The 144,179-nt window shown below is 39.5% G+C and overlaps 1 protein-coding gene and 1 pseudogene across 8 annotated transcripts; both read left to right on the top strand.

The window, feature by feature from the left end:
• The first annotated feature begins 30,126 nt into the window (after positions 1–30,126).
• Positions 30,127–99,246, top strand: AQP9 (aquaporin 9). Of its 8 annotated transcripts, none has more exons than XM_055278374.2 (9): positions 30,127–30,185; positions 34,379–34,498; positions 39,012–39,191; positions 39,507–39,642; positions 77,397–77,523; positions 86,133–86,270; positions 87,967–88,085; positions 92,170–92,387; positions 97,285–99,246. In XM_055278374.2, the coding sequence occupies exons 5-9, from the start codon at positions 77,481–77,483 to the stop codon at positions 97,457–97,459; spliced, it is 693 nt and encodes a 230-aa protein (XP_055134349.1). In that variant the 5' UTR covers positions 30,127–30,185; positions 34,379–34,498; positions 39,012–39,191; positions 39,507–39,642; positions 77,397–77,480; the 3' UTR covers positions 97,460–99,246. The 8 variants fall into 8 exon arrangements, with proteins under 8 accessions (XP_055134349.1, XP_055134351.1, XP_055134352.1 ...); XM_055278375.2 differs by lacking the exon at positions 30,127–30,185 and adding an exon at positions 30,911–30,974; XM_055278376.2 differs by lacking the exon at positions 39,012–39,191.
• Positions 99,247–114,211: 14,965 nt separating this feature from the next.
• Positions 114,212–114,600, top strand: LOC129482480 (large ribosomal subunit protein eL28-like; annotated as a pseudogene).
• The last annotated feature ends 29,579 nt before the right edge of the window (positions 114,601–144,179 follow it).

Raw genomic sequence — 144,179 nt, 5'->3', positions numbered from 1 at the left:
AGCTGGGATTACAGGCGCCTGCCACCATACCTGGCTAATTTTTGTAGTTTTAGTAGAGATGGGGTTTCACCATGTTGGCCAGGCTGGTCTTGAACTCCTGACCTTGTGATCCACCTGCCTTGGCCTCCCAAAGTGCTGAGATTACAGGCGTGAGCCACCGCGCCTGGCCTTTTTCTGCAGTATTTTAAAGCAAATCCTAAAAATTAAGCTGTGTCACGTTAAAACTTTAGTATGTATCTCTAACTTACCACCAGAACATTATTTTATCTAAAATAATTAAAAGGAATTCCTTAATATAATCTATAACCCAGTCCATATGCATATGTTCTCTGTTGTCTTAAAGGTGTCTTTCTATAGTCAATTTTTTGGAATTAGAATCCAAACAAGGTTCACATATTGCATTTATTGTTATATCTCTTGTTTTTTTTGTTTTGAAATAGTCCTCAATCTCTTGTTATTTTCTTTATGACATTGATTTGTTCAAAAACAAAAACATTATTTGTGTTTTGGAATGTTTACATTCAGGATTTAGCTGATTACTTACAGTTTTGTTTCAATTGTTCCTCTATGTTCTGTATTTCATGTAAAATGGGTGTTTGATCTAGAGTCTTGATTAGATTTATGTTTAAATTTTATAGGCCAGAATACCTCATAAGTGGTGTTATAGTTAGCAATCTTTTGTGGATGAATAATGATGTATTTTTTACTATTTTAAAATCAGTCTTAGAAATCTTTCTCTGCCACAAACCCAGGCGTATCATGACCTTGGTGGTAGTTCCATTCAGTTGACTATAGAACTCCTTGACTTTACATTACCTGCTGTATGTAGCTGTATTGGTTTGTTGTTGCTGTTGTTTATTTTCGATAAAAGTACTGTTTTGGAAATTATGTGCCCCTAAGTCTAGTGAATCAATTATTTTTTTAAGTCACTCACCATTTGCTTCATGTATATAGATACTGACTTAGAATTAGTGTTGAGTCACAGTATATTTAAAACAATGAGTCATTACCTCAAACGGAATATAATAGGAATTATTCAGAAGACAATAATCATCTTTTCTGTGGTCCTGCCTTAACTTAAAGAAAACTGAAGTTTCAGATTCTGGGTAAGTCAGAATCCCCAAATAGCTTTCCCCCAATTATCTAGATATTCTTTTGAAACATTGAGTCAATTTATATGATTTCCCCTAGAAGTTTCGAAGTATTTATTGGGTCCCTATTTCAAATAGATCAACTTTGCAAGGGGCTTTAGACACACAAACGGAAGACATAATCTATGCCCTCGAGGACTAACAGTTTGATAGGAAAGAGAGTACAGCAGCAGCAGAAAAAAAGAGGATAAACATTTAGTAAAAGTTAGTTTAGAAGGATTATGGAAAAGTTATTGGTAGCATTTGAAATAAGTCTCAAAGATTTGGTATGATGTTTTAGTCCATGAAAGATGAAAAGATATCTTTGGTAAGAATGGCAAATGGAAAAACATTCTAAAAATTCAGAGGCTTCAAATCACTGAATGTGGTTTGCATCTAATTAAGGGAATATGTAACAGAGATAAGAGAAAAATGAATCCATATTATGCAGATTTTTGAATATCAGGCTGGTCAGCTAGTTTTCATTCATTCTTTCTTTCTTTCCTCAAAAGTTATCAGAAAATCATTAAAGTAAGATGACATACAATGGCGTCAACACCAAAAGAAGGAAGAATTTTAACATGAACAGAAATATCATGGTTTGCAATAGCCAAAAAGTGAAAACAACTCAGATGTCCATTGAGTGATGACTGGATAAACAAATATGGTATAGCTATACAATGGAATATTATTTAGCCATAAAAGATGAAGGATTGATACATACTGCAATATGAATGAGGCTTGAAAACATTATGTAAAGTGAAAGAAACCAGTCACAAAAGACCACATATTATATGATTCCTTTATATAAAATGTTCCATAGAGACAGAAAGTAGATTAGTGGTTGGGTAGGGCTGGGGAGCAGGTGGAGGAATTGGGGACTGGAAGCTAAGGAGAGCAGTGTTTCCTTGAAGTGTTCTAAAATAGATTGTGGTGATGAATGCACAATTCTATAGGTATACTAAAAAGCATTAAATTGTACACTTTACTTGATAAATTGTATAATATGTGAATCTTATCTCAATATAGCTGTTTAAAGAAAAAATATGTTATCTCAATCTTACCTCAATATAGCTGTTTAAAGAAAAAAATAATGTGGTTATTGCAGGAAGGTCAAGAAGGATGAATACCGAGAAAAGGCTATGGAATTTTACAATCATAAATTCCTTGGTGACCTTTAAAGAGGGAATTGCTTCTCTAAATTGGTGGGGCAGGAGTGCATGGGTGAAGAGGAAGTGGAGGCAGAGTTGTCTTTCAGGAAGTTTGGCAGTGAAGAATGAGGCCATGGGACACAAGCTCCTCTAACTTCCCCTGTAATCAGTCTCAACATTTATTTTTAAAATCTTATTTATAGCTTTCATTTCCTAAGAAAACCATTCTCTGGGACTGGTACTCGTCTTTCCACCTATGTTCTTGACCTCACTTTCCACCCTTAGCCTGAGAATCTTGCCTCATTTATTGTGTCCTTGCTGAATTGAACCATGAAAAGACATCAGACAAACACAAATTGAGAGACATTCTAGAAAATAATTGGCTTGTAATGTTAAAAAGTGTCAAGATCAAGAAAAGCCAGAAAGGACTAAGAAACTGTTCCCATTTGAAGGAGACTAAGAAAGCGTGATAATTAGATGTATCACATGATTCTAGAATGGCTTCTTTTGTTATAAAATTCATTATTGAGACAATTGGTGAAATTTGAATGGGGCCCGAGGATTAAACAGTAGTAATGTATTGGTGTTAATGTCCTGATTTTGATGGTTATAGTGCATACATGTAGGAGGATATCCTTGTGTGTAGGCAATGCTAAAGTACATGGGTTTGTAAGCATCATGGTAACCACAATGCAAAAACATATAATAGATTCACTGAAAATAATAAAGGAACAAATTAAAACATACTACCAGAGAAAATTGCTTAACCACAGAAGAAGACAGTAAGAAACAAAGAAAGAGAGGAGCTGCAAAACTACCAGAAAACAAGCAACAAAATGGCAATAGTAAGTCTTTGCTTATCAATTCTCCAATTAAAGGACACAGAGTGAATGTGGAAACAAAACCCAACTATATGCTGTCCACAGGAAACTCACTTCATCTACAAAGACATGCATAGACTGAAAGTGACAGGACAGAAAAAGATATTCCGTGCAACTGGAAACCAAAAAATGAGCAGAAGTAGCTATACTTATATCAGATAAAATAGGCTACAAATCAAAGGCTACCAAAAGAAACACAGGAAGGTTACTATATAATGATAAAGGGTCAATTCAGCGAGAGGGTACAACAAGTATAAATACATATGCCCTCAACACAGGAGGCCCTAATTGTATAAAGCAAATGCTAATAAATCTAAAAAGAGAGATAGACTGTGATACAATAGTAGTAGGTGACTTCAACACCCCAGTCTCAGTAATGGACAGATCATCCAGACAGAAAATCAACAAAGAAATATTGGAGATAAACTACACACCAGAACCAGTAGTGCTAACAAATGTTCATAGAACATTTCACTCAACTGCTGCAGAATACATATTCTTCTCATCAGCACATGGAACATTCTCCAGAATAAACCATATCTTAGGCCACAAGACAAGATCAACAAATTGCCGTAAAAGTACAAATTATATCAAGTATCTTTTCTGACCACATTGGAATAAAACTAGAATCAATAAAAAGAGGAATCTCAAAAAATACACAAACACATGGAAATTAAACAAATGAAAACGAAAAGAAAACATACCAAAATCTAAGGGATTATCATTGTATATGTGGTTCACTGTTGACCAAAACATTGTTATGTAGTGAATGGCATATATATGTAACACTATGTATATATATTCTGAGTGTGCCTATACACACACACACACACACACACACACACACACATTCCAGTTCCATAGAATAGGTAGGTGTGTGTGTATGTATGTGTGTATATATATACCTATAGGTAGGTATGTGTGTATATATACACACACATACATACATACCTTGGTTTCATATATATATAAAACATACTAATTAAAACATACTACCTATTAAAAATACTATTATACATATATAACCAAGCAGAAAAAAATCAAATAAAATTTTAGAAAAGAAATATAATTGAAAATAAAAATTCAATATTTGATGTTTAAATAATAGATTAGACATAGACCAAGAGAGAATTAGTAAACTTGAAGATAGAATCAAAGAAAATTTCCTGACTGTAGTTTAGAGAGTCAAAAAGATGAAGTGTGTGAAAAGGATAAAAATATGGCTTAGAAAGTGAAGGACTAACACATGTTTGATTGGCATTTCATAAAAGGATAACAGAGAGAGCTGGAAAGAGGCAATATTGGCTGAGAATTTTCCAAGAATTGTGGAAAGATAATCATTATTTTTTAAATTGTCAAAAAAGGTCAGAGAAATATCAAAGGGAAGCTGGATTTTTAGCTGAGAAGAATGTCACACAAAATGGACTTTTTAAAAAAAGCCAGAGTAAAATAGCTTAACCAACAAATAGTTCATTTCATCGGGAAAATAACATTTCCAAAATTATATGTACAAGTAAGGCTTCAATGCATATGCAGTAAAAATTAACAAAACCATGAAGATAAATAGATAAAGCCACCATCATGGTGAGAGATTTTGACACAACTCTTTTACAACTCTCAATTTCTCAGATTGATAGATCCAGAAAAAAAAAAATCAGTAGGTTATTTGGAGAATACACATCGATGCTTCAACAAATTTAAATGAGATATATTATGATCATGCTTTTTGACCAGAGAGTAATGAATTTCTGCAATTAACACAAAAATAACTTTAAAAATTTCCTACATTTTAACATTTGAAATACCCCTCTAGACAACTAATGGATCAAATAAAATCATAACAAAAAATAGTAACTAATAGAACTAACCTATAACCAAAAATACGTGTTATAAAAAATTCTGAATGAACTAAAACTGTACCTACAAAGAAATTTATGACATTAAATGCTTATTCTACCAGTTATCAAGACTTACTTAAAACTACAGGATGAAGGCATTGTGGTCTTGATACAAGGATATGCCAACATAAGAATGGAAGAGAATGGTCTAACCATAACAGATCAATAACTGTATGGACATTTGGTTTATGACAAAGCAATGAGGGAAACAACACTTTCTTCAATACACAGTGCTAAGTCAAATAGATATCTACATGGGATGAAACATATCTCACATTACACATGAAATTAACTCCAGGTTGTTTGCAGATTTAAATGTGTAAGTTAAATCAATAAGGTTTGAGAAGATAATATAAAAAATCTTCATATTTTCATGATATTAGGGTTGGGAAAGACTATTTAAATGTGGGCAAAAAGCATTAATTATAAAGATGAATAAATGGAAATACACTAGCATCAAGAACTTTTCATCAGAAGAGACACAATGAAGACAATGCATTGGTAAGCCACAAAATAAAGAGAAGATGTTTACAACATACATAACTGGTAAAAGCTCATATCCAGATATATCAAGAACTTATACAAATAAATGTAAAGACAGACCATCTAATAAAAATTGAGTCACAGACTTGAGAAGACATTTCACAAAAAAAGAAACCCAAATAGCTAATTAACATATGGGAAGAGAATCAGCCTCATTAGTAATCAGGGAAATGTAAACTGAAGCCACAATCAAACTACTACATATTCACCCGAAAGGCTGACATGAAAAAAGACGGATTCTATCAAGTGTTGGTAAGGATGTTGATCAATAGGAACTCTGAAACATTATTAATGGTATAAATTAATACAACACTTTGGAGAATAGTTTAGTCTAATTTAATAGAGTTAAATAAATAAATACCTTATCATTGGATATATTGAGTATAAGTATATACACAAGAGAATAACATGTACATGTGCAGCAAAATACATGCATGAGAAATATGATAAACTGAAGGTAATCACAAATGAGCTACCACTCATTTCATTGAGAGGTAGAGCTATTCCCCTCCCTTTGCATCTGCCCTGGCTTTGTGATTCTATATACAAGAAAATGCAGTGTAAGTGACGCTGTGCCAGCTCTGGGAGCAAGTTTAAATAAGGCCTGGAAACTTCTGCTTTTCCATCTTTTGAAGCTCTGAGACTCCATTTAAAATGTCCAGTTCTTCTGCTAGAAAGACCATGAGAGGAACCCACATAGTGAAGCTACCAAGAAACAGAGAGGCTCTGGAATTATATAGAGAGCATCTTTCTTAAGAAATATTTTAAATGTATACAAATTAAACCCAAATAAAATAGAAGGAAATAAATAGTAAAGATTGGAGCAGACATTAATGAAATAGAAAATAAACATATGATAGAGTTAACAAAAACAAAAGATCAATCTTTGAAAAGATTAATAAAATTGACAAACTATTAATGCAATTAATTAAGAAAAAGACAGAAGATGCAAATAACTAATTCCAGGAATAATAAAAATTTTATCTCTCCAGTTGCTGCAGGTTTTAAAGAGTCAGAATATGTTATACATGACTTTATTGCAATACATTTGAAAATGTAGATAAAGTGGTTAAATGTCTTTAAAAACCCTGCAAATTGCCAAAACTGACTTAAGAAGAAATAGAAATCTGAAAGTTGCTAGACCACTAAATAAATTAAATCAGTAGTTAAAAAAATGTATTTCAAAAAAACTCCAGGCCCATGGCTAATGCTGCATAACATTCAAAGAAAAGACTCTTCCAGAAAATGAGAAAGACTCATTTTCTGAGCTTGTAACTTTAATGCCAAAATCCCAAAACCATATTACAAAAGTGCAAAATTATAGGCCAATTTCATCAACAAATATAGTTTCAAAAATTCTAGATACAATATTAGCAAACTTAATATAGCAGTACATTCAAAGAATTATGGGTTGAGCTTTCCCGAGAATGTAAGTCTAACTTAAAATTAGTAAATGGTATAATGAAAGTTATCATCTTAACATATTAAAGAAGAAAAATCATATGACGATCTCAGTAGTTGCACAAAGTGTTTAATAAATGTTAACATCCATTCATCATAAAAATTTAGCAAATGAGGAATAAAAGGAAATTTTCTTAATCTTAAAAAGTGTATCTATTTTTTAAAAAATACCTAGAGCCAACATTATACTTAATGGTGAAATAGTTAAAGCTTTCTCTTTAAGACCACTAGCAAAAAAAAAAAAAGATGGCTTCCGTTGGCCCAGCAGTACACTAATCAAGAAAAAGAAATAAAAAGTACAAAGGTTTGAAAGCTACTTATTCATAGGTATTATGTTTCATCACATAAAATCCAAAACAACCTATGATTAAAATATTAGACTTAATAAGGTTGATAGATACAAAATCAATTATATTTCCATAGATTAGCAACAAATAGAAAATTAAAAATGCTTAAAATGCTACCATTAGTAATCTGAAAATATCAAATGCCTAGGAATAATTTAAGTAAAAATTCCATACGACCACTTCAGGAAGATTTATAAGACTTTATTGAAGGATTTTAAAGCAGACATTTAAATGAGAGATATTTTATGTTCATGCTTTGGAAGACAACATTGTAAAGATGCTAATTTGCCCCACATGGTTAACATATTCATGAAATTCCAATAAAAATCCCAGTAAGTATTTTTGTGGAACTCGAGAGGCTGATTCTAAAAATGTATCCGGAAATGCAAAGCACCCAGGAAGTCAAAGATACTCTTGACGATGAACAAGATGGGAGGACTTGCTTGACCACAAGTCAAGATTTATTATAAAACCATAGTAATTGAGTTGGTGTAGTATTTGTTCAGGGATAAAGAAATAGACAATTGGAAATGACTATAGAACACAGAAACACCTCTACGTGAAGAATGACAGAGGGGCACTGCAGAGCAGTGGTAATAGTGGGAAAACAAATGAGGCTGAAACAATTGCTATCCAAATGGGGAAAAATGAAATTCAACTCCTATCCTATACCAGACATAAAAATCAATACTAGATGATTAAAAACCTAATGATCAAAATTATAAAATCTAAGAAGATTGTATAGAGGAATGACCTCAAAGTTTGAGAAGGATTTCTTAAACAAGATATACAACACCATAAAGGAAAAGATTGATCAATTGGACCCCATCAAAGTTAAACACTTCGAGGCATTAATTTTGTATTCTTTTTCTTAGAGAAGGTACCCAAATTGTATCACTTCAGTCCCCACAAAGACTGGATGCAAGTCAAGTCCTTTCAAATAATACATTATTTTCTTCCCAAGCAAAATTTATTCCTAAAGACAGTATTCTAGACATAGGATACATTTCTGTTTCCCTCTTAAGCCTCTTCTATTTTCTTCTTAACTCTGAGGTTTATAATAATGTCATTGAGATCTTTCTGTTTCTCAATCCAAGAAGGATATCATAATCTCTTTATAACAAGGGCTTCTATTCCTTTTGATTTGTTCATGAATAGAACAGTTCACCATTTTGTGGAAGAAGCCAGAATGTAGGACTCAGATCTCAAACCATGGTCAGAAATGACATAACTAACAAAACCAGGGCCAACTCAAGACCATTGAGGCTATGATCAGAAACGCTGGATATGATTCCCTCATTTTCCATACACAAAGACATCTTTCTCTTTTTTAACTCTTAGGCCCTGAAATGAGACCTTTCTTTCATACCTCATTTCACTTAGCATGTTTCCTACTATAGCCAAATTTGGCATCTATTGGTAATTGGCTTCTTAAAATAATTAGGCAACATCATAGAACTATTAGCAAAATGACACTGATTTGGCCAGGTGTGGTGGCTCATGCCTGTAATCCCAGCACTTAGGGAGGCCGAGGCAGGCAGATCATGAGGTCAGGAGATCGAGACCATCCTGGCTAACATGTTGAAACCCTGTCTCTACTAAAAATACAAAAAATTAGCCAAGTGCGGTGGTGGGCACCTGTAGTCCCAGCTACTTGGGAGGCTGAGGCAGAAGAATGGCGTGAACCCAGGAGGCGGAGCTGTCAGTGAGCCAAGATTGCCCCACTGCACTCCAGCCTGGGTGATAGAGCAAGACTCCGTCTCAAAAAAAAAAGAAAATTACACCGATTTAAGATATTTCTCCAAGTCAAATAATGAATCCCTGACTTCTTTTCCTCCATGCAAGGATGTAGGGGACTCTCTCAGCATGGTGCTTTGGGAACAGAGATTTCCCCTTTATCTTTCATATGCCTTCTTTGCAGTACATCTCAGAAGGAAACACACTAGAAGGTGAGTTGTCCTCAGTGCTACTTTAATTCTGGCAGGGGAATCGTGTGGAACCGCAGAAGGTAATTAACAATACCTAATGTGTGCCCAGTACGTACTGTGTGCCAGGCATTATTTTAAGTGCTTTACCTAGATTTATTTAATTATTCTTCACAACAATTACAGGCGTTATAACCATTACCATTTTATAGATAAGAAACGGAGGCACAGGTAAGTTAAGTGACTTTCCCAAGGTCACACATGTAGGTGGAAGAGTCACAACCTGAACCCAAGCTGTCTAGCTCTCATGTCTATGCCCTGTAATTTAGTAATGAAAGGCTAAAAGAATTCTCAGAGATCATTTAATCCAACCTTTCCAATTCAGAAAGAAAAAACTGAGGCTCAGTGTGGACTGCCTAAGACTACTCAAAGTTAATAGTAAAAGAGGTTCTCCACTCTAAACTTAGTGTTCTTTGTACTTTTCCCATGGTAAATAACATTTGGTTTTTAGTACATCTGTCCACATCCCTCATTTCAGGTCCTTCCCTCATGCTCCATATTTACCTAAGTGCTTTTTCTTTGATTTTGTTCTGGCTTCTAGCCTTCCTTAGTAAAGTGATATTTTGGACTTTGTTTTGGCTTGTGGTCTCCTGCCCTGCTCTGACAGGAAGGTGCCTCTGGGACAAGGTTTCCTGACTGCTGGAGCCACAGGTGTGTACTGGACTTGGAGCACACTCCCAAACCAAGTGCTTAATGTGTTTCTCCCCGACTTTATCTGACCCTGGGCAATCAGTGTTCCCATAGCAGCCAGTCCAATTACTCTGTATGCAATTTGGGCTTACCTTGGTTGCACATCTGAGCAGACATTGACTTGAAACTCACAGAGAGAGTGGAGAGAGGTTCTGATCTCAGAGATATTCTAAAGGCAGGCTATACAACAGGCACTTTTTCCATTGGAACAGAGACATTCAAGGTGCCTTTGGACATTCAGGGACACATAATTGGAAGTGGATTAATTAGTAATAGGTGGTCTAAGCCATCCACCAACAAGTATTTTTTTTTTAAACTGAGATATAATTCACATACCATAAAGTTCACTCTTTTAAAGTATAGAATGTAGTTATTTTTAGTGTATTCCCAAAATTGTGCAACTGTCACCACTCCTTAATTTCCAAACATTTTCATCACTCTTAAAAGAAATGTGTACATGTTAGAATCAACTCACATTCCTCTTCCCTGTCCCCTGATCTGCTTCCTGTCTCTATGGATTTACCTATTGTAGATATTTCATATTAATGGAATCATACAACATGTGGCTTTTTGTGACTGGTTTCTTTCACTTCACTTAATGTTTCTGAGGTTCATCCATCCGTTATTGCTGAATACTTTTTCTTTGTATGACTATACCACATTTTGTTTATCCATTTTCAATTGATGGGCATTTGGGTTGTTTCCACTTTTCAGCTGTTACAAATAATGTTCCTTTAAATATTTGTGTACAAATTTGTGTGTGGATGTATACTTTCAATTCTTTTGGGTACAGACCTGGATGTGGAATGGTCAGGTCATATGGTAACTCTATGTTTAAGTTATTGAGGAACTTCCAGACTGTTTTCCAAGAGGGCTGCATCATTTGACTTCCATCAGCAATGTTTGAAGTCTCCAATTTCCCCATATCTTTGTTAACAGTTATTATTATCCATTTTTGTGATTATAGCCATCGGTATTAGTTCATTCTCACATTGCTAATAAAGACATACCTGAGACTGGGTGATTTAGAAAGGAAAGAGACTTAATTGGCCCACAGTACTGCAGGGCTGGGGAGGCCTCAGGAAACTTATAATCACAATGGAGGAGGAAGCAAACGCATCATTCTTCACATGCAGCAGCAAGGGGAAGTGCCAGGCAAAAGGAGGAAAAGCCCCTTATAAAACCATCAGATCTTGTGAGAACTCCCTCATTATCACAAGAACAGCAGCATGGGGGTAACTGCCCCCCATGATTCAGTTACCTCCCACTGAGTCCCTCCCATTACACGGGATTATGGGAACTACAATTTAAGATGAGATTTGGGTAGGGACACAGCCAAACTATATCATCATCCTAGTGCTAGTAAAATGCCAACTCACTGTGGTCTTGATTTGCATTTTTCTAACAATGATGTTGAGCATTTTTTCATTGATTAGCCATTTGTATATTTTCTTTAGAGAAAGATCTATTCAAATACTTTGCAGACTCTTAAACTGGGTTACCTTTTTAATGATGATTTGTAAGGGTTATTTATATATTCTGGATATGAAATCCTTATTAGATATAACATTTTCAAGTATTTTCTCTCATTCTGTGAGTTGTCTTTTCACTTTCTTGATAGTGTTCTTTGATACAAAAAGCTTTTAATTTTGGTAACATTTTCTATTTTTCTTTTGTCTATTGTGCTTTTGCTATTATATCTCAGAAATCATTGTCCAAAATCCAAGGTCAGGAAGATTTACACCTATGTTCTCTTCCAAGATTATTACAGTTTTAGGTCTTACATTTAGGTCTATCACTCATTTTGTATGCAAAGCGAGGTAGGAATCTAACTTTATTTTTTTGCATGTGGATATCCAATTGTCTCAGCACCATTTGTTGAAAAGCCTATTCTTTCCTCCATTCAATTATCTTTACATCCTTGTCAAAAATCAATTGGCCATGATATATGTGTTTATTTCTAGAATCTCAATTCTTTTCCACTGATTTATGTATCTTATCCTTATCCTTAGCCCCCATTTATCTATCTTTATCCCACACTATCTTGATTACTGTGGATTTGAAGTAAGTTTTGAAGTTTAGAAATGCGAGTCCTCCAACTTTGTTCTTCTTTTTCAAAATGGTTTTGCCTATTCTGGGTCACTTGCTTTATCATGTGAATTTTAGAATCAGCTTGTACATTTTGCTCAAAAAAACCTGGATATTGATAGGGATTGTGTTGAATCTGTAGATCAATTCAGGGAGTATTGCCATCTTAATGTTATATCTTTTAATTTATGAACATAGAATGTCTTTCCTATTTATTTGGGTCTTTAGTTTGTTTTAATGGTGTTTTGTTGTTTTCAGTACGCAAGTCTTGCACTTGCTTGTTAAATTTATTCCGAAGCATTTAATTATTTTTGATGCTATTGTAAATTGAATTCCTTTTCATCATCAAATTGTTCATAGGTTGTATACAGAAATAAAACCGATTTTTTATTATTTTTTTTTGTGACGGAGTGTCACTCTGTTGCCCAGGCTGGAGTGCAGTGGCGCCATCTCGGCTCACTGCAAGCTCCACCTCCCAGGTTCACGTCATTCTCCTACCTCAGCCTCCCGAGTAGCTGGGACTATAGGTGCCTGCCACCACGCCCGGCTACTTTTTTTTGTATTTTTAGTAAAGATGGGGTTTCACCGTATTAGCCAGGATGGTCTCGATCTCCTGACCTCGTGATCTGCCCGCCTCGGTCTCCCAAAGTGCTGGGATTACAGGCGTGAGTCACCTCGCCCGGCCACAACTGATTTTTAATGTTGATCTTACATTCTTCATACTTGCTGAATTTGTTTTAGTAGATTTTTTCAGTGCATAATCCATTAACTTTTCCATGTACAAGGTCATATTATCTGTGAATAAAGAGAGTTTTGCTTCTTCTTTTATGATCTGGATGCCTTTTATTTATTTTTCTTGCCTGGTTATTCTGGCTAGACTCTCCAGTACACTGTTGAATAGAAGTGGCAAGAGTAGACATTTTGTCTTATTCCTGAACTTAGAAGGAAAAACTAAGTAGTCTTTCACCATTAAATATGATGTTAGCTGTGGGTTTTTCAGGGATGTCCTTTATCAAATTGGTAACTGTCCCTTCTGTTCCTTGTTTGTTGAGTACTTTTATTACAAAATGTCAAAGATTTTTATTGTGTTAGATTTTATCAAATGCTTTTTCTGCCTCTATTGAGATAATATTGAGCTTTTAGGACCTTTTATTCTATTAACACGGTCCTTTACATTGATTGATTTTAATATTTTAAACTACCTTGTATTCCTGAGATAAACGCTTTTCGTATGTTTCTGGACTTAACATGCTAGCACTTGTTGAGGAGTTTTGTGTCTATATTCCTAAGGGATATTGGTCTATAGTTTTCTTTTTCTTGATGTCTTTGTGTGGTTTTGGTATCAGGATAATATTGGTGTCATAAAATGACCTGAGAAATCTTCCTTCCTCTTTTATTTTTTAGAAGGGTTGTTGAAAGATTGGTGTTAATCTTCCTTAAATGCTTTGTAGAATTCACTAATGAAGCTATCTGGTTTTTAGTGGGAGGTTTTTTTTTGTTTTTTGTTTTTTGTTTATTTGTTTTTTCCTAACTCAATCTCTATTTGTTACAGATCTATTCATATTTACTATTTCTTTATGAATAATTTTTGGTAGTTTGTGTCTTTCCAGGAATTTGTTCATTTTATTTAGGTTACCTAATTAATTGGCACACAATTGATCATAATATTAAAATACTTTTATTTCTGCGAGATCAGTAATAATATTTTATTTTCATCCTGATTTTAGTAATTTGATTCTTTCTTTTGGTCATTCTTCCTAATGGTTTGTCAATTTTATTGATTTTTTTTCCAAGAACCAACTTCGGGTTTCATAGATTTTCTCTAGTTTTGCTATTCTCCATTTCATTTATTTTGCTCTAATCTTTATTATTTCCTTCCTTGCATTTGTTTCATGTTTGGTTTGATCTTCTTTTTCTAATTTCTTAAGATGGAAAGTTAAATTATTAATTTGAAGCCTTTCTCTTTTTTAAATATTGATATTTGTAGTTATAAGTTTCTCTGTTTTCACTGCATTCCGTAAGTTTAATGTTGTGTTTTGGTTTTCCTTCATCTCAAAGTGTTTTCCAACATCTCTGTGATTTCTTCTTTGACCCATTGATTATTGAGAAGTGTATTGTTTAGGATAATAGCTGCCAGCTGCATATATGTTGCTGCAATGGACATGATTTTGGTCTTTTTTATGGTTGTGTTGTATTCCATGGTATCCATGGTATGTGTATGTGTATATATAAATATACACATACATGGTATGTGTGTGTGTGTGTGTGTGTGTGTGTGTATTGCATTTTCTTCATCCACCTAGGTTTATTTCATGTCTTTGCTATTTATTGTGAATAGCTCTGTGATGAACATACATGTGCATGTCTTTTTGATAGACAATTTATTTTCCTTTGTATATATACCCAGCAACGGGATTCCTGGGTCCAGTAGTAGTTCTGTTTTTAGTTCTTTGAGAAATCTCCAAACTAGTTTCCACAGTGACTGAATTAATTTATATTACCACCAACAGTGTATAAGCATTCCCTTTTCTCCATAGCCTCGCCAGCATCTGTTATTTTTTTTTTACTTTTTAGTAATAGTCATTCTGACCAGTATGAGAGATGGTATCTCATTGTGGTTTTGATTTTCATTTCTCTGATGACTACAACTGATGTCCATTTTTTAAATGTGTTTTGTTGCCACTTCTCTGTCTTCTTTTGAAAAGTGTCTGTCCATGTCCTTTGCCTATTTTTAAAAATAGGATTATTTGTTTTTTTCCTTGTTGATTTATTTAAGTTGCTTATAGATTCTGGATATTAGACGTTTGTTGGATGCATAATTTGTGAATATTCACTCTCATTCTGTAGGTTGTCTGTTTACTCTGCCTATAGTTTCTTTTGCTGTGCAGAGCTCCTTAGTTTAATTAGGTCTCATTTGTCAATTTTTGTTTTTGTTGTAACCGCTTTTGGGGACTTAGGCACAAACTCTTTGCCAAGGCTGATATTGAGAAGGGTATTTCCTAGGTTTTCTTCTAGGATTTTTATAATTTGAGGTCTTACATTTAAATTTTTAATTCATTTTGACTTATTTTTCATATATGGTGAAAGGTAGGGGTACTATTTCATTCTTCTGCATATGGCTAGCCAGTTATCCCAGCACCATTTATTGAATACAGAGTCCTTTCCCCATCACTCATTTTTGTCAGCTTTGTTGAAGATCCATCTATTGCATGTTCTCACTTATAAATGGAGCTAAATATTGAGTACACATGGACATAAAGATGGGAGAAATAGACAGTGGAGACTATTGGGGGAAGGGAAGAAGGGGGAAATTGGCTAAAAACTACCTATCAGGTGCTATGCTCTCTACCTCAGGGCAGGATCATCCATGCCCCAAACCTCAGCAACATGCAATATGCCCCTGTAACAAACCTGGACTTATTCCCCCTGGATCTAAAATAAAAGTTGAAAATTTTAAAAAGAAGTATGTTTGATCCACAATTTTTGTGAATTCCCCAAATATTTTATATTACTGATTTCTAATTTCACTCCAATGTATTTGATGAGCATATTTTGTTGCATGCTTTCAGTCATTTTAAATTTATTCTGACTTGTTTTGTGACCTGAAACAGTGTCTATCCTGCACAATATTCCATGTCCAGTTGAAAAGAACATGTAGTCTGTTGTTAGGTTGAGCGTTCTATAGATGTTTGTTAGTTCTAGTTAGTTCACAGTGTGTTTAAGTCTTTTATTTCCTTGGTGATTTCTGTCTAGTTGTTATATCCATTATTGAAGGTGAAGTACTGATATCCTCAAATATTATTGTTGAAATGTGTATCTCTCTCTTGAATTCTGTCAGTTTTTCTTAATGTATTTTGGAACTCTATTGCTAAATACATATGTGCTTATACTTGTTATGTGTTATTGATGGATTAATAATTTCATCATTGTAAAATATCCTTCTTTGTCTCCAGCAATAAGTTTTCCTTAAAGTCTAATTTCTCTAATGTCTTAGTCCTTTTAGACCTCTATAATATATTGTCCTAGACTGTGTGAACCAAAAAAACCAACCAACCAAACAAAAACACCAGAGAAAAATATCTCCAAATATGTTGAATTTATTTGAGAATTAGAATGAGGATTATAAGATGCACAGCTATGCCAAGCCACATATATGTCTGAAGAGGGGAGAGTAAAGAAAAACTTTGATTGGCAAAAAGGGAAGTTCACATAAACTGCTTGGAGACACAGTTTATTGGTTTTGAATACTCAAATGCAGAGTTGGTGTCAGTTCATTGGTGGACATGCTGTTACTGGGCAGGTGTTCTTTTGAGAGCATCTTATCTAAATTTCCACAGCCCTAAAGAAAGAATTTCTTGTGGGGTCATTGCATAAAGTTGTTGAAACAGATTTTACCTTAGACATGCAAGCATTAATTCTCCCCCTTCATGCTCTCCTGGCTTTTTTTTTTGTGGTGGGGGGGCTCTAACAAAAAAGTGATTTCATCCTAGTATCTGCAACTTTCAAAACTAGGTAGCATATAAACCATAGAAATTTACTTCTCACAGTTCTAGAGGCTGGGAAGTCCAAGATCAAAGCACCAGCAGATTCAGTGTCTGCAGAGAGTCTACTTCTTGGTTTGAAAATGGAAAACTGTCTTCTTGTTGGGTCTTCACATAGTGGAAAAGGTGAGGGGGTTCTCTCTGTTGTCTCTTTTATAAGGGCATTGATTCCATTCATGAAGATGCTACCCTCATGCTCTAATAACTCTCAGAGGCCCCACCTCTTGATACGATCACCTTGGGGGTTAGGATTTCAACATATGAATTTGAAGGGAACATAAACATTCAGTCCATTGCATCTGATATTAGTATAGTTGCTTCAGCTCTGTTTTTATTACTATTTCATGGTGTATCTTTTTTCGTTCTTTTACTTTCAACCTATCTCTGACTTTGAATCTAAAGTATATCTCCTGTAGACAGCACACAGTTCATGTTTTATTTTAATTTATTCTGCCAATCTCTGCCTTCTGATTGGAGTGCTTAATCTATTTACCTTTAATGTAATTGCTGATAAGATTCATGTCTGCCATTTTGCTATTTGTTTTCTGTATGTCTTGTGCTTTCTTTTCTTTCTTTATCCCTCCATTACTTCCTACTTTTGTGTTAAGTAGATATTTTTCATTGTACCATTTTAATTCCCTCATACTATATTTTAAAATTATTTTTAGTGATTGTCCTAGGGATTACAATTAACATCATAATTTATAACAATAATGTTCAGATTAATACCAATATAATTTTATTAGCAAACGAAAAATTTTGTTCATGTATAGCTTTATTCTATTCTCTCTTTTTTGTGCTGTTATTGTCACAGGAATTACATATGCATATGTTATATGCCCATTAACATGGATTTTTAATTATTGATTTATGCAGCTGCCTTTAAAAACCAGATAGGAAAAAAATGAGTTACAAACAAAAAGTATATCGATACTGCCTTTTATATTTTATATTTTCCTGTTTAGTTGATTTTATAAAGGTTTCTTATTTCTTCATGTGCATTGATATTACTATCTAGTATCTGTCCATTTTAGTATTCAATATTCCCTTTAGTGTATCTTGCAGGGCATAACTTCTAACAACAAATTCTCAGTTTTTGTTTATCTGGGGATATCTTAATTTTTTCTTCATTTTTGAAGGATTTTTTGCCAGATAAAGAATTCTTAGTTGATGGAGTTTTTTTTTATTTTAGAATTTTCAATATGTCATTCCATTGCCTTTTGGCCTCCCTGGTTTCTGATGAGAAATCAGTCATCAATCTTTTTGAGACTCACTTGGACACCATGAGTCACTTCTGTCTTGCTGCTTTCTTTGTCTTTGTCTTTTGACAGTTTAATTATGTGTCTAGATGTGGATCTCTTTGAGTTTATCCTGCTTGGACTTTGTTGAACTTCTCTGATGCATATATTAATAGTTTTCAACGAATTTGAGAAGTTTATAGACATTATTTATTTAAATATTATCTCTGCCCCTTTTTCTCCTTCTCTCCTCGACCTCCTGTTATGCATATGTTGGTATGCTTGATTGTGTCCACTGGTTTCTGAGGCTTTGTTCATTTTTCTTCATTTTTTTTCTTTCTGTTCCTCAGACTGGATAATCTCAATTGATTTATCTCTGAGTTCACTGACTTGTCTATCTGCTCAAATATGCTGTTGATTCTTTCAGGTAAATTTTTCATTTCAGTTATTGTAATTTGTAACTCCAGAATTTCTATTTGGTTTCTTTTTGTCATTCCTATATTCATCAATATTCTCTATTTGGTAAGATGTCATTTCACATTTTCTTTTAGATCTTTAGACATTGTTGCCTTTTAGTTCTTTGGATATATTTTAAATAGCTGATTCAAAGTCTTGGACCAGTAAGACTAATGTTTGGGCTTCCTTAAGGAAAAGTTTCTATTAGATCCTTTTTTATCCCCCATTTATATGCCATACTTTCTTGATTTTTTTTGCATGTTGAATGATTTTTTGTTGCAAACTGGACATTTCAAGTAACATAATGTGAAAATTCTGGAAACCAGATTATCTCCCCTCATCAATATTTATTTTTTGTTTGATAATCTTTCTGAACTAATTCTGTAAAGTCCATATTATTTGTTGTGTATGGCCACCTGAAGTCTCTGCTTAGTTATCTTAGAGGTCAGCCATTGTTTGGAAATAAACTTCCTTAGATGACTGGAACCAGTAAGTCTCCCAGTCTTTGCCTAGGGGCTCTGTATGTTTGTTGGTGGCATGCCTTTAACATTCGTCCTAAAAGTTACAACTCCACTTTTATCTTTACTTTTTGCTTGTAAAGAGCATCAAAGTTAGCCAGAAAACCAGAGAAAAAAATCAAATAACAATTTTCTGGGAATGGGACTTTGAAGAACCCCATTCTCCCACCTCTAGTGGCCACCAGGTGCTGCTTTTGCCATCATTGTGGACTGCTGGTTTGTTTTTTTTTTTTTTTTTTTGAGACGGAGTCTCGCTGTCGCCCCGGCTAGAGTGCAGTGGCGTGATCTCGGCTCACTGCAGGCTCCGCCCCCCGGGGTTCATGCCATTGTCCTGCCTCAGCCTCCTGCGTAGCTGGGACTACAGGCGCCCGCCACCTCGCCCGGCTAATTTTTTGTATTTTTAGTAGAGACGGAGTTTCACCATGTTAGCCAGGATGGTCTCGATCTCCTGACCTCGTGATCCGCCTGCCTCGGCCTCCCAAAGTGCTGGGATTACAGGCATCAGCCACCACGCCCGGCCTGTGGACTGTTGGTTTTTAAGACTATCACATAGCTGTTAAGGGGGATGAAAATAGTCCAAATTAAAATGCCACAAAGCCTCCTGTTCTTACTGAGATTTGTCCATTTTTCTTAAATAAACTCTTACCTGAATTGCTGCAAATCTTGTTAATTTTTAGAGTCCTGAAGGAAGCTGATTCTGACCATTTTTGCCAGTGTTCTTTTTGTTTTTACAAAGCAGACAATTTTCAGAGGTCCTTCTTTCATCTTTTTCACTAACAAACATTTTTAGTTTTTTGTTTTGTTTTGTTTTGTTTTGAGACAGGGTCTTGCTTGATTACCCAGGCTGGAGTGCAGTGGCACAATCCTGGCTCACTGCAGCCCCAACCTCCTGGGCCCGAGTGACCCTCTCACCTCAACCTCCTGAGTACCTGGGACTATAGTCATGTGCCATTATGCCTGGCTAATTTTTTTTTTTTTTTGGAGAGATGAAGTTTCACCATGCCCAGGCTGGGCTTAAAATGCTGAGCTCAAGCAATCCACCCGCCTCAGCCTCCCAAAGTGCTGGGATTACAGGCATGAGCCACTGCTCCTAGCCTCATTTTTAACATTTTTGATAAGTTATCAGCATTTAGTCATGACCTTACATTTGCGTATCAATTTATATTTTATAAAACTTATTTGCATCAAGGCATTGGTTTTTATTCTAACTTTATAGATGAAGAAACTGAAACTTATTTGGTACATGATCACAATCAGATAGCTGATTAGCAGTGGGACTGTGCATTCATTACAGAGCACGTGTGAAGCCTGGCTCTATTTATCATGTTGTGCTCAATATATGGCACTGCTCTGATAAGTTTGAATCATGCAGAAAATGGGATTCATATAGAGAAGTATCAAAGTATTTGCTTCTAAATTATTCACAAACTCTAAGATCTGTATTTTCTGAGAAATAAATAATTTAGTGCTTGTGTAGTCAAGGAAGCTTTAAGAAAATAATGTGGAAGGGCAGGTAGACTTTAAATAGATGAAAAAGAGAGGGGAAGAGGTATCAGGCAAAGTAACACCATGGGTCTGCAGAACTTTTTTTCTGAGTCTGGCAGGGAGACCTAAACAAACAGATTGTGAGCACTGCTCTTCCTACAATTTCTCATTTCATTATTTCCACAAAATGTATGGATTCTTATTCCCACTTTATAAAAATGATGAGAAAAGTGAGACTTAGCGCTACAATTGCCAGAGATCACAGAACTATTCAGTAATTGTTCCAGCAATGAGAACTCATGGACACAGGAAGGGGAACATCACACTCCGGGGACTGTTGTGGGTTGGGGGGAGAGGGGAGGGACAGCATTAGGAGATATACCTAATGCTAAATGACGAGTTAATGGGTGCAGCAAACCAACACGGCACATGGATACATATGTAACAAATCTGCACATTGTGCACATGTACCCTAAAACCTAAAGTAAAATAATAAAATAAAATAAAATAAAAAATAAATAAAAATAAAAATAAAATGTATTTAAGTATAACAACAAAAAAAAAAGTAATTGTTCCAGATGTCATTCTTTGGACTCTGTAGCAAAACTACCTGTGTTCAAATCCAGCTCTTCAACTTGTTTGCTGGGTGACTATGGGCAAATGAATTAACTTCCTTACCCTTATATTTATAATCCATAAAGTAGAGATAATAGTAACATCTACTTCCTAAGGCTGTTGTGAAAATTAACTGAATTAATGAATTAGGTACTTTAATATGTTTATGTATTACTTTTACAATAATCTTACAATAATTTAAAATTTTATTAGAATAGAAAATTTACATATCTCAATAAATACATCTATTATTATTTACATATACTATACCATTTTTATTGCATTTGAATTTCAAAATATTAATTACATGTTTAAGGCAAGTACCTGGCACATAGAAAGTTCTCTACGTCAGGTGCAATGGCTATGCCTGTAATGTCAGCCCTTTGGGAGGTCAAGGCAGTAGGATCACATGAGCCCCAGAGTTCAAGACCAGCCTGAGCAACATACAGAGACTCCATCTCTACAAACATTTTTTTTAAAATTAGCCAGGCATGGTGGCCCGCACCTGTATTTCCAGCTGCTTGGGAGGCTGAGGTTGCATGGGTGACAAAGCAAGGCCTTATCTCAAAGAGAAAAGGAAAATTCTCTAGACAACAACACTACAACACTTCCCATCACATATTACCTACCTGAGAGAGATTTAAAATCCACTTAGTCTTCCAAATATAGTCCTTCTCTTAGATCCTAGAAATTATATTTCTCCAATGCCTCTTACATTTCCAGTTTTTCAATTCTGACCCTGTATCACTGGCTCAAGTATGCATTACTCCTTACCTCCACAATTACATTATTTCCTCCATTGTCAAGTTGCTATCTCCCCCTTTCTAATAAATGGGTATCTCATTTTCTCATACAAATTTTGTATAGAATTTGACCTCAGTAGTTTTCTGTTATTAATTTTTATGTGAATTTGATTGGCCAATTTTGTTTTCATGAACATTTAGAAGAAAGAAGTTCAGTTAGCTCTTTAAACTTCACAAACCTCTTTCTTGCTGTTTTCAGGTAGTATTAAAAAATATTTAAAGGCTTGCATTCTGGAATATTTTGGTTCTGTTCATCCCATTCACTTTTATCCGAACCTTCATCTCTATTTTGATTCCACTCCTAGCACTTTCTCCTGGAGTCAGACCTTAAACAGGAAGGGAGCCCCGATGGGTCAGTTTGGAGAGTTTGTGAGGAGCTGGACTTCCCCTGTCCCCTAGGCCCTCACCATGGGCCCCTTGCACTCACCTATTATTAAAGATGATCTGAACTTTCCCAGTGTTAGCTGCTGGCTTCATATCCCTCTTCTGTTGGATATCTGTTGACTGATTCAGGGTTTTTCTCTTTTGAAGTTTTGATGCCTTCTTGCTTCTTTCTGCTTCTTCCCTGACAGAAGCACATAAGACTCAAGCTTTGTAGCAGTTAGTGGCTTATTCCACCTGTTTATATTTTGAGGGTCAGGGGGAGATCTTGTCACTCAGTTTTGTTATAACTGTTGATCATGAATTTTTGGTTTTGCTAGCTAGGCACTCTGTGTTTGTTTGTTTGAGACAGAGTCTCACTCTGCCGCCCAAGCTGGAGTGCAGTGGTACAACCTCAGCTCACTGCAACCTCTGCCTCCCGGGTTCAAGAGATTCTCCTGCCTGAGCCTCCCGAGTTCAAGCGATTCTCCTGCCTCAGCCTCCCCAGTATCTGGGATTATAGGCATGCACCATCCCGCCTAGCTAATTTTTGTATTTTTAGTAGAGACAAGTTTTCACCATGTTGGCCAGGCTGGTCTTGAACTCCTGACCTCAAGTGATCCACCCACCTTGGCCTCCCAAAGTGCTGGGATTACAAGCATGAGCCACCACGCCTGGCCCACTCTCTATTTTTATGTGGTGATTTAGAAAGACAAAAGCTATCCTGCCATGGCTACTGCCATTTATCCAGAATCCTCTGTGTTAAACATTCCAAATGTGTTAGATTTTGTGTGAAGTTCCCAAGAAAGAGAACAATTTAGTAAAGGAGACAGAGAAGCAGACCACAATCAGGGTGCACTCGACTCTGTACACAGGTACTATGTGTGCAAGAAGAGCATCACCTAGTTTTTTGAGATAGTGGGGAAGAAAGCAGGAAAAACTTTCTGGAAGAGATAATGTTAGAGCTGAGCTTTGAAGGACAATTGTAAGTTAGCTAGGTTGATTGAGTTGGGGAAGTCTCTTCTAAGCCAAGGAAATCACATGGGCAAAAGCGTGGAAGCTTGAGATAATAGAACATAGTTGGATACCGTATGTTTAACTATAGATGTACAGGGACTGAGAGCATGGTTCTTAGGAGAAATGATGAGATATGAGCCTAGAAAGATGAGTGGGGCAATTCATGAAGGTTGAGGTTGTAAGCTGTGGAAATGCATGTAGCATCAATTGTAAACAAGAGACCTTGTCTCACAGTGTGCCCTGCTCTGTCTTGTTGCTCAAAGAAATCATTCCCACTGTGATCCCCACTCCTTCCAGTCTAAACAGAACCCTGTGGTTCATACTAATCTTCAACTATCCAACTAATTTGTCTATTGGTTCATTTTTTAGATTTTTGCCCCAACTCTCTTCTGTACAATCTCTGTCCCTAGCCTCTTTCTGACTACTTGTTATACTTAGGGCAGTTCTGTTGACGTCCCACTGTTCCATCCCAGCTCATCAGTCCTGGCTCTAAGACAACTTCCCATCTGGCTTCTGGAATCATTACACCCCTCATTAATGTACTCCTTTGTCTATAGGTCAACTATTATTAAGCATTTAAAATGTACCAAAAGATGAATAAGAAATTGTCTGGCTTAGTTTGGAATCTCCATTAACTTAGATATTGAGACAAGTGTTAGGGTGTAGTTAGTTTATTCAGGAGGTGCTCCCAGGAAGCACAGGAGGAGGAGTGGGGAAATCAAGAGAGGGAAGGGATAAAAGCTAGCAAAGGATGCATTAATGAGTGTGTTGTTGTGGACAACTGGGGCTCACTTCCTCTGGTTATCCTCTAAGAAATCATGCCTCAAAATGGTCTTAACAAGGGCCAAGAAGCTCCGGTATTTCCCCACAGATTTCCATCTCTCATTGGTTGAGATTTGTCCTGGAAGCAATACATTCTTGGCACTTCTGAGTTGCTCTGCAGCTGTGCAGAGCAAGTTCCCATGGCACTGGAGAAAGCCTTCAGCCAGCAAAGCAGGTGGACCAACACTTGAGCTAGGAAGGTGTAACTATCTCTGTAACTATCATCTGCATGCTCTGTAACTATCATCTGCAGTTGCAGAAAAGCTCAGAAGTCAGCATGGGGATGTAGGACAGGGCATAGATACAATTTTCTATGTAGTCCTTGCTTTCAAGAGGTTTTCTTCTAGTAGGCAGAGACAGGCATGTGAACAAATAGAGTGTTGTAGTATTGTGAGTGCTATGGTAGGAGAACATACAGTGTACGTGTGGGAGGAGGTACAATGGAGGAAGTGGTGTATTCTACCTGGAAAGGATTGGGAAAGGTTCCCAAGAAAAGTCACCCATAGACTCCACTCTGTCCTACTTGACCTAATCTCTCAACTGAGACACAAACGGATTCGACCAGTTGAGGGGAGTGGGCAGGGAGGATGACAACAGAAGACTTCTATGATCCAGTCTGCACTTTGGTGAGTCAGTCTTCCAACAGTGTGGAGGACAGGCTGGAGCAGAACAAGACCAGAGGATTCATTAGGAAACTTTGTACTAAATCATGCAAGACAGTCCAAGAGCCTGGATTATATCTGTGGCAGTGGGGCTGAACAGAAGAGAAACATTCTAGAAGAATAACAGAGGATTGAGAGAACATGTTAATGGATTGCATATGAGGGTTGCAGGAGAGAGAAGAGTTTAAAGATGTGTCTGGATGAAATGACTGGGTCATGGTGATGCCATTTAGGGAGATGGGGATACAGGAGGAAGAAAAGGCTTTACAGGAAGGAGGGTGAACTCCTATATGAATGAGTTGAGGTGCTCTTGGGACATTCATATAAGGACCATGACCACAGCATGACAGAAATTAGAAAAGGTGAAGGACAATGTGGCCAAAGAGTTTGGAATTCAAAGGAATGAGGGTTGAGGAAATAGTGAGGACTCAGGAAAGTTGGTCTCTTTCTCTTGTCCCAGAGATGCAGGTAGGAGAGGAGATATAAAAGAATGAACCATTAAAAATAGAGTCACAAAAGAAATTTCGTTCTCAGAAGAGAGGAAATAAGACAATTTGCAATTGGGGCCAAAGGGAGAAGCAAATGGAGAAGGTGAGGATAGAAGGATCCTATTATTAATCACAGACTTTCCCCAGGATTCTAAAGAGAAATTCATGAGAAGTTGTTGAGGCATGTTTGCCAAGCCCATCCCCAATTGATGGGAAGCGGAAAAGACAGATGGAGTGTATTTCCAGCTTACTATAAATAAACAACACTTTCCATCTGTACCATAGGCTAAATAATCTCACTTTATTTATTTATTTACTTTTTGAGACAGGATCTCACTGTATTGCTGAGGCTGGAGTGCAGTGGCGCAATCACCCTCACTTCAGCCTCAACTTCCCAGGCTCCAGCAATCCTCCCACCTCAGCCTCCCAAGTAGCTGGAACCACAGGTGCATACCACCATGCCTGGCTAATTTTTGTATTTTTGGCAGAGAACGGGGTTTCACCATGTTGACCAGGTTGGTCTGGAATTCCTGAGCTCAAGCAATCCACCTGCCTTGGCCTCCCAAAGTGCTGAGATTACACGTGTGAGCCACCACACCTAGTCCTAATATAACTTTCTAAAGCCTTCTAAGTTATGCCATTTTCAGTCTTTTATGAGGGAAAATACCTGCAAAATATCTTTCAGGCTTTTAAATACCAAGAGTTGAAATAAAGTTAATATTTTTAGTTGAATATTTTAAAAATCTTTTGTCCCATTGAATGTTTTTTTCTTTGTGCAGGTCACATGGTGGACCATATTTCAGAACTGCTATTATCAGATGGTGGAAGAAGGGCCAGAATGAAGGACACAATGTATTTTGAGGTAGATAATTGTTTTCTGAGAAAAGATGAAACAGACAAAAAGGAATTATCCATTCATAAGATCCTTCAGGTGTTCCAAGGAATGTATAAGAAGCTTTTTTCCTCAGACTATTGACTCACCCCCAGCAAGAGGATGATTCAAAATAATAAACGATTATAGTATCGGTCAGTAATAACTCTAAGACTTCATAAAGGAAAACATTATGAATGATAAATTACACAGAAGAAAGTCTTTGATAAAAGGGAGGAAATTACACTGGTGGAGAGGAGTGAGATAAGAGAGCATTCTTGGCAGGGCAACAGTGTGAACAAGTGTAGAGTTAAGAGTGACAAAGCATTTTCAGGGGAATGACTTAGAATGTTCCAGCTGGGGAATGTTGGGGATGAGATTGGAGAGATAAAGTGGGTCTCATTGGCTGATGGCCCTTAATGCTTGGTGCAGAGAGTGGATTGATCTGATAGGTAAGAGAAGACATTGTAAATTTAGCAGGATAATGCCGGGATAAGAGTGACATTAGAGAAATAATTTTCTGGATCGTTAAAGAAACGAGTTAAGCCAGTGGCTCGCAACATATTTGGGGCACTGACTGCTGAGGTAGATTGAATAATGGCCTCCCAAAGATATTCACATTCTAATTGCTGGAACCCATTAGTGTTACAGTATGTGGCAAAAGGGACTTTGCAAATGTTAGGGATCTCGAGATGGGGAGACTATCCTGGATTACCTGAGTGGGGCCAATGTAATCACAAGGGTCCTTATCAGAGAGAGACAGGAGGTCAGAGTGAGTAGGCAATGTAACGACATAAGCGAGGGCTGAACTAGTGCAAGGAGGGGACCACGGGCCGACAAATGCTGGTGATATCCAGAAGCTGGGAAAGACAAAGAAATGGAAGCCTCCAGAAGGAGTGAGGCCCTCCCAAAGCTTTGATTTTAGACTTCTGTCCTCCAGAACTGAAGGAGGAAAAATTTATGTTGTTTTAAGCCATTACATTTTTAGTGATTGTTACAGTGGTACTAGGAAACTGATACAAGCCCCTTTAAGAGGCTGATGGAAAGTATTATTTTACACAGGAAATACATGTATGTACACAAACACACAAGAGTTTAAAAAATAATTTCAGGAGTGTCATAGTCCCACTAAAGCTCATCTGTGGACCTTATAGAGGGTGTTTAGTTCCCAGGTTAATAAACCCTGGAGTTGACTGGTTATTTTCATACTTAACACATGTAATGAAAAGGTTTAGGGCTGTATCAGTAAGACAGGAAAAGACAGTGTAAATCTAAGAGGTATTATGGTAGAGGGCTAAATTTGCAGTCTAAGGACAGGGCTACATTAAAGCTGACTCCAAGATTTCAAACCTGGGAGACCAAGAGAATAGGTTATGTCAACAAGAGATGGAGAAGGTAAGAAGACAAGAAAGTTTGCAGGGAAAAATGTGGGGTACAGCATGTGATACAGAGGCTACCATTCGAGGTCTTCAGTTCATCTCAGGACCTAGAACCCCCAAGCAGAACCCTTGTGTGAGGAAAACCAGAGGCTAGAGCTCAGGCTTGAAAAGAAACGTGAGAGAATGAGCAAGAGAGAGGCCAAGAACAGAGCTTAGGGTACAGTTCCCCCAGCAAAGAATTGAGTAGAGCCAGGGAAGGGACTGGAAATGGATCATCATGGATGCCACAGAGGTGGGCGTGAGGATGGTGCCCCCAATTTGTACCTGCCAATTCCTCTAATCAATATAATAATTGACTGCCACCTGAGGTTCAACCCCAGGATCAGTCCAGTTCCTAGGAAGACTGATAAGTTGGTCTTCAGCCAGAGGGATGTTAAAATGGAAAAATATAGTTAATTGACTCAGAATTGGGGCCAAAATAACAACAAACAACAGAAGTAAAATAAATAAACAAAGTGCAGGACAGCATAATGTGAAAAGATACAACCAGGGCTGTCCCAGGAAATTCCAGATATCTGGTCTAACTTGATAATGGACAATGAGGTCTATGTCATTATTTTAGGAGTCTATAAAAAGGTACCCCTACAATAGGTAGACAGTTTAAGGAAAGGGTCACTCTAAATTTTATGCAAAAAAATAGAACATTCTGGAGAAAAGTATGAGCTCTAGAACTGTTGGGGTGATTGGACCCAACACCAGGTTGTGGGGGTGACGAAGTCCGGCAGAATTAAAGAAATGAGAAAAGACAGTTTGAGAGAGAAAGTGGGACCAGTGGGCCATCGCGACTGTGGAGGCTGCGAAGGACCTGACCTCTGTAAGCTCAGACTATTTATTGGTGATCAAACAAAGAAACAGGTGGTGACAATGTGGGGTTGAAAGGGAGCATTGCATTAAGCACATGATTTACAGCTGTGATGGTTTAGCATATGCTCTGCTACTTGAGATAATAGAGAGTAGGTTCTTTTAACTCAAGATACAATCAATCCTGGGAGAGCAAGGAGCAAGGAGCCAGCAAGTCTAGACACATTCCAGAGTCACAAGCCCTGGATTCTATCCAAGCCACGAGGGGTTTTATGCCCCAGGCTTAGATTATGCTGCGTCAGGGTAGCCTTCCACCCTTTAGCACAGAGTTTGGTGTTCCAAAGGCCACAAAGGGTTTTAGACCCTGGACCCCAGACGTGTTCCAAGACTCTTTTACATTATGTAGGACATGCAAGCCCTGCCTCAGCTTCTCCCAACACTCAGCTTTTCCCAACATAAAACCAGGAAGACCTCGATTCAAATCAGGACTCCTCCAGTTACTGCCACCCAGGCAAATGTCCTAATATCCGAAAGTCTAGTTTTCTTATCTTTAGAACTGCCAAAACAATATCTTTCATTACAAAGATACTGCCAAGATTATGTGTTGTAATATTTGTATTGTAAATTATTTTTAATTTTCCATATTTATGATTTTTCAGTATCTTAAGAAAACCTTTCTAGCTGAGCAGAGACTGCTTCTCCAGGGCTAGCCAATTCTTAAAGATTAACAAATGGCTCACGTAGGAGCACGTCTTTGATATACTAACCAATCCAGAGCCATACCTTCTCTATCTGGTCCACACACCCCAAGAGGCAAGATTTCTCTGCCTTAATCAACCCAGGACCAGGTGCCAGGCAACTCGCGACCATCCATATAGCCTAAAGCCCACTGAAATTATCAAAATAACCAATGCTAAACTGTACACCCTGTCCTGACTTTCCCTTCCTTTGGAAATCTCAAAAGAGTCCTAAACCTTTGTTTAGGGCTGTGGTGGCTCACCCCTGTAATCCCAACACTTTGGGAGGCCAAGGTGGGAGGATCACTTGAGCCCAGGAGTTTGAGAGCAACCTGGAAAATGTAGTGAGAGCTTGCCTCCATAAGGTCTCTACAAAAAATTAAAAATTGGCAGGGTGTGGTGGCATGTGACTGTAATCCCAACTATGAGGGAGGCTGAGGTGAAAGGATTGCTTGAGCCCAGGAGTTGGATACTGCAGTGAGCTTTGATCATGCCACTGCACTCCAGCCTGGGTGACAGAGCAGGAACTCATCTCAAAAAAAAAAAAAAAAAGACCTAAACCCTCTCCTTGCTACCGTCACCTGCCTCCCGACCACCCTAGTGTCTTTCCCTTATATGTAGCACTTTGTGGGGTAGCATGGCCTGCCGTGCCTCTTGTCTCTAGGATCTGTGAGTATAATAAACTTTTGTTTTTTTCCCTGAGCCTCTCCTGTATCTCCTCTTGTGGCCACACCTGATTGACCATCACATAAAAGATTACAAAACAATATTCATAAAGCGATTTGCATGGTACTTGACACATAAACAAAATGCTCAGTAAGAAGTGGCTGTTGTCCCTTGATAAGACAGCTGCTAGGCAGTATGTCCTGGAGATGTTACACAATATGATTGTGCTCCTCCACAATAACATTCTATCTAATCTAATCTGATCTAATCTACTTCCACATCAGATCAAGGGGGTGTTACTCTGAAACTATAACCCACTCCATAGTATTGTGAAATGTCTGAGGTCATGGTGCTGTCATAAAGAAAAGGGGTTGCTTGGAATCTAGAAAAAATATAGACAAAGAAGAGTCACAAGTATTATGTCCTTCTTGTTTGTCATACGGACTGTGTTATATGAAATAATTCATTTACTCCTCAGAAGAATCCCATGAGGTATGAACTATTATTATATTCATATGTCCTAAAAGGAAACTGAGGTGCAAAGCGGTTAATAGCTTGCTCAAGGTTCATAGCTATTAAGTAGTGAAAGAGAAATACTAATAGAAACCCAAGCCCTCTAACTTGGGGGTTTTTGAACTCAACCCTATACTCTTCTCTCTCTCATGAGTAAGGAAATGGTCTCCAGCACCACTCGGGTGATGGAGTCATGACCAACTAATACAATGTTCTGGTTCCTTCCAGAGATAGATCCCCACAGTAGAAATAGGTACATCAATCAGGTTACTGTCTGAATCTTTTCTGGAACAGAGTGATAGGAGTGAGGGTGCTAGGGTTTCTGACACAGAAAGATTCTGGTTGCTGGGCTAGATGTCAGAATGGATGGGGACAAGTTCCAAGAGTTATCTGAAGGACAGAAGCCAGGAGTGAAAGTCAGGTTGAGAACTGGGAACCATCTAAAGAAATATCAATCCCAAAGCAGATGGACTGAAAGGTGAAAACCTGGCTGAGGAAAATGGAGTATGAAATAGAGCCACCAGATGGAGTCATCAAGTTCAGGAGGGTCTGGAACCTGGAGAGAGAATCCCTGAGAGTGGAATGGAAAGCAAGTTCTTTCTTGAAGGGAACCTGTCTGTGGGTGGAAGGAGCAGTTCAGTAATAACAGTGAGTTGTTAAGGCAGCCATTCCCTCCATTCTAATCCATGTTTTCCAAGATTCCAGGAGTAATTTGGCTTCTCTGATAGACTTTACTACTAAAGAAGCATGTGCTGATCAGCCAACAGGGTAATCATGGTTGTTCTGCACAACGTAAGATAATAAATGGTCATCTTGTTTGTTAGTCAGTATCTGGTGAATATAGTATCACGATTCAGTTCTCCAGGGCTCAGTCACATTTGGGCAATACAATAAAATTAAGCTTCCAGATCTGGGAAGCTGAAGACATCCTGGGTCTCAGTTGATTCCACTCAAAGGACAATCATCTCCTTTTGTAAGAGAGTTAATCAGTCTTACCTTAACATCTTTTTAGGGGCAAGAAGTTCCATAAATTCTATGTACTAAGAGTTCATTTAACTCAATTGCATGCAAATTAAATGACAATATTAGATTTTACAAGCAGTAGTGGCACCAAGAAGTGGCTTGTAGGGCTTTAGGAATCTCCCAATTTCCATCACCTCATTCAAGCCTCCCCAAATGTAATTATAATGGACCAATTTTGGAGGTGTATAACTGACATTTTTCAAATCGTATTTAAAGTATCTTCACAAAATAGTTCTATGGGCCCGCATCATGCACTCAACACAACTCCAAGTCAAGTCCCCCAGCTCTTCTTCCAACCAGACTTTTGACCCTGAGGCCCCACTGTTCGTGAGTGAAATCAATAGCAGAACAAGGAGGAACAGCACATTCTAGAAGAAAGAAGACAAGACTAGAAATTAGGGGCCAGGTGCGGTGACTCAGGCCTGTAATCCCAGCACTTTGGAAGGCCAAGGCGGGCGGATCACGAAGTCAGGAGTTCGCAACCAGCCTGGCCAACATGGTGAAACCCTGTCTCTACTAAAAATACAAAAATTAGCTAGGCAATGGTGGCATACACTTGTAATCCTAGCTACTCAGGAGGCTGAGGCAGGAGAATTGCTTGAACTCAGGAGGTGGAGGCTGCAGTAAGCCGAGATTGTGCCACTGCACTCCAGCCTGGGCAACAGAGCAAGATTCTGTCTCAAAAACAAAAACAAAAGAATAAAAGAAATTAGGATATTTGATCCTAGCATTCTAGTCTTGGTCTCCCATGAGCTGACTCCAGGGAAGTCACTGAGCCTCTCCTGCCCTATTTATGGTAAAAGAGTTGGGTTATGTGTATATTACCATTTTTTCCAAATCTAAAATTCTCATCTTGTGAATCTCTCTGCAAGAAAGTAGATAATGTTATATTAATTTCTTTGCAAATGCATTTGCTAAACAAAGAGATGAGTACTTACTAACCAACGAGTCCTCATCCCTGTTCTAATTTCACCCTGGGCTATTTGATAAAATAGAAGTTCTATACATTTACCAAATTTACCAACACTGTAAGTGTTTTCTTAATTGGATTGAATTCATCTTGAGAGCGAGGGCTGCTTTTCATTTATCTTCCTGTATTCAGGACCTAGCACAGTGCTAAGCATCCATACACTCAAAAAATGCTTGCTGAACTGAACTGAGTCCATATGAATTTTTAAAAATATAATATAGACAATATAGGAAGTCCATTCAGTCAACATGTTTTAAGATAGTGGATTATCCCACTTTCAAGGTGTCACTTTACCTCTTTCATGTACCAAACATAAATATTTAAGAATCATAGATAAAATGCTCATTTGAAAGGTGTTGACTTCCATTTAGTTTCAAATAGATTGCAATGTTTTTCTTCATGTCCTTTAGTAGCATACCAAATTTCAACAGTCTCTTTGATATCACAGATCAAACAAAAACAAAAGTGACCTTGCTTCATTTAGTTAACTCACTTTCCCTTAAACAAATTCTCTCTGAACAAATGTTTGGGTAAACAAATGGTCTTCATCTTTGTACCCAAAAGATCAATGAACTCAGATCATAGAGGACATAAAAGTCACAGAGTCGAGGAACCCCTTGGCGAGCACACATCAGTCATGATTATGTTCAATTCAGATCGCTCAGTCAAAATGGAGCTGACTTAAATTTTTTTCCTACTGCTTATACAACTATTAATTGATTAGCTACTTCTATCATTTTAACTGTTAAAACCACTCAGGTTTGTGAGAATTTGATCAATTATTCTGAGATTCATCTACAAAAGATCTACCTGAGTAAACATAGTCAAAGTCTCCAAAGTCTTTGCATTAAGCCAGAGGTATTTCAAGATGTTTTTGAGTGTGTATTTCCATCAAGAAATATGGCATTTAAAAATACACCTTTCATTCACTACCAAGAGCAAAGGTTTTGGTACCAATGGCATAGTCTGCAGTGACTTCCTAGATAATGGTATATTTGAAATAACGTAATTTTGTTTTTAATTTTCTACAGGTCATTGTAGTATATTCTCAACAGCTTGCAAATTAATTTTTAAATTGCAATAATAATATAACCATTGATGGTTTTGGGAGATGAGGGAAGCTTTCCTTGCCTATGTGCTTCAGCGTCTCCTGGAAGTCTATGGAAAGCCACAGGATATTGGCACCAGGAAAGACATGGCATCTTTCCTGAGGATGAAGTAGAGGTCACCTCACTGAGACCAGTGGCCATTGCTGTTTCTCTCCATTATATTACAAATACGACGGCAGGAGAAGAGGGTTATATTGAAAGGAGCCATAACAATTGACTTTTGCATCCTCTTTGCTCAATGGAGCAGTTGGAATGGAAATTTGTTGAGTCGCTTCTGGAAGGAGAGATTTATGATCTAGCACCTTCATAGACATGAATGGCAATATAACCAACTGAAAGAATGAGAGTTGCTAGGACCAGAAGGAATCCCCAGATTCGCAGAACTATAAGGGGAGTACATGGGACTAATATTCAGCAAGCAGTAGGCTTTGAGGCTTTCCACTGGCAAAGCTCGAAAAGCAAGCAATGGGCTCCCGTCCCGATTGCTAAGAAATTTAGGGTAACTTCAATGCCTTTCTCAGGATATTGTGTTCAGCACCCCTGCTAGTGGGGGAATGGAAGTGGAAAAGTGCAGGGACTTACAGAGAATGGAAGTCCTAGGTGTTTTAGTCCACTGTTAATGTGTGGGAAATGTGATTCCTCAACCCAACTCCCAGGTAACCTGGTAAATAATTTAGGTTCCTGAAATACTAACATTGCAGTTGTAATACTAGGCACCTTACGAACAGTTGTTGCTAATGCCCTATCATCAAGGCACAGGCTTTTGTGTTTTTGCAGTTCTGAAGATGAGTTTTGACTGGATCACTCCCAACCTGTGTGATCAGCTGTGTGATTGGGAGACGCATATGGCTGGGCCTGTGGAGTCCACTCCGACCCAAGTGACAAAGACCAAGCTCTTGGCCTCAGCTTTACCCTCACAGAGGGCTGCAATTCTACCTAAGCTAGCTTTTCCCAGTTTTAGTGTATTCATTCTATGTAATAGCACAATCATAAAGAAATTAGAAAAAGTTGAACAACATTTTTAAAAAAATCATAACAAACAAAAAGTTATGTTCAAAATGTCCTTGCAGTTTTGGCAGTGGGATTTCCCCATTGTGCTTGAGTAATGGCAGAAGGTCCAATGGAACAGGATTCCAGAGGTGTAGATTTGAATCCTCACTCTCCACTAACTGCATCATGATTTTCGACAGGTCAGTCCTCTTTCTTGAGCTTCAGTTTCCTCTACTGCATAGTGAGGGTTTGCTTCACAACTTCTCATGCGTTTATTAAAGATTACACACCAGGCCAGGTGTGGTGGCTCATGCCGGTAATCCCAGCACTTTGGGAGGCTGAGGTGGGGGGATCACTTGAGGTCAGTTTGAGACCAGCCTGGCCAACATGGAGAAACCCCATTTGTACTAAAAATACAAAAATTAGCTGGGCGTGATGGCACACACCTGTAATCTCAGCTACTCAGGAGGCTGAAGCATGAGAATCTTTTGGACCTGGGAGATGGAGGTTGCAGTGAGCCTAGATAATACCACTGCACTCCATCCTGGGCAACAGAGTGAGACTCTGTCTAAAAAAAAAAAAAAAATTAGGCACTAAGTATCTAACAGTCTAACAGTCAATATTTGTTTTTAGGCACTCACACCATAGTAGGAGAGACAGGCAAGAAACAAGAAATTCATATATATATATATATATATATAAAATATGCAATATATCTGTTCTTTTTACTTTATAGGATTGTTTTGAGACACAAATAAAATAGTTGATGCAAATGTTTGATAAACTGTGAAGAGCTATTTTTTTTTAACGAAAGGCCCAGCATTCTGTCCATACTTGATTCTCCATAAATATTTATTAAATTGTGCTTCTGTGATTATCATTTTTCTGTGAAAATGTTTTGTGTGTTCGGTAAAAACAATCTTCTAGGTTTTCTTAGTTCATGAAAATGGAGTACATTGAAATGAGGTGATATTTCTAAAGCAGAAGATTTGTCATGACCACCTGGATATGGCTCTGTATTCTCTTATCCTTTCCCAAAGCCTTATCCATCTCTCATCAGCCTCTAAGACACACAATTCCTTTCCTTGCTCCTGCAACCCCTGACCAGAGTATCATAGATTCATGGGTCTCGGGACACAGAAGGAAGGAAAAGATATCATGTCTGTTATGCAAGTTACTGGTAAATTTTGTTTCTTTGCATTACATGTTACCTGTACTAAGCCCTTTAGACCATACCAAAAAGTATAAAACATAGTTCTTACTTGGCAAGAGTTTATAATCTATTTGAAGAGAGAAAACATATGCATGCATACACATGTACAAATACACAAGAAGAGAGAAGAAACTGAGAAACTGATGTGCTTAAGGGCTGTGTGAGTAATTCATACAGTGGGTGGCATATGTATTTGATCGTGGGAGATTTCCCTGTTCAATGGACTTGTGAGGGAAGAGCTCATAAGTGAATTAGTAAGTCCAATTCTTCAAAAGGTGAGGTGAGTACAATTTGGATGGAAAGAGAGGCGGAAGAAAAGCCTTCCAGATGAGAAGATATAGCACAAGCAAAGGCTTGTAGGCAGAAAAGAATAAGGAGTGTTGTGGAAGAATCTATATGTACCCTTCAGATAAAATGAAGTGTTTCATGCTGGGAATATTGAGATACATATTTGGGCAACTATGGAGGAGTCAGATTTATGGCAGAACTTAAATATCATTCTAGAAAGTTTGGACATTACCTATTACACAGAGGGGAATCACTGAGTTTTTATAAAGGGAATATTGGCCGGGCGCAGTGGCTCACGCCTGTAATACCAGCACTTTGGGAGGCCTAGGCAGGCGGATCACTTGAGGTCAGGAGTTCGAGACCAGCCTGGCCAACATGGTGAAACCTCGTCCCTACTAAAAATACAAAAATTAGCCAGGTGTGCTGGTGCACACCTGTAATCCCAGCTACTTGGGAGGCTGAAGAAGGAGAATCGCTTGAATCCAGGAGGTGGAGGTTGCAGTGAGCCAAGATTGTGCCATTGCACTCCAGCCTGGGCAACAAGAGCAAAACTCCATCTCAAAATAAATAAATAAATAAATAAATAAATAAATAAATAAATAAATAAATAAAAATAAAAAAGAGAATATTCTAACTAAATTATGTTTTTAAAAGATTTCTCCCCCAAACAAGGTGACACAAGGTGAATCATGAGCAGGAAGTTTATTTATTCTGCTATCTTTTCACTGTTGTTTTACTTTTTCTCTTTATTAATAAAAGAAATATAAGACATAATAATTTATGGTACAATTAACACCTGGGAACCCACCTTTTAGCTTATGGCAACCAACAGGACCATTTCCTTATAGTCCCCCAAATGTTTCCTCAAATCCCTTCTCCCACGCTCCTCAAGGGTCACTAATATCTTGAGCTTCTTATTCATTGTTCCTTTGCATTTCTTCATAGATTTGCCATCTATGCTTGGACTCTAAAAATATGTTCAACAATTTTGCATGTTTTTTCTTTATGTAAAAGTAGTAGTTCTTCACACATTCTTCTGCAGCATGCTTTTTTTTGTTTCAATGTTATATTTCTGGGATTCACTTATGTTGTCATGTGTAATTGTAAGCCATTAACTGCTTTATGGCATTTCATTATAAAAATGTACTGTTTATCCATTTAACCATTGATTCACATGTTTTTTTCTAATTATTTTGTTATTAGAAATAGTGTGGTCATGAATCATTTTATATATTTCTCTAGGTATATGTATGCAATAATTTTTCTAGGGTGTATTCCTAGGTGTAAAATTGCTGGATCATTATGTACACACACCTGAAAATTTATTAGATAATACCAAATTGGCAAATTGGGTTTGGTTTCATTCAAAAGATATTTTGCCAATTTACACTGTCACCAGAAATGTGTTGGTGTAGTAGTTCTACATCTTTTCTGACCCTTGATACTGCAACTTCTTTTTTTTTTTTTTTTTTTTTTTGCTTTTGCCAATCCAGTTGGTATAAAATGTAATCTCATTAGGGATTTAATTTGCATTTGTTTAATTACTAGTGAAGCAGAGAATATTTTTCGTGTTTATTGGCTATTTGGGGTTTCTCTTTGTGAAGTGCCTCTTCAGGTTTTTTGTCCATCTTCCCATTGGGTTGCCTACTTTTCCTTTATGTATATATTAGATATAGGCCTTTGTCTGCTATATATGATGCAAATATCTTCTTTTTTCTCCTTTTTGTCTTTTGATAAATAGGCATTGTTTCATTTTAATACAGTCAAATATACCAACATTTTCTTCTATGGTTTGTGCATTTTGTGTCTTATTTCAGAAATCCATCTTATGCTAACAACAGATGCTAGGCCTACAGTATTCTGACTTTTTTCTACAGTTTATGAAGGGAGGAGAAATGAGTAATTACGTGTATTAGGACGATGGTTGACAACAGTCTAAGAGAAGGAGAGTCTGACGATAGGGATCCCAGTCACTATTAATTTTGACCATTCAAACACAAAACACTAAAAAAGTTTCTAGAAATAAATTAGGAAAATTTCCAAATATATTTAATTTAGCTTTGATTAAAATTGAGACCAAATTTCCCAAACTTCAGTAGCAGAAATTTGCCATAAGTAATTTTGAGAATATCAAATGCTGGAGTAGCAGGTCACCTTTGTTCATCTAGCTAACAGGGAAGACTACTGATAGTTACAAAAATTTAAATTGTGTCTATTCTTATTCTAAATCTTGTCATCAGAAGGTTGGCTTTCTTTTTTTACTAAAAAGGACAAAAACTTTCCTGCAATACTGAGAGGTTTCTTTTAAGTTTCAAGGATGTTGATTTGTAACATTTAGAATATGAATGGTTGTTAAATGAAAAGCATGTATTAAAATGTTTGTTGAAAATTTTATTTATACACAAACTGTAAATTATAATGGCAATACAGTTATTATTTATTAAACATATGCTGATTAACCTGCTTATCATGACTTCACTCATCTAGTTTCATTTAAACAAAACAAAAATTAGCTGAGCATGGTGGCAGGCACCTGTAATCCCAGCTACTTGGGAGGCTGAGGCAGAAGAATCGCTAGAATCCGGGAGGTGGAGGTTGCACTGAGCCGAGATTGTGCCATTGCACTCCAGCCTGGGTGACAGAGTGAAACTCCGTCTCAAAAATAAATAAATAAATAAAAACAAACAAAATAGATCATAGAGATTCACTGAGAGTCAGGAATATAGCTAAAGACATATCAGCCTCTTGTAAAATGATATTTTGCTAGTAAACTAAATAGCTGATTCTAAAAGATTGACTGTAAAATATAATGTAGATCTAATTTTTATTCCACAGATTTAAAATTGAGGGGTGGACGAAGATACAGCAAACAAATACAAAAGTAGGAGTGACAATATTAACAGCACACAAAGTATAGTACACAACAAAAAAGCATTTAGTAGCTCAAAAAGAACAATTTACTTTGATAAAAGATGTAGCTCATAAGGAAGTTGTGAAAATGCCTGCATAAACAACTTAGCGTTCAATTACGGACGCAGGATCTCACATATATGTCTTATATATATGGATACAAATACATATATATATATGTGTTTATATATGTATAAAGGAGTCTGTTACAGTGATTGACCTTACACAATTGTGAGAGCTGGTTTAGCAGTATCTTATAAGACTATTGTCTTATGTCTGATGCTGATGCTTGATGTCCACAGGGTGGGCAGTCAAGAGAAGATGGATGTAATTTGAAGGGGAACAAGAAGAATCTGGAACCTACCAACACAATCTGGAGTTAATGAGGACAGACTTGTTGTAGGACTTTCTCCTTAGCTCAGCTAAAAACAGGGTCCTTGTCATATGGCCAGGAGAGATTAGGCTCACAGACACTTTGAAGGGTGAGAAAAGAAATGGAATTTATCGGGCAAAAAGGAAAAAACTTCGCAAAGAGACAGAGGTTCCTGTTAACAAGCCCCCATATCACAGATTGAACCCCCAGGTTACCACCCTGGATCAGGAGAGGCCAGGGTCCTCCTCCCTGCAAACGGCGCAAACTTCCCAAGGCTCCACCTCAGTGTACGCTCCTCCCAGTGTGCAGGCCAGTCAGAGGTTCTCCAGGGACCTTTTTATACTCAGCTGTCTTAGATTGACATCTGTCAAAACCTGTATCAGTTCCTGTTGCCTCTGACTTTTATGGTATGCATGTCCTACAGAAACGGGAACACGTGTTGTTGATGTTGAACATGTACACACCTAGTGCAGAAGCCAGAGAAACTGAAGGAGGACCCAGGGGAAGGTGGAGAAGGCCTGGGTGTGCCTGCTGTGTGCCTGCTGCCTTACACCACAAAGGTGAGCAAGCAGATAGGTGATGGTGTGTGTGAGCTACAACAGCGCTGCTGTTCAAACCTGTCCTTCATGTCTTGCACAACAATCTCTCTTGTGGTCCACCCTAACCAGAAATATACAGAAAAGGGAATTCAGAGAATATCATATATTAATTGATTTTAAATAAAACAAAACTATTTTTTACAAATAAAATCAAGACACAGCTCTTCAAAAATAACAGTAAAAATGATATACTTCTGGCAATTGATACCAAGGAGAAAAAAAGAGAAAAGCACAAACTGATTATGTTTGAAATGAAAAAGGATACTTTAAATTATACACTACATCTGTTTTATTAATTCTGAGATTCTAGATTGAGTAGAACAAATTCTGGAAAACCATAAATGACTAAAATGTACCTAAGACCTGTAGATGACAGTAACAATAGTAGATATTAAAATATTCTCAAAGATCTACTAGCCAAAGAGGACGTTGTCTCATATTTGCATGTACATAGAACCCATTAACTTTTTTTTAAATTTTTTTTTATTATTGTACTTTAAGTTTTAGGGTACATGTGCACAATGTGCAGGTTTGTTACATATGTATCCATGTGCCATGTTGGTGTGCTGCACCCATTAACTCGTCATTTAGCATTAGGTATATCTCCTAATGCTATCCCTCCCCCTTCCCCCCACCCCACAACAGTCCCCGGAGTGTGATGTTCCCCTTCCTGTGTCCATGTGTTCTCATTGTTCAATTCCCACCTATGAGTGAGAACATGCGGTGTTTGGTTTTTTGTCCTTGCGATAGTTTACTGAGAATGATGATTTCCAGTTTCATCCATGTCCCTACAAAGGACATGAACTCATCATTTTTTATGGCTGCATAGTATTCCATGGTGTATATGTGCCACATTTTCTTAATCCAGTCTATCGTTGTTGGACATTTGGAACCCATTAACTTTTAAGGAACAGATAATTCTTGGGCTATTTAAACTGTTCCATAGGGCAGAGAAATATGGAAATCTATCCAGTTCATTTGTTCATGGCTAGTGTTAATCTGATATCAAAGTCTGATAAGTAAAACACAAACTACCCTTTTATAGTTTTACTTATGAATATCCAAGCAAAAAAATCAAAAATAAGTATTGGAAAACTAAGTCTAGCAGTATATGTATATCACAACCAAGCAGGAGACTTTTCAGGAATGCAAGGCTGGTTCAATAGTAGATCATTTAAAATGTAATGTAACTAACTAATGACATAAAGAAAAATGGAAGTTTTTTAAATGAAAACTTCTCATTAAATATTCAAGACATTTGATAAAAATTCAATATTCATTACTGTTTAAAAAAATCTCAGTAATTAACAAAAAGCTAAGCATGATAATAGGAAATACAAAACTTACTGAATGACACACAGAGGTATCGCCTTTAAATAAATAAATCACATTTTTCCTGAACCTGTCATGGTTTCAAGGGTGGGAAAATTATTCTGGTAGGCTTAGACTAATCAGTGTTTACCCTTACATCTGAGAATGGTCAGTCTTCCACCAAAAGCCCCCAGTTGCATAGAAAGAAAGGCAGATTTTTTTTTTGAGATGGAGTCTAGCTCTGTCACCCAGGCTGGGGTGCAGTGGCACGATCTCCACTCACTGCAAGCTCCGCCTCCTGGGTTCACGCCATTCTCCTGTCTCAGCCTCCCGAGTAGCTGGGACTACAGGCACCTGCCACCACCCCCGGCTAATTTTTTGTATTTTTAGTAGAGACAGGGTTTCACCGTGTTAGTCAGGATGGTCTCGATCTCCTGACCTCGTGATCTGCCCACCTCACCCTCCCAAAGTGCTGGGATTACAGGCGTAAGCCACTGTGCCTGGCCAGAAAGTCAGATATTTAAATGAAAACTTGGTCTATTAGAAAGAAGTTTTAATAGATGGCAAGTAGAAAACTAACAATGTTTACTACAATATCAACTAGAAACCCATTTTAAACTATAAAGAAAGTTGATTAGAGTGGGCAGATAGAAGATATACACACAGAAATACAGTTTTGTAATGATCAGTTAGAAAATAGAATAAAAAAAGAGATCTCAACCTAACTTCAAAAATAAATACAAATAAATATCAAATGCCCAGAAATAAGCTTAATAAGAATTTGGAAGACACAACAGAGAAAATAATGTATCTTAACTTAAAGGACATAAAGAAGATTTGACTAAATGGACAGATGGACTATATTTCTGGTTATGAAAACTCAATATTATAACTTTATCCATAAAGTGAATGCCTTTTTATGAATTATAGTTGGGATGAGATAGAACTTAAAAAAATGATTCTTAAGTTCATCTAGCTAATATATGTTTGAAAATAATGAGGGGAGATCTACCAAAAAGTGATTAAAATATATAGCAAGACTAGAGGTATTAAAATAACAATTTTACTTCTGGGAAGTTTTTATATATAAGAGATCAAAATATTACAAAAATATTAGAGCCCCACTTTATACATCAAAATATATTCTAGAAAAATTAATGATTTAAATATAAAAATGAAACTGTAAAAATACTAGAATAAAATTTAGGACAAATTTGAATATTCTTGTTGTTTTGGGATAGTGCTGGTCTTTCTTAGCACACATAACAAAGTTAGAAACTATACAGAAAAAGGCTTGAGAACTGAGTACATAAAATTTTCTAAATCTTTATATCGCAATCAAATAGCATCATCATAAGTTAAAGGATAAATAGCTAACTGGAAAATGACATGCTGCATCAAAAAATAAAAGATTTATATTCATATCTTATAAAGAGCTAAAACAAAGTAATAAAAACTAAGCATTACATATGAAAAGTAGGCAGAGGACATAAAAATAAAACATAAAAAATAGCTAATGCATTAAAGATGCTCAACTTCACTGTTAGCCAAAGGGATACATACTAAAACAATACTTTTTAACTGTTAGATTGGGAAAAACATTTAAAAGATTTCAGCTACCCGATATTAAATCAAATGAGAAAACAGATATTTTAACATACTTTAAATATGCATACTCTAATTATTCAACTCTAGGAAGTTATGCTAAGAGATATAGATTCTCAAGGATGTCCATTGCAGAGTTGTTTTAATGAACAATAATTGGAAACAACCAACTGCCTATCAAAAGGAGTTTGTTTAATTTATGGCACATTTGTACAAGGGAATATTACATAGTCATTAGAAAGATGAATTTTACATTGGCATAGAAAGCTAAACAGGAACTTTTAAGTGGGAAAAAACATTTTAATCTAGTAAATGTTGTATAACCCTATTTTTAGAGTGAAGAAAAGAATAGATACTTATATATTATTAGATCTATTGAAACAAACTCTTCTTCTTTTTTCTTTTTTTTTCTTTTTCTTTTTGAGACAGTCTCGCTGTGATACCCAGGCTGGAGTGCAATGGCGCGATCGCGATCTTGGCTTACTGCAACCTCCGCCTCCTGGGTTCAAGCGATTCTCCTGCCTCAGCCTCCCGAGTAGCTGGGATTATAGGCATGCGCCATCATGCCCGGCTAATTTGTGTATTTTCAGTAGAGACAGGGTTTCACCATGTTGGCCACGCTGGTCTCGAGTGCCTGACCTTGAGTGATCCGCCCGCCTTGGTCTCCCAAAGTGCTGGGATTACAGGCGTAAGTCACCAGGCCCAGCCTACTGAAACAAATTCTGCAGATATTCCAACCTTTTAACAATGGTTATCTCTGACGACAGGGATTATAAGAAATTTTAACATTTTAATTTAAATACTTCTAATTTTTTTCAGTGTAATATGATTTTACACTCATGGGAAAAAGATTATTTCTTCCTCAAGTGGAAAAGAAAGAAAGTGGAGGAGATATTAACAGATAAAATGGTAATTTGGAGTGAAACAACTTTGAGGAATGTTTTTCAGTATTAGAGAGACCTGTGTTTGTTTTGGTCCTGGGGTGGTGGGAGAAAGCCAATGTTGGAAAGAGACTGAGAGTGAAGGGAATGTTGATTGGCCAAGGTTCCAGAGGGGCTGGAACAGAACGTTAACATGGGGCAAACAGTAGGAATAAGGAAAGGAAAGGAGGATAACATAAATAAAACTAAGGCAAATTTTTTAGGAGTAAGGGCATAAAAGGACTTACAGTCAACGAAACCTATGCTTTCCCAGTGGATTTGGAGAAAAAAGTAATCATCTCAATGGGAGGGTTGGGACTGTGAGCTGGAGGCATAGAAGAGTATGTGGTTGCTGCTGGGCAAAGAATGGGCTCTCAATTATCAAGTATGCTTGTGAGATTCCTGGGTTCCATCCCAGATCTATAGAATCAGTCTCTGAGGGAAGCTGATTTTAGTGCATGCTAAAATCTGGAAACTTGGAAATAAAAGGTTAACTAAGAACATGGAGCCACTGCTGATGCTATATCACAATTATCTGCAATAGAGTTAATCAATACATTTATGATTTTCCTCAGCAACATTTAGCAGCCTGGGAAGAGAAAGTCGGAGAAAAAAAAAAATGTATGGTTGGGCATACCCAGAGTTGGGCTTTGGCAACATGGGTGTGGAAGAAAGTCACTGGGTCAATGGAACCTGACATGCTGGGAAGTGCAATCATTAACATGGGTAATCACGAGGTAATAACTAGGTGGAAAGGAAGGCTTTGAGGGACTGGAATTTAGAATTAGGGGTTGTAGGGGACGTGAGGTCAGGGTGTGAAGTGGTTATACTTATAAACACCAGGGTTCTATCTTGGGATTGCGTGAGTGTAGGCAAAGATGGTTACACAAGGCAAAAGTAGATAAACACAGAATAGAATGTTGGGGAGAAAAGAAGGTAGGAAGGGGCAGAGCCAAGGGAACTATTAATAAAAGAACAGCATACACCAGCCCTGAAGAATCAGTATGGCAGTGCATCCAGGAAAGCTCATCAGCTTTAGAACCATTGACAGCAGTCACCATACTCATTCTTTCTTCTGCATGTTGGCAAATGCAGAGTTAGCTCTCAGATGTCCCTATGGTGGCAGCAGAAATTTTGGTTCAGTGTCTTGCTTACAACTCTATTGTACTCTATGGTGTATTCATTCAGACAACTTTGTCACTTAGACTATTAATTCCTTAATAATAGAGATCTGGTTTTTTTTTTTTCATTTTTAAATTCCCGCTGCTTAATGCTGTGCCTGACACATGGTACATGTTCAATGAAAACTTTTTCTGAATGAATGAAATTTAAAAGCTTCCTCATGCTTCCAGTTATAACTTTGGAGTCAGGGTATTTTGACAAAGGCACCCTCCCAGGTGGAAGAAAGGAGGAATACTATTCAGTGCTTACCTTCTTAGGATGCTTTTGAACATTTTGTTAGGTGGCTGGAACATTTTGTTCAGTGAATATTTTGCATGAGTAAGCTATGTTTGATGATGAGCTGTTCGTGGTGATGGAGGTGAGAAGTGTGACTGTCAATCGAAGGTAGAAAAACAGAAATAATAAAGATTCCATCCTCCTCTACCTAAGCATGAAATGTTCCATATCAAACTCTCAGCTCTCTTCAAACTCTCTCCCTAGGGAGCTTCTTTACTCCAGGCTCCAGTTATCACCACTATGAACACACAGACACTCCTTCTTCATCTGCACCCATATCACTTCCTAACTTACATTGCTCAGAAACCTCTGAGGCGCAATTTTGCACAAGCAGAATTAATGATCTTCCACTGCACTTCTGGTCCTCTTCCAGGATTTCCTCTGCCAGGGCTCAGCAGCACCTTCCCCAGCAAGTTAGGAACCCAGGAACCAAACTTTCTCAGTCTCTTTTCCTCATCTCCCACACCTAATCCATGAAATTCTTCCAATTTTAAGATATAAAGAACTCTTGGATCCCTCCATTTCTCCATTGTCAAACTACCACCCAGTTCTGGAATTCTGTAATACCCCCAAATGGATCTACCTATGACCATTCCAAGCCCCCTCCAATCCCCTCTCCACCTCACAGCTCGGAGGATCTTTTCAAAACTCTTATCTGCTCATGTCATATTTCTGCTTAAACCACCTCAATGACTTATGCTTTTAGCCCTAACTACCACTTACAAGGCCTAGTGAGGTCTGACCCTTGCCCACACTTTGGGGCTCATTTTGCATGCTGTACTCCTTCACTCTCTCTGGGACCAACCACAGTAAATTTCTCTCATTCTTTGAGAGGCACCTTGCTGTCCCCTACCCCCTACTCCCAAAGCCACCAAGGCCTTTGTACATGCACTTTCTTCCCCACTTCCTGTAGTTAACTCCGTGCTTCTTTCTGATCTCAGTCCCCACATGATTTCCTTGGAGAAGCCATCGGAGATCTCTCTGACAAAGTCAAATCCTTTTGTTATATTTGCTTATGGAAATGTGGCCCCCATCTTTGCAGCATGCATCTCAGTTGTTATTTTGTATTTATGTGTGTGGGATTATTTCACTTTGATCTGTCTGCTTCACTAGACTCTAGACTCTGTGAAGAACAAGAACCCTATGTGCTCTTGCTAAGTGCAGTGCTTGGCACGTAATGAGTGTGCAGTAAATAGTTGTTAGATGAGTGAATGGGAAGACCAGAGAACACTCTTGCATGTTATTAGCTGTAGTCACAGTAAGAAAGTCCTGTTTCTCTGGTCCATCCACTGGGACTTGGTAATGGTATGGTCATAGGTAACTCTTCTAGACAATGGTATTTATGATAACTTCATCAGGAATTAAAGCCAAAATGCTGAGATTTTGTCCTGGTTCTGCAGTAGTGTGGCCTCAGGCAGGTTATAACTTTTTAAAGTCTAAATTCTAAATGTCACCAACAGATCAGAAGTCTCCTTCTGCCTTTGGCCTCTCACCAGCTGCTTTCTCCATGTCCTCTCCTCCCTCCCTTTTTGCAAAGCTAGGGGAGGGCCTGATGCAGAGCTGGCTTCCCTGTGGGAGGACTGGAAGGAACCACACAGCATGGATACTAATTCCATGAGTCCACGTTGGTAATCAGAAACTAGGCCCGCCTTGGTATTTAGAAACTAATGCTATGTTCTATTTCTTCAGACAAGCCAGTTTTGAAAAACAAGGCTTGACTATTTGGCAGGACAAGGAGGTAGTCCCAAACACAGTTTGTTGCCAGCAAGGATGTCAATTTATCAAATTTAAAGGGTATAACCTAGGAGCCTTGGTTAGGTGTACTGGCTCCCTTTCTTGTTTGATTAGAATGACATACATGCCTATTGATCTCTTTCCAGCTCAGTCACCTCCATGCAGTAAAGAATTTCAAGCTGCTATTGTTTATTTCCTATGTATTATGCCTAAATATTTCATGGTGAATGAAGAAGAGTGACTATTTTCAAACTGGAATGCTTCTTCAGAAGAAACCCAAAAAGGTGACTCCTCCATCTTTCTGATTCTTGGATCCTACAGTATCTTCAGCAAATGAAGCCCAGTTTCACAACCAAAGAGGTGACTCCATCTGTCCTACAGACTTGCAGTGTGAAGCTTGCAATGGTCTCTCTGTATGTTAATTTCTCCATCTCTAGGATGGCCTCTGTGGTTCTAACTAACCTCAGAGTGGTATCATGAAGCCACTGAAATGATACCGGAAGAAAACAAGAGTGATTAACCTTCTAGGATGATAAATCTATATTTTCTTCAAATTCTTCATTTTGCATAAAAACCTTTTTCAGAAAAGAATGTTTACATTGGATATATCTACACCTGATTTGACAATTCCAAACTACACCCCAACCACCTACTTCTGAATGAGAAGAAAAAAAAAATCAGAAGCCTGCAATTGTGTAACATGCAAATCTTTTCTGGACCAGGGCCCATCACCGTGGTTTGGCAACACAACCGGCACATCTCTTTTCTCATCTCTTGAAAAAAACCAACAGAGAAAAAAGTACCTTGAGAATAAAGGTAATGATTAATCTGTCAGGCACAAAAAGGATCATTTTGGGGATTTCAGGTTCTAAGTCGCAGATACAAACAAATAGCAGCGAACAGGGAATGACAGTTCCACCGGAAGACAATTAAGCCACAGCCTCTAATCGGAACAGCATTTGTACAGAGACTCTCACCAGACATCTCCAGGAATCTGTGAGCCATTGTCAAAACGTCCATTTTCATGTGGTTGTGAAAGTGAGGACCACAACAGGTAGGTATTGGTGGAAACAGGAGTCCTCAGAGAAGCCCCAAGATGCAGCCTGAGGAAGCAGAAAAGGCGAAAAGCTTCAAGCAGAGACTGGTCTTGAAGAGCAGCTTAGCAAAAGAAACCCTCTCTGAGTTCTTGGGCACATTCATCATGATTGTAAGTATTTCCTGATTTCCTACATTCGGACCCAATAATGCCTCCCTAGCTGCCAGGCTGGTAGTGGAGAGTTTTGTTTGGTTTGTTTTCTTTAGTTAATTATCAGATTCATCTTTTCCAGGAAGCAACAAGTTTACTAGAGGCTGTTTGACTATTTAGTGGTTGTGATATTAAGTTTTCAATTACCCATTGCATTTATCCACAAAAGTTGATGGGAATGGAAGAAAGGGAGTGAGTGAAGTGCCCCTCTTTATTTCAGGTATTTACTTATACTCTAAAATGGCTTTGTGATTTAAAAGTCAGTCGTTAGTGTTTTCATTGATCAATTGATTTGTACCTTGCTTGCTTCCTCCAAGCATTGGGGTGACTCAGCCACCTGGAATAAGCATCAATAGTCAATAAATATGGTTGGCAAAAATATATATATGGATGGCAAGAAACATCTCAGTATGACAAGTGCTTGACAAGTGTTGGGCTGTCAGATCACTTGATTTTTAAGAAATTAAAAATTGCACTAGGTAGAAATAGTGTACCAGGCAATAGTCCAGCTTTAGTCTTGTATCATTTTTGGTCTCTATTTAAATCAATCTCTAAATATCTTTGGAGATTTACAAAACAATTACAAGAACCTTCTAGATATAAAAGAGGGACGACTTCTAAGAACCTCTTGAGGATTGCCCAGAGATTTACTTAGCTATTAACAAGAGACTGGAAAGTTTACGTAAGTGGTCTGGGCTTTCATTTTGCTGCACGTTCTAGCATTCTCTGTATCCTGAAGTTTTACCTGGAGCCAGGTCATTTGTGAATAGAAATGTATTATCATGTGGTAACTATTGATTTCAACTGGTTTTTTTTTATCCTGCTTAAGGATTTCCTACTCCAGGTATAAATAATTCCATTTTCCTTAAAGAGAATAGCCCATAAACTCTGTGCATTAAAAGTTCTTTGCTTTGGGCAAATACATAATAATTTAGAAGAATAAGCTTGGAATGCATCAGCTAAGCCAAGATTGAGAAACAAATGTGAACTCAAAAAATTGAACTAGTGTAACGTGAAGAGAGAGTCATAAGTTTTCTGGTCTCTGAGAAACACATTAGACCAGATTTGCTAAAGTATTTTCAGGGAGTTATGGACAATTTCTTGCACTCCTCATCTTCCCTTGGCGTTCATTCCTGGCTGCTCTGACCACACTCACTGTCATAATGTAGTAAGAGGAGTTAGAAGGAAAAGAGAGAAGATGAAAGTCAGTGATTCTTATGATTCCCAGTCACTGCTTACTGGAAAATCTTTCTTAGTGAGACTGAGACCCCTCTGTCATGTTACTTGACAATCTGGCCCCAAAGAGGAAAGCAGTTGTCAATACAGAGTGATTACAGCCTCACAGTGACGAGTGGGTCAGAAAAGTGAAGCAAATTCAGTTACAATTCTTAGCGCTCTGCAGAAAACAGAGGAGGAAGTGAACTACACATCTTTTTTTTTTTTTTTTTTTTTGCAACCAAAAAGTTTAAAACCCTCTTTATTTCTTAAGAAGAACCTGTTTCATAATCCCATGCTTTCTGTGTTGAAAGTGAAATTTGCTTTCAGCAGTTCACTGTTCAACTGGCCTTGTGTCTTCTCCACTACGCAAGGTAGGGGCTAAATAAAGAACATCTTGATATTGTCTGTTGAAAAATTAAACCTAGTGTCTTCTGGATAAAGCCAGTCATTTCCTGAAATATTTAATTTCCATTTATACCATACATTTATTTTCTAAAGTGAACCCTAATAAAATCTGCAACCTTGATTATCATCTTCAGTTTTGTTGGAGCTTGTGGGGACGTATAAACAAAAAGTTCCTGCACAAACACAATTTTTTTAAACCAAGAAATCTACATGATTTTGCTCAAAGTTTATCCAAAGTAATTTTCTGCTTTATTAGAGAATGTGCATTTTGCCTTGTATTTTCTAGTAAAAAAAAAATTTTCTTTGTACATTGATAAGGCAAAGGGAAGGGGAACATTGAAAAGATGGCAGAGGATATAAAGGACTCAGTCTTTCAAATACGTGAGACTGTTTTTTTTCCCCCAGCCTTGGAAGTCTGGTGCTATTTTTTTTCCCTCCTTTCAAAAACTGCTCTTATTGGGAGCATCTCAAACTAATCCACACCATGGTATAAATTAGGGGTCCCCAACACATAGGCCACGGACTGGTACAGGTGGTCCCTGGTGCTAAAAGGTTGGGAACAGTTGGTGTAAAGGACTGATAAGGCCTACTGGTAGCATTAAGAGAAAAGAAGGTCCATGAAAAATTCTTTGTAAACTACAACTAAAACCAACAACAATTAAGTCATAAGCCAAAAAGCTAGCTCTAATTTGGCCTTTTAGTCATTGGGATAGGTAGGCCTTTCACCTTTACTAGTGTGGGGGAAAATTTGCAATGCAAAATGCTGATCTCTTCCTTGGGCTGAACTTCACAGAATCTCTAGTCATGTCTAGTCATTTCTCACAGGGACTATGCTCATTCCTACTACTCTATATATTCTCCTCTCTCTCCAAACTTTTCAGGATTCTTTGATACAGAGCTCATCTTCTTGAAGATGCTGAAGTGAACAACCCAGCAAGCAGCCGTATTTCCTCCTGAGGTGGAAGGACAGCATTCCAGGGCTGGACTTTTGAGTAGATAACATACTGTGTAGTCGGACAGATCCTAAATTCTTTTCTCACCCTGTCAAGCTTCCACATTAGAGGTCTAACTTTTGCCATCTCTTAGAATGGAAAAAAATGCAAGTACTTCTGCTAAAAGTAGTACCCTTGATCTTTACCTTCAGTGCCCTGAAGGAAATAGAAAGAAACTATCCTGGAACACAGACTATGGAGGAAATAGGGGAGTGGGCAGTATGGGAAGGAGGAAGGAAGGACGGGGATGGTTGATTGTATGTGAGAAATTTCAGACACTGCAGTGTTCCCTTCTTCCTGCTCCTACCTTCCGCCAGGACTGGGTGAGAAAGCGTCCCTCCTTGCTGGGGTCACAGAGTTTGTCACTCCATTTTGAGAGGATTCTCAATCAGATATGCTGGTTATAGACCCTCTAGGGCTTTAAAATTATTATTACAAAGTTTGTTCAGATCTTGAAGTAGGTCTATTCTATCTTAGGGAGCTTTTGAGACAAAAGAATCTATGGTCAGGATTTAGAGTGAAATCAGAAAGTTTATAAGCCAAATTAAAGGAAACATCCACTTTGCAGGGCAGAATCCAGGACAATTTTGGTCTAGTACATTATTTGGAATGCCCAGGTACTGGCAGGAGAGCTCTGAGATAAGGTGGGCAGATATCACTAGCCCTTTTTATTGGTGGAGAAGCTGAGCTCAGGCTGATGTAATCATGCATCCCAGGAATCAGCCCAGAGCCCAGTTGCCCTGCCCTGGGCATACACTTGCCCTTGGACTTCCTCTGTGCTCTTCCCTTGAGCAGCACAGAGTGTGCGCTTGTCCAAATTCTCATTTCTGTTTATATGTTTCCTGAAGAGAGAGAATGGAGAGCAATCAACTGCATTTTGCCAGATGGAGAGACAAGTGTAACATAATTAAGAGGCTTATCAGCCCTTGAATGAAAGAGCTGGGCTTGATATCTTGACTCCACTCATTCCCTAATACCATCATTTGATGAGAATTAACTCCTTTCATGTGAAAGCCCAAGAGAACTTGACAAATTTTGCAGCTTAAAATACATTAGCAGTGTCAAAAGATGATTTTACAGAACAGACATGATCATGGTGGGGATATTTTATAGAAGATCTTCTAGCAGAGTCTTGGGATCTCTTCACCACCTACAAACACATTCCAACCTCAGGTAACACCAGGGTTCTGAGGTGGCTCAGCGATGTCTTCAGCTCTGATAAACACACTGACCATGCATTGCACTGTGTTTTTCCTCTAGTATTTCTGTTTTCTGGCTTTTCCTCAAGACCACTTTTTTGGTTCAGAGCAAAGGACTTATAGGAAAGTGGGCCTCAAGAGACCCCATAACTTCTCTGTCTTGCTTTCTGGCTCAACAGCCACCTGTTATTCTGTTTCCTCCATGCTTGGTTCTTCTAGCTTGCTATTTTACAAAACCATCCATCTCTCCAAGTCTAGGGTGCCCAGGACTGAGGGCCACACAGAGCTAGAGCTGTCAGTTGGCCAACAGATGCTAGATCAGAAGCCCCTGCTGTCAGCAGTTCCCTGGATTCTGTCTGTGGGTGATTTGTCTGTCCAAGTCGTGCAGGTATCCACCATCCTCGGGCCGTCACTCAGAAGCTTTGGAATAAGATGGTCTCTGTTGCCTGACCCTTGCATCACTCAGTTGAGAGAACAGTCACCCACAGTCTTGCAGAATTTTATCAAAAGCTCTTTCCACCACAGCAGAACATCAGAGGATGTCTACCATCAGTTTTACCTGCCCCTTGTTATTATGATTTATGTTCAATGCTCAGTCCTTCAAGGATGGGTACTTCTGTACTTGGGAGTTCTGTCCCTTTAAGAATGTCTGAGGTTCTAAATCTGAACGTGCAGCAGTGCTAAACACTGGGGATTCTCCTTAGATCCTTGCCTTGAAGCAAGAGTTTAAAGACTCGAGGCTCTCTCCTGTCAAACATGATGACAAGGACAAGAGAGGGCAAAGGAGGTTAACACTAAGCACACTCTATACCCCAGACACCTTGATCCTTAAACTAAATCTAATGAGGTAAAGATATTGCTCTCATTTTATAGATGAGGAAATTAGGACTTAGTATGGTTAAGTGACTTGACCACAAGCAAGTGTGTGGTGGAGCTGAGATTAGAATCAAATCTCTCCAGTTTCTCTTAACCACGCTACAGTTAACATTCTAATATATGCTTTTGAAGTTTTACTACAGTTGCCTATAAGAATATATATTATAGTTTTATATGTTTAAAAATTTACATATATAGCTTCATAGCTTATACACCTTCTCCAATTTGAGACTTTTCCCCAGAGACACTTTCTGAAATTCATTAATTTGGGAACATGTATGGCTGGTTTATGTACCCACCGCCCTCTCAATATTGATTACAATTACCAAGACTGCTACATTGAACATCTTGGTACATGTCTCCTTGTACACATGTTCAAGAGTTTCTCTGGAGTATATACCTAGAAGAAGACCTGGTGGTCCTAGGGTATGTGCATCCTCAACTTTATGTGTATTATAAAATTGCTCTCCAAAGTGATTTCAAAGTTGTACTTCCAGTAGCGACATGAGTTCCCATTTACCCCATACTCAACCATCCTTGATATCACCCAACTTTTATATTTTGCTAATTTGACAGATAGAAAAATGGAATTTCACTAGTAACTGTACTCAATTCCAGTGCAGTGATTATCTTTTCATATATTTACTAAATGTTTAGGTGTCTGTTTTGTAAATTGCCTGATTACAGCCTCTGCACATTTCTCTTTGGGATACTTTACTTTTTCTTAATTGTTATAGGATATTTGTATTTATTTAAAATCCATACATTGAGGTATTTTGTGTTTTCTTATTGAGGTTTAATATTTTGCTTTTCATATTTGTGTCTTTAAATAATTAGAATTTATTTGGTGTATGATGTGGGAGCGGGGTCTATTATCTATGTCTGGAAGGATAGACAATTGTCCCAAGACCAGTTTTGACTGTCTATCTTTTCTCCACTGATTGTGATGACATTCCTATCATACACCTGTTCACATGCATATGTGGTTCTATGCCTAGACTATTCAGTGCCATTGATCTGTTTGTCCAAACTTGCACTACCTCATATACCATTTTTTGTTGTTGAGAACATTGTTTGCTGCTGTTGTTGTCTTTCTACTTTTATTACCAAGGTTATATTAGACTCATGAAATGAATCAAAATTTTCCCTTTTTTTTTCTATTTTCTGGAGCACTTTGTGCAAAATGGGGGTTATCTATTTCTTGAAGATTACTCAGCATGCACACGAAAAAAGAGAGGGATGGACAGATGACAAGAAAAAATTGCTTTAAAAGTTACAGGTCTGGCCAGGTACGGTGGCTCATGCCTGTAATCCCAGCACTTTGAGAGGCCGCGGCGGGCAGATCAAGAGGTCAGGAGTTCCAGACCAGCCTGGTCAATATGGTGAAACCCCATCTTTACTAAAAATACAAAAATTAGCTGGGCATGATGGCATGCACCTGTAGTCCCAGCTACTCAGGAAGCTGAGGCAGGAGAATCGCTTCAACCCAGAAGGCGGAGGTTGCAGTGAGCTGAGATTGCACCACTGCACTCTGGCCTGGGTGACAAAGCGAGACTCCATCTCAAAAAAAAAAAAAAAAAAAGATATAAGAAAAAAACTCTACTATACCTGAGGTGACGTCCTCTTTTCAATTTTTAAAAAGAAGTTTGTTTTCCATTTCAGTGATTTCTGCTTTGATCTTCCTTATGTCCTCCTATTGAGTTGATCAGCTTTCTTTATTCTTGCCTTTTCTCCTCTGTGTGCCCTTTCTATTAAAGTATTTACCCTTAGGCTGGGCGCAATGGCTCATGCCTGTAATCCCAGCACTTTGGGAGGCCAAGGCAAGTGGATCACCTAAGGTCAGGAGTTCAAGACCAGCCTGGCCAATATAGTGAAACCTGGTCTCTACCAAAAACACAAAAATTAGCCAGGCATGGTGGTGTGCACCTGTAATCCCAGCTACTCAGGAGGCTGAGGCAGGAGAATTGCTTGAACCTAGGAGGCGGAGATTGTGCCAAAGCACTCCAGCCTGGGCAACAAAATGAGACTTTGTGTCCAAAAAGAAAAAAAAAATTACCCATATATATGTATCTATATACATATATATATATACATGTATCTATATACATATATATGTATCTATATACTTGTCATATATAGATACATATGTATGTATCTATATACATATGTAGATACATATATATATTTTAACTTAAAGTAAATCAATTTTTCTTCTGAACAACACAAAAACTTAAAAAAATCCTAATTCCAATCAACCACTCCATCTTACATGTCATTGTTGTCTAATATTTAAATTTTTCCCTCATTATTATTGTTATTACTGGTGTTTTAAAATAAATACTTATTTTTGTTTGCTTATTTAAAAATGCATTCCTATCATTTACTGGTTTATTTGCTAATCATTACTGCATACACCCACTACTTTCTCTTGGGTTCTATCTCCTTCTTCTTGCAGATCTTCCTTTAGAAAATTTTTCAGGAAGGGTGTGTGACAGATGAACTTTCTTAGTCTTTGAATGTGTCTATTTCATGCTCAAGTGAATGATAAATTAGCTGATACATTTTAGGTTGATAATTATTTTTGCTTGGCATTTTTCAGGTGTCTCTGTCATTTTTCCAATGTCTCTGTTATTGCTGTTGACAAGCCTGTTGGTCTCATTTTTGTCCTTAATAATCTGAATTTATCTGGTAACTAATAAGAGTTTCACTTTGTTTTTTTATTTTGAAATTTCACTGTAACGTGCCTAGAGGTGAATTTATTTCTAGTTCTTAACTCATTTTTCATCTTCAGTTTAAAGGGTTATAATGTTTAGCAATTCTGGAAAATTTTCCTCTTTATTACCTTGCCTTTCCCCCAGTCTGTTTTCTCCTTTTAGAAATCCTACTATACTGGTACGCATGTTTGACCCTGTCATTTTTTATGCCTCAACCATTTTTTTCATATTTCTTCTCTTATTCTCTTAATCCATGTTGAGTTTTCTATAGTTGCTGTTTCAAATCTATCTTTCAGTTCACCAATTCCCTATTCGGTTCTATCTAATCTTCCGTTTAACACGTTCATTGAGTCTTTAGTTTCACTATGTTTTCATTTCTGTATGTTTTATTTGGTTCTTTTTTTTTTCAGTTTCTTTTCTTGTGTGCTTATTTCTTTCATTTCCTTAACTCTCCAAAGCCTGATATATTTATAGTATTTTAAACCTGTTCTGTCATCTCGAGTTTTGGGGGAGTGAATCATTCTGCCTGTTTTATCTACTGACTCTTATTCATTAAGAATCTTTTCCTTTAGTGTTTTATGCATCTGTATTGTAAATTCTTCAGGGAGATTTATTTTTCCCTGTGGGAATTCCACATGGCCTAAGGTGTGGATTTGTTCTTCCAGAGCAGGTTTGCATTTGCTTCTGCTGGGTTCCCCAGGTATATAGCCAGCCAGAAATGATTGCTGTGAAGTGGCAAACTAAAAAGAGAAGCCTGGGGGCTGCAGGTGCCTGTTGAAGAGCACTCTCCCAAAAGAACGGCACTCTGTGCCCTTTCTCCCAAACTGGGATGTGTGACCGTGAATGACTAAGAGACCTCGTGCTTCCTACAAATGAGGCCAGCTCTTTTGACATCCTTAGACTTTGAGTCAGTAGCAGCTGAGGGAGAATTTTCCTACAGACTTCCCCCTATCAGCAATGAACGTGGAAGACCAGGCTTACCTGGGAAATCTCACAGTTTCAAGGCGCTTGGGAGAAAAGTCCGTTCTGGATCATTGATCTAAGGGCTGCAGACTCCTGGAGCCAAACTTGATTCTGCCAAACAGGATTCTGCTTCTGATTGTGAATTTTAATTTTACCCAGAAAACTCACTGTTTTCATTGACTTTCAAACGGGAAGTATTTTTTTTTCTACTTTCCAGAAGTGGGTTTGGTCGGTTTTTCTTTAGTGACAAAGCCCATTGCAACATGTTCTCATTACTTGACAAGAAAGGAAAACATACTAATGAGAGCAGAAGCTGGCCCTTCTTTACTCATCAGCCCTGTGAAAGTGACCTAACAACCCACAGATGGTTCAAATGGCTGAGGCAGTTCAGCCGTGAAGAAATTAGGTGCCCATTATACCTCCAGCAGGCACCTAATTTCATGTCTGGGGCAGGATTGCTGAGTTCACTGAAACTTCTAAGCAAAGCAAATGGTTTAAGAGAAACTATGCCAGCAAAGTGTGCCTGCCCTGCCCCTTGCCCTTTTCTCCATCTTGGTAGCTTGGCTGGTCATGCTAAGATGTGAGCCTAGAACAGTCAGTCAAGACCATAAAAGACTTGAGGGCTTAAGTCCCTCTCAGCGCACATGCCTTAGAGTCCTTCTGGAAATTCAAACTTTCTTATGAGAGTACCTCCCGAAAACCCTATGCTTCTGTCAACAGGTGATTGGTTAAAGAAATGGGGGTGTATCTATGCAAGACTCCTATTTACCCATTAAATAGAAGGTTTACATGCTAATACAAAAATACTCTGAGCTATTCAAATAGAAAAAGCAGGCAGAAATGGTATGTGTTAAATACCCTCACCTGTATAAACACACACACACACACACACATATACATGCACACACACAGAGGCACATGCACAGTTTTTGACAACATACCAGAAAGTATTGATATTAGTTACCTGTGGAGAATAATATTTAAAATCTGGGGTTGGAAGGAAACACATTTCTTATATTTTATGGTATACCCTTTTGAAATTTAAAAAATTGTACATATTCACATGTATTTTCTTCACCCCCTTCCTCCCCATGAGAGTTCACCCAGTAGAGTATGTCTTTTCAAAGCATTTTTGTAGGGAGTTGCTCAAAATCTGTTCTGAAAAACACTAGTTCCAAAAGATGCAAATAAGAATTAAGTGGAAAAAAAATATGTGGTCCTTCCCAAATATGCTGGGGAAACATTGGGTGAAACCAAAATAAGCAGTTTTCTCAACTGCAGGAATTATCAGAGCCTTTAATGTTCTCTGTAAATCTCTAAGAGGGGAACAGAATGTAAAGCTGTCTCCAGCTCTACTTAACCACAAACCCCTTTTTTGAGGAGCATCTAACGGAACTAATGATCTGTGAAACATACTTTGAGATTTGCTGATCCTGGAAACACATCAGTCCTCAGAACTCCTCTGTATGCAGAGATCTCCCAGGTTGAGAGTGACAAGAGGCGGCCTTGGCACTGTTGGGCCCTGTGGGTAGAGGGAGAACTGTCCTCAGCAACCCCCACTCACATACAGCCCACTCAGAGTCACAGTTATCCTAATACAAACACAACTTAATTAATAAATGCTTCATTCATTTCTTATTCTGGTCCTTGGGATGGTGATCAAGTTCCCATCCAGGTCAGCATTTGGGATGAGTTGAGGCATGTGAATGCCTGGTGAGGTCAGAAAAGGAGAGCATTGTTCTTTTCAGCCCAGTAGAGATAGTGGAGTTCAATCACCTCTCCCTTCTGAGCTCTGAGTTTGTTCTTGGTGCTTTTTTCTACTTGGAGAGCACTGAGGCTGGCCATGTTCCCATTCACCTGGCTCTCAAATTGCAGATTCCTCTCTTTTTATGAGCCTGCCCTAATATTGCCTCTTTTCAAGTACAGCTGGTTCTTGGGTGATTGATCTCTTCCTGATATTCTCTCAGGCTACATGCCACCACATATTTTATTTTTAGCCAGAAGATCCAGGTTTCAGTCTTGGTTCTTTGTGACTATTTTTGTTATGACTGAGAAAGTTTTATTTTGCAATTGGAAAACTAACTGACAGGAAAGCTGTGCATAAATCTGCACTCTGTGCTAATAAAGGAAACAGGCTGACCCACAGAAGCAGCAGCAGTTGTCACAGGAGGAACACTGGGATGGGAATGAAAGAATCTGGCTCTAGATTCAGAAACTGTCACCTGTTAGCAATAGGTCTTGTATCAAGTCACTCAGACTTTCAGTTTGTAACTGGGGATGAAGTATTGGGAGGACTCACAGAGGTAAAGTGCGTGAGAGCGCCTCACCATGGCGCAAATGCCATGTGAATGTTTCCTCTTTCACCTTTTGCTGGTCAAAATCGTGTGCAGTCAAACCTTGGCCCCAGCACTTACCACTTATGGGAATGTGAGAGCAATTCTTTTAACGTCTCTAAGCTTTGGTTTCCTAGTTTGTAAAATGGAGACAGGAAGAGGGCCTGACTCATAGGTCATTGTGAGGACTGATGGGCTAATGCATGCAAAGTGCTTAACTCACAAAATTCACTCAATATAGATTAGTTGTTATTGGTGTTATTGTTATCTTCATATGTTCGAAAGGCTATAGTCACATAAGCTGAATAGATGGGAATAAACAGGTGGAGTAGGATGGATGGGGGACTTCTCTAACACACACCTATAGCACAGGCTGGAGGGCTGTGCTGACAGAGAGTGCTGTGCTGACAGATTGCCATGGATTCTCTTTCCTCTCCAGTTACAAACTTATAGGAGCAAGGAAGCCTCTGGTAAGCCCTAAAGTGACTCCCTTCTCAAGAATGGAGATTGTGTTTTTTTGAAACACTATGGCCACCACCTTAGACAAACTTTTGCCTATAGGCAGTCTTTCCTTTGATGGTAGCCACAGATTCTTTCTCCAGGAGCTAGGACTGCATCCCAGCCCAGGTGTGTTATCACCATGGTATCTGCAAGGCCAGGAAATCACTGGCACCAAAATCTTAATGGTTTCCTCTTCCCAGACCTTAAGACAGGAGTCAACAGCTCCAAAGCTAAGTGAGACCGAACAGGCAACACATATGAGTGATGTGGGCATGGTGGGGTTGCGGGGAAATGGATAACGTATGCCCTGTCTCAGAGGGGCATTTGCCATTCAGACCCACTCCACTGTGGCCTTACCCCATTCTTGCATCAGGAATTTCAATTACTTGAACTCACCACAGCCTGATGGAAGGTAGTCGCCATCGCAATTACCTGAGGCGTATACTTCACCCTCCTACAAGTTTCAGAGTATTTCAAGGCCCCTTTTACTATCTCCGATGGAATTTATGGCTCAACATTCTTTATAGCCACAGGCTTTCATGGACTTCACTTCATTATTGGGTCAACATTTCTCACTATCTGCCTCCTCTGCCAATCAAAATTTCAGTTTACATCTAAGCACCACTTTGGCTTTGAAGCCGCTGCCTGATATTGACACTTCATAGATATAGTAAGACTATTCTTATATGTCTCTATCTACTGATGAGGATCCTACTCTTTTAGCACAAGCAATACCATTGACTTCCAATCAATAAGCTTCAATAATATTCAAAAAAGAATAATTAGCTTGACACTAGCCCTAGTGACTGACACCTTATTGGCCCTATTACTATGGCAATTACATTTTGACTCCCATAACTTAATATTTATATAGAAAAATCCAGCCTTTATGAATGCAGATTTGACTCATTAACCTCCGGCCACCTCGCTTTCTCCATAAAATTCTTCCTAATGGTCACATTTCTCCTGTTCAACTTAGAAATTGCTCTACTACTGCCCCTGCCATGAGCCCTTCAAACAAACAACCTGACACTAATAATCAGCACAGCCCTTATACTAATTATCATTTTAATCCTAGGCTTGACTTATGAATCAACCCAAAAAGGATTAGACTGAATTGAATTGGTAGATAGTTTAAGTTAAAATAAATGATTTCGACTCATTAGATTATGATAGACCATATTTACCAAATGCCCTTTATTTGTATCAATATTATATTAATATACACCATAGCATTGCTGGGAATATTAGTCTATCCCACTTAACATCATCCCTATTATGCCTAGAAGGTATAGTATTATCAATATTCATTATAATTACTCTTATAACTTTAAACATACATTTCACTCTAGCATCCATAATATTCATTATACTCCTAGTATTTGCGACCTGCAAAACCGCAGTGTGCCTTGCCTTACTAGTTTCAATCTCCAACACATACGGCCTAGATTATGTACAAAATCTAAATTTACTTCAATGCTAGAAGTTATTATTCCAACAATTATACTGTTACCAACATGACTCTGTAATAACTCTATAATCTGAATTAACATAACTATCCACAACCTATTCATCAGCCTCATTACTATATCTTACCCAATTAAATGTAATTCATCTAACTTCTCACTTTCTCTTCTGACTCACTAACATCGCCCCTTCTAATCTTAACAACCTGACTATTACCTCTTGTAATTCTAGCAAGCCAACATCACCTTTCCAATGAGTCACTCCCACCGAAAAAACTCTGTAATAGTTCTCTTCCCCTACTTATCGCACTTGCCCATACTCAGAATACCTTGGGTTCACTAAACATAATAATAATAATATTTACCACCCAAGAACTATTAAATTCCTGATCTAATAATCTTATATGACTTACATGTATTATGACTCTCTTAGTAAAAATACCTCTATATGGACTTCACCTATGACTCCCTAAAGCCCACGTGGAAGCCCCTATTGCTGGCTCAGTAGTACTTGCAGAGGTACTCCTAAAGCTAGGTGGCTATGGTATTATACAGCTTACCCTTATCCTCAATCCCCTAACAGAATATATAAAGCCTACCCCTTCCTCATATTGTCCTTATGGGAAATAGTTATGACAAGCTCTATTTGTTTATGACAAATGGACTTAAAATCACTTATCACATATTCCTCCATAAGCCATATAGCACTTGTTATTATGGCTATTCTCATTTGAACGCCTTGAAGCTTTAAAGGTGCAGTCACCCTTATAATTGCCCATGGAGTCACTTCATCTTTACTATTCTGCCTAGCAAATTTGAACTACGAGCAAGTCTACAGCCAAATTATATTACTTATCCGAGGCCTTCAAACACTGCTTCCACTAACGGCCTCTTGATGACTTTTAGCAAGTCTTACTAAACTTGCCTTTCCCCCTACTATAAATTTAATAGGAGAACTCTTCAATACTATGGCTTTATTCTCTTGATCAAACATCACCATTATGCTTATAAGACTTAATATACTAATTACAGATCTTTACTCCCTACATATACTAATCACAACACAACGAGGGACACCTGTATATTACATTAACAGTATTAAACCCTCGTTTACACAAGAAAATACACTAATACTCATATACCTTGCACCTATCTTTCTATTATCCTTAAACCCTAGGATTATTATGGGGTTTGCATACTGTAAATATAGTTTAACCAAAACATTAGATTGTGGATCTAATAATAGAAGCCTGCACCTTATCTACTGAGAAAGTATGCAAGAACTGCTAACTCATGCTCCCATCCCTAATAACACGGCTTTCTCAACTTTCAAAGGATAAGAGCTACCCATTGGTCTTAGGAACCAAAAATACTGGTGCAACTCCAAGTAAAAGTAACAAACATGTATTATACCACTATTATAAAAACACTAATTCCCTTAATCTTACCAATTATTACTACCTTAGCTAACCCCTGAAAAAAAGATTGATACCCATACTATGTAAAAATATCTATTGCATGTGTCTTTATTATTAGCCTCATCCCTGTAACAATATACATTTTCATAGATCAAGAAACAATTATCTCAACCTGACAGTGAATAACAATTCAAACTCTTCAACTCTCACTAAGCTTCAAACTAGACTACTTTTCCACAATATTTATCCCAGTAGCACTATTTGTTACCTGATCTATTGTAGAGTTCTCAATATGATATATAAACTCAAACTCTAATACTAATCAATCTTTCAAATATTTACTCATTTTCCTCACCATAACATTAATTCTAGTTACCATCAATAACCTCTTCCAACTTTTTATTGGATGAGAAGGTGTGGGAATTGCGTCTTTTTTACTAATTGGCTGATGATATGGCCAAGCAGATGCTAATACAGCAGCCCTCCAAATGGTCCTGTATAAACGATTGGCGATATTGGCTTTATTTTAGCTATAGCATGATTCCTCTTATTTTCCAACACATGACAGCTTCAACAAATATTTATTCTAAATCTTACCCCCAATTCCTTTCCACTAATTAGCGTTCTCCTGGCAGCAGCAGGAAAGTCAGCTCAATTTGGCCTTCATCCCTGACTTCCTTCCACTGTAGAAGGCCCAACCCCAGTTTCAGCCCTACTCCACTCTAGCGCTACAGTTGTGCAGTTTTTCTACTTATCTGCTTCTACCCTTTAATAGAAAATAATCTATGAATCCAAACCTTTACATTATGTGTAGGGGCATGACCACATTATTAACAGCAATTTGTGCTCTAACACAAAATGACATAAAAAAATCATAGCGTTCTCCACCTCAAGCCAACTAGGCCTTATAACAGTCACAATTGGTATTAATCACACCTAGCATTTCTTTATATCTGCACCCATGCCTTTTTAAAAGCTATATATGTTCAGGATCCATCATCCATAATCTCAATGATGAACAAGACATCTGAAAAATAGGAGGACTATTCAAGACTCTACTCCTCACTTCCTCCTCCCTCGTCATTGGCAGCCTCGCACTTACAGGTGTGCCTTTCGTCACAGGCTTTTATTCTAAAGACCTCATTATTGAAACTGCAAACACATCATATACCAACGCCTGAGCCGTTTCTATTACTCTTATTGCAACCTCCCTAACAGCTGTCTATAGTACCCAAATTATTTTCTTCACTCTGATAGGACAACCTCGCTTCACAACTGATTATTATTAACAAAAACCCTTTTCTAATTAACCCAATTGAACGCCTAATAATCGGCAGTATCGTCGCTGGATTCCTCATTACCAAAAATATTGTTCCCACTTCATCCCCCTAAACAGCTATGCCACTTCACCTAAAACTCACAGCCCTAGGTGTGACCACCTTAGGCCTCTTACTAGCAATAGAACTAAATATTATAACTAATAACCTTAAGCTAAAGTATCAATTACAGACATTTAACTTCTCCAATATACTAGGTTTTTACTCAGCCACCATCCACCATACAGCTCCCCCGACTCAAGCCTGTTTACAAGCCAAAATCTGGCCTCACTTCTACTAGACATAATTTGATTAGGAAAGTCCATACCAAAAACCATTTCACAAACTCAAATACCAGCCTCCATTACCATATCTGCCCCAAAAGGCCTAATGAAACTCTATTTCCTCTCCTTTTTTATTTTGCCTCTTCTAACTCTAATCTTAATTACCTAATCATCACCCTGAGTAACTTCAAGTGCAACATAAATACTAACAAATAACGTTCAACCAGCAATTACCACCAATATCCATAACTTTACAAAGGAGCTGCACTGACAGAATCCTCACAAAACCACCTCACCCCCTCACCCTCAAAAATTATGCAACTCTGTACGCTATTAAAATTAATTATAATGACCACCCCATCATACTCAGTCATTCACCAAATTAACACCAACTCTATTAATAATCCGAATAATAAAGCCCCTCAAATGTCAATACTTGACCCTCATGTTTCAGGATATTCCTCAATAGCCATTGCCGCAGTATAAGCAAAAACAACCATTATACCACCCAAATAAATTAAAGACTATTAACCCCATGAAAGTCCCACCAAAATTCAACACAATACCACAACCCACAGCATCACTGATAATTAATCCTAGCCCCCCCATAAATAGGAGACAGTTTCGAAGAAAAACCTGCAAACCCTATAACTAAAAGAATACTTAATAAAAATAAAGCATAAGCCATTATTCCTACATGGACTATAACCATTACTAACAGTATGAAAAACCTTCATTGTATTTCAACTGTAAGAACACTAATGACCAAAATGCGCACAACTCACCTGCTAATAAAAATTATTAATCATTCATTCATTGATCTTCCCACACCATCCAACATTTCTACATGATGAAACTTTGGCTCACTTATTTGTGCCTGCTTAATTCTCCAAACCACTACTGGATTATTTCTGGCCATACACTACACATCAGATCACTTAACTGCCTTCTTTTCAATCGCCAATATCAGCCGAGATGTAAACTACGGCTGAATAATTCGCTATCTTCATGCTAACGGCACTTCAATACTTTTCACCTGCCTCTTCCTGCACGTTGGCCAAGGCTTATACTATGGGTCATTTATATTTCTAGAAACCTGAAATATTGGTATTATCCTGCTACTCATGACCATAGCAATAGCATTTATAGGTTACGTACTCCCATGAGGCCAAATATTCTGAGTTTTTACAAACCTACTATCAGCCATTCCATATATTGGAACTGACCTTGTGCGATCAATCTGAGGTGGATTTTCAGTAGACAAAGCCACCCTTACACGATTTTTTGCCTTCCATTTTATCTTACCTTTCATCATTGCAGCTTTAGCGACTGTTCACCTTTTGTTCTTACATGAAACAGGATCTAATAACCCCTTCAGGGATCTCATAAGACCCTGACAAAATCACTTTCCACCCTTACTACACAATCAAAGATATTCTAGGCCTAATTCTCCTCCTCCTCTTCCTAATAATTGTAATAATTCTAGTACTATTTTCACCTGATCTCCTGAGCTACCCAGATAATTACACTTTAGCCAACCCCCTCAATACCTCGCCCCACATTAAACCAGTTATACTTTTTATTTGCATACGCAATCTTATGATCCATCCCTAATAAACTAGGAGGTGTACTGGCCCTTATATCTTCCATTCTTATTCTAGCAGTTATTCCTATACCTCACATGTCTAAAGAACAAAGCATAGTATTCTGTCCACTAGTCTCACACTCACATGAATCGGAGGGCAGCCAGACGACTACCCTTTTATTATCATCAGACAAACAACATCCATTATGCACTTCTCAACTATCTTCACCTTATACCAATTACCGCCCTAATTGAAAACAAATTACTCAAATGAAACTGCCTTTGTAGTATAACTCAATACTCTGGTCTTGTAAACCAGCAATGGGGAATTCCCTCCCCAGGACAACTCAGGGAAAAAGCACTTCTGCTTCACTGTCAACACCCAAGCTGAAATTCTAATTAAACTACTCTCTGTGCTTTTTTCAGCACACACTTTAACTACTATGTCAGTATTAACGAACTAATACTAATACATTAGTGCTTTTATATACTTCATGCACTACTGTTAATCCCATGAATAATATATTGTACTATAATTGTTTAATCATATGTAGTACATTAATACATTAAAGTACGTCAAGAATATAATCCACATACATATAACCACGTATTAACAATCCCCTAATCAACTATAACACATTCACCATATCAACCGTACAACTCAAACTAGCCAACACAAATATCAACCCATACTAAAAATCCTTAATATCACATAGTACACTAAATCATTCATCGAACATAGCACATTTCAGTCAAGAAACTCCTTGTCAACATGGACGTAACCTCGCGGCCCAGTGACCACAGACTGGGCAGGAAAACTGCAATCCCCTGTAAACAGCATGCAGTTTATATAGCATTTTCACTTAACACCCTCCTCTTAATGACTTTCACCTGGCAACCTTCATTTAACTCAAAATTCAGGGCCTCAATCCCCTGTACGGCCCACGTTGCATAGACCTGGCCAGGGTTCAGATGTTTATCACAGATAGGGAACGAATCTCTAGGATGGCCACTTCCAGATTCCCTAGCTCGGAACATTCAGGTGCATCTGCCATACAGGATCAGTCTAAGGGTAGGCTTAAGTTAACGCTCTCAGGTGCGCTTACCCTACATATATCCTCAGGAAAATTACTTAATTTCTTTGTCCAAAGGTTTCCTTAGATGGAAACGGGAGTGCTTTCCTCCTCCTAAAGGGAACTAAATGAGAGGATACATATCACATATATACATGTGTACAAACACATATATGTGTGCATATATACACACAGATCTGTTTATTTAAAATGTGTTGCCACAGATATGCTCTTTTAATGCTTACTTCTGTTTTTATAAATATTTGCATCATTTAATGACAAATTATCTACTTGAGGGTATTTTTGTTTAATAATTTAAATGTGTTCCCTTCCTATATCCAAGAAGACCTGCAGCAGGGTACGAGGTGAAGCAGTCACAAAGAACTCATGTTCTTGGGTCATATTGCTGTTCACATAGCACGGAGCAAATGTGCCCTGAACTGGCACCACTGGATTTGCTTCCCAGAAAAGTCTTTGAAAGAACAATAACGAATACATACCAGCTGGGTGAGACCTGGAGGTATTGGGGCATTTTAGAATGTCCACCTGGCTTACTTGTTTGACTTTAGCAAAATAAAATGTCATAAAGGAGGCAGGTGGGAGTGGGAGAAATTGTTCAACTCCCTGGTTAGTGCCCCCAAATGCTGACCAGTGCCACAGAAACCCATGTGGCTGTTGGGCGTGGCTCATCCATGTGGAAAAGGCCCCGTCTAGGCCCATACTCACTTCCAGTATTAGGCATGTTTGGTCAGCATTAGTGGGGAGTGTGCATTGATAACCACAAAATTGGAAGACACTATGAGGAGAGGAGAGTGAGAGAGAGAACAAGAGAGGAAAGGGTTTAGCTCTACTTTTCACTCGAGTTTCCTACTGGTGGGCGCTTGATCATATAACAGAAGTTGTCTGTGCAGGGGGAGCTAGAAATCAAGTGAGCAGAAATCGAGAAAATCGATTTTGCATAAATTGAAAAAGCTGGAGGTAATCACCAAAATATCTCAGTCATCTCTGAGAAAGGAAGGGAAATTGGAGCTGAAAAGGATTTTCTTTTCTAGGTCCCTGAGAAGCTTTGATGACAAAGCACAAGTGTTGTATATTTTCTGAACTAGGGTGACCATACTTACTGTTACCAGAAAAGCACTTGTCCTGGCAAAGACCAGGAATGATAAGGAGACAAATAGCTTCAGCCTCAGCTCTTTCTCTTTGGACTGACACATCTGGTTTACAACGAGGCCATTTATACTGGATAGATTGGGAACAGATGGCTGCTACCTGGGGTCTTCAAGTCCTCACCTTCCCAGACAGCCCTTTGCTTTCAACGTGCAGATAGAAAAACCAATGCCCCTATTCCACATCCTATGGAAAACCTAGTATCCTCCCTGAAGATTTCCATGGATTCTTGGGGGCATCGGTTGCATCTGATGACCTCTTGTTCCATCCAGTGTGTGACGGCTAAAAGTTCGGGCCTCTGACTAAAACAGACCTGTGATCAAATCCTGGTTCTGTCTCCTTACAATGATGTAAAATTAGGCAAGTTGCTTTGATCTTTCTCAGTCTCAATTTGCTCATCCATGAGATGGAGATAATACTACTTACCTCCCAGAATGTTATAACTATTAAGTTAATAATGGGATAGTGATAAAGGAATACACGTAAAGCACTTAGCGTGCAACCTGGCACAAAGAATGAACTAAATAGAGGGTAGCTCGTATTCCTTTATTCACACAACCCTAAACAGATGAGTCATGATGGTAAACTTTTTGTACAGTATTTATTCCAAAGCCCATGACAATCTTTCCCAAGGAGATCCTTTTAACTTCAAAAATTTTCAAGAACTCCATACACTACAACAGTCTTTTAGTATTCGTTAATTCTGAAAATACAAGATCACAAAAGGTAGATAGAAGACATGTTATTTTTTCCATTTTTGGACAATGTGTGATGCACACAAGGAATCACAGACCTCTTGCGGTAATTCTAAGATTCCCTGGTGGTCCCTGGCTCCAGGTTGCCTGCATTCACAAACACTTCACTACGGAATTCCTAAACTTCATTAACTACTGCTTTTCTGAAAGGGCTCAGTTCTTACATACTCACTGAACAAATATTTATTGAGTGTCTGTTATGCACCATGTATTCTGCTAGGACTATCTTGTTTTACACTTTAAAGGACATAATAAATATACAAGAGATTTGAGAAGGGTTACGTGCAATAAACCTGTGGGCTGATTATTCCTTCTCTCTGTTCCCAGCATTTCAGCTTGTGATAATCACTTCACCATGTCAGGTTTTACATTGTGTCCAATAAACAGCTTGTCATAGGGGTCATGGCTCAGTTGAGAACTGCCCAGCAGTCCCACTTGGTATTTCTTAGAAATTATACCTCCCACTTTTCACATTTCATATCCTACCCCCAAATTAAGTGGGGTTTTTTTTTAGTAAGATTCCCATTTATTTATCATTTCCACATTGTTTAAAGGAGCATTATTCAGGGTAGTTTTGTTTCCTGCTTTTCTTTTTTTATTCATACATAACAGATGTACATATTTTGGGGGTACATGGGACATTTTAATACATTCATATAATGTATAAAAATCTAATCAGTGTGATTGGGTGATCCATTGCCTTAAATATTTGTCTTTTCATTCTGCTAGGAATATTCAAATTATTTTCTTCTGGTGACCTTGAAATATACAATAGATTATTGTTAACTATAGTCATGTTACTAATCTTTGAAGCACTAGGTCTTATTTCTTCTATCAAACTGTACATTTTTACTATTAATCAAGGTTTCTTCATTCTTCCGCCCTTTCTTGACCTCTAGTAACTACCCATCTACTCTCTGCCTTCATGAGATCCACTTTTTCAGCTTTCACATAAAAGTGAGAACATTTGATGTCTGTCTTTCTATGCCTGGCTTATTTCACTTAACATAATGACCTCCAGTTCCATTCACATTGCTACAAATGACAAGATTTCATTCTTCTTTATGGTTGAATAATGTTTCATTGTGTATATATGCCACATTTTCTTTATCCATTAATCTGGTTTGTGGGCATTTAGGTTGATTCCATATTTTGGCTATTGTGAATAGTGCTGCAGTAAACATGAGAGTGCAGATAGCTCTTCAACATATTGATTTTATTTCTTTTGGATACATGCCCAGTATTGAAACTGCTGAATCATATGGCAGTTCTGTTTTTAGTTTTCTGAGGAACCTCCACACTATTTTCCATAGTGGCTATACTAGTTTACATTCCCACCGACAGTGTATAAAGGTTCCTCTTTCTCCACATCCATTATTCCGTCTTTTTGATAAAAGCTGTTTTAACTGGGGTGAGATGCTATCTCATTGTGGTTTTGATTTGCATTTCTCTGATGGTTAATGATGTTTGAGAATTTTTTTTCATATGCCTGTTGGCCACTGTACGTCTTCTGAGAAATGACTACTCAGATATTTTGCCCATTTTAAAATCAGATTATTTGGATTTTGTTTGTTTGTTTGCTGTTGATTTGTTTGAGCTCCTTATATATTCCAGTTATTAATCCCTTATCAGATGGATAGGCGAAACTAAATTTTTTATCTTTTCCTGCTTTTTCTTGAAAGCAGGGAAATGGTTTTTTTTGTGTGCCCTTGCTTAAGTTTAGATATTTTAATATCTTTCATCAAATATTATTATTTAAGCATGGAACATAAAGAATTAGTGTAATCACTCTGTGGTTCTCCCCATGTATACATGTTAAATAAATTTGTATGGTTTTTCTCCAATTAACCTGAAAAAAAATGTACTTCCCTGGTGGACATTATAGTTTTTGGAGGGTGGGGGTTGGTGCCACAAGACAAGGTGGCAGGTATATAATAAAATGGCAAAGTGCAGACGTGATAGAGTAGGAACAGGAAGCCAATGAGGGCTTCTGTTGTCAGAGAAAGTCCTATAGAGAAAGCAGGATTTCAGCTCATCATTAAGAATAGATTGGGTTTAGTTAGGGAAGGTGCCAGGAAAGGGTGTTTCTTCTGAAAAGTGCAGCATAGCAGATGTGCAGAGATGAAAATAAGTGTCATCAGCTCGAAGGGCTCCAAGTGACTAGGATGTCAGCCTGGCTGATGCAGAAGATCTGTGCTAAAGAATACTGGAAAGGAAGGTGGCTGGGAATCATGACGTAAGGCAATGGAGAGCCCTGAGTACCAGCTTGAGGACTCTGGGCTGACATTTCCTGAGCAGTGGGGAGGTGGTGTGTGATGCTTCATCTGGCATGGTCTCTGGATGGGGAGAGATTGGAGGTGGGGACACTGATTGGAGGCTGGGACACTGATTGGAGGCTGGGACACTGATTGGAGGCTGCAGATGAAGGCTCTGCAAGATATGGGAATGACGGACTATGGGTGGCCAAGGGAGAGAAAGGGAAGGAATAACAGGTATTAATAATTCCAGAATTTTTGCTCTGGGTAATCAGGAATGATTGGGGGAATTCCCACCAATCAATGTTTTGTAGGAATTCTGCCTTTCAAATGTCTTTCTTCCTTTTCCAATGAAAGTCTTTTCCTTCTTCCATGTATGGAACCTGATAGTAAAAAAAAGCATTTATCTTTCTATTTTCTAGCATTGCTTTACTACAAAAAGCACTAAAATCCTGCCAATTATGAAATGGCCCATCTTTGGAGAGTAATCACAAATAGTCAAAACAACTTGAAGATCTTATCAGCTTCCCACTTTTCCTCTGTCACCAAAATTAAATCCCATGACTAGGAATGAAACAGCAAGTATTTCAACTAGATGTATTTCTGTTATAGATGTCTTTTCTCCCCTGTTTTTATTGCCAGGCAGCAAGTTAGCAGTTAAGTTCATGGGTCTGCTTTCTTAACCTATTCGCCCTAAACTGGAATTTTTGAGTTTATACTATAAACAATAATATCCTACCCTTATTATTTCTCTTTGTTGTTTAAATATTGCCAAGTGTTATCTCATTTGATTCTTTATCAAAAAGCCATATGATTCAAATCTGGCACATATCATTATTCCCCTTTAATATATAAGCAAGCTAAGAATGAGAAATAACATGTTCATTTACACTGCCAACAAGCATCATCCCTAGAAATAATACCTAGGATCTGTTATTCAATTACATCCAATATACTAGAAGCTGTAACAGAGACAAAAAAAGTTCAGCATATTATCTTGAAAATCTTCTTTTGAGAAGTGTCTGTTCATGTCCTCTGCCCACTTTTTGATGGGGTTGTTTGTTTTTTTCTTGTAAATTTGCTTGAGTTCATTGTAGATTCTGGATATTAGCCCTTTGTCAGATGAGTAGGTTGCAAAAATTTTCTCCCATTGTGTAGGTTGCCTGTTCACTCTGATGATAGTTTCTTTTGCTGTGCAGAAGCTCCTTAGTTTAATGAGATCCCATTTGTCGATTTTGGCTTTTGTTGCCATTGCTTTTGGTGTTTTAGACATGAAGTCCTTGCCCACGCCTATGTCCTGAATGGTATTGCCTAGGTTTTCTTGTAGGATTTTAATGGTTTTAGGTCTAACATATAAGTCTTTAATCCATCTTGAATTAATTTTTGTATAAGGTGTAAGGAAGGGATCCAGTTGCAGCTTTCTACATATGGCTAGCCAGTTTTCCCAAAGAGAAGACATTTATGCAGCCAAAAAACACATGAAGAAATGCTCCTCATCACTGGCCATCAGAGAAATGCAAATCAAAACCACAGTGAGATACCATCTCACACCAGTTAGAATGGCCATCATTAAAAAATCAGGAAACAACAGGTGCTGGAGAGGATGTGGAGAAATAGGAACACTTTTACACTGTTGGTGGGACTGTAAACTAGTTCAACCATTGTGGAAGTCAGTGTGGCGATTCCTCAGGGATCTAGAACTAGAAATACCATTTGACCCAGCCATCCCATTACTGGGTATATACTCAAAGGACTATAAATCATGCTGCTATAAAGACACATGCACACGTATGTTTATTGCGGCACTATTCACAATAGCAAAGAGTTGGAACCAACCCAAATGTCCAACAACGATAGACTGGATTAAGAAAATGTGGCACATATACACCATGGAATACTATGCAGCCATAAAAAATGATGAGTTCGTGTCCTTTGTAGGGACATGGATGAAACTGAAAAACATCATTCTCAGTAAACTATCGCAAGGACAAAAAACCAAACACCGCATGTTCTCACTCATAGGTGGGAATTGAACAATGAGAACTCATGGACACAGGAAGGGGAACATCACGCTCCGGGGACTGTTGTGGGGTGGGGGGAGGGGGGAGGGACAGCATTAGGAGATACACCTAATGCTAAATGACGAGTTAATGGGTGCAGGAAATCAACATGGCACATGGATACATATGTAACAAACCTGCACATTGTGCACATGTACCCTAAAACCCTAAAGTATAATAAAAAAAAAAAAAAGTTAACAAAAAAAAAAAAAAAAGAAAATCTTCTTATAAAATTGAGAAAATCAGGCATAAATATGTAAACAGTTAAATAACATTCCATGGCTAAATGTCCCACCAGATGGCAATAGAAGCCATGAGTCAGAAGATACAGGGTTAATTACCATGTCATAATGTGATACACAAATATGGGAAGACTGTGTCCATTTCTGGGCTCTGTGTTTTAAGAGGGACACTGACAACGTAGAGCTTACCCAGGTGAGACTCACTGGGAGCCCGAGGAGACGCAGAGATCAAAGATGAAGGGACAAGTATCCAAACAAATAGAGAACCCAGGGAGGGCATTATGCCGCTCCACTTATCTCAATGCCTGGTATGTGAAAGGCTTATTCTCCTTGGTTGCAACAGTATGCCTGGGGCTAATGGACAGAAGTTTCAGGAAGGAAACCTCCAACTTCGTGTAAGGAAGGATGCTCAACCACGGGAACAATAAAAAGTATACAGAACAAGCTGCCTAATGTGGTAATGAGCTCCCTATCCTTAAAGGTGATCCAATATGGGTTAGGTGAACACCCATTTAGGGTGTTGTAGGGAGAATGCCTGTATCACATGGCTTCTGTGTGCTATCAAGTACAGAACCAGCAAAATGGTATAACTGAGAGATGGCATGGTGCAGGGTTTAAGAGCACAGTCTCTGGATCCTATATGATGCTCAGTCTTGGAACCCAGCTACCATATTGTAAAGAAGCCAGGCCCCACGGAGAAGCCATTTGTAAGCTCCAGCTAAGGTATCAGCGGACAGTCAACATCAACCATGAGATGCATGAATATGCAAGCTTTCAGATAATTCCAGTGTTCCACTTTTTGAGCCACTCCATTTGATACCAAGTAGAGCAGGGATGACATGCCACCCCAAACCCCGCCCAAATTGCAGATTCATAAGCAAAATAAATGTTATCATTTTAAGCACCAAGTTTTGGGGTGGTGAATTCTTCAGTGCTGGATAACTGCAATACAAAGTTTGTGTGACATTCTGAGTTACCATTGGTCTTCACATCCATTAATAGGTGCTGAGTCAACTGGAAAGTGGTGTTATGTGCAGAACACATGGGTGGGTTGTGCTGATGAGAGAACAGAAGGCTTGGTGAAGCTATTGAGAGAACACGAATGGAAGATTAATGAGGAACTTTGAAGACACAGTGAAGGACATAGTGAAGGCTAGACCTTCATTGTGTCCATGGCTTTGTCATTCCCTCTATCTCCTATATGGTTTTGTGACTTTTCTAATTCTTCTTGAGGAGGCAGCTAGATTGAGCAAGTGCTAGGTCCTGTCAAGAAGGTAGAAGAAATCTTAAAAGTCTGTAGGCCTGCAGAGGAGGAATGGGTGGTGGACTTAGGAAGCAGAACACCCAAGGGGACAGAATAAAATCAAAAAGACTCACATATTACAGACCATGATACATTAGAATATCCACAATGTTAATATGGAAAGGAACCCAAGAGATTGTTTTCTAGACAAGGAAATCAAGATTAGGCACTTGGAAGGTAACTAAGTACTTATTGTAGAGTAGAAACAGTACAATTGAACTTCAGGGGAGAAATATTAGGTTTGTTGAGAAGAATCTGAATGGACGACAGACCTAAAAATGCTTTCTAGATGGGAGGACCAGGAAAATCAAGACATGGTGGATACGATAGAATTAGTGGGCTCTTTTTGAGTCTAAGAAGGGAAACGTATGGCAGTTCTTGAAGGTAAGCTCAGGGAATCACGATGGAACATTTTATCATCAATACCATAAAAAACAGTTCTCTTATTTTTGGAGGAAAAAAAATATACTGAACACACAGAAGGAGAGAACCAGAGTGGGTGGCCAGATCTCCAGCAAGCAGCCCATGATATATTAGAATGCCAATGGTCTGCTGTCCTGGTGCTGTGAATACAGGCAAGAGGAGGCAGGCAAGGGAACAAACCAGGAGGCAGTTACCTGGCTTCGTCGTTGCTTTTCAGGCTACAATAAATACGTTTCTAAATTAAGATGCAATGCTGGAAATCTGGGCTCCAATCTTCTGAGCAGCGATTTTGATGAGGGCAACTGAAGTCCCCACATTGCTCATCACTTCTCCTATTTCCTGCAGCACACAGCATTGATTATCCTCCTAAGAAAAGCCATTTCAGCATCTAGAGTAGAAGAGAGGAGTATTAATCATAGTGAAATTTGACAAGGCAGAAGCCTCCACGGACCCACTTGAGCCATTTAAAGCTTTTATGTCCCCTCTAAACTAAAACAAGTGCATGTACATCAGGACCATAAAAGAGGGGAGACGCTTATTTAGAAAGCATCAATAGCTCAGGACTGGCCTCTCTCTTTTGCGTCTCTTCTTAGCCCTGGTTGTCTAAATCAAGTCATCTCAGCTGTCAGTGTTGTTTTATTCCTCATTTTACGAAATACTACTAAAATGTCAGTTCACCTGGAAGTTGTGCCCAGAGCATTTAATTGGATTTACATTAAAATGAAAGAAATATGCCAATGCGGTTTTAATTCCGACAGTTATTATAGTAGTTAAGGATTCTAGAAAAAATAATGTCAAGTCTAGGTGAAATTGTTAGGCTATAAAATGGACTCAGGGGATTTTTTTGAAAAGAGAAACGGGACATGCTCTTGCTGTAACTATATTTAACATTCATTGTAGGGTACAAAGCTCTCCACCTTTTCTCTGCGTGCTAAGACAAGTGGATGTATCTTAGAACTGGGGACTGGAAGAGACATGAAAGCATCATCTATGTAATTTCTCTGCTGTCAGAGAAAACATTCTATATGTATTAAATATCTCTTGTTTATAACTTATTTTCCTCTAAAGGACCTCACAAATGAGCCCTGAGGGAGCTGTTTAGAATTAATTCATCATAGTAAAAAAAAACTGTCTTTGTGCAACCTTTCATATTTTAGTTTTAGACCCTTCCATTTTCAGCTCTTTATGAAAAGACACAACAGTAGGTTATTATCTTCCTCATAAAAAGCCTTCACATTGTTAATCTCTTTTTCCAAAAATTATATTTGTTTCTGAAATATTTCCTCATATGCTCTATTTTCCTGCCTCTGAATAATATGTATTGCTCAATGCCAAGCCCTCCCTCAAGTTAATTGCTCTTTTTTAGTTATAAAACCCCAACTGGATTCCATGTAATCATCTAGTAATTTCTATACTTATGCCTCCAGGGCCACACTAGCTTTTTAAACTACAGCATGGTGAAAGCTGGTGGTCATTTGCTATCTCATTTTCCTACCAAACTTGTATGCAACTGTTCTGTCTTTCCCAAGAACCATCCTTCACCAAGTATTTCTTTAATGGACTGTGATTAAATGGTTTTAACTGATTATTCAATGAGTATGTGGGGCCCATTTTAAAAAAACAATTAGAAAACACATGGGTTTAAAAAAAGAGGATATACAATGAAAAGTTCTCTTCCAATCTCTGTCCCAGTCATGCGCTCCCTCCGACCCATTAGGGTTTAACCCCATTTCTGCTGCTTGTGTATTCATGGAGAGAGATCATGTATATAAAAAGAAATGCATGTAATGTATTTAATACAATTGGCAGCATGTTTTAGCACTGCTCTGCATCTTTTTTTATTTTAATAGTATATGTTGGGGATCTTTCCACTTTGGTATACACGGATCTCCTTTATTCTGTTTTTTTCTGTTTGTTTCTATTTTTTTCAGTAGACTAGCAGTCTACTGACTGGATGTACCATCATATATTTATTGCAAACCTTTCTCAATATGAATTTCATTCTCCAAAATATCCTCTACCAGCTGAAGATCGTGGAAGACTCACTATCGTACTTCATTGTGCAACTGTTTGCAGAATGCTTACTATCAGCCCAGCACTGGGCTTGGTGCCATAGGGAATACAAGAAGCAGTGAGTTTGGCAGCCTCTGCTCCCTAGGAAACTACAGCCCCATCAGGGAGAAAATACATGAGAATAAGGGGGTCCTGATTGCCAAATCTATCCCCCTAAGGTTTTCCTTTGTTTTCTTGCACATCAGACATTTTTTCTAATGCATGGTACAAATGGCCTTTCCCCTTTATTGGATGTGTGTATAGTGGTTTGTGTGCCTGGTCCTGCTTTTATACTGGGAGCCACAAGAACAGAACTGTCAAACTCAAATACCTACAGAGGCCAGGAGGGTGACCTAAATGAGTGAGGGGCAGTGAAGTGAGCCAGTTGGGAAGACATAAGCCCTGTTTAAAGGGATCCCCAACTGCTACTGTGAATAACCAGATCTGGTTGATTAAAAGGAACCAGTGGGTAACAGGTACATGGGACTTTTCTGTATTATTTCTTACAACACATGTGGGTCTATAATTATCTCAAAATAAAATTTAATTTTAAAGAAAATCAGATACCTAGATCATTGTGTGAAATTTCCTGATTTATAAATGTAGGCAAAATCTGAGCATTGTGCAGGTGCAGCAAAACTCATCTATCTGTAAGCCAAATGCAGCCTTGGGTCCACCATTTTGCTATCTGTGTATAGCTGAATCATTGTAATTTGATTTGTATAAAACCCAGGGCAACCCAATCCACGAGCTTGCTTTAAAAATACTTGCTACTGTGAGTTTCCATTACTATTGACAGTAGCCATGCCCATTTACTTGTTGAGTTTTCCTCCCATTCCAGGTCCTTGGATGCGGCTCTGTTGCCCAAGCTATTCTCAGTCGAGGACGTTTTGGAGGGGTCATCACTATCAATGTTGGATTTTCAATGGCAGTTGCAATGGCCATTTATGTGGCTGGCGGTGTCTCTGGTAAGCAGTAGAAATAATCAATGCTGCTATTAATTCAGCCACTCCAATGTGCCAGCACAGTGCTGGCTGCTTCACATACCTTAATTTATTTATATCTCAAAAATCCTGCAAGAGTGTGTATTGGATCCCATTTTTATAGATAAAATTAAATTTTTGTAGATAAAATTAAAATCACCAACCAATGCTAAGTAACTTATGCAAAGGCAACATTTAACAAGAGACAGAAATGGGGGTTAGAGCTCATAAATGATTCATTCCTAAGTCTGGCCGCTGCATCTTATTCTCCACCAGTCAACGGGATTTCTTACTTGCTCTAGCCCACATTTGAAATCCGACTCCCAGATACCCTGTAAATAGTAAAGAGAAGGTCACTCCAACAGAGGCAAGTCCTGGACCTTTATCTACAGCAAACAGGAAGAGTCTGGGTCTCTTGCAAAATGGATGGTGCTTTCATGGACGTGCAGATCTGATCTACAAGGTCTTAGTCTAATCCTGCCCCGAGGAGTGAACTGATTAGAAGCCATTCACGTGGTTCTCACAGGCAAAATGAAATGATGATAATTTAATGCAGTCTAGGCACTTAGGAAGTGACTGCGGAAATGATCTGGTTCCCAAAGACACTCAGAATCTTTCAGCAGCCTGGTGTGGTTCCTCAGAGCATTGAGTCAAGACTTGGTGATACGAGAAGAAAGGGAACTGAGAAACCATGCATGCTGAGCACTGTGCTAAATGCCAGACTGCCTTTTTCTCCCTCTCCTTTACAACAGCACTCTGAGGCGGGTATTACTGACTCCATTCTACAAAGAAATCCCTCCTGAGAGGGAGTCAGTAAATAACTGGAAGCCCTGCAGCTGGTAAAGAAGCAGAGCCAAGATTTGACCCAGGCTCGCATGATCTGCATGACAGTGAAGCTCACATCCTCATTTTTTGTTTGTTTGGTTTTTGTTTTGTTTTGTTTTGTTTTAGGAAGAGTCTTGCTTTTATCGCTCAGGCTGGAGCACAATGGCACGATCTCGGCTCACTGCAACCTCCACCTCCCAGGTTCAAGCGAATCTCCTGCCCCAGCCTCCTGAGTAGCTGGGATTACAGGCACCCACCGCCACACCCAGCTAATCATTTTGTATTTTTAGTAGAGATGGGGTTTCACCATGTTGGCCAGGCTGGTCTGGAGCTCCTGACCTCAGGTGATCCACCTGCCTTGGCCTCCCAAAGTGCTGGGATTACAAGTGTAAGCCACCGCACCCTGCCTGTTTTTTGTTTTTTAAGACAGTCTCAAACTGTTGCCCAGGCTGGAGTGTGGTGGCGGGATCACAGCTCACTGCAGCCTTGACCTCCCAGGCTCAAGCAATTCTACCTTCTGCCACCTCAGCCTTCCAAGTAGCTAGGACTACAGGCACAAGCCACCACACCCAGCTAATTTTTGTATTGTATTTTTTTGTAGAGACAGGTTCTTGCCATGTTGCCCAGGCTGGTCTTGAACTCCTGGACTCAAGTGATCCACTTGCCTCAGCCTCCCAAAGTGCTAGGATTACAGGCATGAGCCACCATACCCAGCCAACACATCCCCATTCTTACACAGCATTTCCAATGCTCTATTATGAGAAGGGCATTACAAGCAGGTTAGTTGGGCAGAGGATCCTGCAGTTAAGCTGGCTGGCCTGCTAGCAAACTGCCTCTGTAGCACTGAAGAACGATTGCTTAGACTCCCTGGGAGCTCCTTGGGCTGTGCATCTGGAATGGCCATTGACCAGCTGGCACCCTTTCCATATTACAGCCAGACTCAGATCCAAGGGTGGTCCAGGTTAAGACAGAGTCCCACTCTGTTGCCCAGGCTGGACTGTGGTGGTAGGATCACAGATCATTGTAGCCTTGACCTCTTAGATTCCTATATCTGTTAGCATAGATTGTAACAAATCAAGATTTGTTAGCATGCACAGTGTCTCCATTCAAACTTTTGTCCAGCTTTCACTGTGATCCCAGCACTGTACTGCTTAACTCAAGAGAAACTTAAGAGAAACTTAACTCAAGAGAAACTCCAAGAAGGGCACAAGAAAAACCAAGGGACTGCCCTAAATATGCCAAGGCTTAACTGCTCCCCCTATAAGCTCCCACTGCGTTCACCAGGTAATGTAGGTGTAGCCATATTTTCAGCCTTTTTTTAGGTAGAGACATGGGGTTTTGGAGTATTTTGCCTGCATAACACCCTGAACTGAACATCATCAAGTAGTTACTTGGAATTAATTGGCCCCAGACCCTACCACTGTTGTTAACACCCTTCACCACTGCAATCCATAACTGTTTGTGTCCACTGATATACCTGGAGATTTCTGCAGTCACTGTAGGAGGAAAAAAGAGAAAGAACCAGCAGGAAGAAGAAAGAGTGAAGAAATGGTATGAAGTCTTCTGTGGTCCCTAAACTGGGGTTGAGTCCCTATAGTTAGAAGAGTAAGGGCCAAAACTGATGAGACTTCTTTCAGTAGAAGCTGTGTTTCTGGATGAGAGTCAGGACCTGACCAAAATGTTTATGAGCAACTCTGAAACCCTAAAATACAAACAGAGTGGTGTCTGAGACTGGCTGGAAAATAGTAGCATTGGCTTGGAAAGGCAGTCCTTATCTTTCTACCTCTATTTGGAATCTAGCACAGTTCAGGCTCCCTAAGGACTGGTGGCTTTGGGAACATTTTGGGAACATGCAGCACAACACACTGGCCCATCATGACATTTGTGTGGACAACAGCATCAGTGTCAGCTTCGGCAGGTGCAGGAATAGGAGAGGATTGTGTGTGGGAGGTGACTTCCTCATCGTGGCTGCAGCTAACATACTGGTTTGTGGGCACATACTGGTTTGTAAGGTCTGCTTGAAGATTCCAAAAGTAACCAATTTATACTGGGCATAAATATGAATGGGATCCCATTTTGTGGTCACTGACTAGTGAGGTCAGCAGATATTTGTCTTTTAAATATAAAACATAACCTTATTGTAAAGAAGTTACAGCATCCTGCTCCCCTGGGAATGTTCCAGTCAAATCCAGTCAGTCAGAGGTCATAATACCCTAATTATGTAGCATCCTGCACAAAGCATTTAGGCTGTCTAATGGCAATTGCTCTGATGTAGTATTTTATGACTAAAATAAACTTATTGAAAAAGCAAATAGACTTGATTTCACAACAAAATATAGGGTTATCTTGATCACAGGATTGTGTATGGGTGGCACGGAGGAGAGGATTTGCATAGAACAGAACATTGAAGGGGTTCCCTCTGCTCAACTAAGACTTTCATCTTGTGCCCTGTGGGCTCCAGCTGTGCCCGCGGGCCCTTTATATGAATAATCTGATTGTCCCAGCAACCTTGGCAAAGCCAAGAGTTGAGCGCAGGACTCTCTGACTCTAGTTCTCATGTTCTTTCCAATACACTGCTCTGCCTTGTCCTTGTGATAAGCCAGGGTGACCACTCATCTCTGCGGGGAGAAATTTCTAGCAGCCACTTGGCCTCTAACCAGAGGCATCAGGGTGCCGCTTGTCCACCTCTCTTTTTTTTTTTTTTTTTTTTTCTTGAGACGGAGTCTCGCTCTGTCGCCCAGGCTGGAGTGCAGTGGCACAATCTTGGATCATTGCAACCTCTGCCTCCCAGGTTCAAGCGATTCTCCCGCCTCAGCCTCCCAAGTAGCTGGGACTACAGGCGTGTGCCACCATGCCCAGCTAATTTTTGTATTTTTAGTACAGACAGGGTTTCACCATGCTGGCCAGGATTATCTTGATTTCTTGACCTCGTGATCCACTCGCCTTGGCCTCCCAAGGTGCTGAGATTACAAGCGTGAGCCACCATGCCTGGCCTATTTCTTCAGCTTTTATATTGAATACCTACTAAGTGCCTTGCATCATGTGAGGTCCAAGATAAATAATGGTTCCAGCCTCAGGATGCTTAGGAGGAGCTAACAAACAGAAACCTACTTATGGGAAATTTTATTTTGGAAGATGAAATTGTTTTGTTTTTGTTTTTTTTAACTTCTCAAATATATTTTATTCTTTTTTTATTATACTTGAAGTTTTAGGGTACATGTGCACAACGTGCAGGTTTGTTACATATGTATATATGTGCCATGCTGGTGTGCTGCACCCATTAACTCGTCATTTAACATTAGATATATCTCCTAATGCTATCCCACCGCCCCCCACCAACCCCATAACAGGCCCCGGTGTGTGATGTTCCCCTTCCTGTGTCCATGTGTTCTCGTTATTCAATTCCCACCTATGAGGACGTGTAGTGTTTGTTTTTTTGTCCTTGTGATAGTTTGCTGAGAATGATGGTTTCCAGCTTCTTCCATGTCCCTACAAAGGACATGAACTCATCATTTTTTATGGCTGCATAGTATTCCATGGTGTATATGTGCCACATTTTCTTAATCCACTCTATCATTGTTGGACATTTGGGTTGGTTCCAAGTCTTTGCTATTGTCAATAGTGCCGCAATAAACATACGTGTGCACGTGTCTTTATAGCAGCATGTTTTATAATCCTTTGGCTACACACCCAGTAATGGGATGGCTGGGTCAAATGGTATTTCTGGTTCTAGATCCCTGAGGATATCCAGGAACTGAACTCAGCTCTGCACCAAGCAGACCTAATAGACATCTACAGAACTCTCCACCCCAAATCAACAGAATACACATTCTTCTCAGCACCACACCACGCCTATTCCAAAATTGATGACATAGTTGGAAGTAAAACACTCCTCAGAAAATGTAAAAGAACAGAAATTATAACAAACTGTCTCTCAGACCACAGTGCAATCAAACTAGAACTCAGGATTAAGAAACTCACTCAAAACCGCTCAACTACATGGAAACTGAACAACCTGTTCCTGAATGACTACTGGGTACATAATGAAATGAAGGCAGAAATAAAGATGTTTTTTGAAACCAACGAGAACAAAGACACAACATACCAGAATCTCTGGGACACATTCAAAGCAGTGTGTAGAGGGAAATTTATAGCACTAAATGCCCACAAGAGAAAGCAGGAAAGATCCAAAATTGACACCCTAACATCACAATTAAAAGAACTAGAGAAGCAAGAGCAAATACATTCAAAAGCTAGTAGAAGGCAAGAAATAACTAAGATCAGAGCAGAACTAAAGGAAATAGACACACAAAAAAACCTTCAAAAAATGAATGAATCCAGGAGCTGGTTTTTTGAAAAGATCAACAAAATTGACAGACTGCTAGCAAGACTAATAAAGAGGAAAAGAGAAAAGAATCAAATAGACGCAATAAAAAATGATGAAGGGGATATCACCACCGATCCCACAGAAATACAAACTACCATCAGAGAATACTATAAACACCTCTACGCAAATAAACTAGAAAATCTAGAAGAAATGGATAAATTCCTCAACACATACACCCTCCCAAGACTAAACCAGGAAAAAGTTGAATCCCTGAATAGACCAATAACAAGTTCTGAAATTGAGGCAATAATTAATAGCTTGCCAACCAGAAAAAGTCCAGGACCAGATGGATTTACAGCCGAATTCTACCAGAGGTATAAGGAGGAGCTGGTACCATTCCTTCTGAAACTATTCCAATCAATAGAAAAAGAGGGAATCCTCCCTAACTCATTTTATGAGGCCAGCACCATCCTGATACCAAAGCCTGGCAGAGACACAACAAAAAAAGAGAATTTTAGACCAATATCCCTGATGAACATTGATACAAAAATCCTCAATAAAATACTGGCAAACCGAATCCAGCAGCACATCAAAAAGCTTATCCAACATGATCAAGTGGGCTTCATCCCTGAGATGCAAGGCTGGTTCAACATATGCAAATCAATAAATGTAATCCAGCGTATAAATAGAACCAATGACAAAAACCACATGATTATCTCAATAGATGCAGAAAAGGCCTTTGACAAAATTCAACAACTCTTCATGCTAAAAACTCTCAATAAATTAGGTATTGATGGGACGTATCTCAAAATAATAAGAGCTATCTATGACAAACCCACAGCCAATATCATACTGAATGGGCAAAAACTGGAAGCATTTCCTTTGAAAACTGGCACAAGAGAGGGATGCCCTGTCTCACTACTCCTATTCAACATAATGTTGGAAGTTCTGGCCAGGGCAATCAGGCAGGAGAAGGAAATAAAGGGTATTCAATTAGGAAAAGAGGAAGTCAAATTTTCCCTTTTTGCAGATGACATGATTGTACATCTAGAAAACCCCATCGTCTCAGCCAAAAATCTCCTTAAGCTGATAGGCAACTTCAGCAAAGTCTCAGGATACAAAATCAATGTGCAAAAATCACAAGCATTCTTATACACCAATAACAGACAAACGGAGAGCCAAATCATGAGTGAACTCCCATTCACAATTGCTTCAAAGAGAATAAAATACCTAGGAAATTGTTAAACAAAGAAATCTCCCATTGGTAGACTAAACTCAAGGGAGTTGGATTGGAGGTGATCCCTTAGAGCCTCCTTGTTCTTTTTTTTTTTTTTTTTTTTTGGTCGCCCAGGCTGGAGCACAATCTCTGCTCACTGCAACTTCCACCTCCTGGGTTCAAGCAATTCTCCTGCCTCAGTCTCCTGAGTAGCCAGGATCACAGGTGCCAGCCAACACGCCTAGCTAATTTTTTTTTTTTTTTTCGAGATGGAGTTTGGCTCTTGTTGCCCAGGGTGGAGTACAGTGGCGCCATCTTGGCTCACTGCAACCTCCACCTCCTGGGTTCAAGCAATTCTCCCACCTCAGCCTCCTGAGTAGCTGGGAATACAGGTGCCTGCCACCACACCCAGCTAATTTTTTCTATTTTTAGTAGAGACGGGGTTTCACCATGTTGGGCAGGCTGGTATCGAACTCCTGACCTTGTGATCCACCCACCTCAACCTCCCAAAGTGCTGGTATTATAGGCATGAGCCACTGCGCCTAGCCCCCCATCCCTTTTCCTTTCACAATGGCTACCACGAGGCAGCTGGAGGCAGCTACTCTGCAGCAAGCCTCTGGGAGAAGAGGAACTTCCCACTGCCCTGTGTGCCCCCTCCTCCCTCTTAACCCCTGTTTCTAGCCTTCCCTGGTAAGGTGTACTGCTAGTCTCCAGAATTGTGGCTCTCCTGGTTTTGAAAGAAACACACAACAGTTGAAGTGTTTATAAGGCTTTAGGAAATCATCTGTGCTTCAATACACTGGCATTTTCTTGCTCATTGTAGCCACTGAGTGGCAGGGGCAGGTGAAGAAAGGCCTCTTGTGGCTTAGCCAGCAGCCAGAATCTCCCCACCCACTGCAAGTCCACTTTTCCCTGGAGACTTGGAAAAGGATTGCTTTCTCCACAGGGAGTGGTAGAGGCTTCTGGAGACAAGTGCACCTATTGGTTCTGTGCAGGATAATCATCATCATCATCATCATCATCACCACCATCGTCTCTCCTTTGTTTACAACAAAGTCCACAGCCTGAAAGTTCACATCTCAATGTGGTGTATCTGATTCCCCCTCCACACAAAATGTCATCTGTATTCCTCAAATGAACATCTGTTTTCACTAGTAAGTGAGCCTATATGCTCAGACAATTCTTTAAAATTCTTTATTTGTTTTTCTGCCCACAAAAGCAGAGAAGCCTTTATAAACACGGTGAAGATGGGCTGGAAGTGGTATAGCAGAGAACATAGGCTCTAGAATTCAGATAAACCTGAATGTGAATCCTGGTTCTTCCACTTACTGACCATGTAGCCTTAAGAAACTTACTTTCCGTCCATGCCTCAGTTTTCTCATCTGTTAACTGGAGTAGTACCCATCTTATTGGGTTCTTAAGAGGATCAAATGCACCTACTACCCCTACAATGGTGTCCGGCAAGTATTTGATAAATGCTGCTATTGTTGTTACTAGCAAAGCCAGCTGGGGATGTTAGAGACCAACCACAGAGCAAACTCTCTGTTTGATTTTATGACTGGATGCAAGTCAAGGAAGCTGATTTCTCTAGCTGGAGCTTGGGCTGGGCTCAGGAAAGGGTTGCTACATTTCTGTGTAGGAGAGAAATGCATTGTTTATGCAGAGGAACTGAGAACAAGCCACTCAAACACTGTGACCACCTCAAAATCAACTATGCCCCCACCCTCAGCAACCCACAGTCATTTTCCTTTAAAGATACATCTCTTTTGAGCTTGTTTTTATATCCTCTGGGCATGGCTGGAGGAATTGCTAGATATAGATTTAACTCTTATACGTATATTGGATAAGCATATTGACTTTTAAAAGATATCGAAGTTAATAGCTGCATCAGTCTGTTTGGGGTGATTGCTTTATAGATAGAGGGATTCAACCCTATTTAAAAAAGAGCCACTTGAGCACATCAAGTTTCTTTTTATACCTGACTCTCTTTTCATCAAGATAAACATTCTAAACAGTTATCAAGGAGATGCCATGAAAATGATCAGTCCTCCCTCTCTCCCCGCTCAGATACACACTCTCTCTCTCATGTGCATACACACTCCTCTTTCTCCTCACAGGCAGTAGTTCTGTACCTAGAAGACTGAATTCCACCTGAGGTCTCTAGATGGTTTTCTGTATATTCTTCTTCCTAACCTGCCCTCTCACTTCTCCAATCTTCCCTTGCAGGTGGTCACATCAACCCAGCTGTGTCTTTTGCAATGTGTCTCTTTGGACGGATGAAATGGTTCAAACTGCCATTTTATGTGGGAGCCCAGTTCTTGGGAGCCTTTGTGGGGGCTGCAACCCTCTTTGGCATTTACTATGGTGAGTAAAGTCCCTGAGTCCTAAGGTTAGGAAGAGCTGGGCATAATTTGAAAGTCAGAATTACTTGGTAGGCACAGGTGAGAAAAAGCAAGAACGGGAAGCGTTCTACAAGTGACAGCAAGTTCTAAATTTGAGAAAATGAGGCCATATTACCATTCCAGCAAATTCATGAATCCTCTTAATGAAAATGGTCATATCTTAAATGGGGAGCAGAACTTAAAGGAAGCCTGTCTTTGTGCCAAGCCAGCACTACAACATAAACATCCATGCAACAAGAAATAGGCCAGTGGCTTCCCCACTGCTGTCTCTGATTTGGCTGGGAAAGGAGGTGTTTTCTGGTGGCAAAGGTGTGACAAGTAAGTATTGAGAGAAGGACTCTGGGAAGATGTCTTTGAAGGAAGAGACACAGCAGAGATGTGGTCTGGGTAGGAGCCTCATTGCCCTTCTGTCAAACAGCCAGGGCTTCCACTCTGCAACAGTCCTTGGGAAAAACACAGTACTGGTGATAGAAGACCAGACTTTAGTTCTAGCTGTTAAGTAAATACCTGTGCAACTTAAATAAGTCATCTGATCTGACTAGCCTCAGTTTCCTCCTCTGGAAAATGAGGGAATTGAATTAGATGACTCTCGAGGCCTTTCAAACTAAAACACCTTGGTGTTCCCATGAAATCAACTGTTAAAGCAGCTCCTTCCTTCTAACCCAAGGTAAGTCTTAATACATTATGACTCCCAAACTGAAGACCTTAGGAAGTGGAATTTACGAACCAGGCCTTAGAGAAATGGGTCATGGATGGCTGGGTGTGTGGTGGCTCATGCCTGTAATCCCAAAACTTTGGGAGGCAGAAGCGGCACGATCGTTTGAGCCCAGTAGTTCAAGACCAGCCTGGGCAACATAGGGATACCTTGTCTCTTCAAAAAATAAAATAAAAATAATCCAGGTGTGGTAACTCACATCTGTAGTCCCAGCTACTCAGGAGGCTGAAGGGAGAGGATTGTTTGAGCCCAGATCAAGGCTGCAGTGAGCCAGTATCATGCCATTGCTCTCCAGCCTGGGCAGCAGAGCAAGACCCTGTCTCCAAAAAAAGAAAAAAAAAAGAAACAGGTTATGGAAAGGGACTTTTCCCCATAGAGTGTCTCTCTGAGAATTAGAGTCTAAAAGGGCTAAAAGGGAATTCAAGAACACACAGGAAATTCAGAGCCCGCTGCTGTGGCAAGAATGGCCTGGGGTCAGTGCTAGCTGTGGCAGTGGCTGCCATACCCCTGGCTCTAAGGGCATCTTCAGTATACTGCAATATCCTCAAATTCTGGAGTGGTATTAGGGGTTACTGAGAGCCCTCTGGGAATTACAAAGTATTCCTAGAGCAAGACAAAGCCCCACTTTGGCTTTCAGTTGACCTCGAAAAGTCCAAGAATTCCCCCAAAAGAGAATTCATTCCCAGGACCCTATCGAAGAAGAATTTGTCCAAGTTTGGAGTGGGCCATTCAGAGAGGCCAAGGGCCTTCCTCCTTTGACCCTCCATCCTGGGATTCACCTGGGCATCTCTAAAACTATCATTCCTCGGAAGTAGAGAGAGATAAATGACATGGCTATGCCAAGCTCAACCTGAGTGACTGGTTGTTTAGCACAAGGCTTGGCACAGGCCTCCTTCAACTCTTCCCAGAGAACACTAATGTGCCAGAGCTTTCTCTTTCATAGATGGACTTATGTCCTTTGCTGATGGAAAACTGCTGATCGTGGGAGAAAATGCAACAGCACACATTTTTGCAACATACCCAGCTCCGTATCTATCTCTGGCGAATGCATTTGCAGATCAAGTAAGTGTAGATTCAACAAAGACTTAACTTTGGTGAAAAATATGCTCTCATAAGGGGAATGCTTTGGAGAACTAGAGACCAATCAGAAAGGAGAGATTGTATTTCCAAAGGCAGAGGTTGCTGGGCATAACCCAACCTTTCTTGATAATCGTTTTACCTTTGCAGAAAGCTGATACCACCAGAACAGTTTTCTCCTTCCACTTTAATACATACACTTGTTTCACATTAGCTGAGATCCAGAAAAGAGTGAATGACTAAACATTTCAATCCCTGTAGACACAAATGGAGTTCACTTCACTATTGACTCTTTTGAACAAGTGGTCTAAGTGTGGAGGCCACAAAAGAAGACATTTCTATTTCAAATCAAAGACTGTGAAGGGTGGTAGTTGAGCCTAGGGGATCATCCATCCTCTCTGTCTCACCATGTGCATAGGTTTATTTATTTAAACTCTCAAGGTGGCTAGAAGTATCTCTGCTTATTGATATTTAAACAAGCTTCTGGCACCCAAGCATACTGTGGTGTAACCAATAGCACACCTATTTGGTCAGCTTATGGCAGGACTAACAATGTCAACTCAAAAGACTCTTCTTCCCTTACTGTGTCCCAAGAAGGCTGCTGGTTATCTTGGTCAGGGCAGTGGAAGGAAGGCTATATTTTTCAGTATCTCTAAGTTCTTCTTCTATGATCAGGACTTATACAGTGGAGCAGATCAGAATGGGCATGTGTATAAAATGGATCTTCCAGTTCATCAGCTATGCCCACCTCCATTCAATGTATGGATGAAAAACTATGCCCTTATGTCCTCAGCTTTTTTACTTTCCACTTTCATCAATAAATCAAACAGGCAACAAGTGTTCATCAAAAACTCACTATGTGCTTGGCCCTGTGTCTGGAGCTTGAAAGACTGACAAGTAAATGTGAGTTGTAAAGATCCAAGATGCAGAGTCTGAATGCTTGAATTAAAATAGCTGTTCTGCCTCCAACTTCCTGCGTGGCTTCAGCAAAGTACTGAATTTTTTGGGTCGCAAGTTTTTCACTTGTAAAATGGGGATAATATGAGCCTTCATGAAGTTACTTATGAGGATAAAAAGAATAAGATGAGAAAAATGCCTTGTAAACAGTATCTGCCCAGAAATTTTGAATCTAGTTGAAGAGCATTGAACAAGGAAACAATGCAAAATAAGATATAATTAGACAGGGCTGGGCACGGTGGTTCACATCTTACTCCCTGCATTTTGGGAGGCCAAGGTGGACAGGTCACTTAAGCCCAGGAGTTCACTACCAGCCTGGGCAACATGGCAAAACCCTGCCTCTACCAAAAATACAAAAATTAGCCATGCGTGGTGGTGCTTGCGTGTAGTCCCAGCAACTTGGGAGGCTGAGGTGGGAGGATAGCTTGCACCCAGGAGTTGGAGGCTTCAGTGAGCTATGATCACACCACCACACTTCAGCCTGGGCAAAAAAGAAGAAAATTAGATAGGAAACTGGAGTATTGGGACCATATTATAATAGAAATTTGAAGCAGAGAGCATAGAAGAGCCAGAACAATTTTGGTTATTTCGGTGTTTTTCTCTAAGCTTTTTTTTTTTTTTTTTTTTTTGAGACTGAGCCTGTTGCCCCAGGCTGGAGTGCAGTGGCGTGATCTCAGCTCACTGCAACCTCCACCTCCCAGGTTCAAGCAATTCTCCTGCCTCAGCCTTTGGAGTAGCTAGGATTACCAGCGTGAGCCACCACTCCTGGCTAATTTTTGTATTTTTAGTAGAGACAGGGTTTCACCATGTTGGCCAGACTGGTCTCGAACTCCTGACCTCATAATCCACCTGCCTCAGCCTTCCAAAGCTGTATCTTGATCAATGCTGACCTGCATACCATATCCTGAGCTTCCTTCATTGTGTCCTCATCTCAGAGTGAGTTGGCAATTTCTCTAAGGTCATGGTTTCTAAGCCCATTATTGTGTATATAGTCAAGTAGAAAAAGCGAATATTAGAAAACCCTGAGGCTGTAACCATCAGCAAACTCTGAAGCCTCTCTGTATTCTTAGGCTTTGGAGAGAGTTCCAAAAATTGCCAATTATCAGTCAGCCAACACCCAACAGAGCTCTTGGCCATCATGACCATATTTTGGGGTCACCTTATTTCAAGATTACTAAGTTGTTTAGCTCTAAATACTGTTCAAGCGTATTCCTTGGTTTAGTTAATTATCAATCACTTATTCACCCAATAACTATTTACTGGGCACCTACTTAGCCAAGTACACCTCTATGCTCTTCCTTCTTCAAAGAGTTCAGAGTCTGAGGCTCAATCTAACAAGTAAACAGATACTCTTTTGCAGAGTGACAAGGACAGTGATAGAAGTCAAGTCAGAATGTCATGGAAGCCCAGAGGTGGGAGCTTTTACTCTGCAAGAGAGAGCTGGAGAAGGCTTTCCAGAGAAGAGTGCTCTTAGGGGAACATGTGCCTTTTAATATTAATTAAAAATTATTTTAACATTATTATTTTGGAAAGCAGATGAAATGATAATGAACTTAAACTTTAAAATCAGTTGCCTGATTCCCATCCTGATTCTTCTGCTTACAAGTTTGACATTGGACAAGTGTCTTAACCTTGTTCTACCTGAGTTTTCTTATCTATAAACTGAGAATAATAAGAGGATTTACCTCACAGCATTACTGTGAAGTTTTAATGAGATAAAGCATATGAAGTACCTGGCACATAATAAATGTTCAATAAATAATAGCTATCATTTAACTGTTAAAGTAAAACAGTAGTTTGGAAAATTAATAACAGAAACCAGCTATAATTGGCCAATTCAAATACCTATTATCAGTTTTGTTTATTGTCTTAAAATTTTTCTTTTATGTGTGTTTTTAAGTAGAGTCAACCCTACATATCCGTGGATTCTGCATCCATGGATTCAACCAACCATAGATCAAAAATATTTTTAAATTGCATTTGTATTGGACATGTACAGACTTTTTTCTTGTCATTATTCCCCAAACAATACTGTATTCACATTATATCAGGTATTATAATAATCTAGAGATTATTTAAAGTATACAGGAGGATATGCATAGGTCATATACAAATAATACACAATTTTATATCGGGGACTTGAACATCCAAGGATTTTTGGTATTTGCAGGAAGTCCTGGAACCAATCCCCCACAGATACCGAGGGACAGCTGTATAAAACACAAAACAAAACACAAACACAAACCAAAAAATACAATTTTTTTTCACTTAATGTCATAAGTATTTTTAAATATTACTACATAGCTTCTATGTTTATAGTTTTTAATGGCTATACAGTAGACTAAAAAAAGAGTAAAAGCTTCCAGTTTTTTGGTACTAGAAATTTTGCTAAAGTGGACATTTTAAAATGACTTTTCCACATTTTAGATTATTTCCATTGTGTAATTCTCAAATATCCAGCAGCATCAAATTGTATAAATAAATTTATGTTTTTGAATGCATATTGCTAAATTATTGCTGAATTTCCTTTTAAAAGCGTAGTGCTTGTTTAGATCTATTAGAAAAGCCTGAAATAACGGGTATCCTTTTCCTAACATTTGATATTGTTTGGATTTATTTTATTACAAATGAGTTTTTACCACTGCTTTCCTAATTCTGTTTTCCTTTTTTGAATTTTCTGTTCATTTCCTTTGCACACTCATCTATTGATATCTCACATTGCTTTTCTCACCAATTTGAACAAGCCTTTCATTTATTTTTCCAGCCTGCAGCTTGCTGTTCTACTTAGCTGAGTAGTAGCTTAGCAGGATAGTGTGGTATTAAGATAACAGTCTCTGGAGCCAAACTCTCTGGATCCAAACCTGACTGCCACCTACTAAGTGTGTAGGGTAACCAAGCTGTAAATGAGAATTATATTAGCTTCTCCTCTAGAATTGCTGTGGAAAGAAGAGAGACTGGTACAATTATTCACCCAGCACATGCCAGTTATTACTAGGCATATAAGTAAAGTAGTAATATTGTAATATTGTAAAATAGTAAGAAGGGATGATTTTGAGAAATGCAAGTGAGCAGAATGCAGGCTAAAGCCCTGGCTCAACTTCTCCCTCTCCAGGTGGTGGCCACCACGATACTCCTCATAATCGTCTTTGCCATTTTTGACTCCAGAAACTTGGGAGCCCCCAGAGGCCTAGAGCCCATTGTCATTGGCCTCCTGATTATTGTCATTGCTTCCTCCTTGGGACTGAACAGTGGCTGTGCCATGAACCCAGCTCGAGACCTGAGTCCCAGACTTTTCACTGCCTTGGCAGGCTGGGGGTTTGAAGTCTTCAGGTAAGTAACAGTGGTGGGGAGGAGAGAGACAGAGTCACGCTGCGCCTCACCAGCGGGGCGGGGCTTTGACATGGAGATCCAGGGAAGTTCAGACGACAGCGCCAATGTTAACTGCACACTCTGGTCATAAGCGTGGGACATTTCACTGGTATTTTGTGGCATGACGTGTGTGTGTGTGAAAGAGACAGACAGACAGACAGAGAAAGAGAGCGGCTCTAGGTAAATTCCATAGAGATAAAACTGTCCCACATAATTATAATCCCTCAACTGCTATATGATTTTATGTGAACATTTTAGCTGTATAACTTGTCTGCAGATTCACTTTGTGACAAAGTTGGACTAGAATTTGCATCCTCTGATGCCACTACAGGGCTCTTCCTCATGAACCACGCAACCTATGCTGCATTTATTCCACAGATATTTGTTGGGAGTTATCTATGCTTTAGTCACTGTGCTAAGCAAGGAAATTTCAAATCAGCGAAAGCACTTACCTTGAGCAATATAATAAGCGCTCTGGCAACCCCTAAAAGTGCTGCGGGAACACAGATAACAAGTGAGTAACTGCCAGGGAAGCTGGGAAAGACATGACTGCAAATGTGAGAGCTGACTTGGTTCTGGAGATATGAGTAAGAACTTCCTGACAGGACAGACATAAGATGGAGCCTCTGCCCCAGAAATGGCAAGACTCCATGCTTTCTACTTCAGAATGTGCTGAGGAAATATGCCAACTGTTGGTACCTATCTTCTAGGACAAACTTTGCCCCTTCACTACTTCCTGGTTTCCCTGCATGCAGTCACAGAGGCGCATCCTCATCCACCCACGGCAACTCCTTATGGGGAAGGAGCTCACTTTGGTTCATCAGGAAACAGGGCTCCACCATGGAGAAAAGTAGGAAAAATATGTGTGAGCAAATTCTAGTTTAATATTTCCTGTGAGAACAAGGACGTGAGTGTTCCAAATGATGACCTAGACATAGAGTCATCGGAGTTTGGCCTGCCTTTCACCAGGGTGAAAAAGAAGTTAAAATAACTGGTACCATTGAGATCACCACCACAGATAGCACTCAGAGCGTCTAGAGTGTAAGTGCCACGAGTACCTTGACAGCCTTTTCCCCTGGTATATCCACAGTGCCTAGAACAGGGTGTGGCTCATAGAAAGGCTCAATAAAAAGGTATTGAATAAAAGAATGAATGAATTCTATGTGCCAGACTCTTCCTAGGAGTTGAAGGATGCAAAGCAACTCAGTCAACATTCCCTGTCCTCAAGAAATTGACAATGCAATAAATTTCCTAGAACAGCAGTTCTCAACCAGAGGTGGGCAACTGTTCCCCAGGGCATTTTTGGTTGTCACGGCTGGACTTGAGGGAAGGGGATGCTACTGGCATCTAATGGGTAGATGCCAGGAATGCTGCTAAGCATCCTACAATGCACGCAGCACACCTCCCACAACAAAGAATTATTCAGTCCAAAATGTTAATAGGGTTGTGGTTGAGAAATTCTGTCCTAGAATCATCAAAACTAGAACATGAAAATGTCCCCAACTAGGATGGATCTCTTGTATCCTTCCAATGGAGCATCAAAAACGTATGTCCTAAGGATCTCCTTATTCCCAGAGCCCAGAATTAGCCCATGAGTTTCCCTTAATTCTACCTTCCAGAGTCTCAGTCTTGGAGACCATGCTCTTCTCCCACCCCCTTTGAGCCCTCCTTGGTGATTCATTCAAAAGTTAAAGAGACATGGTGGTTCCAAAACAGATGGAGTTCTTGCCCAGTGTCTCTTTGCTCTGTTAAGTATATGTTAGGAGAACCCATGTGGAGGAGAATGCTGGAATCACCTAATGTCCCATGTCCTTAGCTAGCATCAGGATCTTTTCCCTTCCATGGACTCATTTATTCATTCATGCAGCTACTTGATATCTTACTCAAGGCTCTCCACTAAAGATGATAAGACCTAGTTTCTGTCCTTCACTGTTGTGTTTATATTCTACTTAAGAGGTTATTCCAGAAGCTCTTACACAAGGTTGAAGAGGTCAAGTGCCATTAAAGAGATTTGACTAATTAACTCCAGGAGTTTAGAGGTCTACAGCTCCAAATTTAAGAATTATGGGAGTGGAAGTGGGAGCATTTATAGTATTTGGATATGCTTAAACAGGCAACAGAGGGGATATCTCAGGCAGAGAGAACCGTTATTCAAAGACACAATCTTAAAATCACAAGTGATCTAGTCTAGCTGGAAGGGTGCAGAAAGAAAGTTGGAAAGGGCCGTTGTCAGATCATAGAGGACCTGGACTCCCAGAATGAGAATTTTGGTTTTTTTTCTGCTCCCTGTTTTGTAGGTTACAGGGAGTAGCAAAGTATTTGGGGCAGAAGTTTGGCAGGTTTAGAATGTCAATTTAGCAAAATTAATCTGGCATCATCCTATAAGACTGATTGAAAAAAGGAGAGAGTGGGGAAGTAGAAACCCATTAGGAAAGAGCAGGGTTGGCTGGTAATCCTCAGCCAAAAATTTCTCCCCAAAACCTTTGAGGGACAACAGGCTTACAAAGTGTTCTTAGAGTGTCTCATTTCCTCAGAGTTCTATATTCAAGGGAAATCCCTCAGTAGATATCCTAGCTTGGACCTACACTTAAGGTCTTAGAAAAAAAACAAGGCTACCTTGTTCCCAGGTCCCCACGTATCCCTGAATGGCAAGCAGTGGAATGATGGCAGGGACAGCGAGATGCCAGAGGGTCTGATGAGGGCAAGAGTCAACAGACCCTGGCTGACTCTTGGTTTTTCCTTTAAATGTTAAGATGTTTCCCATCAAAGTTCTCTCCACTTATTCACATTAAGATGTTAATGACTTAATCAGTGAAAGCTCTCAGGAGTATTATTAAATTTTTCAATTAGTTGACCCAAAGTATTGAATCCCTAAATATGGTCCTTTGGACAGTTAACATAGACATGTTCCTGTCATCTCCCAAATCACAGGGTGCAAGTGATCACTATTTGTGTGCATATAGGACTAGGCTAGGCAGGTAACCACATCTGAGCACCTCCATTTGTGACTTGTGAACCTGATACAACATGTCCAGTCTCATAAAAGAAAAAGCATCCAGCCAGTGAAGAGGACATGTACCCTGGCTGATATCTTGGACCTTCATCTGCTAAATGACAGGAAGAGATTTGACATAAAGGGAAATGATGGATCCAACAGGTAGCTTATACTCCCTTCATGTTTTGACCTCTAGAGAAGACTTCAAGTCTTTACAGCCAAATGGGAGATGCAGCCACCCTCCATGTGCCTCCCCTAGAAAAATCCATCTGGATTTGGGGCCTGGGGAAGGGCACTGTGAGAGCGGCCAAGTGCAGCATCCTCGCTGCCTTGTGGTAAGAGTGACATCTGGTGGCTGCCATGCTCAGGCTCAGTGCTCTTCCATCAACCCTGCATGGGCAATGCAGGACTTCGGAGACCACTTAGGTGCCCCAGGTGGAAGGAACCATGCAGATGGAGGAAATGGAGCTCACGGTGGGGAACGGGGGGTTTGATTTGCTCAAAGACCTTCTGGATAATCTTGAGATTAGACCTAGTCTCCTGGATTCTAGGACAGGGTTCTCGTTTCCTGCTTATTTCCTTTATCGTTCTTTCTAATCAAAGTTTGAGATATACAAAAGGCCACATGGAACATATGTATAGTTATTAAGCATAATGATGAAAAGAACAGCTATGGATCCTTCTAGAATCCAACTAGAACACTGAAATTCTCACATGCCTCTGGGTACTCCTCTTGTCTCCCACCTCCTCTGCATTTATCTTGAAGTTTTGTGTTTACCATTCCCCTGCTTTTTAAAAATACTTTTATCTTAAATGTATATATCCTTAAACAATATACTGTATACTTGTTTGCTTTCCTGATCCTTTCTAAGAAATTACTTACATGGGCCGGGCGCGGTGGCTCACGCTTGTAATCCCAGCACTTTGGGAGGCCGAGGCGGGCGGATCATGAGGTCAGGAGATCGAGACCACGGTGAAACCCCGTCTCTACTAAAAATACAAAAAAAATTAGCCGGGCGTGGTGGCGGGCGCCTGTAGTCCCAGCTACTCGGAGAGGCTGAGGCAGGAGAATGGCATGAACCCGGGAGGCAGAGCTTGCAGTGAGCCGAGATTGCGCCACTGCACTCCAGCCTGGGCGACAGAGCGAGGCTCCGTCTCAAAAAAAAAAAAAAAAAAAAAAAGAAATTACTTACATGAATTTTCTCTCTCCAAAGAAGATGGTGACAACTCACAAAGATACCTGCTTTTCCCCAGAACTATAGCTTTCCTGTAATGTACTGACATTGAGGATTTCTGGAAGAAAGAGAGTCATGAGGGTAGCCTCAAGCTATGACCTTAAAAAAGAAGTACTGATTTAAATTGTATTTAGAAGGCAATTCACACGTCCACCTTAGATTTTTTAAAAATTCATTCATTGATTGAAAAACGTTTCCTGATTGATTAGTTTGATTGTCCTCATACACTAATGATGCCCAGGAATCTCTCTACATTCTACTTGTAATCCACAGGCATCATTATTTCAGGATGAGGGAAAGGCAATTCTGAATAATTGACCTGAACTTTCTTAGGGGCCCTCAATCATAACGATGGGCTCAGGCACTATATTTTATAAAAGGAAAATAAATAAGACATAATATCTCACAAATATTAATAGGACAATGAAATAGAACATCTGAAATCAGGTGTAGTGGAAAGTCAAGGATGACAGTTGCCATGCTGCAGTGAGCCCCCCTTATACTTAGCTCTTGCTGAGTTAAGAGGGAAAGATGAGCGTGAGAAAGACTAACAAGTCAGTGAAAAACTAGACAGTAATACCAGGAGGAAGGCCAAGAAATGTATCACTAATTTCTTGTTTGATTTCAGAGCTGGAAACAACTTCTGGTGGATTCCTGTAGTGGGCCCTTTGGTTGGTGCTGTCATTGGAGGCCTCATCTATGTTCTTGTCATTGAAATCCACCATCCAGAGCCTGACTCAGTCTTTAAGGCAGAACAATCTGAGGACAAACCAGAGAAATATGAACTCAGTGTCATCATGTAGTGGCATGCTCACCTCTGGATTTGCAATCAGTTTGGGATTCTCTTCAGAAAGATGGCATCTAAGTGTCTGTGTTTTCGTAAGCCTGAGGTGGAATCCACTCAGTTTTGTCTGCTAGCCATATGGGACACCTAATTGGAAAAGCATCTGAGTAAAAGTTTGGAAACACTGACGACTTCTCTACCAGTGTCCCCCACCCCCACCCCCCAGAATAACACTGACCGTCCCCTGAAACAGCTTTCTCTCCTGCCCTGTTTATTTCATCCTTGATGGGAATTCTTCCTAGGTAAGCACTAATAACTTGGCATCTTGACGACAGTCTCATTTGGGTGGTCTCAGCTGCACTATCTGTATGAAATGGTGTCACCAAAACCCTTTTCTTCAGTATCGACAAAGATTACATTCTGAGTATCAACCAAACCCTAAATTGAAAGACAAAACCATGGTTTCAGTCAACATATTCATGAATTAGGGAGCTAATGGGTTAAGCTTCTAGTTATGCTGTGCTACTGGATTTGTATAAATACTGATATTCTCCAAATCTAGTGATGTAGGGAGCAAGAGAACGCAGCTGGAAGGCACAAGGGGAGGACATTGTGGCATTCAGAAACTGCAGGAGACAAGATGAATTTGAGAAGCCAAATGGAATTTTTAATGGAAACCATTTATCAGATTAATCTCTTGCTCTCCTGCATTTTAGAGGACACCAATTAATTTCCTGTTCTTTAGTATATAATAACCTAAAATACAATTGTAACCTCAGTCATGAAAAATACATCACTCTGTCTTTTTAGCTCAAATGTATTTTCGTAATTGCCCACTTGAGAACAGACATTTGACAAGTTATATCAACGACTGTGCTTGTCCATTATTTTACACATACCCTAGAAGTCAAAACTGAAAGCCACTGGATCCTGGTCTAGCTGAATCTTCAGAGTGGGAGTTCTCCAAAAAGATAATATTACCTTATTGGGCTTAACAATTCACAAGGCACTTTCACACACATCATCTAATTTAATCCTCATAATGACTATCTGAGGCAAATGCCACATTGCCCATTTTTCAGATAAAGAAACAAAATCTTAGGGAAGATAAGTTGAGCTGTCCAAGAGCACACAGAAAGTTGAACGTTATCTAATGCATTCCTCTACCTTTCAGAACATCAGTAGCTGGCTGAGAATCTTTGCCAAATCTTCCTGGCTGGCCAGAAGTGGAATTGGCAGCTTCTAGAATATATACACCTCTGGACAAAATGTTTCTCAATCTTAAGATAGAAAGACTCTCATTGTTTGGGTCTATTCTCACACTTACTGAGTACGGATGAAGGAAAGTGGTATCAATTTAATCATAATTTTCATTTGCTGAAAAACATTATCAGAAGGCCTCGCTTTCTAAGCCACCTCTGGTCTTGCTAAGTCTTGATCTTCCTTCCTGCCAGCACCAAACATTACATTCAAGGGATTTCCTCTGGTTCAGTCTTTTCCCCTTGAAGTTCTCTAATAGATGTTACTTTTGACAAAAGACCGCCTATGAGTTACAAGCACCAGGGGATGCCCTACATCAAGGGATGCACCTTCAGTCAAACTGTCAAAAAGCCCAGAATTCCCAAAGGCATTCGTTTTCCCAACTGCTTTATGCTGATAACAGAACAACAGAGAGCAAATGTGAAATGTTTCTGATGACTTATGTTCTACAATCTATGGACATATGGGATTTTTTTTCTTGCTTTGAAGCTACCTGGATATTTCCTATTTGAAATAAAATTGTTGGGTCATTGTTGGTTGGTTGGTTGGTTGGTTTTTATAAGTATTAAGATTACTAAGTACGTCTAGTTCAGAGGTTGTCTACTGTGTCTACAAATTTGAATTTCCTGGGGGAACTTTTGAAAAAATACTAGTGCCCAGTTGGTCCTTTGTAAACATCTCAGGTGATTCTAAAACGCAGCAAAGGTTGAGAACATTGACTTGGGTAAATCACATGGGTCTAAAATTTCTTTGACCATGTCCAGTAGCGGCCAGGTAATTCCTGGCAGGATTCTAGAGTCTTGGGAACCTCATGGATTAGAGCAATGGTTTTCCTCCCTCCCTACTTCTTTTTGTTTTTTTGTTTTTGTTTTTTTTTTTTTGTTTTTGAGACGGAGTCTCGCTCTGTCACCCAGCCTGGAGTGCAGTGGCGCAATCTCGGCTCACTGCAAGCTCCGCCTCCCGGGTTCACGCCATTCTCCTGCCTCAGCCTCTCCGAGTAGCTGGGACTACAGGCGCCCGCCACCACGCCCGGCTAATTTTTTGTATTTTTAGTAGAGACGGGGTTTCACCGTGGTCTCGATCTCCTGACCTCGTGATCCGCCCCCCTCAGCCTCCCAAAGTGCTGGGATTACAAGCGTGAGCCACCGCGCCCACCCCTCCGTCCCTACTTCTAAAGGGAACATGTGGCAATATTTGGAGACTTTTACGGTTATCACAACTGGGAAGGGGATGCTAATGGCCTCTAGTGGCTAGAGGCCAGGGATGCTGCCAAACATCCTACAATGCAAAAGCAACCCTCCGAACAAATAATTATTTGGCCCAAAATGTCAATAATGCTGAGGGTGGGAGACCTTGGTGTCCAGGAAAGGTGGGGAGGGGAGTGAGAGAAGACACTGAAATCCTGCACCTTGATTCAAGTTCAGCCAGGAGCAAAGGTGCCAAACAAACCAGGAACAAACCCTGGGGGTGGACTATAATTCTTAGAGCAAGAGGCAACTCAAAATTTGAGTTTTGAGGATGAACTGTGGAATCTATGATCTACACAGGTGCTCATTAAACACAATTTGATGATTGATGACTAGGATTTATAAAGAGGAAATGTACCATTATGGAAATCAACCCCAGGAAGATTTTTTTCAGTGGAAAAAAGTGCTTTTGTTCCAGGTGCTCACACTCAAATTCTCTCCCCACGCCCACCCCCGTTTACAAGTGGATTTACCTTTGTGGAGTTATTTTCCAAGAGAACGTTTATATGGTTGAATTATCTGTATCTGAAGTCAACTAGATAGAGCCAACTCAGCCATTTTTTAAATAGTTGCTTTAGGAGTTAGAATTGTAACATTCCTCCTTCCCTCCCTCTCATCAATCAAAAAACTTAATAGGAGCATTTATCTTAATGCCAAAAATATAATTTCTCTGATTCTTAAACCAGTTGAGATCTCAGAGCATGTCAAAGGTTGCAGGGCTTTTCTAACCAGTAACAACCAGTCAATATTCAGCTGTTAAACAGGATACTCCACGTAAAAATGTCGTATGTAAAATTTTATCCTTATGATATAAATTATTATTTCTTTTAAATTGCTTACACACACAGACACAGACACACACACACACCTTACTTTAAGGTATATTGATGTTCAATAATATCGTCATGGGAAAAAAATACAACTTCCAGTTAGAATGGTTTATAAGTTTAATTTAGCCACAGAACCTATCGTTCAAATAAACCTTATGTGACACCCACAAGTGAACCGGAATTGCTATAAATAAAGAAAGGAGGGGATCAGGAGCTTCATTCTGCTTGTGATATCATCTTAAAAACACACCCCCAGTGCAGCCCCTAAGGGGTCTCTGAAGAGAAATTTTGTGTGTGCGTGTGTGTGCGTGTGTGTGTGTGTGTGTGTGTCAGGGCTGGGGGTGGGGTTTCAGAACACAGAGTCACAGTTTGAAAATCACTGATAGAGACTTGGGATAAGTTGTTGGTGCGCACTTTTATGAAAGTTTCAAGGATATAACCTACAAAAGACCATATTAGTTTAATCTCAGGTCATTTTCCAAAGACTTCTTAATAAATGAATTAGATAAGGTGAATAGAATTACTCAATCCAGCAAACATCACCCACAAAGAGATGTGGTACATCAGTTCTCAAACTGGGAATTTAAGTTCTCTGTGACAACATGTTTACTAATCACAGCCCATACACAGAAGCAATGATAGTCCTGGTCACACTTACTGTGTTGACTGTCTAAGTCTGTATAAAAATAAATAGATAGATGATAGACAGACAGATAGGTAAGCAACCAACCATGCTCCAATCTCTTTCGTATTGCTGGAAATAAAGTAGCTCTTATTCAAGAGATGCTGTCTCTGGATTAGTGAAAAGAGGGCGCCAGGCAAACTGAACATGAATCCATAGAACTCTGTGTGGATGGAGATGCTGCCCAAGCCAGTTGGACTCTGTCTCCCTCCAGGGATACCTTATGTTTCTAGCAGCTTTCGACACTTTTGCCTTTGTGGACCTCTCCCCACCTCTGAAAGTATCAATTAAAATAAATCGTTTTGTAACTGTACTGGTGACAAGCTCGATTATATTCTTTTTTTCTGGCTGTGATTTCAGCAGATATTTAAACCTTTCCATGGTCTCTTAGAAGTAGCATGGGTTCCAGGCATAGCGCCGACTGACGAAGTCCTACTGTATGCCACCGCCTCCCTAGTCTAGCGCACCCCTCTGTGTTCCAGAGCCTCTCACACGCAGCCCCTTCCTCCACGGGGCCCTCAACTCCCTCACTGTGGGGTCTTAGGAAACACTGCGGGAGCCTTGGGAGTCCTGGAGGTTGTGAGGGACGCTCCAGAGGCCAGACCACTGTTCATGGGGATCGGCCACGTCGGTGGCCCTCCGCCCTCCGCCCTCCGCCCTCCGCCTCAGGCTTCCAGCAGGTGAGAGGCTTCCTGACTTCCTTCCTGCAGAGGAAGCAGGGGCGGTCCAGGGGACCGAGTACCTCAGATGCAAAGGTCCTGCGAAACGTGTTATTAAAGAACAATTCTTGCGCTTTAATTCTTAGTGTCTCACAGTTCACAAAGCACGCTCACATCCAGGACCTCTAAGACTCTCAGAAAAGCTCAGCAAGTAGATTATTATCTCCACTTAGAGTTGGGGAAACTGAGGGTCGAGGCCTTAAGCAATTTGTACCAAGTTCCAGAGTGAAGAGTGAAAGAGGTGGGATGCGAACCGTGAGTCTGAGTGGGGTGACCAACCATCCCAGCTTGCTTGGGACTCAAGCGTTTCCTGGGATGCAGGATTCAGTGCCAATACCAGGACCAGTCGGTCACCCTCCATCCTGAGTCAAGACTCGTGCACTTCCCACCACCGAGCCTCCTTGCAGACAGATGCTGTCCTTTGGGCTCATTGTCTTGCAGCAGATAAAATGTTCTTTGATTAATTTAACAGAAAGAGAGAATGTCTTCATTTTTAATTTCAATTATAAATGTGAATAAATATTTTAAGAGTGGCACAGTGGTTTAGAGCATAGGCTATTAATGAAAATTCTGTCAGTTCTACCTTCCATATATATTCCAAATCTGACCTCTTCTCACACACGAGCCTAGTCTAAGCCACGGCCTCTGTCTCTTAGGTCTTAGAAAAGCCTCCTAATAGGTCTCCCTACCTTTCTGCTTAAACTCCTGCTGCCTGTAATCAACACAGCAGCCTGCATGATCTTTAGATAAAAGCCCAACTGTACTTAGAAGTGTCACATGCTCTGACCTTCATGGCCTGGTCTTTACTGCTCTCCCCTTTGTCTGTCACCTCAGCTCCAGCCATACAGGCTTCCATCCTGATCCGTGAACCCACCAAGCAAGCCCCAGCCACAGGGCCTTTGCACTTGATGTCTTTCTTACTTGAAATTCCCTACCCACCACCTTCGGCTGCCTATTCGATGTCACTGTTAGTAAGGCCTTTCTGATCACCCATCACTCTCTACCTACTTTCCTGATTTATTTTTGTCCCCAGCACTTACCACCCTCCCTAAAATACAAACATTTTGTATTAAACTTGTTGGATTTTGTGTGTTTCCTCCCGTTGGAATAGAAGGTCCATGCTGGCAAGACGTTTTGCTCTTTAATTCTCCACCTCTGCTCCAGGGCCTAGAACACAGTAGTTGCTCTATGAAAATTAGTTGAATTAATGCAGTACAGAGTCATCCTCTCTGGGTTCAAATCCTAGTTCCACTACTTGCTAGTACAGTAGCCAAGTTAGTTAGCCTCAGTTTTCTCATGGATTAAGTAGAAATAATAAGAGTGAGATAATTAAGGTAAAGTTCTTAGAAAAGTCCCAACCTTATAGTATATATTATATAAACATGAACTGTTGCTGCCACAGCATCTGCTGTTGTTATTATTACTGATGTCATTATAATATGTGGGAGTTTGAAAACATGGAATAACGTCATTAAAATTTGGTTACAAGCTCTTCCCTTGCTTTTTATAATCCAATCCTTCTCAGTTGCACGTCTTTCAGGAACTATCTTTCAAGTACCTAAGGTTTCAGTTTCATTTTTCAATCTTTAAACAAAGTTAGTAGGATTATCTTATTTTATTATGAAAGATTTAAAAAATACACAATAGTGAGAAAAATGGTAAAATGATACCCCACGTAGCCTTCACTCAGCTTCAACCATTGCCGAAATATAGCCAATAATGTTTTATTTATTCACCCTCTCTGCATTTCACTTCTCCCCCTGGGATTTTTTTGAAGCAAATCCTAGACATGATATCATTTTACCCATGAATATTTAAGATGTATCTCTAAAAGATAAGAATTCTTTTTAAAAACATAACCACAATACCATTATCACACATAAACTAAGTATCAATAATTTCTCAATTTCTTAATATCATCAAATACACAGTCATTGTGGACATTTCCAGTGAGACTGCCCCTTGTTGTTGCTGTTGTTTGGTGGAGAGTATCTTGCTATGTTGCCCAAGCTGGATTCGGAATCCTGGGTTCAAGGAGTCTTCTGAGTAGCTGGTACTAAGGTACACACCGCCACACCTAGCTGAGACTGTCTTTTAACTCTGGCATGTAACAATGTAGATTTTGTAAAGGTTGAAAACCAGTGAGTCACTCTGATGTCTAATGGCTCAGGCAAAATCAGAGTTTTGCAGCAACAGCTTGGGACTCAAGGGTTTCCTGGGATGCAGGATTCGATGCCAATACTAGGACCAGTTGGTCACCCTCCATCCTGAGCCAAGATTCCTGCACTTCCCACCACCAACCCTCCTTGCAGACAGATGCTCTCCTTTGGGCTCATTGTCTTGCATCCTCAGATTTGTACCTTCCTGTCCAATTCTATAAGATTTTTGCAAAACATTTTCATTTTGATGCAAAAAGGAAAATGCATTTGTCTGCTACTACTAAAAAGTAGCCATCTACCAGGAGTAAAGTTATGTTTAAGCAAGGAGGAAGTCCTGCATTTATTTGAAATTATGGAAAATATAATTAACAATTACTGTTACACTAAGAAATCCACACTACACAAAATGCTTATACTTCAAATGGTAAAATATACTGTGAAAAGAACTCCCAATATTTAACATCTGTGCAGCCCTGTGAGTAACACTGTGAGTGATTAAGGCAAGTGAACACCTAGAAAATCCTGCTATAACCTATGGTAGTAATACTTATTTGATATTTATATGTTTATTCTTACCCAAAGACTTCAGACCTTTGGAAATGGAAACTTATACAAAAGTGGCACAATACTTCTATGTTCCAACATTTTCATGAAGGAAATCACCTTTATCTAGAGAGGATTTTGATGGCCCTTGGCTGGCTGATCTGTGGTGATATTCTGATAATAAGATTCTGATCTAATGGAGGATGTAGTTCTAGCCAAAAATCACCCATACATCATGAAGAAGCAAGGACCATGCATTGCTCATCCCAGAGCCTGTTCTCAGCCTAGAACCATAAAAAGACCAAATAAAAAAAACCAGCAGAGAATTGATGTTTCGTTGCTGATGTGATTATCTTTGGAATAAGACCATGGGGGCATTCAACTGCTAACACATTGGAGACTGTGTAGCTAGTGTTCAAAATGTCAGGCTCTAGAGACTGTCAGATTGGATTCCAGTCCACCATTGAATAGCTGTGTGACCCTAAACCTCAGCTTCCTTATCCATTAAATGGGAATGATACTAGTACTTGTGTCCTATAAGTTATTGAAAATATTAAGAAAATGCCTGTGAAACATGTAGCACAATGCCTGGAATTTATTTCCCTCTTAATACTTCTTAGCTAATTCTGTTATTATTATTTCACATTTACAAATTCAGCTGTATATTTGTGTAAGAATGTGAAGCCCAAGAAAATTTTCCAGGAATATGAATTTGCTAACACCTAAATAATCTAATTCATATGGCTGGCTTAGCTTTGACAGTTTTCTTAATATACTCAGGTGCAAAGAACCTACATAAGGCTGTGCTTAGCTTATGAATTACAGAATTTAGTTTTGATAAATTAATTAAACAAATTATTTAGTTGCCTAATGGAGCTGCCAAATTAATCTGAAAAATCTAGCAAAAATAAATGAAGAATGATTTACAGAGTTAATGAAACTCCCAATAAAAATCAGCAGGCTATCAAGCTCACTCTAAAATTTGTATGGAAATACAAAGTAACTAGAAAAAAAAAACTAGGAAAAGAGGGAAAACATAGGAAAAGTTAGGCTATTTAATTTCAAGACTTTCTATAAAGTCATGCTAATCGGGACAATATGCTATTAGTATAGGAAGGAATAAATAGATGAATGAAACATAATACAGCATCCATAATTTGACCCATGCTTTTACAGTAAATTGATTTTGAATAAAAGTAGCTAATGCAGTTCCATGGAGAAGGGAAAGTGTTTTCAACAAATGGTACTGAACAACTAGAAAAAAAGTAAATCTTGACTTCTACTTCACAAAAACATAACAGAAAAATTAACTGAATATGGATCACAGACTTAAAAATAAAACTTAAAACTATAAAGCTTCTTGAGAGAAATATGGGAGAATATTTACAACCTTGGGATGGGCAAAGGTTTCTTGTATAAGAATACAAAACTATAAAAAATAGATCAATTGTGTGTCAATAAAACTTAAAACTTCTACCCATTAAAAGAGATCATTAAGAAAATGAATGGGCAAGCCACAGACTGGAAAAAAATATTTATAATAGCTGTATCTAACAAAGGTAACATACTCAAAATATATAAACTCACCCAACTCAATAAAGAAGACAAACCAATTTTTAAAATAGACTATGGATGTAAACAAACAGGCACTTCATTAAAGAATACATATGAATGACCAATAAGCACATTAAGGAAGCTCAAATTAAAATCACAATGATATACCATGCTGCAGGCATTAGAATAGTCATCTTTAAAATATACTGGAGACACCAAATAGCAGAATGTGGGGCAATTGAAGCCTTCATATATTGCTAGTAAAAGTGTAAAATGGTACAACTCTTTCATAAAAATATTTATTATAAAGGTAAACTTATACCTACTCCATGATCTTCAATTCTACTCCCAAGTACTTAACCACAAAAAGACCAAATTTAAAAAACCAACAACAAAAACTGTTATGCAAGAATATTTATAGCATCTGCATTCATAATAGTTCCAATCTGGAAAATGGAAATTGCTTTTGAAATTTCCAGATTTGGAATTTTTGGAATCCAAATGTCCATCAACATGAAAATGAATAAACAATTTGTGGTATATTCTTACAATAAAAATATTTCTTGAAATAAAAAAGAAAACACGGAGGTGCTAAGATGGCCGAAAAGGAACAGCTCCAGTCTACAGATCCCAGCGTGAGTGACACAGAAGACAGGTGATTTCTGCATTTCCAACTGAGGTACCGGGTTGACCTCACTGGGGCTTGTAGGACAGTGGGTGCAGGAGAGTGGCTGCAGCCCATGGACCGTGAGCCGAAGCAGGGCGAGGCATGGCCTCACCCGGGAAGTGCAAGCGGTCAGGGAATTCCCTTCCCTAGCCAAGGGAAGCTGTGACACACAGCACCTGGAAAATCGGGTCACTCCCACCCTAATACTGCACTTTTCCAACAGTCTTAGCAAATGGCACACCAGGAGATTATACCCCACACCTGGCTCAGAGGATCCCACACCCACGGCACCTTGCTCACTTCTAGCACAGCAGTCTAAGATCGAACTGCAAGGCGGCAGGGAGGCTGGGGGAGGGGCACCCACCATTGCTGAGGTTTGAGTAAGTAAACAAAGCAGCTGGGAAGCTCGAACTGGGTGGAGCCCACCCCAGCTAAAGGAGATCGGCCTGCCTCTGTAGACTCCACCTCTGGGGGCAGGGCATACCTGAAAAAAAGGCAGCAGAAACTTCCGCAGACTTAAACTTCCCTGTCTGACAGCTTTGAAGAGAGTAGTGGTTCTGCCAGCACAGAGTTTGAGATCTGAGAATGGACCGACTGGCTCCTCAAGTGGGTCCCTGACCCCTGAGTAGCCTAACTGGGAGGGACCTCCCGGTAGGGGTCAATTGACACCTCATATGGCCAGGTGGCCCTCTGAGATGAAGCTTCCAGAGGAAGGATCAGGCAGCAACATTTGCCGTTCTGCAATATTTGCAGTTCTGCAGCCTCTGCTGGTGATACCCAGGCAAACAGGGTCTGGAGTGGACCTCCAGCAAACTCCAACAGACCTGCAGCTGAGGGTCCTGACTGTTAGAAGGAAAACAAACAAATAGAAAGGACATCCACACCAAAACCCCATCTGTACGTCACCATCATCAAACACCAAAGGTAGATAAAACTACAAAGATGGGGAAAAACAAGAGCAGAAAAGCTGAAAATTGTAAAAATCAGAGTGCCTCTTCTCCTCCAAAGGACTGCAGCTCCTTGCCAGCAACAGACCAAAGCTGGATGGAGAATGACTTTGACAAGTTGAGAGAAGAAGGCTTCAGAAGATCGGTAATAACAAACCTCTCTGAGCTAAAGGAGGATGTTCAAACCAATCTCAAAGAAGCTAAAAACCTTGAAATAAGATTGGACAAATGGCTAACTAGAATAAACAGCATAGAGAAGAACTTAAATGACCTGATTGAGCTGAAAACCATGGCACGAGAACTACGCGATGCATGTACAAGCTTCAGTAGCCAATTCGATCAACTGGAAGAAAGGCTATCAGTGATTGAAGATCAAATGAATGAAATGAAGCAAGAAGAGAAGTTTAGAGAAAAAAGAGTAAAAAGAAATGAACAAAGCCTCCAAGAAATATGGGACTATGTGAAAAGACCAAATCTACGTCTGATTGGTGTACCTCAAAGTGACGGAGAGAATGGAACCAAGTTGGAAAACACTCTTCAGGATATTATCCAGGAGAACTTTCCCAACCTAGCAAGGCAGGCCAACATTCAAATTCAGGAAATACAGAGAACACCACAAAGATACTCCTCTAGAAGAGCAACCCCAAGAAACATAATTGTCAGATTCACCAAAGTTGAAATGAAGAAAAAAATGTTAAGGGCAGCCAGAGAGAAAGGTTGGGCTACCCACAAAGGGAAGCCCATCAGACTAACAGCTGATCTCTCGGCAGAAACTCTACAAGCCAGAAGAGAGTGGGGGCCAATATTCAACATTCTTAAAGAAAAGAATTTTCAACCCAGAATTTCATATCCAGCCAAACTAAGCTTCATAAGTGAAGGAGAAATAAAATCCTTTACAGACAAGCAAATGCTGAGATATTTTGTCACCACCAGGCCTGCCCTAAAAGAGTTCCTGAAGGAAGCACTAAACATGGAAAGGAACAACCAGTACCAGCACTGCAAAAACATGCCAAATTGTAAAGACCATCGATGCTAGGAAGAAATTCCATCAACTAATGGGCAAAATAACCAGCTAACATCATAATGACAGGATGAAATTCACACATAACAATATTAATCTTAAATGTAAATGGGCTAAATGCTCCAATTAAAAGACACAGACTGGCAAATTGGATAAAGAGTCAAGACCCATCAGTGTGCTGTATTCAGGAGACCCATCTCACCTGCAGAGACACACATAGGCTCAAAATAAAGGGATGGAGGAAGATATACCAAGCAAATAGAAAACCAAAAAGAGCAGGGATTGCATTCCTAGTCTCTGATAAAACAGACTTGAAACCAACAAAGATCAAAAGAGACAAAGAAGGCCATTACACAAAGGTAAAGGGATCAATTCAACAAGGAGAGCTAACTATCCAAAATATATATGCACCGAATACAGGAGCACCCAGATTCATAAAGCAAGTCCTTAGAGACCTACAAAGAGACTTAGACTCCCACACAATAATAATGGGAGATTTTAACACCCCACTGTCAACATTAGACAGATCAACAAGACAGAAAGTTAACAAGGATACCCAGGAATTGAACTCAGCTCTGCACCAAACGGACCTAATAGACATCTACTGAACTCACCACCCCAAATCAACAGAATACACATTCTTCTCAGCACCACATTGCACTTATTCCAAAATTGACCACATAGTTGGAAGTAAAGCACTCCTCAGCAAATGTAAAAGAACAGAAATTATAACAAACTATCTCTCAGACCACAGTGCAATCAAACTAGAAGTCAGTATTAAGAAACTCACTCAAAACCGCTCAACTACATGGAAACTGAACAACCTGCCCCTGAGTGACTACTGGGTACATAATGAAATGAAGGCAGAAATAAAGATGTTCTTTGAAACCAATGAGAACAAAGACACAACATACAAGAATCTCTGGGACACATTTAAAGCAGTGTGTAGAGGGAAATTTATAGCACTAAATGCCCACAAGAGAAAGCAGGAAAGATCTAAAGTTGACACTCTAACATCACAATTAAAAGAACTACAGAAGCAAGAGCAAATACATTCAAAAGCTAGCAGAAGGCAAGAAATAACTAAGATCAGAGCAGAACTGAAGGAGATAGAGACACAAAAAACCCTTCAAAAAATCAATGAATCCAGGAGCTGGTTTTTTGAAACAATCAACAAAATTGATAGACCGCTAGCAAGACTCATAAAGAAGAAAAGAGAGAAGAATCAAATAGACGCAATAAAAAAAATGATAGAGGGGATATCACCACTGATCCCACAGAGACACAAACTACCATCAGAGAATACTATAAACACCTCTATGCAAATAAACTAGAAAATCTAGAAGAAATGGATAAATTCCTGGACACATACACCCACCCAAGACTAAACCAGGAAGAAGTTGAATCCCTGAATAGACCAATAACAGGCTCTGAAATTGACGCAATAATTAAGAGCCTACCAACCAAAAAAAATTCCAGGACCAGACGGATTCAGAGCCAAATTCTACCACAGGTACAAAGAGGAGCTGGTACCATTCTTTCTGAAACTATTCCAACCAATAGAAAAAGAGGGAATCCTCCCTAACTCATTTTATGAGGCCAGCATCATCCTGACACCAAAGCCTGGCAGAGACACAACCAAAAAAGAGAATTTCAGACCAATATCCTTGATGAACATTGATGCAAAAATCCTCAATAAAATACTGGCAAACCGAATCCAGCAGCACATCAAAAAGCTTATCCACCATGATCAAGTGGGCTTCATCCCTGGGATGCAAGGCTGGTTCAACATATGCAAATCAATAAACGTAATCCAGCATATAAACAGAACCAAAGACAAAAACCACGATTATCTCAATAGAGGCAGAAAAGGCCTTCGACAAAATTCAACGGCCCTTCATGCTAAAAACTCTCAATACATTAGGTATTGATGGGATGTATCTCAAAATAATAAGAGCTATTTATGAAAAACCCACAGCCAATATCATACTGAATGGGCAAAAACTGGAAGCATTTCCTTTGAAAACTGGCACAAGACAGGGACGCCCTCTCTCACCACTCCTATTCAACATGATGTTGGAAGTTCTGGCCAGGGCAATCAGGCAGGAGAAAGAAATAAAGGGTATTCAATTAGGAAAAGAGGAAGTCAAATTTTCCCTGTTTGCAGATGACATGATTGTATATTTAGAAAACCCCACCGTCTCAGCCAAAAATCTCCTTAAGCTGATAAGCAACTTCATCAAAGTCTCAGGATACAAAATCAGTGTGCAAAAATCACAAGCACTCCTGTACACCAATAAAAGACAAACAGAGAGCCAAATCATGAGTGAACTCCCATTCACAATTGCTTCAAAGAAGATAAAATACCTAGGTATCCAACTTACAAGGGATGTGAAGGACCTTTTCAAGGAGAATTACAAACCACTGCTCAAAGAAATAAAAGAGGACACAAACAAATGGAAGAACATTCCACGCACATGGATAGGAAGAATCAATATCGTGAAAGTGGCCATACTGCCCAAGGTAATTTATAGATTCAATGCCATCCCCATCAAGTTTCCAATGACTTTCTTCACAGAATTGGAAAACATGACTTTAAAGTTCATATGGAAGCAAAAAAGAGCCCGCATTACCAAGACAATCCTAAGCAAAAAGAACAAAGCTGGAGGCATCACGCTACCTGACCTCAAACTATACCACAAGGCTACAGTAACCAAAACAGTATGGTACTGGTACCAAAACAGAGATATAGACCATGGAACAGAATAGAGGCCTCAGAAATAATACCACGCATCTACAACCATCTGATCTTTGACAAACCTGACAAAAACAAGAGATGGGGAAACGATTCCCTATTTAATAAATGGTGCTGAGAAAACTGGCTAGCCATATATAGAAAGCTGAAACTGGATCCCTTCCTTACGCCTTATACAAAAATTAATTCAAGATGGATTAAAGACTTAAATGTCAGACCTAAAACCATAAAAACCCTAGAAGAAAACCTAGACAATACCATTCAGGACATAGGCATGGGCAAGGATTTCATGTCTAAAACACAAAAAGAAACAGCAACACAAACCAAAATTGAGAAATGGGATCTAATTAAACTAAAGAGCTTCTGTGCACAAAAGAAACTACCATCAGAGTGAACAGGCAACCTACAGAATGGGAGAAAATTTTTGCAATCTACCCATCTGACAAAGGGCTAATATCCAGAATCTACAAAGAACTTAAACAAATTTACAAGAAAAAAAGCGAACAACCCCAACAAAAAGTGGGCAAAGGATATAAACACACACTCTCAAAAGAAGACATTTATGCAGCCAACAGACACATGAAAAAATGCTCATCATCACTGGCCATAAGAGAAATGCAAATCAAAACCACAATGAGATACCATCTCACACCAGTTAGAATGGCGATCATTAAAAAGTCAGGAAACAACAGATGCTGAGAGGACGTGGAGAAATAGGAACACTTTTACACTGTTGGTGGGACCGTAAACTAGTTCAACCATTGTGGAAGTCAGTGTGGCAATTCCTCAAGGATCTAGAACTAGAAATATCATTTGACCCAGCCATCCCATTACTGGGTATATACCCAAAGGATTATAAATCATGCTGCTATAAAGACACATGCACACATATTCACAACAGCAAAGACTTGGAACCAACCCAAATGTCCATCAGTGATAGACTGGATTAAGAAAATGTGGCACGTATACACTGTGGAATACTATGCAGCCATAAAAAAGGATGAGTTCATGTCCTTTGTAGGGACATGGATGAAGCTGGAAACCATCATTCTCTGCAAACTATCGCAAGGACAGAAAACCAGACACCGCATGTTCTCACTCATAGGTGGAATTGAACAATGAGAACTCATGGACACAGGCTGGGGAACACCATACACCGGGGCCTGTCATGGGGTGGGGGGAGTAGGGAGGGATAGCATTAGGAGATATACCTAATGCTAAATGACGAGTTAATGGGTGCAGCACACCAACATGGCACATGTATACATATGTAACAAACCTGCACATTGTGCACATGTACCCTAGAACTTAAAGTATAATAATAAAAAAAAAATTAAATGCTATCAATACATGCCATAATATGGATAAATCTTAAAAACATGCTGAGCAAAAGAAGTCAGATATAAAAGAGTGCATAATGTGTAATTTCATTTTTATAGAGCTCAAGAATAGAAAAAAAAAGTACTCTATAGTTATAGAAACCAGAGCAAAAGCTGCTTTAGAAATGGAAGAGAGCACTGTTTATAAAGGGGCTTGAGGAAACTTTTAAAGGAAATGGAAATTTTATATAACATGCTTTGGCTAAAGCTTACATGGATGTACACACATGTCAAAACTCATCAAACCCTACACTTTATAATCTGTGCAGTTAACTGTGTATAAAATATACAAAAGTATTTATAGTTGATTTCTCATCAGAAACCATAAAGGCCAGAAGGCAGTGGCATAGTGTATTTAGAGTAATAAAAGAAAAAGACTGTCAACTAAAAACTCTGTAACCAGCAAAACATCCTTCAAAAATGAAGATGAAATTAAGATATTCCCAGACAAACAAAAACTGAGAGAGTTGTTACAACTGTATCTGCCCTACAAGACATTCTAAAGGAAATCCTTCATGGTAAAATTAAAGAACACTACACAGTAACTCTAATCCATATGAAGAAATAAATAGGCTGGTAAAGGTAACCACATAAGTAAAAACAAAAGGCAATATGCATGCATTTTTGTTTGTAAATCTTTTTTTCCCATGGTCTGGTTGTAAAGATAACTGCATAAAGCAATAATTACAAAGCTCTGTTGATGGGGGCTATAAAATCAAAAAACAAAAATCAATTTTATTTCCAAACATTACCAACAATCTGAAAATAAAATTTTAAAAATAATCCCAGTTACAACAGCATGAAAAATAATAAAATTTACAAACAAATTTAACAAAAAAAGAAAGAAGTACAACACTTGTACACTGAAAACTGTGAACTATCATTAAAGGCAATTAAAGAATATCTAAAAAAAAAAAAAGATATTCCATGTTCATGGTTTAGAAAGTTTAACAGTGTTAAGATGGTATGGCTATTTCCATCTCCAGCACTGTGAGAGGAACCGCCACCATGTCTGTGCTTCTGCAGTGGATGGTGGTGCAGAACTGCTCCAGTTTCCTGATCAAGAGGAATAAGCAGACCTACAGCACCAAGCCCAGTAACCTGAAGCCCCACATTCCCTCTGCTACCAGGCCAACTCGCCACAAGACTGTGGATGTGAAGCCAACAGCCGATGGAACAGTGTGGTGGTGGTCATGAAACAGAGATCAGGCCAGCAAAAGCCAGCCACCTCCTACATGCATGCAGACCACCATCAACAAGAACAACTGGGCCACTTTCAGCAGCATCAGGCACATGATCCTCAAGAACAAAGACTGCCCTGATCTGCACATGGCTGCCATCCACAGGGCCAATGCCATCCTGCATAGCCAGAGCCTGTGATGGTGAAGAGGAAGTGAACCTACCCCTAAAGAGTGCCTGAGCCCCCTGTTCCCCAAAAGCAATAGTCAGATGACCTTTTCCCAACCAAAAAAAAAAAGAAGAAGAACCGTCATAAAGATGATGTGGTAAGCAGAATAATGACTCACCAAAGATATCCACATTGGAACTTGTGGAACTTGTTAAAATGTTAACTTATGTGGCAAAAGAGAATTTGTAGATGTGATTACATTAAGGATGGGGGGGCTGGTACTGGATTGTCTCATTGAGTCCAATCTGGTCACATGGGTCCTTAAAAGTAGGGAACCTTTTCCAGCTGTGGGAAGGAAGTGTGACTTCAGAAGTGAGAACCAGGGAAATAGCAGCCTGTGAAGGACTTGGCTTGCCATTGTTGTCTTGGAAGATGGAGAAGGGTGTGGTAAGCCAAGGAGTGAGGGTACCGTCTCAAGTGGCCAGGGAGAATGCTGTTAAGACCCATGTGGGACTTCTGACCTACAATATTATAAGATAAAATTTGTTGTTTTAAGCCACTTCGTTGGTACTAATTTGTCACAAAACTCTTAGAAAGCTAATACAGATGGCAATACATCCAAATTCATATACAGATTCAATGCAATCCCTGTTAAAAATCCCAGCTTTCTTTTTGAAAGAAATTGACAAGCTGATCATAACATTCATATGGAAATGCAAAAGATGAAGAACAGCCAAAACTCTGTCTTTAAAAAGGACAAAGGCAGATGACTCAGACCTCCTAATTTTACAACTTAGTACATAGCTGCAATAATCAAGACAGTGTGGATACAGACAGACATTTAGAACAATGAAATAGAATTAGGAGTCTAGAAATAAATCCATAGGTCTGTGACCAGTTGGTTTTCAACAGGGTTGCCAAGGCAATTCAGTGGAGGAAAGAATGGGCTTTTCAACAAATGGTGCTGGGAAAACTGGATTTCCACATGCAAAAGAATGAATTTGGACCCATACCTCACAATATATGTGAAAATTAACTCAAAAAAATCAAAGACGATAAATATAAAAGTTAAAACTATAAAATGCTTAGAAGAAACATAGGCATAAATCTTTTGTCCTTAGTTTAGGTAATGGCTTCTTAAATATGACACTAAAGCATTGTCAACAAAAGAAAAAAAAATAGATAAGTTGGACTTCAACAAAATTAAAACTTTTAGGCTTCAAAGGACATCATCAAGAAAGTGAAAAGATGGCCAGGCATGGTGGCTCACGCCTGTAATCCCAGCACTTTGGGAGGCCAAGGCAAATGGATCACTTGAGGCCAGGAGTTCGAGACTAGCCTGGCCAACATGGAGAAACCCTGTCTCTACTAAAATACAAAAAAGTAGCCAGGTGTGCTGGCACATGCCTATAATCCTAGCTACTCAGGACGCTGAGGCATGAGAATTTCTTAAATCTGGAAGGTGGAGGTTGCAGCGAGCCAAGATAGCACCACTGCACTCCAGCCTGGGCGACAGAGCAAGACTGTCTCAAAAAAAACAAAAAAAAGTGAAAAGATGACCCATAGAATGGGTGATAATATAAGCAAATCATATCTCTGATAAGGAACTCATATTCATAACATATTAAAAAACTCTTACAACTCAACAATAAAAGGACAAATAATCCAATTTAAAAATGGGCAAAAGATTTGAACAGACATTTCTCCAAAGAAGATACACAAATGGCCAATAAACACTTAGAAAGATGCTTAAAGTAATCATCAGAGAGATGCAAATCTAAACCACAATGAGATGCCATTTCACACCTACTTGGATGGTTATAATTTTTTAAAATGAACAATAACGAGTGTTAGCGAAGATACGGAGAAATTGGGTCCTTCGTATATTACTGGTGAAAATGTAAAATAGTGCGCTGTTTTAGAAAACAGTTTCTCAGTAATTAAGTATAGACTTACCATATTAACTAACAGTTCCACTCCTAGGTTTATACCCAAGAGAATTAAAAATAAGTGTCCACACAAAAATATATGCATAAATGTTCAGCACTATGGCATAATAGCCAAAATATAGCAGTATTATTCATAATTGTGAAGAAAGTGGAAGCCTTCCAAATGTCTATCAACTGATGAATGGATAAATAAAATGTAATATTTCTATACAAGGGAATATCATTCAGCCATAAAATGAATGGAGCACTGATACATGCTATAACAATGATAAACTTTGAAAACTTTATGCTAAGTGAAAAAAGCCAGACACAAAAGGCCACATATCTGTGATTCTACATACCGGAAACGTCCAAAACAGGCAAGTCTGCAAAGACAGAAAATAGACTAGTGGTTGTCCATGGTCAGGGAGAAGGGAAAATGGGGAGTGCCTGCTAATGGTTACAGAGTTTAACGTTTTTTAAACTAAAAAATGTTAGAAACATAAAAAGAGATGGAGAAATAAAGCCCACTACAATGCCACCTCTCGGAGACAATGAAACTCTTGAAGTGATGAAAATGTTCCGGTTGGACCATGATGCTGATTTCACACATTCATGAATAATCCAAAAACCCCTGAAAAGTACACTTTAAAAAGGTAAATTTTATGATATATGAATCTTTTCTCGGTTAAAAAAAGAAGAAAAAGAATTTTGTAGCCATTTGAGAAACAATCTGGAAGTACTTAGTGTTGCTAAATATGTGTATTCCTGTGACTCAGCAATCTCACCGCCTATACACTTCTGATAATCAGACTCACATGGACATATGCGTGGGGATATTTATTGTGTTGTTTTTGGCAGCGGGATACTAGAGGCAACCAGAGTCCATTACTAGGGGAATAGATACATGAAATGAGGAGAACGCACACTCTGCGACAGCGTGTAACAGCTAACCCCAGTGAGCCAGACGGACATTCTGTATTGTAAATAGATCACAGAAACAGTGATGAGCTTTAAAAAAAAAAAAAAAAATAGAAAGTGAGGGAGTGAACAAGACCCATAACAAGTAAAACTTATGTAAATTAGAAATACATAAATACAATATATTCTTCAATGATGCATGCAAATGTAAGAATATAGCACCTTATAATGGCTCCCAATGGTGGGCAGTGGCGGGGACAAGGAGTAAACCCTCAGGATGAAGCGGGAAAATGATAAAGTAAAATAGGATCAAACTAAGCACATGCAGATGTTGATGCAGATGCTGATAATGTGCCATGAATGAGGAGTATAAATAACCCAACTCTCTGCCTTTGAAGCCCAAAGGGAGAAAGATAAGGAGGATAAAAAGAAGGAAAGCCAAGAGGGAATGAGGGAAGAAAGACGCTAGCTCAGATACACTCCAAAATTTTAACAAAGATGGTCTCCAGGAGGTGAAATTGTAGTGGGGTTTATTTCTCCACCTTTTTTAAAAAAAAGTTTTTAACACTTTTTAGTTTTAAAAGGTTAAGAAATGCCAAAAGTTTTAGATGGCTTTTGAGTGGCATTTAAGGACAGCCAGAGAATTATAACCAGTACCATTCCCTTAGGTCATTAAAGCAGATTAAAAATGACTGCCCTGTGAAATGTAACCCATCACTGTCTCTCTCCATTCTTATCAGATACGTTCTTGCCTTAAACTGGCATTCTGAATACTCAGTCACTAGTGACCTGGATTCCACTCTGTGTGGTTGAATATTGTCACCCTGCTGAAAGAAGGGCATCTGATGTGTTTCTGACCAATAAGGCCATCTCTCAAAAGACTTGAAATCAGTAAGAGAAAGGTTCTCCAGGATTTAATTCAGGACTAGCCAAAGAACTGAATGGGATGAGCAAGTGTTAGGAATCTCAGACATTCTCTTGGAGAATATCTTAGTACCTTGCTTGGCTCCCTGCTGGGGCAGCGCAGTAACCTCCGCTGCTGGGGCCACCTAATGCTAACTGTAGATTCAACTTAGACCCAAGATCTTGTACTACCTACTTTAGAAGGGGGATATTAGGAACGCTGAGTCTAGCACTTTCTGGTTTCTCATTGGGTCTGTCTTGTAGTTGGTTCCATGACTTGGTACCCAGTACTTGCTAGTATGATTGTATTTTATTTTCCTTCCTGGTGCCCAGGTTCTCCCATGACTGGGGTGCTCTTCTGCTAGTCCAAGTCCTGCTATGTAAACCTAGATCCCATGAGTTCTTCAGGTTGCCTGGTTTTCTACTTTATTCTGGCAGAGCTAAGTGACCTCTAGGCTTGGCCCAATACAGTCCTGGAGATGACAGACCTATAAAAAGTATGGTGCATGGGGCCTATAAGCCAGGAGAAATGTGAAAAGTGGCCACAGTGAGTTTGTCTGACACCAGTTGGAGCCCCAAATGGGTTGAGTTGTGTAAAATATGGGAGGGCCACAAAGGGTGTGAGTTTGGCATGGATGGGGGCTAGGGGGACATATTTTAATTAATGTTTTGAGAAAGAAGAGCAAAAGAAAAGGGATAGGGCTACAGCTCTGGGCAGATGGTTATTGTGAACAGATGGCAGACAGAAAGAGCACTATTTTTATTTTTGCTATATTCCTCAACATAGTGCCAGAAGATTAGGGATAGGCATGTACTCTTCAAATTTTCAGAGAAGTAAAAAGAAAGAGGTCCATTTCACAGACTACAAATTGAGTAACAACTTACTATTACAATAATATAGCAGTAGCAATAATGAGCTTTAACAGTTAGTGAGTGTTTATTACCTGCTGGGCATCCTGCTAAGTGTACTCCACATGTTGTCTTGTAATCATCAAATGAAACCCATGAAAAAAAGTATTAACTTCCTCATTTCACAGATGAGGAAACTGAGGCTCAGAGAAGTTGAGTATCTTGCCTTAGTTCCTGATGAAATTAGCCAGGATTTCAACCCAGGTGTGTTTGACTTCCAAACTTGTGTTCTTCAAACTCTAAAATAAATTATTCATGATTGTGTAGGAAATAAAGTGGTGTGCATTAGGCGCCCACATGAGTGGGTTAACAGCCAGTCACGTCACACTAAATTTAAACCACTTCATTAGACAATTTTACTCTGAAAGTTCAGGGAAAGGCTAGAGAGCAAATATGCTTTGATTTCAGCAAGGCGAATTCTCCACAATGCCTTCACGTACCAAAGGAAGAAAAGCAGTTTGGTGGACAACAGATTAGACAGACTTGAGGTGGAATGACCATTTCCTAAAAGTGTTGTTTAATCAATGGATAAAAACCTTCTACTCAGCACGAGATCTTCAATGTTCTGCTGAAGGACTTTGAATTTGCCAGGTCCTGCTCAATATGTAGGCATATTTGTCAAATTACAGAAAACACAGGAACAATTATTATATTAGATGATATACTAAAATATTTTTTTCAAATCTCATCAAGCTGGAATGATGAGTCACAACAGACAAGATAAAAATTATCAAGAAGGCCGGGCACGGTGGCTCACACCGGTAATCCCAGCACTTTGGGAGGCCAAAGCGGGTGGATCACAAGGTCAGGAGATAGAGACCATCCTGGCTAACACGGTGAAACCCGGTCTCCACTTAAAAAAAAAAAAAAAAAAAAAAATTAGCGGGGCGTAGTAGCGGGTGCCGGTAGTCCCAGCTACTTGGGAGGCTGAGGCAGGAGAATGGCATGAACCCAGGAGGTGGAGCTTGCAGTGAGCCGAGATTGCACCACTGCACTCCAGCCTGAGTGACAGAGTGAGACTCCATCTCAAAAAAAAAAAAAAAATTATCAAGAAATATCATATATGTTATCCATAGCTACATTTAGAAAAAAACTGGGAAGAAAGAACCAAACAGCAGTCCTGTGACAAGTGCTGGGGATTTATAGTTGGTTACACAGTCAATCTGATGACATGATTGCTAAATGTAAACTAAACTAAATGGGTTAACCCAGTTAACCCATGGTTAACTGGGTTAACAATGTCAGGATAAACAGAGGCACTATTCCTTCCACTCTCAACACTACACAGACTCATTTTGATCCTGGGAATACTTTTTAGAGGGTTGTTTCAGTTACATATTTGGTATGGTTTTGGCTCCACCCAAATCTCATCTTGAATTGTACTCTTATAATTCCCACATGTTATGGAAGGGACCCAGTAAGAGATAATTTGAATCATGGGGGCACTTTCCCCTACACTGTTCTCGTGGTAGTGAATAAGTCTCACGAAAACTGATGGTTTTATCAGGGGTTTTCACTTTTGCATCTTCCTCATATTCTCTTGCCACTGCTATGTAAGATGTGCCTTTTGCCTTCCGCCATGATTCTGAGGCCTCCCCAGTCATGTAGAACTGTAAGTCCAATTAAACCTCTTCTTCTTCCCAGTCTCGAGTATGTCTTTATCAGCAGCATGAAAACCGACTAATACAGATTTTGCTACCAGGAGTGGTTCTAGAGGAACAGAATATTAAGGATGGAGTTCTTTTGCTGGTTTTGGGGTTTCTGGAGTTGGCTGCTTTATATGATTAGACCCAAAAATACTAAGGCGTCTACTTTTAATCATATGGAGAACACTGCTAGTCTTTGGCATAGTTTAGAAAGTTCCTAGAAGTGAAACTGATAGGAAGCCTACTGCATTCCTACTCAATTTATATAAAGAGAAAACTTCTAGGCCAAATGGACAAAAGATGAATTTGAATTATAAAACAGAGGATAACGACCCTTCAATCAATTTCCAGACTTGAGCCAGTTTACAGAGCCAGAACCCCTTGAATAAAAGAGAGACTGGGTCCCCTCGAGGAAGAATCCCACTACATTACTGACAATTTATGCACTGAATTTTTCTCCCATCCTTCCCCAAGGACACCTCTGGCCTTTTACCAGGGTAACTGTGCACTGGGAAAATGGAAATGATCAGACATTTCGGAGACTACTGGACACTGGCTCTGAGCTGACGTTGATTCCAGGAGACCCAAAATGTCATTGTGGTCCTCCAGTTAAAGTAGGGGCTTATGGAGGTCAGATAATTAATAGTTTTAGCCAGGTCCGACCTACAGTGGGTCCAGTGGGTCTCTGGACTCATCCTGTGGTCATTTCCCCAGTGCCAGAGTGTATAATTGGCATAGACATACTTAGCAAATTGTGGAACCACCAATTGGCTCCCTGACTGGTAGGCTGAGGGTTGTCATGGTAGGAAAGGCCAAATGGAAGCCATTAGAGCTGCCTCTACCTAGAAAAATAGTAAATCAAAAACAATATTGCATCCCTGGAGGGACTGTGGAGATTAGTGCCACCATCAAGGACTTGAAAGATGCAGGGGTGATGATTCCCCCCACATCCCCATTCAACTCTCTCATTTGCCCTGTGCAGAAGACAGATGGATCTTGGAGAATGACAGTGGATTATCGTAAGCTTAACCAAGTGGTGAGTCCAGTTGCAGCTGCTGTACCAGATGTGGTTGTATTGCTTGAGCAAATTAACACATCTCCTGGTACTTGGTATGCAGCCATTGACTTGGCAAATGCCTTTTTCTCCATTCCTGGCCATAAGGCCCACCAGAAGCAATTTGCCTTCAGCTGGCAAGGCCAGCAATATACCTTTACCGTCCTACCTCATGGGTATATCAACTATCTGTCTTGGTGTCATAATCTTATTCGGAGAGACCTTGATCGCTTTTCGCTTCCACAAGATATCACACTGGTCCATGACACTGATGACATTATGCTGATTGGATCCAGTAAGCAAGAAGTAACAAACACACTGGACTTACTCGTGAGACATTTGTGTGCCAGAGGATGGGAAATAAATCCAACTAAAATTCAGGGAACTTCTACGTCAGTAAAATTTCTAGGGGTCTGGTGGTGTGGGGCCTGTCGAGATAGTCCTTCTAAGGTGAAGTATAAATTACTGCATTTGGCCCCTCCTACAACCAAGAAAGGCACAATGCCTAGTAGGTCTGTTTGGATTTTGGAGGCAACACATTCCTCATTTGGGTGTGTTACTCCAGCCCATTTACTGAGTGACCCAAAAGGCTGCCAGTTTTGAGTGGGGTCCAGAATAGGAGAAGGCTCTGCAATAGGTTCAGGTTGCTGTGCAAGCTGCTCTGCCACTTGGGCCATATGACCCAGCAGATCCAATGGTGTTTGAGGTGTGGCTGATAGGGATGCTATTTGGAGGCTTTGGCAGGCCCCCAAAAGTGAATCACAGCGGAAGCCTCTAGGATTTTGGAGCAAGGCCCTGCCATCTTCTGCAGATAACTAGTCTCCTTGGGAGAGACAGCTCTTGGCCTGTTATTGGGCTTTGGCATAAACTGAACATTTGACTATGGATCATCAAGTCACCATGTGACCTAAACTGCCTATTAAGAACTGAGTACTTTCTGACCCATCTAGCCATAAAGTGGGTCACGCACAGCAGCATTCCATCATCAAAGGAAGTGGTACATATGTGATCAGGCTGAAGCAGGTCCTGAAGGCACAAACAAGTTACATGAGGAAGTAACTCAAATGTCCATGGTCTCCACTCCTGCCACCCTGCCTTCTCTCCCGTAGCCTGCACCGAGGGCCTCATGGGGAGTTCCCTGTGATCAGCTGACAGAGGAAGAGAAGACAGTGGAATGGCCTTTTGAAGTCACAATTCCAATGCCAACTAGGTGACTATACTTTGAGGGGCTGGGGCAAAGTTCTCCGGAAGGCTGTGTATGCTCTGAATCAGCATCCAATATATGGCACTGTTTCTCCCATAGCTAGGATTCATGGGTCCAGGAATTAAGGGGTGGAAGTGGAAGTGGCACCACTCACCATCATCCCTAGTGATCCACTATCAAAATTTTTGCTTCCTGTTCCCAGGACATTACATTCTACTGGCCTAGAGGTCTTAGTTCCAGAGGGAGGAACCCTGCCATGAGGAAACAACAATGATTCCATTAAACTGGAAGTTAAGATTGCCACCTGGCCACTTCAGGTTCCTCCTACCTTTAAGGCAACAGGCTAAGAATGGAGTTACAGTGTTGGCTGGGGTGCTTGACCCGGACTATCAAGATGAAATCAGTCTACTACTACACAACAGAGGTAAGGAAAAGTATGCATGGAATGCAGGAGATTCATTAGGGTGTCTCTTAGTATTACCATGCCCTGTGATTAAGGTCAATGGGAAACTACAACAGCCCAATTCAGGCAGGACTACAAATGACTCAGACCCTTCAGGAATGAAGGTTTGGGTCCCTCCACCAGGAAAATAACCACAACCTGCTGAGGTGCTTGCTGAAGGCAAAGGGAATACAGAATGGATAGTAGAAGAAGGTAGTCATCAATACCAGCTATGACCACAAGACCAGCTGCAGAAACGAGGACTGTTTAACTGTCATGAGTATTTCCTCCTTTTGTTAAAAACATGTTTGTGCATGTATACACTTGTACTAAGAAAATATCTTCATTTTATTTCCTTTCTCCTTTACCATGTGACATAAGATTTATTGATTTCACATCTGCATTTAAGTATTGTTAACTTTATGTAATAGTATTTGGGTTGGGGATTGGTGTGTTTCTGGTTGTGTGAAGAACAGTTGCATTATGTTAGGCGTAATTATGACCTTATTGTCTTTATTTGAAGATTATATATGACCTCAGGAGATGTGTATGGGTTCAAGTTGACAAGAGGTGGACTTATGATGGTTAATACTGAGTGTCAACTTGATTGAAGGATGTAAAGTCTTGATCCTGGGTGTGTCTGTGAGGGTGTTGCCAAAGGAGATTAACATTTGAGTCAGTGGGTTGGGAAAGGCAGATGACCCTTAATGTGGGTCAGCATAATCTAACCAGCTGCCAGCACAGCTAGAGTATAAGCAGGCAGAAAAATGTGAAAAGAGAGGCTGGTCTAGCCTCCCAGGCTACATCTTTCTCCCGTGCTGGATGCTTCCTGCCCTCAAACATCAGATTCCAAGTTCTTCAGTTTTGGGACTTGGACAGGCTCTCCTTGCTCCTCAGCTTGCAGACAGCCTGTTGTGGGACTCTGTCACACAATAAACTCATATATATATAAAAGACTCTTTCATGCCTTATGTTATATAGCCAGCCATTTCCTGTCAACTTTTTATTTTGAAAAATTTCAAGTCTATAGAAAAGATACAGGAATTGAACTATATATATACATATATATAATAGATATACATATATCTTATATACACATATATTATATATACATTATATATACATATATAATATATACGTATATTATATATACATATATATGTATATAATATATACATATATGTATATAATATATAGTATATAATATATATACATATATGTATATTATATATATGTGTATATATTATATATACATATACATATATATACACACGCGTGTATATATATTATATATACACACGCGTGTATATATATAATATATATACACACGTGTATATATATAATATATATACACGCGTGTGTATATATAATATATATATGAGTTTATTAAGTATTAACTTACACCAGAGCACTCCAACACCAGCTGCCAAATGACTGCAAATGCAAGCGATATTCAAAGGGAGACAAATGGAAGAATCACCCAGCTGAATCCAGTCAACACACACTATCATGAGAGATAATAATGCAGTAAGTTATTTTTTAAGCAACTACATTTGGGTGATTTGTTATACAGCAATATTATTAGTCAGGGTTCTCTAGAGGGACAGAACTAGTAGGAGACAGGTCTCCTACTAGTTCTGTCCCTCTAGAGAACCCTGAATAATATATATATATATATATGTCTTCTACTAGTTCTGTCCCTCTAGAGAACCCTGAAACCAGTTGGTAGCTGGTGCTGGAGTACTCTGGAGACCCACAGGCTGGAACATCCAACATGGCTTCTCCACAGTCTTCTCCATGTGATATCGAATGCCCCAGTATCTCATCTCTCCAGCAGGCTAGCTGAACTTCCTTTTTTTTTTTTTTTTTTTTTTTGAGACAGAGTCTTACTCTGTAACCCAGGCTGGAGTGCAATGGCACGATCTCAGCTCACTGCAACATTTGCCTCCCAGGTTCAAGCAATTCTCCTGCCTCAACCTCCTGAGTAGCTAGGATTACAGGCATGCACCACCACGCCTGGCTAATTTTTGTATTTTTAGTAGAGACGGGGTTTCACCGTGTTGGTCAGGCTGGTCTCAAACTCCTAACCTCGTGATCTGCCTGCCTTGGCCTCCCAAAGTGCTGGAATTCAGGCGTGAGCCACCACAGCTGGCCCAGGATAGCTAAACTTCTTACGTGGCACTAGCTTCTAAGGGCACAAAAATCAAAGTTATCAGGCCTTCTTAAGGCTAAAGATCAGAACTAGCACAGAGTCACTTCTGTCACATTCTATGTAGGTCAAAGAACCTACATTCAGGATGGGAGGGGACTACACAAGGACAGGAATACCAGGAGGTATCATTCATTGGAAGCCGTTTCTGTAGTCCATCGAAGGGAGACAACCAGGTTTATAATGAATATTGCTCAAAATCATGGATAATGTGAAAGACTTAAAGAAGTTTGGGGTTTTTAGCTTGGATATGATGCTCTACAGGTTCACAAGAGCTATTTTGAAATTCTTGGAGGACTGTGCACAGAAGAAGATGCAGATATATCCTGTATAGCTCCAAGGAACAAAATTAGGACTGGAGGTGGGTTTCAGGTCAAATGCTAAGCACTCAATTGTCAGGAGTATGGAGAGATGTTTGTTTGTCATAATAGCCTCTAAGGCCCATTTCCACTCTTGAAATTTAAGCTTCTAATTACATGCCTCCTCCTGTTAATTATTTCTGGGTATATTAGTCCTATCTCCTTAGCCAGGTTTTAAATTGGAGAAACTGAATGAAGAAATAAAACACATTTCTCGAATAGCTTCCAGTCTTAGCTCTGCTAGCAGTGAGCTGCTGCATGACTTCGGGTAAGTCATTTAATGTCCCTGGGCCTCAATTTCTTCATCTGAAAAAGAAGGGGATTCTATTCTAATATCCCTCCCAGTGCAACATGAAGATAATAAATGGCAACTTTCATAGTTTTGCTTTAAGAGTCAAGTGGAAATGAAAATAGATAAAACAGTTAAGACAATGCCTGGCCTATTGTAAGTGCTTTATAAATATGAGCTCTCGTTGTCTTTCTGATTATTATGACCTTTCTGATTCTACAACTTCCATGTTTACAATAGAATCCTGAGCTACTTCAGACCTTCACTTCTTTTGCTGTGTACAGTGATCAGAAAGTGACTCATAATCATCGCTAGTCTAGGTCTCCTCACCAGGTGACCAGGAGCCCACCATGACCTTGTACAGTGCAAGCCCTTGATAAATGATTCAGTTAAATTCAAAAGGGCTTGGGCAGCAAAATGTGTCCTCTTGCTCCATGCCCAGCAGAGGGAGCAGAAGAAAAGGAACAAATCCTTTCTCAGCTATGTACCAAACACAAAGGAAGACAGAAGGCTGAGGGCTTCTAGAGGTCTCCTTATCCATCCACCCCTCTCCCCTCATTTTGTACATTGTGAAACTGAGACCAAGAGAGGAAAGGGGATTTCTCAAGGTTACCAACCAATAAGCGGTAAGACTCTCAGAAAGACAAGCCCATGTTCTCAGGCCCGGGTCTTGGGCCTTTGACCCATGGTCGTTTAATGCTATCATGTTGCTTTCTTTCTTTTCAAGGAAATCAGCCATGGGTAACTGCAACCTCACCATTCTCTTTTGCCTCAGTTCTCTGAGGGCTTTGGGTTTGAATTCGGCTCTGCTGCTAACTGTGTGGCCTTGGGCAAGTTCCATAGCCTCTCCAAGATTCAGAAACATATTTTTTAAGCAATTATAATAATTTTATTGATCTTAAAAGTTGGAAGGAATAAATAAAATGATGTAATGTAAAACTCCTTGTAAGGCATCCTAAACGCATGAGATGCCATAATAGATATAAATACCTATCCTTGTCAAAAAAGAAATCATTTCATCAAAATGAATTGAAACTGTATGACATAGGTCTCAAACTCAGAGGCTTCTGGGAGCCAGCCATTTAAATAAAACCGTCTGGATATACAACAGGGACTTCTAAGGATGGCAGCAAACTGCAGAGCTAACAGCCATGGGAGATAAGCAACCTTTAACAGAAGAAAATTCAAGTCCAGGGTTGCCAGATCTTCCCAGAGAAGTTGGAAATCAGGGATTTCATGTGCAAATTTCTTATTTTAAAAAATATTATACAGATGAAATAAAACCCAGGCCAGCAGCTTGTTATGCCTGCTTTTAAAAAGCTAATTTTAGAGTTCCATATGCAGAGACACACACCATACTACAAATGAGAAACTCAGCCCCATAAATTCAGGAGAAGAGATGATGTCTGTCATTTGGAGGGAATGTGCCAATAATATCAACCCACAGACTTGTTTTTCTAAAAGGCCCTTACTCAGCAAATACATTGAACCTCTGGGGCTTATGTTGCAATCTCTGGAATATCCTCCAATTTTCCTTGATGACTTTTGATTTCCTGCCTGTTCCGTGCCTAGTACCATTTAAGTTGCTGTAGTCTTCCAGCTTGAGTGTAAATTATACATTCCACATTGATACGCTTTTTCTCTACAAGGTAGAAAATAACATTTTACAATTTTATATATAACATTCATTTTTATTTAACAGCTACCGTCATTAGATATTCACTGAAAAGAGGTCCATTATAAGCAACAGCTAGATGGGGGACAGGGCTGACTGTCTAGAATTTTTTATACCAAGCTTTCCAATGCACATTAAGAATAAAAATCCTTTTGTTCTAGTCAAAGAAGGAAAATAAACTGTAGGTACATCAGAAAAGGAAAAAGAAAATGCAGTGTTAAATGAAAACACAAAAAGGGGGTGGGGGAAGGAGGGAATTCAGAGAAAAAAAGCAGAAAAGTTAAATCCAACCTTGAGGATTTCTCAGTTATTTTTACTTCTCTACCTAGGAAGGCTTAAGCCCCTTAATTCATGCTTGATTTCCATTGAGCATCTCCATCACTAGTTCCCTATCTTTGAGGGGAAAAGGACCTGACAGAAAACACGCTTACTTTTCATTGTTCAACTACCTTGCAAAATGTTCTCGTGCAAACTCAGCATGGTGGTTTAATTTATAGGTTGGTGTGTTTAAAGCTACCCTTTTGCAGAAGGCACTACCCCTTTGGAGATTGGAGAAGTTACTGCCCGGAGTATAACCTTTCATTTGAAACTGAGGTTTCCAATTAGCATGGTCAAGATATGATTGTGTTGAGTTACTGTTGTTATGATTGGCTTCAATAATTCCAGGAAGCCTTTTAAAAATCAGCCTGAGATGCAGTGAGCCGAGATTTGCGCCACATTTGTCGTCCAGCCTGGGCGACAGAGCGAGACTCCGTCTCAAAAAAAAAAATCAGCCTGAGAATATTAAGGAACATGACTGATGGAGTGACACGGCCAGGTCAGTGAGGGTGGTGCTGTGTTAAAGAAAGAGTGAGACAGTGTAGCCCAGGAAGTTGAGGTGGGAGATGGAGTGAGAGGGAGTGTGAGAGGCCAGGGTTTCCTGCAGTCCCCAAGCTCAGGCCTAATGAGCAGCGGTAACCATGATCCTGAGGAGAGTATCAGGGATCAATCAACGTCAGGCCCCTGCCTCCCCCAGTCCTTCAGATAGGGAAAAGCCAGTGTGGCATGAGAAGGAAATAAAAACCAAGGTTAATTTTCATGAGAGCAGAGTAGTAAATGTAACACCAGAGGCTGAGCTCTGTTATGTGCTAACTCTGTGGCCTTAAGTAAGCTCTATAATGTCTTTGAATTTTAATTTTACAATTCATAAAATGAAAAATTTATAAGATAAAAATCCAAGGACTTTTCCGTGTCTTATGTTATATAGCCAGGCATTTTCCCTCAACTTTTTATTTTGAAAAACTTCAAGTCTGTAGAAAAGATAAAGGAATTGAACTAACAATATGCCCTTCTCCTAGATTCACCAAGTTTTAACATTTTACCTTATTTGCTTCCTCCTTAGTCTCTGTTGCTGTCTATCTATCAGTCTATCAATCTATCCATCTACCTATCTACCTACCTACCTATCTATCTACCTACAGACGAAATACAGGAGGAATAAAATATATATATTATTATTTGTTAAATTACTTAGAGTATGTTGCAGACATTCACGGCATTTAGTCACTACTTCACCATGCATTGCCTAAGAACAAGGATGTTCTTCTATGTAACCACAATATCATAATCACATCTGAGAAAATGACAATGATTCCATATGATCTGATATTCAGTTCATATTTATAGTTCTAAAATTATGACAAATTCTTGCACTTGTGTTTTTAGCCTTTTAAAGCCTTTATTGTTTTAAAATATTTAAAAAGATACTTTTTCTTTTTTTTTTAAATTTATTTACATTGACTTTTTAAAGGAGTCCAGTTATTTCATAGAATGTTCCACACAGTCTAGATAAAGCTGATTGTTTCCTCTTGGTGTTTGTTTTGTAACCTGTTCCTCTATCCCTGTATTTTCTGTGCCCTGAAAATTAGGTCGGGCAAGTTGATTAGATTCAAGTTAAACATCTCTGGCAAGCACACTGCACTGTCCATTTTGTTACTTAATGTTGAATCACGCTAGGGTAGCCACTTAATGTCATAAGACTGTCCCAGTATAAGTGATGCTAAGCTTGATCCCTTGGTTAAGGTGGTGATGGCCAGAGGTCTCCACAGAGTAAAAGTACATTTTCCCCTCCTTTGTCATCAGTAATCTGTGAGGTAGTACTTTGGTACCATATGAATTGACTTTTCTCCAAAATGCCACCCAACTGTTTTAGTAACAATTAAAGATACTTACCTGAGTCCATCATTGTATTAGGGCTCTATCTTTCTTCCCTTATTTATTAGCTAACATTCTTCTGTAAAGATGAGCTTTCCTTTTATTCTGCCTCTTCTCTATTTTCACTCTGTCTCTCTCTCTCTGTCTCTCTCTCTCTTTCTCCCTCTGTCTCTACATCATACTACCATGGTCTCATACATTTCTTTTTTATTTAATGTGTTAAAGTTGCTTACTTTATTTGTTTAATGTTCAAACTGTCCCAAATTTGGCTAAAGAGAGGCCCTTCAAAATGAATCCTGTATCCTTTTTAAAAGAATGTATTAGGCCAGGCGTGGTGGCTCATGCCTATAATCCCAGCATTTTGGGAGGCCGAGGCGGGCGGATCACAAGGTCAGGAGATCGAGACCATCCTGGCTAACACGGTGAAACCCCGTCTCTACTAAAAATACAAAAAATTAGCCAGGCGTGGTGGCAGGCACCTGTAGTTCCAGCTACTCAGGAGGCTGAGATGGGAGAATGGTGTGAACCCAGGAGGCGGAGCTTGCAGTGAGCCAAGATCACACCACTGCACTTAAGCCTGGGTGATAGAGCGAGACTCCATCTCAAAAAAAAAAAAAAAAAGAAGAAGAACATATTAGTTTTTGAGTTTCTCCTTGATTTCTGGCACCATAAAACATTTCTGATTCATTTTATATTTTTTTCTCAGATCTGGATTAAGCCATTTGTATTAGTCTGTTCTTGAATTTCTATAAAGAAATACCTGAGACCTGGTAATTTATAAAGAAAAGAGGTTTAATTGGCTCACGGTTCCACAGGTTTTACAGGAAGCATGGTACTGGCATCTGCTGAGCCTCAGAAAATTCATAATCATGGCAGAAGGAGAAGGGGGAGCAGGCACTTCACACTGCTGGAGCAGGAGCGAGAGAGAGGGAGGAGGTGCCACACACTTTCAAACAACCAGATCTCAGGAGAATTCACTCCCTATCAGAAGAACAGCACCAACAGGATGGCGCTAAAACATTCATGAGAAATCCACCCCCATTATCCAATCACCTCTCACCATGCCCCACTTCCAATGCAGAGGATTACAATTTGACATGAGATTTGGGTGGGGACACCAAATCATATTACCATTCTCCAAGGAGTCCTGTTTCTTTGTAGTGGAGAGCAATATTTACAACAAGATCTAGACAGTAAGTATGTTCATTGCAGCTAGGTGTCACTACTTGTTAGACCATTCAAGTGGGCAAAGCAAGGAAATGTATGTGCTCAAGAGTCATATATTCAAATTTAATGTAAAACTTTTTTTTAACTTTTTTTTTTTTTTTTTTGAGACAGAGTCTCGCTCTGTCACCCAGGCTGGAGTGCAGTGGTGCGATCTCAGCTCACTGCAACTTCCACCTCCCCGGTTCAAGCAATTATCCTGCCTCAGTCTCCCAAGTAGCTGGGACTACAGGTGCTTTCCACACAACCAGCTAATTTTTGCATTTTTTAGTAGATACGGGGTTTCATCATATTGGCCAGGCTGGTCTCAAACTCCTGACCTCATGATCCACCCACCTCGGCCTCCCAAAGTACTGGGATTACAGGCGTGAGCCACCACACCAGGCCAACTTATTGTATTTTCAAATTTTATTTTCCATTAAAGTCTTGATTCCCAATAATGTTACTATGTCTACTATTTGCTTTATCCTTCTAATAGTCATATAACAGTTTAAAATTAAATACTACCATTCTGAAAAACCAATAAATATACCACATAAAGCTTTAGCTGCCTTTGAAAGTCTTCTTCTTAAAATATATTCCACTGAGGGATAGTTAGCCAGAGTCCTGATAGCAAAATTTATTTGAATCAATTATTTTTTCTGTGTGGTTATTTTATTTTTATTTATCATCATTATTATTATTTTCAGCTTTTATTTTAGATTCAGGGGATACATATGCAGGTTTGTTACCTGGGTATGTTGTGTGATCCTAAGGTTTAGGGTATGAATGATCCTGTCACCCAAGTACTGAGCATAATATCCAACAGTTCATTTTTCAACCCTTCCCCCCTCCCTGCCTCCTCTAGTACTCCCCAGTTTATATTGTTGCCATCTTTATGTGCACAAGTATCCAGTGTTTAGCTCCCACTTATAAATGGGAAATATGCAGTATCTGGCTTTCTGCTCCTGTGTTAATTTGCTTAGGATAATGCCCTCCAGCTGCATCCATAATATTGCAAAAGACATGATTTCATTCTTTTTTATGGCTGCATAGTATTTCATGGCATAAATGTACCACATTTTCTTTGTCCAGTCCACCACTGGGCACCTAGGTTGATTCCATTTCTTGGATACTGTGACTAGTGCTATGAAGAACACATGAGTCTTTTTGGTCTTTTTGGTAGAATGATTTGTTTTCTTTTGGATATATAATCAGTAATGGGATTATTGGGTTAAATAATAGTTCTAAGTTCTTTGAGAAATCTCCAAACCACTTTCCACAGTGGCTGAATTAATTTACATTCCCATCAACAGTGTATAAGTGTTCCCTTTTCCCCATGGCCTTCCCAACATTTGTTGTTTTTGACTTTTAATAATAGCCATTCTGAATGGTATGAGATAATATCTGTGATTTCGATTTGCATTTCTCTGATGATTTGTAATATGGAGTATTTTTTCGTATGTTTGTTGGCCGCTTACATGTTCACTTTTGCCTATTTTTAATGGGATTATTTGTTTTTGCCTGTTTAATTGTGTAAATTCCTTGTAGATTCTAGATATTAGACTTTTGCCAGATGCATAGTTTGCAAATTTTTCTCCCATTCTGTAGGTTGTTTGTTTACTCTTTAGTAGTTTCTTTCTTTAATTATATCCCACTTGTCAATTTTTGTTTTTGTCTCAATTGCTTTTGAGGACTTAGTCATAAATTCTTTTCTAAGGCCCATGTCCAGAATGGTGTTTCCTAGGTTTTCTTCTAGGATTCTTATAGTTTGAGGTCTTACCTTTAAATCTTTAATCCACCTTAAGTTAATTTTTGGACATGGTAAAAAAAAAAAAAAAATAGGGATCCAGTTTCATTCTTCTGCATATGGCTAGCCAGGTATCCCAGCACCATTTATTGAATAGGGAGTCCTCTCCCCACTGCTTATTTTTGTCAATTTTGTTGAAGATTGGAGGGCTGTAGGTGTGCAGCTTTATTGCTGGGTTATTTATTCTGTTCCATTGGCTTATTGTCTGTTTTTGTACCAGTACCATGCTGTTTTGGTTATTATAGCCCTATAGTATAGTTTGAAGGTGGGTAATGTGATGCCCCCGGCTTTGTTCCTTTTGCTTAGGATTGCTTTGGCTATTCAGGCTCTTTTTCATTCCATATGAATTTTATAATAGTTTCCTAGTTCTGTGAAAAATGACATTGATAACTTGTTGGGAATAGCACTGAATCTGCAGATAGCTTTGGGCAGTATGGCCATTTTAATGATATTGATTCTTCTGATACATGACCATGGAATGTTTTTCTATGTGTTTGTGTCATCTGTGATTTGTTTTGTAGTTCTCCTTATAGAGATCTTTCACCTCCTTGGTTAGATGTATTCATAGGTATTTTGTTTTTCTGTGGCTATTACAAATGAGATTGCATTCTTGATCTGGCCCTCAACTTGAATGTTATTGATGTGTAGAAATGCTACTAATTTTTTTACATTGACTTTGCATCCTGAAACTTTACGAAAGCCATTTATCAATTCCAGCAGCCTTTTGGCAGAGTCTTTGGGGTTTTCTAGGTACAGAATCCCGTCATCTACAAAAAGAGATAGTTTGACTTCTTTTCCTATTTGGATGTGTTTCCTTTCTTTCTTTCTTTTGCCTGATTGCTTTGGCTAACATTTTCAGTACTATGTTGGATACGAGTGGTGAGAGTGGGCATCCTTGTCTTGTTCCGGTTTTTGACTGTTTGGTGTGATGTTGGCTGTGTGTTTCTCATAGATGGCTCTTATTATTTTGAGGTATGTTCCTTCATTATCTAGTTTCTTGAAGGTTTTTTATCATAAAGGGATGTTGGATTTCATTAAAAGCTTTTTCTGTGTCTATTGAGACGATCATGTGATTTTTTTGTTTTTATTTCTATTTATGTGGTGAATTACATTTATTGACTTGCATATGTTGAGTCAATCTTGCATCCCAGGATTGAAGCCTATTTGATCATGGTGAATTAATGTTTTTTTTTTTTTTTTTGAGACAGAGTTTCGCTCTCATTGGCCAGGCTGAAGTGCAATGGTGTGATCTCGGCTCACTGCAATCTCTGCCTCCCAGGTTCAAGTGATTCTCCTGCCTCAGCCTCCCAAGTAGCTGGGATTACAGGCACCTGCCACCATGCCCGGCTAATTTTGTGAGAGAGTGTGTGTGTGTGTGTGTGTGTGTGTGTGTGTGTGTGTGTGTGTGTGTGTGTATGTGTGTTTAGTAAAGACGGGATTTCGCCATGTTGGCCAGGCTGGTCTTGAACTCCTGACCTCAGGTGATCCACCCACCTTGGCCTCCCAAAGTGCTGGGATTACAGGCATGAGCCACCGTGTCTGGCTGAATTAACTTTTTGATGTGCTGTTGAATTCAGTTTGCTATTTTGTTGAGTGGTTATTTCATCCAAACAATATACAGCTTCATTTTTTGAACTGTATTCCAATTTTAGATTTTGCTTCTTCCTACCATTTTTAATTTTAATATTTAATTTTCCAAGTATATAAGACATTCACACACTGCCACCCCTGTTCCCTCTAACCCAGTTCCAATCCTCCCCCTTAAAGGTTTTATAACCCTTTTTATATTTCTTTCTTTCTGCAAACACACACACACACACACACACACACACACAATTTTTCCTTCTTTTTGGACAGAGGATATTTTAATATATGCTTTTTGTACCTTGCTTCTTTTATTTAACAATATATCCTAAAAATTACTCCAAATCCACTCATAGAGATTTTCCTCATTCTTTTTCACATTTCACCAGGTATTTTTAAATGCATATTTATTACAAAATAATACAAAATCAGACTTCAGGAAGACAATAAGTGCCTGACATTATAGTAGAAGATTTTAAAGTTGGAAATAGACTTAAGGATCAAATGGGCCAATATTTCTACTTTATAATTGTAGAATCAGAGGCTCAGAAGGGGGAAATGACTTGGCCCATGCAGTAGATGCTGGATTGTGTTGCCCAGATTGCTTCAGGACTAAAAGCCTAATCCCAGCTGCTAGAGATGCTGCTGGCACTCCCTGCTGTGGTATTGCCCTATGTCGGGAAGAGCTGCCTCAGCAAAGATCCCACCCTTCCCAGCTGGCATACAAAGACAGGCTACCATGGGTGCAGTCCAGTCACCTTGTCCCAACTCAGGACAGCTGTGCAGAGCCACCACAGCTCCAGAGTGACCCCATGGGGTTAGGTGAGCCCTGTGGTGACAGCATCGTAGCCCAACTTCTCCTCTGTCCAGTCCTGCTTTCTTCCTTCAGGGTATTAATCCTACTAATCCTCCTGAACCTTGATCTCCAATTCACCTGGGGCCCAACCTGAGACCCCAAGAGTCATCCATTTTACTATCAGTAGAATAAAAACTAGACACTAAATCTTCTGATAATAAATCTACTAGTTGCGCTGTATCATATTGCCTCTCAGATCCTTATCAATTTCTTTAAGTGTTAAGAACACTGAGGCCACTATTCAGATTTCCTTCTGGGGCAAAATGTCTCTATCTTTAAAGTTACTTGGCATCAAAGATAGTATTCTAGTTTTATTTAAAATACAATGTATTTAAAACACAACACATTGTGTTTTAAATAAAACAAACTAGAATATCCACTAAAATCTCTTCAACGTTTGAATCTGGATTAAATTGGTATGAAGTCCTAGTCCACACTCTGTGGAAATTCAAAGCTTTCTGAAAGATTTCTGAAAATTTCCCCAAAAGCTTATATTCTTAAAACAGTTCTTGCTCTGTCTCCTGCTTCCAAATGTACTGTCTAACACATAGTAGGTGCTCCATAAATATTTATTGTTAGCCAAGTGCCTCTTTTCCTTTCTCCTGGGGACAGTGGCCTCTTTGGGGAAACAATTTCTTTTCCCAGCATCTCCATACTAAAACAAGGGCTCCAAAACAGAGTAGTTCTCTTTTTTACGTGCAAATATTTTTGCATCAGTGATTGGCCCAGGGCTGAACACATAACCCAATTCTAGCCAATCAGTGTCTCTTCCAGTGACTAAAGATTAGAACTAAGGGAAAAAGATCTTTTTGTGTCTGGCAGCAAAGCTCTGAGGATAAGAGCCTGGAAGCTGCTGGTGGCCACATCCCTGTTGAGTAGAAAAAGTTCATCTGTCAAGGAAAAAATAAAGCCCACACCCAATGATCAAGAGAGGAATCTGATGGTGTTTCAGTCCTACATAGCATAGTCTCTGAGCCAGCCCCACCTTCCCACAGTGTGAGCTGAAAAATGACGTCACTGTCAGAGAAGCAGGCTAAATTACTTCCCCACAAGATGGAGATGATGATAAGTGGCAATAATTGTAGTGGAAAAGGAATGTAGAATTAGAAAATAACACGAATCACAAAAACAAGTCAAAAGCTGTATACATAAAAAGGCAAAGAGAGAGTGACAGATTAAGAAGGTGAACAATGTTGCACAGTTCATTTGTGAACTGTTAAAAATGTAGCCTCTCCCTGGAAAACCCTTGCCCTTTGTCCACCAGCAACCCCTGTGATTCCAAAAAAGGCCACGTCTCTCCTCCAGAGGAAAACTTACTTGTGGCCCTTATCTACCCTCCCACCCTACAAATCTCTGTAAGTCCAATATGAAACATGGGTTTGAGGTAGACTTCATTTGCTAAATACTTATCAAGAAGGCTTCACAAAGCTGGTAGGGTTTTTAGTATTCATGTCACACAGAACAATGGCATTTGGGCTGGAAGAATGGCCTTAAGTTGGTTGTCTACATTAGTCAGCATCATCAAACAATCACTGAATCTCCAGTGGCCTACCCCAAGACTTTGGGAAGTGGAGGTTTTGTCTCTTGCAAAAGATTGATCCTCCTTTCTCTTTCTTTTTCTAGAAAGAGTAGCAAGATTTATCCTAGCATTAAGTTCTAGAGGAAAACTATTTTTGCTTCAGTGGAACTGAATGATTTGTAAAATCATTCCTCCTTTCAGGTTCTAGGTAGAATCATGTGCTCAAAATGATGCAATAGATGGAATTTGTGCGAGCCAACCTTCTAACATTGTCCCCTACCCCCAATACACATACACACTTAGTCTTATAGGGGTGCTGTTCAAAAAAGGCCTCACCAAAAGCCCCTTCATACTGGGGTCTGCCTATGCAGTTCATACAGAGGAAGGGTCTTTTGGGAACCCTGCCCAGGTTCTTCTGGACAAAAGGCATAGTAATTCCATAGTAGTCACCTAACTCCAGTAGGGTAGGTGACTGCTGGGGTCTGTAACATGGGCATTTTCCCAGTGATGAGGCTTTGAAATCCTCCAGGGTTTGAGACAAAATGTTAACTCTGTTGACTACAGGAAAATGATAAAGAAACAGGAAACACCACTTTAACACCAAACGGTAGATTGTAATATTAATTTTCAAAATTCAAATTCTCTGAGCTTCCACTCCTACATCCACAAAATGAAGAACAACAAGACCTACCTCATGCAGTGCCTTGCTCAGGCAGTGTTGAGTAAGTGAATCACTGAGCTAATTAATTTGCTGAATAAATGCGTCAGTGTTCTTGGTTGCAAACAATGGAAACTCAATACAACTAACTTAAGCAGAAAAAGCATCTGTGGCCAAGGCCCCCGGGGGCTCACAGAATTGGCCAGGAAGCAGAAAAGCCAGTGCATGATTGTGGGGTGGAACCCAAGCAGGAAACACAGCCAAGGTCTTGGCACAGGAGCAGCCAGTCAGGACACAGCTGTCATCCCCCAGTGCTCACACGCTGCCCAGTTGGAGGCCTGTCCCTGACCACCCCCAGACACGTCCCTTGCTGCTGGGCTGTCCACTCACCTAGTGCAACTCCCCTGCCAAAGAAAATAGAAATGAGTCTCATTCTGTGTGCCTGAGTCTCCTGGCTTCACCACTTAATGTTTAAAAAAATGTATGAATGTAACAATGTGGAGAAATTACTACAATTTTGAAATAGCCATTTCATTCACAACCAGAGGAATTAATTTCAAGTTTAGTTTATACTTGCTTCTGCCAAGGACTTGGGCCCTTATACAGGTTAAAACTCTGTCAAAAAAAAAAAAAAAATGCTAGATGGATGGATGGATGGAGGCTTGGATAGGTACATAGGTAGAAAAATAATACAATAGAAAAAGCAAAAACAAAACCCCCAAAAACAGCTAAAGGGAAATATGTCTCAAGCACTTGACTTGAGCAAATGAGCATATTAGGACAATGAATTTAACCTTAAGTTATCTGGCACCCAAGACTTAGAGACTTGGAGAGAAGTATGATGTACTACACAATATTTTTTTTTTTTTTTTGAGACGGAGTCTTGCACTGTCACCTGGGCTGGAGTGCAGTGGTGCTATCTCGGCTCACTGCAACCTCAGCCTCTCAGGTTCAAGCAATTCTCCTGCCTCAGCCTCCCAAGTAGCTGGGATTATAGGCGCACGCCACCATGCCCAAATAATTTTTTGTATTTTTAGTAGAGATGGGGTTTCATTGTGTTGGCCAGGCTGGTCTCAAACTCCTGACCTCGTGATCTGCCCGCCTCAGCCTCCCAAAGTGCTGGGATTACAGGCATAAGCTACCGCACCCAGTCTATAATTTTAATTTTATTTTTCACACCAAAATTTTATCTATAGAGACAAAATGTTTTCTGGCAATAATCTCATGCAAAAAAAAAAAAAATGAAAGGTGTTACATGAGATAGTAGACAGTACTACCAGTTATGGTTTCACTAACACAGAAAGGATAAACCTCATGTGAAATATTTTCTGGAGGCAAACTCTGTCTCAGAAATGTTTCTGCCAGGCACGCTGGAAACGGGGCCCAGGTGCTTTGGCTCCTGTGCTGTAGTTTCTACCCCAGATACGACCTGAAGAATCTGAATGTGCTTCTAGCAGATGCTGCCAATGGGCCTCCCCTTTCCAACATCAGATGTGTCAAAGTAAAGTTTTGGCACCGGCTAAGCCTCCATGAATGTTTGAACAAATCTAACACATCCCTGCAGCTCTGCAGGTCCTTGTCATCAGGTGCAGTGATGGGTTAGGCCTTAGATTCCAGACAGGAGGAGGTAGACTGGCATTTTGTTCTGGAAGGTTTCAAACCCTACGTGTGCCGTTGCCCAGACAGTAGCCTGGGCCTTGGCAACAGGAGGAAAACCTGCAAATGGAAATGCTTTTTAAATTTATTTATTTTCCTTTTTCTGGAAGAAATTCAGAAGCTGCTCAAACTCCAGTACAGTCATGGAGCCTCCATTACCTGGGAGGCAGCCTTCCAGCAGCATGGAGCCTTGTCAGAAACTGCATTGCCAAGGGTGAGAATGGCATTAGAAGCAAAGAGGTAAATTCTAAGCTGTTACTTGATACAGAAGAGAGTTGGGGAGGCAATCAGAACCTAAAAGCAGCACTGAATTTGAATGCTTACAAAAACACCGCCAAAGGGCTGAAAAACCTCCACCTCATTTCAAAAGAAGATTGGAGACGTGTTTTCCCCCCATTTTAGTAAGAAATTAAGATGAAGACAAAAATAATATCAGGTCGGTCGGATGAAATGTGGCATCAAAGTGGGTTTTCCAGAAACGCATGCCACATGAGCCTGGAGGGGCCAGAGTAGCTCTGCAAGAAAATTAGCTGACTGTCTGCCTCTGTGCAGAAGACTGGAGAAGGGCCTGACCCAGCGGAAGAAGGAATGATCATGGCCTGAGGACCACACAGTGTCTGCCTTTCTTGGAAAGGCCCACATTTTGCCACTCCCCTCTCCACTGACTGATCTCTATGCTTCCTATGCTCTGCCAGCTGCAGCTCCCACTTCCCCACACTCAGCCACCCCTCCCCAAAGTCCCTCTGTGGAGGGAAAAAGGCTTTGCCTCTCCTAGAGGGAACATCAGCAAGGCAGATGGAATAGATCATAACAAGGTACATGTGCAACCCCTCGCCTTTGTGTGTGTGAACATAGGGCAGAAGTAGGAGGAGAGGGGAGGGATAAAGGAAGAGAAGATTCTCCTTGCCCCAGAACCAGATTGTTGCTAAATCTAGACCTGAATAAAATTATTTTGCTCCTATCAGAGGACCTAGTTGTAGGGTGGGAAGAGGGGAGGGCCACCCTTCTTCTCCTCCCACACCCTTGCTTCTCCCATTTCCCTTAACTCTACCGGTTCCCTCTGTGACAACACTCCTGGATGACAGGCTGTGGATCCCATCCCCACCCCAGAGAACCCCACACCCAGTCTAGGCCAGGTGCCTGTTCTACGCTGGTGCAGGCTGCTTTAGCCACTGCCGGGGAAGGGAAAAGCTGGGGTGTGGAGAGTTAGGGTTGGGGGCTTGGAAGGGGTCCTGGCAAGTGAGAAGACCAGTGGGTTCACAGGGAATTAGAATTCCATGATCTATTCCAAGGAAACTCAGGCCTAGGATCTAAATGGAGAATGGATTGCAGCCAGGGGCTGGGAAGTATGAACTGGAATCTTTGCCTTCAATTTGCACACGATAACAATGCCCCTGAGACTAACATCTGGATAACAGAGCACTTGTACACACAGCATCTTGTTTGACTCTTACACCCACCCGGTAACATATAATTATGATCTCAGTTTTACAGACCAGGAAATGTAGCCCTAGGGAAGTGAAATGACTTTCCCCAAAGAAGCAGCAATAAGTGGGCTTTCAGTCTTCTGATCCCAGAGTATGCTGATGATAAAATAACTCATGAACTTTAGCAATTATTTCAGAATTCTCATGCTGCGGAATTAACAAAATAAAAAGAAAATAAAGAACATATAAGAAAAAAGATTTACCTATGTAAAAGCAACCCCACTTACATCCCCTAATGTGAACTCCTAATCCTTGGGCCTAAAAACTGTGGAACTCAATATGATAATAGACATGATGAATTGTGTCCGATTAATAAATTTCTTACAAGTTTTATTTATTATAACCTAATAAAATCTATACACATGATAATTTCACACATCATGTTCTTCATGGTATCTGCTTACACTAGTTGCATATTCTCTAAGGGACTGCAGTATTCAATTATTTTATTAGGTTCGTAATACTTCACAAGATAAAGTTTTATAAAGCAAATATAAAGAGATGGTTTTTGCTCCAAATTGATGCTGAATTCTAAATAAGGACGATAGTATGAGACAAATTAATATCTTTATAATTTGGCTTGTAAGATACAATTCCCAAAAGTGAGGCTCTTACCACACACAAAAATACGGAGGGGAGGGAGGAACCCGACTTAATTTAGGCACACTGCCACCAGGTGGAGGCAGAGTGCCACGGACTGTGAAGTCCAAAACAATAGGTGGAGGATTTGTTAAAATTACAGACTGTAGCTCTGGGTTCAAACCCTACAGATTTGTAATCACAAACGTTTCCATTTTTTATGTATTAGAAACATTTATTGGAAAATAAAATTCAAGCAAGTGATATACAAACATTTAAAATAGCTCTTTAGAAGGATTCTACGAACTAAAACTATAGTTACATCTTTTCCTTCAATCTCTTAAGGTTCTTTTTCTCACAAACACCTTCAAAGAAGGTGAATATTGATCCCTCCTAATGTTGTTTTAGTGTGAAACCCCCAAGATACCTGGAATGGGTTTGGTGAAAACTTCCAAATTTCCATTTCAGGCTCTGACCTCTTAGTCTCTCCTTCTCTCAGCCAGTATAAGAAACAGCGGTGAAGGGAAATGGAAAGATAGCACTGGTGAAGGCTATGGAGAGAGACCAACTGTCCCAGTTTACCCAACAATGCCCCAGTGTTAGCACTGAAAGTCCCACACCCAGGGACACCCCTACTCCCAAGCAGACCAAAAGAAAAATATAGGCTTTCATTTCAGACTTGCTGCTCTAAAATCTTCCTCTCTTCTCAATAGAAAAAAGCCAAATACCCCCCTATCTGATGAACCCCTCAAATCTCATGTATAAAAACCCTCCTTTGGTGTGAGTCTTTGCTGTGAGGTTACGATTGTGCTTTGTATTTTACATGGAGGCAGGCATGATGCGTAGTAGATACACAAATGTATAGAGGCTAGTGAAGTAGCAGCAGGGAGCAGGTGGACCAGCTGTTTCAGGTAAACAGACAGGGCCTCAAGGAAGTCCCTCAGTTTATCATGCCAACCTCTTTGGACACCTTGAGGCCTCTGATGAGGCTGCCTGGTGGCAGGGAAGCAGGAGAGAATCTGCTCCAGCTGACACAGGATGTGACCCTGGAACAGAGGCTGGAGGCCCCTGGAAGGGATATATTTAGCCCAGCTCTGTTAATAGCTGACCCCTTGGATTGCCTCAGGAATGTAGCAGGCAGAGTTCTTCATGGTGAAATAACACGTACGGGCTTATAACTTGAAAAGAAAACTATCTTCAAGGAATGACCTTAAAAAGAATGACTCCACAGGGACCACATGAAAATGTTAATGTTATGTTGTGCATTGCTTTCCTGAGCACTTTATATCCATTATATTCATTTCCTGTATTCTTTCATGTAATCAGTACAACCATAATTTAGCTTTTCTTCAGGGTAAGAGTTCTTTGTCAAGTTCATGTTCTCAGGCAGAGTCCTAACAAATCCTGCAGGTATAGTACACCTGGTACCTGCCGGCGCCTACTGATGAGGAAAGCCACAGGATGTGGTAACATTCTCAAAAACAGAGATCTGGTTAGAATTACCTCCAAATCCTCCAAAGAATGAAACAGAGATGCTGACCATGAGAGCAGTGTCCCACTGGGGTGGCAGGGCGATCTCACGCGGTGCCTATCAGGGAGGGGGAGGGGAGGGGGGTTGGGGGCGGGGGGAGCACGGGAGTTCCGAGTGCTGAAGACTGGAATGGGAACAGACAAGGAACAAGGCGACACAATGGCATAAACATTGTCAGAACAACACATTTATTTATTGAAGCTGAAGCAGGAGAACTGAAGACAGCTGAGAAATGTGGTTGAGTTCCTAACTCGACAATGAATAAGCAGACTGTAATTTACAATTGCATGGGTGTTAGGCTGCCATGTGTTGTGTAAATAGCTGTGGGTCCCTTTAAGAACAGAAATCCAGTGAGGACAAGGGCCTTTTGTGATACAGACTGGCTCTCCTGACTCAGACCTATCTTGATTTGCAGGGAATAAAAGGAAGCCCACTTGGATAGAGCTGCCAGATAAACTAGAGGACACTCAGTTAAGTTTAAATGTCAGGTAAACAACAAACAAAATATATTTTTAATATAAGTGGGTCCCAAATATTGCATGGGACCTACTTATACTAAACATGTTATGTGTTGTTTATCTGAAATTCAAATTTAACTGGGCATCCTATTTGCCAAATCTGTAACCCTACACCTGGGATGAAAAAGGAAAAGATAATGAGAGGGGAAAGGAAGCATTGCCATTAAGGCAAAGGAACAGGCACTTGGAGCAACATCGGAAATGCCCAAGAATAGAGGAGAAGCTCAAACAGTGAGAGGGCGTAGGGGCATGGAGAAGAAATGCTGGCCTCAATAGCAAAACCACCCAAGAACCCCTCCAAATAGCTTCAAAGTTTTTCAGCTCACTTTGTTCCTGTTTGCGTGAATGGCCAGGTATTGAAAATTATTTTCTTGGCCTTGTTGGGGTATGTAACATTCTTTTTTAAATAGTAGAAGGCTGGACTTTCAAACTTAACTGGGCATTCTTGGCAAAATTCTTCTTATTAAAGACCCACTCAAATGAAGTCAAAGTGGG

This window comes from Symphalangus syndactylus, chromosome 5, assembly GCF_028878055.3.
Source record: "Symphalangus syndactylus isolate Jambi chromosome 5, NHGRI_mSymSyn1-v2.1_pri, whole genome shotgun sequence".
Taxonomy (NCBI): Eukaryota; Metazoa; Chordata; class Mammalia; order Primates; family Hylobatidae; genus Symphalangus; species Symphalangus syndactylus.
This window is presented reverse-complemented; position numbering and strand designations above follow the sequence as displayed.

Coding starts and splice junctions, on each gene's coding strand:
- AQP9 (XM_055278372.2), top strand. CDS start 47,806: ATGCAGCCTGAGGAAGCAGAAAAGGCGAAAAGCTTCAAGCAGAGACTG. Junction 86,271..87,966: donor CCTCTTTGGCATTTACTATG/GTGAGTAAAGTC, acceptor TCTCTTTCATAG/ATGGACTTATGTCCTTTGCT. Junction 92,388..97,284: donor TGGGGGTTTGAAGTCTTCAG/GTAAGTAACAGT, acceptor GTTTGATTTCAG/AGCTGGAAACAACTTCTGGT.